This window comes from Xiphias gladius, chromosome 10 (genome assembly GCF_016859285.1).
Source record: "Xiphias gladius isolate SHS-SW01 ecotype Sanya breed wild chromosome 10, ASM1685928v1, whole genome shotgun sequence".
In the NCBI taxonomy this organism is placed as follows: domain Eukaryota; kingdom Metazoa; phylum Chordata; class Actinopteri; order Istiophoriformes; family Xiphiidae; genus Xiphias; species Xiphias gladius.
This window is the reverse complement of record NC_053409.1, coordinates 19550956-19669559: the sequence shown is the minus strand read 5'-3', so window position 1 is coordinate 19669559 and position 118604 is coordinate 19550956. Positions and strand designations below refer to the sequence as shown.

General features: G+C 40.0%; 4 protein-coding genes across 8 annotated transcripts in view; 2 read left to right on the top strand and 2 right to left on the bottom strand.

Annotated features, from left to right (window-relative positions):
• The first annotated feature begins 1281 nt into the window (after positions 1-1281).
• stard9 (StAR-related lipid transfer (START) domain containing 9) lies at positions 1282-45123 on the top strand. Of its 3 annotated transcripts, XM_040136654.1 has the most exons (33): positions 1282-1433; positions 4219-4288; positions 6856-6972; positions 17397-17513; positions 17793-17825; positions 17931-17992; positions 18443-18555; positions 20514-20656; positions 20864-20931; positions 21131-21228; positions 21444-21653; positions 22374-22471; positions 22562-22639; positions 22915-22992; positions 24107-24286; positions 25347-25398; positions 25832-25957; positions 27288-27370; positions 27552-27613; positions 28120-28313; positions 28524-29004; positions 29197-36204; positions 36931-37134; positions 37290-37473; positions 37931-38077; positions 38273-38432; positions 38671-38837; positions 39013-39077; positions 39316-39518; positions 40865-40944; positions 41391-41549; positions 42531-42662; positions 44756-45123. In XM_040136654.1, exons 1-32 carry the CDS (start codon positions 1387-1389, stop codon positions 42630-42632), a joined length of 10989 nt encoding a protein of 3662 aa, XP_039992588.1. In that variant the 5' UTR covers positions 1282-1386; the 3' UTR covers positions 42633-42662; positions 44756-45123. The 3 variants fall into 3 exon arrangements, with proteins under 3 accessions (XP_039992588.1, XP_039992589.1, XP_039992587.1); XM_040136655.1 differs by having other exon boundaries at positions 38273-38372; positions 42531-45123; XM_040136653.1 differs by having other exon boundaries at positions 42531-45123.
• Positions 45124-46346: 1223 nt separating this feature from the next.
• On the top strand, positions 46347-90989 carry sptb (spectrin, beta, erythrocytic). Of its 2 annotated transcripts, none has more exons than XM_040136683.1 (37): positions 46347-46563; positions 53305-53577; positions 63800-63951; positions 64101-64274; positions 66785-66882; positions 67789-67869; positions 68033-68148; positions 68274-68386; positions 68470-68657; positions 69222-69339; positions 69838-69996; positions 70746-71048; positions 71134-71284; positions 72025-72895; positions 73121-73258; positions 73678-74437; positions 74740-74942; positions 76883-76973; positions 77345-77491; positions 77920-78186; positions 78634-78858; positions 79451-79540; positions 80249-80539; positions 80910-81040; positions 81307-81511; positions 81641-81864; positions 82183-82333; positions 83081-83325; positions 84172-84310; positions 84674-84758; positions 85470-85666; positions 86128-86210; positions 86900-86963; positions 87303-87559; positions 88663-88836; positions 89394-89436; positions 89963-90989. In XM_040136683.1, the coding sequence occupies exons 2-37, from the start codon at positions 53430-53432 to the stop codon at positions 90152-90154; spliced, it is 7074 nt and encodes a 2357-aa protein (XP_039992617.1). In that variant the 5' UTR covers positions 46347-46563; positions 53305-53429; the 3' UTR covers positions 90155-90989. The 2 variants fall into 2 exon arrangements, with proteins under 2 accessions (XP_039992617.1, XP_039992618.1); XM_040136684.1 differs by lacking the exon at positions 46347-46563 and adding an exon at positions 50346-50365.
• Positions 90990-93481: 2492 nt separating this feature from the next.
• On the bottom strand, positions 93482-110760 carry LOC120795327 (synaptosomal-associated protein 23-like). 2 transcript variants are annotated; one of them, XM_040137165.1, is made up of 8 exons: positions 110629-110760; positions 105262-105376; positions 100946-100987; positions 100499-100547; positions 99126-99243; positions 97343-97516; positions 97037-97181; positions 93482-95940 (listed from the first exon to the last, which is right to left on the bottom strand). In XM_040137165.1, exons 2-8 carry the CDS (start codon positions 105316-105318, stop codon positions 95878-95880), a joined length of 648 nt encoding a protein of 215 aa, XP_039993099.1. In that variant the 5' UTR covers positions 105319-105376; positions 110629-110760; the 3' UTR covers positions 93482-95877. The 2 variants fall into 2 exon arrangements, with proteins under 2 accessions (XP_039993099.1, XP_039993098.1); XM_040137164.1 differs by lacking the exon at positions 110629-110760 and adding an exon at positions 110431-110582.
• Positions 110761-118472: 7712 nt separating this feature from the next.
• Positions 118473-118604, bottom strand: part of efna2a (ephrin-A2a) — a 76764-nt gene continuing 76632 nt past the window's right edge. The window contains exon 4 of the mRNA XM_040137766.1: positions 118473-118597. Coding sequence (XP_039993700.1) covers positions 118473-118597 — 125 coding nt within the window. The remainder of the gene's footprint in view (positions 118598-118604) is intronic.

Genomic DNA, 118604 nt, shown 5'->3' with positions numbered 1-118604 from the left:
CAGTACTTTGTTTCCAACACTGGTTGTCAGCATTGTTAAGAAATTTTATAGTTTTACAAATGGTTAGAAAAATCACATTGTGTTGCTGGAATCAAGACATGATGAAGCCCAGGATCTGATGCAATGTATCACTAAAACAATCCATAAACTACAGAGGCTTCATTTCTGCGGTAAAAGAAAAAAAGAAGAAAAGTTAGGCATGGTAAAACAAAATGCTCATTGTAAATCAAAAGCTAGATTTAGTCAAATTTGTGACTTTTTCTCCTTTGTAAATCAAAGCTCTGACATTTTTATCATAAACTTATCTCATAATTTTTATTTAGAATGTTCAAATTGTCATTTTATGTCATCATTTTGACTTTTATCTCGATTTTCACATAGTAAGTCAAAATTCACTTTTTAATAAAAGAAGTTTGATATAATCAGAGTGTCAACGTTCTTTTTAATGAGAATTTATTTTAGAAACTCAAAATTGACATTTTGTATTGTAATTTTGATCTTTTATCTCAAATTATTTCTTAGTGTGTCGAACTTTTGACATTTTGTCTTGTAATTTTGTCTTTTCTGTCAAAATTTTGACTTTTTAATCTCTTAATTTTGACATAGCAAATCAAAATTTGACCTTTTAACCTTAAAATTTTGATTTAGTATGTCAAAGCTCTGGCATTTTATCTCTTACTTTTGTCTTTTTTTGACTTAGTGTTTTAACATTTCATAATCATTGTCAAACATTTGACTTTAGGGGAAAATTTCGATAAAAAGTCAGAATTTCACAATTTTGACAAAATTCGTAATTCTTTGACTTTTTATCTCATAATTGTGACTTTGTATCTTAAAAATTTTGACCTATCATGGACATTTTTAATCATGACTTTTGTCCATTATTTATTTATTTATTTATTCATTTTTTTACTTTACTTTTTCTCCCATACAAATCATATTATTATTATTATTGGTCAAAAAAACGAAGTGTAATCCTCAATTCAACGCTTTGAACGAGGGGCATTTAAATGATAACAGACATGCAAAAACCGATTTGAATACGGCCCCTAGTAGGAGGAGTATCCGGCAGCATCCCTCCTCCCTCCTCCCTCCTCCCTCCCTGTCCGGCAGGAAGTTTCAGTCTTCGGTTGGGAGTTTTGGAAGAGACGCGGCGGGCGGTTGGGTTGGACCCGCGACCGGCCAGTCGAAGATGACTTGAAGAGCGAGCGGGCGGGCGGGCGGCGCAGTTTCCTCCCCTGCTTCGGGGTTTGTTTGTTTGTTTGTTTTTTTTTTTGCCGGATTAATAAGCAGAAAGACTCGACATGCCCTCATGGGTAACGTTGCTCTACAGCCGCTCCGAGTTGGTCAGCCGCTGAGTTGTGCGCAAAATCTCCGCTAGGCACCATGGCAAACGTTAAAGTTGCCATTCGAGTCCGTCCTCTCAACGCAAGGTAAGCACTTATGTTAGCTAAAACTTATTTCCTCTGCTGGTAAACACAACGTCGGTTAAAAGGCTTAATAAACGTACTTTGTCAGAGCTACTTTATTGCAGTTGCCTCCATTTCTAACTTCATGTCTTAACTGTTGTTGCTAGTGTTGCCACCCATGGGAAATTGCCAGTAACAGACAAAACATTATGCTCCCTCACATTGCCTTTTGTATTAGCGCTATTGTCCATTTTCCTCTACGAAACACACACACGCACACACACACAAAGAAATAAACGTTTTCCTAGCAGGTTAGCTATCTAAAAAAAAAAAACCCCACTGTGCAGTGGTTAGTACAAGTGGTGCACATGGTGAATAATGACATCTGTGGCTGTCAGTAATGTTGTCTGACGAGTCGCACCGTGTGTGCGAGTTTGTGTGGCGTTGAGTAATGTGCAAAAAAAAAAAAAAAAGGAGGTAGATAAGGTTTAAAGTGTCTTAACTGCAGCTATGTATCTTTACACAACAATTATAAACCCCATATAACCAATGGGGTTTATAATTAGACAGTTAATTAGAAACTATTTGTGATGTGTTTAGCTTTGTGTATGACTGCAGCCTGGATGAATCAGTGTCAGTTAATGTTTTGAATAACCGGCTAATTCACCATGGAAATAGTGGAGAAAAAAAACATACTTTCATATAGGAGAAAATATTTTCTCCTATATGATAGTAAACTAAATACGTTAGGGTTTTGTATGAACAAAACTAGCAATTTTTTCAAAATGTCCCCTTGGGCTCTGGAAAGTGGTTTGCATAGACAAAATGACGATCAATTCATCAGTAATGAAAAATATCGTTAGTTGCAGCCATAAAAATCATCTTGTTCTGTTCTGTCTGACAGTATCATATGTATCCTTTGTCCCGGTTCTTCAAGCCATGTGATGCTGACAATGACTGAAACTCATGACTCCATGTTTTGTATGGCTGCATATGGCTCCATCAGATTGAAATATTCCTGTACATTATTTTATAGTTACTTTCTCTAAACTCAGCTTGACATCTAGTGTCTTTGATCTACACTACAAATTGAAATAAAGTTCCTCATATTTGACTTCAGTTTTTTTTTCTTTTTTTTTTTTTCCATTTGATGAATAATCATCTAACATACTTAATTTCCATTTGCTCATTTCACTGTAGGCGATTCCCCTCATTTAGTGAGAAGCACTTATGGAGGGAAAAAAAAAAAAGTTCACCTTATTTAACAGTGCTGTAAAATCTGCTGTTGAAGTAGCTAAGTAACACAAGGATGTTGCAAAGTTGCTTTGCTCCACTGGAGCACCCCTTTACATTAACAGGCAAATTGCTACAACATGTTGAGTAACAGGTCTTCAGGGTATGGAGGTATAGTGCTTGTAAGTTCTATAGTAGTACATTGAATTACGCTGAACTTCTGCAGGATGTTTTGCAGGGGTGCTTGATCTAAAGGCCACTACAGTACCATAACAAAGCATTATTCAAGCTATGAAGGGCTGGACAATGATTCTTTCAACTAGTCTTCCTGGTCTTTTACATAACAAAAGAATTTCTTATACATAATGTTCACTGTCATGCAAATCTGTCCTTTCTGATTTCTTGCTCTGACACTCATACTGTCCTCTTTTCTTTTCTAATTTTTAAGTGAAGGATGTATTTCCTTGCTTATATATTTGAAGAAGGGCCTGCTGTGCGACAGAGATAACATTAACACCAGCCTCGTCAGCTACATTCCTCATTTGGTCGAACATAGAAGTGTGTTGCTCTTTGTTTTAGTTGACCCAATAGGATTCGGTGGGCCCCCCTGGGAGCGCAGGCAGCCTCTCACATGTGCAAGAAACATGTCAACCCAATTGTGAAATATCTCATCGTAGCTTTGTATCGAAGCACTTTTTCGTATGAAGTTGACTTCTTTCCACCCCCAACTCCTCTCTTCCATGATGGTTGGAGCCTGAGATTGAAGGTTGGCGGTTTTGGGTTGGGTCATCACTGCTGGGGTTGGCAAAATTAGTCCCGCGTGGTGAGGCACAGGGGGAGCTGATGATTAAAACAGCCTCCTCGTCTGCCCCGAACCCACCACAGAGACGAAGCGTTTGCACTACAGGCAGCGTTTGGCATCATTAACGCTCCTGCAGATCTAAAATCTCTCAGCTCCTTGTTGTTATTGCGTTTAGTTTCACATATGTTGCATCAGACGTGCTTGGTCCAGCTGCTGAACCAAACACAGCTGAGTTGACCTTGTTTAGCTCACATTCGCACACATACGAGGACACACGGTCCCAGTTATATACACACACACAACACTTGCGCACTCTCTCGACTTTGTGGAAACAGCCCAGGCCTTCTCATCAGAGGAAGTCTCTGGAGAGTTTTGAGGGTCTGTTTTCATTTGAATCTGAAACTGGTCAGTGGTACTCACAACTCTTGAGTGGCAATTTCATGGATCACATGCACACAAAGATTCATTGTTGTAACTGTCATGTGATGGCCTCCAGTGAAACGGAATTAGCCTAAATTTATCTGGACACCCTCTCAATTATATTAACAACAGCAAGAGAGGATTTTAAACCAATTTGAAAAAGGCTATGGGGTGATAATACAGTATCTGAATCCAAAGTGAAAACCACCGGTTTGCATTTGGAGTTGGAGACACTGATCAATACTGATAGTGTCCCTTAGATCTTCTCCTCTCAGTTGGAAGCATGTGTTAATGTTCTCTTCACTTGACAGAAGTTGACAGCGGTAAAACCGGTCGCTCTCCTCTTGTCCACAGGGAGGGTGCGGATGGAGGAAAGCTGGCGGTTCAGGTGGAGGATAAGTTTGTGAGGATCCAAAATGGGAAGGTGAGTATTTCTACATACAAGCATCCCAAATACCTAATACTGAGTCTGTGTGTGTGTGAGTCTTTTGGTGTGTTGGACTGGGTGAATTGGGAGTAGCGTGTAGAGAGTATCTGTCACAGCAACAGGATGTTTACAGCTTTGGGTCGGCCATTTCCTGCTTGATTTCATTGTTGTTTATTATATGTGTTGACCTCACACAGACACAGTGAGACACGCACATGGATTGAGAGACCATTCCTGTCAAACACATGCAGTCTGGACACTCGGGAATCCGGTTCTAGGCCTTTACTAATAACAGTCCTATTTGCCAAAGTATAGGAGTAATAATTATATTATTATGTGAGCTCTAAAGGCTTGTAAGCATGTTTAAAACTGTATTTCACTGATGTGAATGTTTGCATTAGCCAGTGTTGAGATGATAGAAATCCTTTGAAGGGTACAGCTTGGAGATAGCTTGTGGTAGCCCTGTTGAAGATCATATCAAAAATGTTCATGTAAATGTTTACAAATGATGAAAATCTACAAAAAGATAAAAGAAATTCTGCTCGCAACTAATTTCATAACTCACATTGGGCTCCAACTTTACCACGTGTATGATGTACGTTGTTATCAGATTCGTACGTACAGAGTTGCCCCGTTTGGTTACATTTTAAATGCAGATGTATAGAGAGGAATTGGGTGGGAGGGGGAGAAAATCAGAGACCAACCACATATCTCTTCTCTCTGCCATGGAAAAGGATGAAGACTCCAAGGCTCTTGCGGGCCTCCTGGGAATAATTATTTATGGAAAGTGGGACAGTTTTGGACGATCTGAGACAGAAAAAAGCATGACTCTAACAGGACATAAAGGCAACGCTCACAAACAGCAAGGGATACAAGCTTTAAAGATCTACTGAATTAAATTAAAACTTGTGGAAGAAGGAAAATACGACAGGTTATCTCTTACAAATTGTCAAGTTAGTTCTCCGTAACCCCGTTTGTCAGTGATTGGAGCCTTTTTGGCCAGGAGATTTGAATGTGGCCAGTGTTGCTCTTGGCTAATCCCTCACACTACAAGGCCATTGTTGAATTTCATAAAAGTGCTGAGGGGTTAAACAATCACTCTTTCAGGCGAGTAAATTGCCGAGTACAAATTGATACCCAGAGCTTAGTGTTGCCCAATTCTGCAGTCATAGGAAGGAAAGATGATTTGCGTAGATGATAAAGTCATCAGTTTCATAGTTTATGTATCTTAGTTTAGACATTAGACACATAAGACATTTAACTCTTTCCAGTTCCAGTGTTGCTGTATTTGCAACTGATCCTGAATTCATCAAATGTAAACACGATACCTTGATGTCATCTCAAAAATTTCCCTTGAAGTTTAATGGAGTTTGACAGAAAAACAAAATTGCATATGTTAAATATTATTTGTATTTATTTGTTATTGTAAATATCAGGTTCAGCCATCAGAATCAAGGAACAACAGCTAAAGACTCACCATTTTTCTCAATGTTTATCGATTAACCTACTAATTGCTTCAGCTCTCATTTGACGGTATACACATAGAACATACATAATTTAATCAAAACATGTGTCAGGTGGTATACACAGATCAGCACTTTTGATTTTTACCAGTTTTCATTTAAAATTCTAGTTTTTAAAGGAAGCAGATTATTCGGGCTAAAAATTAAGTTCTTTAACCTGTTTTGAAATGGCCAAGTGAGTGCAAAAAATTTTAACTGTAATGTTGCAATTGTGTTTCTTGATATTATGACAATTTAGATCCCTGGTGATATATAATAGACAGATAATGATAGATAACAACAAAGACTGTCTGAATAAAGCCCAGGAAAACACAAAAAAGTACGGAACCTTTAACAGGAACTGCTGCAACAAGTCGCCACGAGAGCAGCACCATCTTGCTTGAGTAGTTACATGGTCTTATAATACTGACGTCATACCAATATATTGCCAAGCTTGATAATCAATCATAGAGATAGACATCCAATATAGATCAGCTACAGTCGCCATTTTCTCCACTGACATTTAGAGATTTACAACCCTCGGTCTCAAAAAAGATCCTGGAATACACTGAACATCACTGAACTGAGACAGTACTCTAGATACTGGACTGTTTTCCAGCACAGCTGCTGTGCCTAGACAAGTCTAAATGCTGCCGTGCTGTTTTTCCTCAGTTCAGGATTCACTCACAGTAAGCAGAAAGGTGTTTAGTGTTAATGCACTGAGGCGAATAAAGGACTGAAGGAGGAGTGAATGCATTGTTAATGATGGAAACAGCTCGCTTGAAGCGGTCCCATAAACAAAAGCTTTAGTACCTGGCTTATTTTTTTATTACTTGACTCTTCATGTTATTAAATACATACACACATTGTGCCCATTAAGTGTTTGTCAGTATGCAGTGTAGTATTGTGAAGTACTGTTAAACAAATTCCTGTTATATTTCTATGATATAACTGACCCTGCCACTGTGTGATGATAAGCATTAGTCACTAAGGTTCAGATCCTATAAAGAAGTCAAAAAGTAATCCTTATGTGCTTTACTCTTCCCTTTTTCCTCCCTGAAGCTGGATGGACGAGCGGACGGTGCTGTAGATTCCAGGGAGAAGCTTCTGGAGTTTTGTTTTGACTACAGCTACTGGTCGGTTGACCCTGCAGACCCTCACTATGCCTCGCAGGAGGAGGTAATGAACTAACTCCCTAACTGGCTGTGTTTACATGAGGTATCATGTCTGCTTCTTGACCCTACTCTAAATAACAACGTATAATAATTAAGGTTTTATGCTTACACTTGCTCACTGAACTATTACAGCTGTTACAAGTTTTCCCATAACTTTTCCCATTTACATGGCATGGGGCATACAGTAATCCAAATAATGACTGAAATGACCCTGCACAGTGTGTTAGTACATCTGAGCTTACATCCAGTACTCAACCTTTAACCCTAATTTTCTTTCATGTCGCTACTATAAATCAAAGTTGTGGCTATCACAATGGAAATTTAGCAAAATTAACAGTACTTTGAAAGATTCTCTCACAAATATGCAGGACAGTTGATTCAGAAAGGAGAACCAGCACAAAGGGGGCTCTCCGGCGGAAACAATCACCATATTTGTTTTTAAATGGCAATTTCTTAATCCAAGTATTGTCTTTAATACTGGAATACTGAAGTCAGTATTAATATTGCAGGTGAGATTAGTCAACAGTTTATGTCCTTAGTAATGGATGAATATATCTATTTTTGGTGATTTGGTGGAATCTGGTTTGACATGTAACCATTTGTGCAGCGCTACCTAAAGATTTTTCTTGTTTTTCTGCCATGTTATGTGCCCTTTTGTGGGTGGAGAACATGTGCATGCTGTTCAGGGTTTTGGCCACAAGTTGACACTAGACAGACACAATCTCTGTACCAAGAAAATGGCCTGAAGGATACACTGTACTCGAAGACAAACCACAACAAAAGGGCTGTTTGTTGGGTTGTATGTTTTTACACAGATGGCCACTCGGCGGATACGATATCTGCTTTATCTGTTACCCAGAAGTCTCTTTGCCTCAGATATGGCATGGTTAGAGTCAGTTTGCTTTTCATGTCGTGGCCGTGATTGGACGATTAGATATCTTTGTGTTGCTTGGATTGGAGGGTGTTTCTGGAACCTGAGAAGGGCTTCAGATCAAGAGGAAGTGGTGCCTGATTCCATAACAGGAAATCTCTCCAAAACCTATTCATATAGAGAGATCTTTTTTTTAGATAATTTTACTTGTTATTAATTTGTATATCCATCAAGTTTTCATTGTTCAGCACAATAGCTGCAGTTTGTCCACTTTTTCTTTCTTTTCTCTACGGGGTTCCCTCCTCTGCCACCCCCTCAGTGCCTGCCTCTCTTCTGGTCAGAGCTGCCTTTGTACGTGCTTAAGAAAGACAGGGCTGTGATGACGGCCTACACACTGCACTGAGACACAGACAACACAGCACTTCTTCCTCTCTCCTTTTTTTTTTTTTTTTCCCCTCTCTTTGGCTCTTGCTTTGGCTGCCTCTATCCTCGGCAGAATTGTGTCCAGTCACAGTGGCCTGGCTGCCACAAAACATTCCCCTGTTGACCCGAGATGGGCGAAAGGACACCAGTGAAGGACAGAGCTGCGGGATCTAAATCTGACCTCTTCTCCAGCATGAGAATCCAAAGAATTATCTCTTTAATGAGGAATCTGCTAGATGATCACATCAGCCATTTACTGATCACATCACAGTTGAAAATATTTGAATTGAGCATAGGGCAGTTATTTCTATGGTGGATCTGAAGAGACAGTGAGTGTCTCCACTCTAACCATTTTACCAGACAAATTGCTTCTTAGAAACAGTGAAGAGCCTGCCCAAGAGGTCGGTTGAGTAATCAGATTTGTTATACACAACCAAATTCTGCAACAATATTCTGTTGTGTCGCCTCATTTCACTTAGTGGCATTTCATTTAGTTAATTGCTCTGAAGTGAGAGTATAGATTTTGTTTCCCTCTCATCAAATATCAAACCACATATATTTTTACAAATTTTCCAGCCTAATGAGTTGATCCAGCTTTTGCCAGCGCCAGATTTTCCCATGATTTCTACTTTAAAAATATATTTCAGCATGCTTTACTTTTTTCATAACAGGAGGAGGGACTTCCTATGAATTCATCCTACTCTCTAGTCCCCATGAGACGGAGACAAGGGCAAACTGGATATTAACTTCTGCCTCTACAGTCCAGCGCTATCCAACCACACCCAGCACCCGTTAGAGACTGGCCTCCCAGCCCCTGTACCCCCCTTCTGCTCTGCACTGTCTACTATATATGTCCATGCATCATGTGGGGGTTTCTTTCTTCTGTGGAGCAGAGAGGGCAGTCAGAAATGTGATATCTTAAGCTATATGTTGGGATGCAGACGTTGTTGCATTCTTGTGGCCGAGGGCTCGCCACAATAAAAAAGCTTGTCTTACAGTGAGGGAGGCTCAGTTTTTAAGTTGTATCTTTGGGTGAAGGAAGTTTCTAGAAGAAAGTTGAGCAGAGAGGATGGAAAAAGCTCTGCCAGGTGAGGAGAGGTAGGATTTTAGAAGAGAACTATAATCCATAATGGGAACCACCTGTTGAGTTAATGCATGACAGAAGTGGGGCTATTTGTCTAAGCGCTGCCTTTGTTTTGGGCCTAGATATATAGCTAATAAACAGCTTTTTTTCTCTATTTACTAACACAAACCTCTCAGCTTGTTTATTGCTTCTGACAGTAAGAAACATGGGAGCTGAAAGTGAAAGAGAAGCAGAGGATTTGAGTCTGGGTAGAGATACAGGGAATGGCAAGAGAAACTGATTGGAGAAAGTGGGAATGTGAATTGCTTGGGTGGGATGGGGATGGGGGGTGTTCCTCTGTGCCTCTGCAGCTCTCACATGCCAAACTCACATCTGCCTCACTAAGTAATTTTTCACAGTTAAATTTCAGCACTAAGACGTCACTGCTGAGGATTCGGCTCAGAGCACAATGCTGTTTTTATGGCCAAGTAGAGTCAGCTTGCTGGGGTTTTTCCTTCTTCTCCTCCTTCTCCTCCTATTATTCTATCTCTCTGTGCCTCTGTCAGTGCAGTGCAGGATTTGATTATACTCGCAGTGTTTCTAGGTTTGTGTGTCAGTAGTGCTGCAGACTGGGGGAAGAATAGTCTCTCTGTCTATGGGCAGAATTCTCAACACACACGTGAGCATTTACTCCCCCTCAACACATGGATGGACCGAGAGCCAAAAGTCCAGTTCAGCCTGGTTCAGATTAACTACAAATAGGGCACCAAATAAACCACATGCTGTCAACAAAGAAATATGAGACCTAGACCAAATGGTTACAGGAAAAGCCCTTGTGATTTATGTGTAGACTTACGGCTTTCTATCAGTGAAGGCAGAGGATGACAGGAGTTGTTACAAGAAAGACTGAAAGTGGTTAGATAGATGTACATCGTGAAAGGTGCAGCTAACTCCTTTCAGAGTGATTGGACCCTCAGTTTATTGACTGAAGATTAAACTCAGGTGCACGAATCAGACCTTGGTTGAATTATATGAGAAAATCATTCTTAGTCTTTTTTAATTTTCTTTGCATCATTGTAAAATGCGTTTCCACAATAAACGCCTTGGTAGGGCTGCAACTAACAATTATTTTCATTATCGATTAATCTGCAAATAAGCCCCAGTTTTTTATTTATTTATAGAGTAACAGATGGGCGTGGGTTCCTAAATCAGAGACTCAAATGGTATCAAACAAGGCAAGAATAACAGTTTTCATGTCAAACTGTAGTAATATTGCACCAGTTTATTCCCTAGTGAAGAAATCTATACTGTACCACTGTACCCTATGGATGTCACACAAGGCTCCCATCAGGCTAAACGCTGGAGAAGAACATTTTCCAGGCTGCCATAAAGAATGTGACATGCAGCTCTGCTCTACAGTGTTGTGCTTCGGCCTCTTTAACAAGGATTGGGGTAGGAGCAGCAAATCCCTCAACATTCTCCAGATACGGTTTTATTTATTTGTTTTAAGTCTAGCCTTTGCCCCTGTGTCAGTTGCAGTGAGAGTGTACACTGAAAAGTGGAATTAACTGCCAGAGTACCCCTTGCCTTAAATTTTTTCACTTCCTTGTCCTTCGTTTCCATTTGAAGGGAGGACTGAATAATGAGGAGCAGCCTGTCTATTTGGCCTGCACATCTCTGTCTCTCCCTCCTCCCTCTCTTGCAGACTCTCTGCCCTTCCATGCTAATTTGACCTACAAATTCTGTCTAAGAGTGACAAATGAGTGTGTGGTTGAACTCCGGCCAAACAGCTTTCTCTCTATGTCTTCTTGCTGCATGTGATTCTGTGTCCCTCTCTGTGTCCTCCCTGTGGACCTTTTCTACACATTTCCCTCTCTTTTCACTTCTGATTCTCCAACTCAGATATCTCGCAGGAAGTCAGGACAAGGATCTCTAGTGTCTAAACAAAAGAATTTAGTTTTAGTCAGGGCCCAGCTGTTGTGTTTATGTAACCCAGTTGGAAAGTGTGGGGCAGGAACCGAGGGACCCTTGCCTCTGCTGCAGCTGTCCACTCCTAGAAAGGGACAATTAGCGAGGGAAATTATTTTATATGAATTGATAGCCGTTAAGTTCTTTTTTTGACACACTGTTTGGGAGAAATTTGCATTTCTTTTTGAACATATTTTTTCGCTTGCAGTCTTGTGTCTTTGCATTGCGCTCAGAAACACCCTCCCAGTGAGAGCGGCTCTGGAGGGAAAACTAATCTCGGTCCCCTTGGTAGCCTCAAATCTGGCAAAAGCAATGAGAAGCTGAAGTTTTTAAATGTGGCAAAGTGCGTCACTTTGCTTGGCTGGCCTTTTTCCATCACCCTTGACAACATTTTACACACATTTACACACACACACGCACACTCACACGCACTCTACACAAAAATACTTCTCCAGAGTTTAGTGTAGAACTGGCCACATAAAACCAGACGAGCAATTGGCATTTTCCACAGCTAGTGATTACAGGACTTAACTCATTACAGAGGCATTACAACAACACTTTTTCACTCTTGTCAGCCTGTCTTTATCATGCTGTCTCTTTTTATTTCTCGATTGCTACCGTTTCTCAACATTTTTCACCTACTTCACTGCCTTCCTCCACTTTTTTTTTTTTTTCTGTGTTACGAGGCCACAAACTAGGCTTCCTCTTTGGAAAAAAAAGTTCTTCCTGTGTTTCAAAACAAAAATGGATCACAGTATTTATCATGGTCCCGATCTCTGGCATGAAACCCAACTTTTTCCTTCAGGAGACCTCATTTTCATCTGAGGGGTTTGGTCCTACTTAGCTAGATGCGCATGTGAGTTTTTAACTTTTGAGATCTGTTGCCAAAGTAAGTTTTTACAAAATAATATCTCTCTGTATGTAATTGCCTAGTTTGAAAATGGCTGTCATACATATCATGTGGCAGTATCAATTTAAATCTGTATGTAGTCTAACCTGCTTTCTGCAACAAAAATATATTGCAAATTGTGACAGTAGCATGTGACCTGCATTTAAAGTGACACCTATTTTCTCTGAAGGCCGTTTTCCACCAACTTTTTCTGTTTTATTAGATAGTTTATACTTAAGAAATTGAGTGAAAGTTGGGTGATTATGGATGAACTGTGCAAAAAGTCATCAACTGGCTTTTAAATTGGAAAACTTTTATATATGTGACATATCCTAGCCAAATTAAACCCCTCCTTTTCTGTAAAGTCTGAAGCCTTTTGCCACTACCCCTGAACCCAAACCCTTGTTTTATTCTTCCTTCCTTACTCTCTATTTTGACCCAGTGAATCTGACCTGCATTTCCTGCTCAAGAATGAAAACTATATTCTGCATTTCCTCTTTCATTGTTACATTGTTTGTATATTTTTTTCTCAGAGAGGGAAGCAGACTCTAAAGATTTGTACTTGTTGTGGATGCTGCTTCCCCTCAGTCGCTTAACAGGTCAGAGATACACACACGCACATAAACACACAATGGCCCGCTGATGACAACAGCCTTCCTTTTAATGGAAGTATTTAGTCTGTCCCCTGTGTATTTTGAGGTGACCGTTCGGCCTGCATGCTTGCCAGGTCACTTTATCTCCAGGCTTTTTTTCCCTGCTTCATTTCTGGGATACATTTACATTCCCAACCTGTCTCTTGCCTCACCTGCTTTGTTAACCCAAAAATACCTCCCAGTGCTGCAGGGTGCTGCAAACTGTGAAAGTAGGTTGTGACAGAGGGCCATTGTGTCCATTTAAGCAGCCAGAGTACAATGACACAAATTACCATCTTCTGATTTAATTTGATGTGACAGTGATGACAAACAACAGGATTGTTTTAATGTTGCTTGTCTAGACAAACTCATACACAGTTTTAATTCTCAAAAGAGGTTGAAAGAAGGTTCAACTTCCTCTCGTGGATTTGTGCAGAGGGCACTTAAAGTGTTCTGTAGAATTTAAATGAAAACAAACAGGCAGAAACAGAGCAAAAAATATGATTAGGAATTGTGTACAGAGATGATAGTCAGGCTCAAAGAGGGAGCGGAGAGTTGAAGTGAAGTTCCTGCTCTTTGTGCTAAGCCTGGAGGACCCTCAGCCCTGTCCCAGCCCCCATAGAGTGAATTTAAGAGGGTCAACTTTAACAAGAGCTGTGCTGATTCTCTCTGTTTGAGGGAGGAGAGGGTGTCTGTGTCTGTTTTTAAATAGTGGGATGAGGACAAGACAGGGGCGGCGCTGCTTTTTGTCTTCATGTTTAAGCCTCCATTCAGCCAAGAAGCAGGGGGCAACACTTGGTGGTCTGGACTGCAGTGGATTGCACACTTTGACTTTTGTAGTCTTGATACTGTTTATTGAGCTACAGTTACATAAGATGCTCTCATTCCCAATTTATTTCTTAATATAAAACAAAATAGTAGATTCTGCTTTGGCTTTACAATGTGGTTTGTTTTTCTGAATCTAGACCTACATATGCTGTATACAATATATTGCTGTATACAGCCTAAATGTTTGTTACAAATTATTCTTTTCTATCATAAAAAGGTTAAATAACACAAGTTAGTTAGATCCTTTACTGTACTTAAAAGGCTTAAAATAGATTTTTATGCATAGGAATAATGACGTGTTAGATGTTTCTACCACACCGCCTGTTGGGTGATTTATAAGGTCACTGAGCAAGCAGCACTTTTACTAGTTACACGTGGCTGTTGTCGGCACATGGTTGGCTAGGCTACGGTGAAATACTTTAAAATGAAAAATAGTGTCTGTTGGGTTTAGGGCTGAAACTATCAGTTTTTTTTGTTTTTGTTTTTGATTGATCTGTATAGTTCTTTTTTGATAATAGTTCAGTCTGTAAACTGTCAGAAAAAGGTTAAAGGATATTCAATTTCTTATGATATAAGGCCGAAAAGCAGCAAATCCTCACATTTGAGAGGCTGGAACCAGAGACTGCTTGACATTTCTGCTTGACTTACATGATAAATATATCATCAAAAATGTTGTTGTTTTCTGTTGATTGACTAATTGTGTCTTAACTTGTAGGGTTGTGAAGTAACAGATGAAAGGTAACAATTTTTAACGTAGTTGTACTTTTATGGTCTGTAAAAGGACTAGCACTGAAATGTCGATAATTTTGTTCTTTGACAGAAAATTAATCAGCAATAATTTGAATAATTGATCAATTTTTAAGCAAGATTTTGGAAAAATCACTGGTTCAAGCTTATAAATTGTGAATATTTGCTGATTTTCTTGGTCTTTTATGATAGTTAATTTAATATCTTTGGGTTTTGGACTTTGGATTGGACACAGCAAGATATTTGAAGATGTCCCCTTGGTATGGGCGTTTTTCAGTATTCTCTGACATTTTATAGACTAAACACTTTATTGATTAATTGAAAGAAATAATCGACTGATTAATCAATAATTAAAATAGTAGTTAGTTGTAGCCCTAAAATGGACATCAACTGGTGTTTTAACTGCATATTCAGTGGCGTTTTATAGCAAAGGAACTAAAAATAATCATACTTATACAATTTTAGTGACTTACGGTGCTGATGGTCGTTTCAAGCAGGTAATCAGTATTCTGTTTTATATGTTTGAAGTCTCTGTCCTGACTTTGGGTTTTGGTTTGCTCACTGGTTTTGCTTTATTACTTGGTCATGGTGGTTAAATAAGACGTTGGTCTATTTGCGAGCTTCACTCCACCGTGTCAGTTTTGAACATTTTACTTCTCTCAGAGAAAACGCACGACTGTTGATTATTAACACACACGGATTCACACAGTCTTGAAAACAACCAGATGACCAGTGAATCCATTCAGGCTGCTTTCACAAGGACCGGGCCTTTCACAAGAACTTTCAACCACATCCAACCTAAACCTATTCCCAACGTTTTGTAAGCCTAGAGTATACACAGGCTTAGCTCCAGGTTCTCGCTTCTCCTGACAGTGGTTGGTACCCACACACACTCAAACACATAGGAGGTATGTTGAAAATATTCCTTCGTTTGATTCTGGGAGATCGTGGGAGCGCTGAGAGCATTCCTCCTCTCTCCTCTGTGTACTTACCCACCAGTCACCATGGTCCAGGTTTGAGCCCAGGGGCTAGGGGAGGGGACCCCCTCACTGATTCCACGGTATGTTATGGTTCTCGGGGAGAATGTGCTGCGTCTCAGGTCTGGTCTAGATCAGGTTGCTGCCAGCCCCTCAAGGCATATATTGCCTTTGGAGTGAGATGCTGGGTTGCTGATGAGGTCACATGTCCCCAGGACCTGGTTCTGATGGAGTCTCTTTTTTTCTTATCAGTAATGAACAAAGGAACGATAACAGTAGAAAAGACTGATTATTTATCCATTTACTTTTACCTCTAACCAGCAACACCAGTGCCCGCACACAACCAAAAGCAGGCACGGCTGACTCTTATTATACATGATATTAAATGGTGAAAATCCATATTGCTCACCATGCAAAGTGTTTCATATGCTGCAAAGTCTGTCATGATACAGTGTGTCTGACTCTGATACTAATCAAAAACAAATATCTTCAAATTCTTTGCCTCTGTGATGCCATGGAAAAATGTTCAACCGATGTGTTCTCTCACTTGACCTGGACAATTCCTCTGCGACTTTAACATAAGTAATTTAATATGCTGCTTGGCTGTTTGTCAACTCTGGAAAACTCACCAGTTTTGCTAACCAGTTTAATTGGAGTCTTAACTGGTTTTTAGGTGTACACTGTTTGACCAGTTGATTGACAGAAAATAATTGTCAGCTTTTTTGATAATCGATATAATCTTTTGTCATTTTTCAAGAGGAAATGCCAACCATTCTCTTATTTCAGCCTCTTTATTGGGAGGATTTGCTGCTTTTCTTTGGCTCATATGATAGTAAAATGAATATTTTGGGGTTTTAAACTGTCGCTTCAGCAGAACAAGCCATTTGATGACATCACAATTATCTTAATCCTCTTGTATTGCTACTATAGTTCAGACATGTGCCAAAAAAACCAAAACAAAAACAAATATATAGGATGATATCTCGGCTAAAATGGTTACTGTATATGATATTATCTTGATAAGTTACATTTTAAATGACATTAAAACTTTAACTTCACTTGACTTTAAAAATATCATTGCCAAAATAAAACAAACAAAAAAAACCAAACAAAAAATACTTGAAAACATATTTGATATGTTTCTCATGTGTTTCTCATGTAAAGATGGTTACTGTATATAAAACTTACCTGTAACAGTGATCATTGTGATTTATGGAGACATAAATTTTCAATTTTTCATCTCACTCTGTTTCAGTAAAGACACATGCAACACGTGAAAAACATTTCAAATTGCAGAAAAATAAGAAGGAAAAAAAGAAAAAAAAAAAAAAAGAGGGGTTGTGATTTGACCTCATTCTAGTAATCTCCGGAGTTTGGCTCTCAGATGCAGACACAGAGAGAAAGAAAACAAGAAGCCTCAGTTGATTGTTTTGAGTGGGACTCTCCCAGATCCCCCATATCACCACTGTGCTTTTAGGCAAGGTTTATTTTCCCGACCAAATCACTTTTTGAAGCTTTTTCACCCCGACATTTGTTTCTCTCTCACACATTCTGTAAAATAGTTTACCTAGAGTATTAGCTGACCTCCCTGCTCCTTACCTAAACCCCTCAGCAGGAAGCAACATTAGTTCCCCACCACTGGCCTGGTGCCACAGCATTGTGATCGTGAAACCTTGGTGAAAATCTACACTCATGTAAGAACAGAATGCAATTAAGATCAAGGGTATTCGATTACACTGTAAACACCTCATCAATCTACAAGTGCATTTACTGTTTTAGTAAAACAATCGTTCAGATGTGTTTGCAGGAATCCTTATGCTTACTTAGAAGATATCCATTATTTAAGGTATTTAATTATAATTTAAACAGATTTTCATCATGCATGAGAACTCTGCTTCCTCATCTCAACATTTTGAAGAAACAGGGAAGGAAATCCAGGCGATGAGCTGCACCTAGTTATTTGTAGACATTTCTTAGTTGGACTTTCTTTGTATATTTGTGATTGAGGGTGTGTGTGTTAATCTCCTCAGGTGTTCCAGGACCTGGGTGTGTTAGTGCTGTCCGGAGCTTCTGAGGGCTACAATGTTTGTCTGTTTGCTTACGGCCAAACAGGATCTGGAAAGACATACACCATGATGGGGACACCGGTGAGGAGATGGGGTGGAGTTGGCCCTGGCATCGTTGCATGGCATTTCATGTTATTTGAGTGGATTTACATTTGGGGCCTCAACTAATCTCACTAAGCACAAAGGAGTCAATGCACAAAGTATTTCTACAAAGTACAAATTCAAACCATGCTGCACTGCAAATAAGCAAAGATTCGAAAGGAAAAGCATTTAACTGTGACCCCATTCTACATCTCAATGGTCAAATTAATGCTACCTTACCCTCATTCTGTGTAATGTTTTTGTTTTGTATGCTGTCAGGACTCCATTGGCTTGACCCCTCGCATCTGTCAGGTAAGATAGTCGGCACCATAAATGAAGTGAGCACACTGATAATTTAGCTGCTTGAGTATACAGTGTTGTAGTGTGAGGTAAATTGCATTTCTCCTTCCCTGACAGGGTCTCTTTAGGTCTGAGGACACTTTTCCAGATGGGCAAAATTCAAGCAGAGTCGAAATCAGGTACTTTGTTATCGTGGGACTCCTTTAGTATCTTTTCCTTTTTAATCAGTGCAGTTAGGTCTTTTCATGACGTTGAAATTGAGATTTGATGAGTACTTATGAAACAACTATGCTGAAAAGGTAGAGGCAATACAATGCAGATTAAAAATTTATTTTTTTTTTTGTCATTTTGGAGAAGTTCATCAACAATGTAAACCAACTTCCTCAACATACTGAAAGAAATATTAATTTCATTGAACAAAAATTATGCTTTTCCACTTACACACAAGCAAAAATATAATGCTTTTTGCAGTTTCAAAAACACTGCCCTGTACCTATACAGTCAAGCATCTGAGCATGACTGTATAGGTACAGTAAAGAGGAAATCAAATGACATTAAATGATCCAGTCCTGACATATCTGGGCTGCGTCTTCATCGTATGATGTCGTCCTATCCCTCTGTCCCTCTAGCTTCCTGGAAATCTATAATGAGCGTGTGAGAGACTTGCTGAGAGGAGGAGAGCAGAAAAAGAGAGCCTCACTGAGAGTTAGAGAACACCCCGAGAAAGGACCCTATGTACAAGGTGAGTGTTCGGGGTGGTTGCATCTATACTTTGTAAAGTGGTAGACAGCAAAGATATCTTTATGTAGAGTCGTACCTAGGGCTAAACTCAGTTTAGATTTGAAAGGCACACTTACTAATGCTGATTCTCAACCCTTGCACCTAAACCAAGTAATACTTTATTTATTTTAATATTGTTTCTTTTTTTTAAAAGATGTAAAAGATAAACAGACGATATGTACATGAAGAACATCAAATTCATACACTGTAAATAAGAATACATGTACATGTACACCTAAAGTAAAAATGCACATAGGCATTAAAACAAAACCTTTGCAGGAGAAGTAGAGTGCTAAGGGCTTGAATAAAAACCAACCCAGAAAACACAAAGCAAGTAAAACAAATTAAATAAATTATAATTCAAATTCAGTATTCAAACAGTTCTAGGTTTAATTGCACAAAATAGAAGTTGTGCTTGTTGTGTTTTTCTGTCTGTCTTACTGATTAAATACTCAACTCGAGACTGCAAATTTAACTAGAACTAAGATAATTTCACTAAGTCTGTGCATTGGAAAAATGTTCTTTTCAATCATCTTGCAGCAACTTTATGTCTCAGACATACAGTAGGGATTTGCATATTTAAATTTTATTGCCTTCTGATCAGGTGCTTTCACAGGCTATGAGCTCTAAGAAATGTCCAATGAGCATTTGTAAAATTTATCCAACCACTCAGCAGTGGATCATACAGTAAAAGAATCTGTCCGAAATACTTAGTATAAAGAGAGTCGAGATGAGAGTGGATACCAGAGGTTCTGTCTCTACACTTTCATACACACTCACACACGCGTAGTTTTGGCAAATTATGCACTTGGATGTGTAACATTGGTTGCAGTATTTTGAATAAAGCTCTTTTCTTGTATGTTTTAGTTTATAAGTCACTGTGGTGTGTGGTCAGTTGTGGAATCTTGCTCCCTTGTTAGGCTTTTAATCGGGTCCAGAATTGGTTGCCCTGGCTCTAATCCATACTCCTCTTTTAGCTTCTTCTACTTTCTCTCTTTTCTCTTGCCCCTTTCCATATCCTCCTCCACTCCCTCTTTTTCTTTCTCTTCCTCTCATCCGCCCACCTCTCTGTGCTTAAAGCCCCACATCCACTCATTGTCTGTATCAGGAGAAATCCCAGATGACCAAAGGAAGTGAAGTCATTTCCATGTGGTTCCAGAGAGAACACTACACGATACACACAGAGCACATTTAGGACTCACAGTTTCTCTTCTCCAACAGTGTTTTACTGTCACTCTCACTGTTTTTGAAATTATTCAGATATTTTTAATACTGCCTAAATTAGAACACAGAACAAGTAAACACATGTTATAGCAACAAGAGTTGTGGTTATCTGTGCTTGTGTGTTTAACAGCCACATAAGTTGATGTGATTCATGTCTGGAAGTAGAGCATCGTCACTTTTTTTTTTTTTTTTTTTTGGGTTGCTAAATGCTTTGGGAAAATATTACGAATCAGACGGGAATAAGTATTGATGAGACATATTTCCTGTTTGTGTCTTTTTCGCTCTCTAGTTGTTTAACTCCTCTGCTTAAGTATCTTGTGTCAGTCTCACTGTCATATCTATACAAAATGTTTGCATAAACTGTTAAATGGTGTATCTTTTATTTGTGTTTACTCAATTTACCAGTTTAACCTTATTTCTTTGGCAGCCATAAATAACCTTAACCTTAACCTTAAAATGTAAATTTTTGACCTTACCCTTTGATCTTCATCCTTTTCCATATGAAACTGTGTTTTTTATAAGTTCCCAACAATCGTATGATGTGAATCTTCATATCCACTTTGGCGCCAATGAATATTTCCATTTTTGTATTTAGGTCAATTAGTCAACATTTCCAGGCTGATATTAAACCATACCACTCTTGGTTTATTTGCTCAGGACTGTGTTTTGTTTCTCTATCTGTTTATTTCCCATCAGACCTGTCTCAGCATGTTGTGTCAGACTACAAGCAGGCCATGGACCTTTTGGAGGAAGGCATTGCCAACCGCGTCACCGCAGCAACCCACAACCATGATGCCAGCAGCAGATCCCACGCCATCTTCACCATCCAGTACACGCAGGTCATCATCTCTCTCAATACCCTATCAGCTCACAATACAATCACACACAATAAATCATTCTGATAATGATCCTGTTTCAGATTTTCTGCCAATAATTGCTCCTTGGGTTCTGACATGCAATTCATATTTTTAGTATCTATTTTATTGTGAAGCATTTGTCATTATTAGCAGATTTCCAGTCTGATAGCTCTTGTCTTTTTACCACAGGCAATCCTAGAAAATAACCTTCCTTCAGAAACTGTCAGCAAGATTAACCTGGTGGACTTGGCTGGAAGGTGAAACTGCTTTCTCCTTCTGTTGCCTGTTCTTTTTTTGTCATCATCTTTTAAGTCAGAGTCATTGACAAAACTGCCCCCTAGTGGAGCGTGGCTACTGCCCTGAGATTACCTAACTCTCCATTCCACATTCTCTCTACATCTACATTTAATAATTTCAAATGACACGGACCTCGTGTTGTTTGCCTTTTTTCGACAGTGAGAGAGCAGACGCCCGTTACTGCAGGGATAGACTGACGGAGGGCTCCAACATCAACAAGTCGCTGGTCACCTTGGGCATTGTCATTTCTGCTCTTGGTAAATGAAGATACTGTTAAAAGTTTTATAATTTTGATTTGAAGCTCCAGTGATCATGTCTAATACTGTTTTTATTTGGAATAAAATCTAGCATGCACTTACACAAATTCCTGTTTTTTCTTCCACATTTCCTCTATCCTTATTTCACTCTGTCCATTTTACTTTCTCCACACATCCCACAACCTTTGTAACCCTTTGTTCCGCTGCCTCCAAAGCCCAAAACTCCCAGATGTCTAGCAGCTGCCAGAGTATCAACAGCATGGCCTCAGAGGGTGATGGCAGCGTGGTGGGCAGCCACAGCAGCTCCCTGTCTGGAGGAGGAGGAGGAGGGAGGAGGCACTGCTTTATCCCCTACAGAGACTCAGTCCTAACTTGGCTGCTGAAAGACAGCCTGGGTGGCAACTCCAAGACCATTATGATTGCAAGTAAGTTTCACAGGTGTCCATATTATTGTTAAAAGGGTATTCCAGAGATTTAAAATTGCACTTCCATAAAATTGGGAAACTTACTGAAAGACAGATAAAATATGGTCAGAATCGCCTCATCAATGGGCTGAGATCTCCTTACTTCTAAGGGCAACATTGGATCCTACATTTCCCATCATGCAGTGGATGGTAAAGCAGTGACTGATCATGATATGTAAAATTGATGTGAATGTCCTCTCTAAAGAACAATGGTGGCGGTTTTGTGTGTTCTTTAACTATAGATTCTGTCAGAGTTTCCTACGAGCACTTGAATGTACCAACAAAGAAATTTTTTCCACTTTTCAATCCCTGCTCATGGCTGCATTGTCTCATGAAGATGATGTAATTCCCACCGAAAATGTAAAGGTATTTTGGTTTCCAAGGGTTCACTGTGAATATCTGTTTTATCTGAAGCAAATCAACAAGTTGATATTTGCTTTATCCTGGCGTTAACTAACGGCTAACGGCTGCCTAGATGATGATGATATTATTTTGAAAGTAATGGTTATGCTGTGAAAATGGTTTACTTTAGTGTGTGTAAGCTCCAAATCTAATATTATGGTTTGTTTTGTTTCTCTCTAGTCTTACTTATTACACTGACATTGCTGTTCATGTGATGTGAGTGTTAATTGCTGTACATTTGTCTTTTCTTGTGTGTTTTTGTGTGTTTTTGTGTTGCAGCGGTCTCACCCTCAGCTAACAGTTACAATGAGACCCTCAGCACGCTGCGCTATGCTGCCCATGCCAGAAATATTGTCAACAAGCCTCGGGTTAACGAGGTCAGTGGCTGCTTAGAGTCTGATGCCTAAATTTAATGTTTGATCTAAATGTTGTAGTAGGTTAATGTGTGTACGTTGATTTCTGTGCAGGATGCCAGTGTTCGGCTGATCAGGGAGCTGAGGGAGGAGATTGACAGGCTGAAGAGCATGCTACTCAGCTTTGAAATGGTATGGTGACTAGCGCATGGCACTAACTTTCTCTCAGACACACCCTGCTGGTTTTACCCAAAAAAGCCTTCTTAGGACTGAGAGGCTTTGAATAAAAGACATTCCCAAATCACAAGTTTTTGTACCAACGGCTTAATACGGTGCATTGTGTCTTTGAGACATTTTTAATCCTCTGATTGGTAAAGCTTGAAGTGCATTGTATTGTGTGTGTGGGACATTTTCCCTTTGCACAGTATGTTGATTGATAATTTTTTTTTTACTCTCTTGACTGGCAGCAGCGCAATCCTAGTCCATCCCTGAGTGATGAGAGGGATGGAAATCTTTCTGACATTGTGCTACAGAACGAACTAAAGGTAACACGGGTCGACACAGATGGTTACATATGCCTGACAGATACAGTAGTCATTGACACATCAAACCAGTGTGCTTTCGTATTCAGTTGAATGTTTTTTCATCAGTTGACAGATATTTCACAAAAAAGAAAGTCAGGGCACCGTGTAATAAGGTTGCATCAACCTTTGATAGGCAGATTTATCGTCATATATGCTGTGTGGCCAAATGGGGTCAAAATCACAACTTCTAATGAAACTGTAGTTTAGACTGTAAGACTTTAGATGAGATACAAAGATAGAAATATGACATGTAGATTCATACAAAAAGGTGTATAAAGATTTTCCATTTACATGATATAACCTAGGATCAGTTCACCCAAATGAAAAAAAGTTTCTTACTTACCTGTATCTAGCCCCTTCCCCTTTTTTTGAGATATCTGCCCGTGAGACTTATGCTGATTTTTCCTGACACTTCACTAGGAACCTTTTTTTTTATTTTTATTTTTAAACCACATAAAAAATAGTTAACTATTCAGATTAAGGTCTGCAGATTATGATGGGACTAGGACACTTTTTCCAGAGACACATTGTTATTAAGTTTTTCTGATATGATTTTTTAAAAATTTTATTTATTTAGCAACACTTATTAATTTACATTCACCTTAATTTTATTAGGGTATTAGGGCAGTTGCAGAAGTCCCTGTGGTGAATGTCTCAAAACCTCATCAAATAAAACCTAAAAAATGTGTGTATTTAAATACCACCAGGGTTACATGGGAATATGTTTATAAATTGGTTGAACTGACCCTTTAACAACATGTAAACAAGCATACAGTATATTTTGAAACATTGCGCACAAACTTTGATGCTACTTAAGAGGAAATTGGAATATATAACAGGACCATTGTGGTTTAATAGGGTAAACATATGTATTTCTAACAAACTATGATTATTATTAATAGCAGTAGTAATAGTCTTGGTAGCAGTAGCAGTTGTTGTAGGACTGGCAATAGTAGAAGTAGTAGCTATTATTGCCACAGAAATTGACCACTTTGGTTTTTATCCCCCCCTCTGGTTTTTATTCTCTTCTCTTCATTACCTTCCTTCATCATCTTCATCCGTGCCTCCTCCTCAGGTGGAGCAGCTGACGAAGGACTGGTCGGAGAGCTGGAGAGACAAGAAGGAGCTGCTTGAGCAGTACAGTGTGGACATCAACAGGGACCAGGCCGGCTTCCTCGTCAGCTCCCTCCAACCACACCTGGTTACCCTTGATAGAGATGTTCTCAGCACTGGGGTCGTCTTCTATCACCTCAGGGTATGACGATATGAACACAGTTAGATTTACTGTATCTGTGTGTAAACAGTATTAGTGTTTGATTTGGTGTTACTAGTCCCTTTTAGTGAGGTCTTTTCTTTTTGCCATTACTGTGGTGTAAGTATTGGTTTCAGCATAATTAATTCACAGTTGGATATGTATATGAAAACATTTTGGTTTAGGTATTAGAGTTGCAGTTAAAAGGGCTGGAGTTAATGTTAACAGAGTTGATGGTGTTAGTGTTGGTTGTATGAGATGGTGTACTTTCACTCTGTATCTCTTTTTCTAAGTTTCGTTTTATCCCCAGAGACTCACATCGCTCATTTGCACACACGCTGTTACACTAAAAATACACCTTTGCATGAACAACATGATGCAAACTCCCACAAACCGATATATTTTTCATTTGCACTACTTTTCCCAACTCTCAAGTTAGTGGTTTTGACAGCCGTCTTGACTGAAACCATCTCAGGAGGAGGAGAGGGAAGAATCTACTATTTCTCTCTGTTCTGCAACAGAAAAAACTCTTGAGAAAAGGTTTACTTCTACTGTATTTCTTTTCACTCTACCCTCCAACTGTCCTGTCGATCTCCCATCTCTCTATGTGAATCACTTCTGCAATGCATAAAGCTCGGTTGGATAAGAGGCTCTTAGTTCCGAGGCTAGGACTCAGGGGAGCTTAAGCTGTCCTGATTCTGACAATGACAAGCATACCCTTAGGCCTGACAATTAACGCTGTTTCCTGCATGTGAAGAGCTGAAGCCACCTGGGAGCAGATGTGGTCCTCACACCATATAAGAAAGCCTTTAATCTCATTAGATAAGACTTCAAAGTAAACAAATTATATTTTTTTCTGTCAGCTAAGTGGAAGATTAGAAGTGGAAGGACAATAGTTCTCCAAAGAACATTGTGTAACATTCTTGTCACTATATGTAGTTACTTTTTTTTTTGAGCACACCCAGTTAATGACCAGTGTATATACACGGTTTGTTTTGATGTTTTTGTTTATGTGGATTTTGAGTTTACATCATGGTTTTGTTTTTTTTGTTTTTTTTTGCAGGAAGGAGTCACCCACATTGGACCTCGCGACCATCTTGAAGAGCCACAAATAGGTATTAGTTATTCATTTGGTCACCATGTTTCCTCACCCAGCTGCAAATATTCCTTTTCAAACTGTACAATGAGATTGTTTTTTCTGAGCTGATGTACATTGCAAGAATGGAAATCTTCAAAGCCTCCTACAACTATGCTTTATCACAGAGTAAACATACAACAAACTGACAGCTCTAGATAGTACCTGCAGCAAAAAAGCATAGGAAAAATATAGAATATTCAGTTCACTATCCAGGATATGACACACAAGATATACAGTACGTTATAACTGTTAAGTGAGAATTAATGGTAAAATGTCCTAAAATGTCCTTTTAACTTTTACTGTTATTTAGTGCTGCATTGAGCACTAAATATATTCAGCAGTACAGCAGCTGCCTTGGCACAGCTTTCTAAATCAGTATGTGCGATTGTGTTTCTGCTTTCTGTTTCTAGTTCTGCAGGGCAGTGCCAGTTGTGAGATTGAAAACCGCGGAGGTGTGGTAACGCTCAGACCGCTGCCAGGCTGCTCCTGCCTGCTCAATGACAGAGAGGTCACTGAGCCCTGCAGACTGGCTCAAGGTCAGCTCGTGTCCTCAACAAAATAGTTTGTTCACGCTGTCTTGTTCCCACTGCATTTTTTCCTCTACATGGGACACAAATTGGATATTTTATAATTATATGAACAGTAAAAAGATCAATGTAGTATTTGCATGTTCTCATTTTTGATCAGAGCTTCTGTAGAAATGCAGGCTTGCAACTTGTTTTTCACTTTTATTTGACTGACAATAAATACTTATTCTAGATTCTGAGACACTTATTACCATGTCATGCCTTAGAAGCTTAGCTTAGGTACGACACTTGACGGAGTTGACAGAGAAAGTTACGATCTGTAAGATTTCAATTTTGATTGAATCAATGTTGTTGTGTTTTAATAATACAGTATCAGAGTTCTGTTCAAAATGAAACGTTTATTGATCACAGAGGACAGAAAACTCCTGACTTTCACAAGGCTGTTTTCTTTTCGCTGGTTGTTCGGCCATGATGAAACTGATGTCTTTTTTTGTAAACTGCTGTAGCTATACTTGTACCGACACAAACATGTGTCCTCATCAAAATGCTCTAGACCACATGTGCTGCTTTTCCAAATTCTGTCATTGTTGAACATATGCACATGCACAAACATTTCGTGTAATGTGTGCTTACACCAGTTCCTATCTTCTGAATTCATCTAGTAAGTGCATGCATCATTTTCTGTGAATCCCTTGTGCATGTGTACACAACTTGAATCCAGTGTGAGAATGGCGGACACAATGCAAACTACTGTACAGAGAGGTAACTAATGAGTGTAAATACATTTAATGGCTACAGCAGAATAAATACCAACCATATATAGTATCAAAAATTAGGTCTGATTTGATGAAAATCAAATAATAACTTTAACTTTGAATATAATTTTAAATTCAGCACATACTGTGAGCAATTTATGCTTTTAAATAAGCAGAAAATTGTGGTGTTTTTGTTTGCCACATGTCTTTTTAGCATTGCTGATGCTCTTAAAGACTTGACCAGAAAATCAGACTTGAACAGCACTTGACACTGAGCATAAAGGACTACCAAGCGATTGTGGCTGTGTGCTGGATATCACATGTAGTCTAATGTACAATTCCATAAGTGTGTGATCTCATATATATATATATGTGTGTGTGTGTGTGTGTGTGTGTGTGTGTGTGTGTGTGTGTGTGTGTGTGTGTGTGTGTGTGTGTGTGTGTGTGTGTGTGTGTGTGTGTGTGTTGGTGTGTATACACTTTCAATGCACCCAATCCCAAGGATAAAAATGCAGAGACACACTCACACCCACAGGATAAGCCTACAGCTTGTGATGATGTATATGTCTCTCTCTGTCTCCTAGGGATGGTGATCACCTTGGGAGGAGTGCATAAGTTCCGCTTCAACCATCCGGCAGAGGCAGCTGTCCTTCGGGAACGCAGACGGGTAGGTGCTGCTCAGCTGAAAATGAGTATCATGTTGCTGGTTAAGAGGTAAATCATGATGATTTACATATATAATTTTCTTTATCTGTTCTGAGAATACTGGTGGTGGTGATTGTTTATGTTTATTTTTATTTTTTACATTTGGTAAATATCAAAGCTGATCTTTTCTTTCCTATTCTCAGGCTAGTGAAGGTGGCATGACCTGCACCTACATAGACCTTAGCCCCTTGACCCCTGACCACAGGTAAATATTGCCTCCAAAAACAAATTCACAGAACACCACAACAGCCTTTTTTTAGGACACTTTTCACCACTCTGGGTGTATGTGTGCGGTGTCGAAAGAGCTTATTCTGCTAACTCACAGCCTACATATTTGATAAGAGGTACAAGTATTGTACCATTGTACATGCTGTAGAAATAGGCCAGTGCTTCATGCATGTTTTCTTCTAGTTGGTGGAGATGGCATGTGTATCCATTAGCCCCCACCCTCTTGAACAATCCCAGTTAGCTGTTTACAGGACAGGCTCAGGCGTTGCTTAGTTACTGTTGAGACGCTGAGCTAAAAATCCACAACAGTAGCTTTTACTTTAAACCTACCACTCTTATTGCCAAACTACTTTATTCTAGCATAAAATTGTCGTTATCTGAGGTAAAATAATACCTTTGCTTTTTCTGATTGCCTTTTATCTCTTATTTCATCATAGTTTCTCAGTCTGCGTTTCATCCTGGATCTTTGTGCCTGTTTTATAGCGTTGAAGAAGTGAAGCTCCAAGGGCAGCTGGGTACCTGTCTCTCCCCCAGTGAGGAGCCTACTGCAAGACAGCGTGTGGAGGAGCAGCAGCGCTACGTGGAGAGTTTGCGACAAGAGATCCAGGCTGCACAAAGACGAGCTGAGAGAGAGCTAGAGAGGGAGCAGGCCCACCTTCGACAGCAGCACACTGAGAGTAAGTACTTTCCACACACTCAATGTAGAAAAGTGTCACTGCTGCTCATGTAGATACCCATCAACTTAAAAATTCCAAGCAAAAATTCTAGATGGAGATCACTTGTTTTAAAGTGAAATGAAAAACTAAATTGAATTTTGTCTTTAAATAAAGACGTGTAAAAGATTTCCAACAACTCATCATTCCCCTCTTTGAATCTTTACCCAACAGTTCAGCAGTGGATTTTGCAAGAGAAAAAACGCCTGACAACTGCAGAGCAGAGAGTCACCCAAGAGTCTGGAGTTCAAACAGACGTTATCCCGGCATCCCTCCTAGAGCAGATGACAAGTCAGGGACACAAGGATCAGGAAGATCTTATAGTGGATTGCCCCTGCCAGGTTGTAAGAGCCAGGAAGAAGGCAGTGGAGGAGGAGCTACTAAAGCATCATGCCCTTTGCCGTGCTGAAAGCCGAATCCGTCGGAAAAGGCTGCACTATCAGCTGGAGAGAATCGCCCGCAAGCGCCATCTGTTGGAAGCTAAGCGAGAATTGCAGCAGCTGGAAAAGGCCCTGCCTCCTGGACCGGACAGCCCAGAGTCTCCTGAGCTTGGGTCCCCCTCAAAACTCAGGGGACGATCATTTGTTTCTCGTCGACACTCATTCTCAGCAGATCTTCTGTCCCGGCTCTACCCACAGCACACCCCTATCTTTAGGTGAGCACATAGAGTAAAATGTAAAACCTGTAGAGTTAGTTCCATGGTGGGCAGGAAGCAAACTTATTCGCTTACCTAACAGGAGCTAATACAGAAAAAAAAAATTGTTTTGTGATTGCTTGTACCTCCCATATGTACAGTAAATAATTTTCTAAGTTTAGAATTTAATTAGTCTTTTTCTTTCTTCAACAGACATTTCCTGAAGAGAAACAGATACACAGAACTGACCTCAAATTCCTCCACAATGTCTGATTCTATTGGCAGCAGGAAGTGGGTTTCGGATGAGTGTCTTCCACGGGAAAGGACTCAAAGTTGTTCCAGGACTACCTTCTCAGGACAAAGTCAATCCTGCCAGAGTAGAATTAGCTCCTCTGAAAACATCAGACAAGCTTCCAGAGAGGAACCACAAGCTCCACCCTGTCGGGAACGGCCCGAAAGAAAACCTCTGCTGCCAAACCGAGATCTGTCTTTTAAAAACAGATCAGATCAGAACCCAACAGTTATTCTGAAGTCCCCAATTGGAACTACTGTGCAGCCAGTCAGCAAAGAAAATACACAAGTATCCACAACAGACAAATCCAGTTCTGAAATTGTCTCTTGTATGACTGTGAGAACCCCATCCCATGAAGCTAACAATGGAGTAGAAACTATCAGGAAATCTTTCTCTTGTTCTGTGGGGCCCAGGTTAAAAATAGCTCTGTCCAAAGTGTTCAGAAAACCACCATCAGGTTCAAATGGTGGCCGAGGTCCAAAACCTTTGGGGAGGATAGCAAGCAAATTTCTCTGGAGACAAAAAAGAGACAGGAGCCTAAAGGACACCAATATGAACCAGCGCAAATGTGCCATTAAAACAGCCGTTTCATGTGAGGAGCTTGACCAAAGGACTATTTTTGAGGACATTAGACAGAGGCGGTGGCATAGTACTGAGGCTCTGATGAAAAAGACGAGCAGATGGGTTGATAGGCAGCAGGGATTGGTTGGATGTGAGGAAGAGCAAGAAGAGAGGGATGAAGGAACATCAGACTGTGAGAGTCTCCTCTCACTTGATTCCCTGTCTTCTGCCTATGCCATAGCTCTGGCAGAGCAGCTGAGACATGAGGAAGCAGCTCAGAGTGAAGCCGAAAGCGAAGACAGTCAGATGTCTAAAGACTCCTTGACTGTGGAGAGCAGTGGGAAATATTCTACAATGGAGAGACTTAGCCAAACAGTGGTACCAGCTTACTCAATGGTGACAAATTCCTCTCATCTATCCATAGGGCACAATAGGACTGCAGAGAGCAGTTTAGACTGGAGCAGCTCTCAGAAAACCCAGGTAATACCAGCAGAGGTGTATTGGAGCCAGCATGGTTCCAAAAAATTGAGACATAAAGGGGAAATTGGTGCAACAAGGAATCCTCCTTCTCAAAGAACATTAGTAGCAGATTCCAGAAGCAAAGACACTGTGCACAAATTGACTGAGGACTTTGGGAACATGCAGACCACTTCGACCAGCAGCCCACGCTCTCTGAGCAGCTGCAGTGTGATGGAGCCAGAAAACTTGTTGGCGCTCACTGATGCCTGGTCCTCCACCGATGCAGCAGACAGTCCCAGGATTTACAGGGATTCCCTACCTTTCCAAAGCAAAATGGTGTTCAGACATGTGGAGAGCAGCAGCAGCAGCAGTAGTTCAAGTCTGACCAGTATAAACCTCTCAGACTCTCAGAACGGATATAGAAGCTATAGCTCAACATCCACCAGCACTGATGGTGCAAGTGTAACAGTACAGGAACACAGACTTGTGGTTTCCGGGGAGTCTAATATTTTAACAACACCAGAAGATGCCCTGATATCATGGAATCAGAAAGATGTGGAGCAATTAGGGCAACAGTCAGAAAATGTGGAAAAGACAGTTATAGATACTCGAGACTACGGCAGCAACAAAAGTCCTGCATCCTTACCCACATCAGATCAGACCACTTCTGTGTCACACACTGGGATTCCCCACACCACACAAGCAACATCAAACTTGCTTCAAGTGTTTATAGATGCACCTAATATGGTAGCAGGTAATGTTACTATGTCCTCTGACACTGAAATGTGCACCTCAGGTTGTCAATCAGTAATGCCTTTCTCAAATCTTACAAATCCTACTAACCAAGGCCAAGTACTGAACAAGATCTGTGAAGCTTTGAGTGCCTTCAAACCTCCCACTGAAGATGAATTACTATGCAATCTGGATGGAACAGAAAAGTTTAAAGATGGACAGCAGAATGAGTTTGAGAATACCAAAGAATTGTCACTAACAAGGGATGAAACCAAAGGCACTGAGCAGTACATTGCACTACAGCAGGAAGTTGTTAAATCAGCTTGTAAAAATTCCAGGAAGAGGAACAAAGACCAACAGGAGGCTTTCATGGGCAGCCTGAAAATTCCAAAAAGGACTAATGGCAGAGAGTTGGTAACTTTCTGCTCAACACCAGTTGGCAGCCAGGAAGATATTTGGCCTCATGATAATAACACCAGTGACTTTAAAGGGGAGCAGTCTGCCATGGAAACTGACAGCCATGGATTTGATTCTGCTTGTGCTGATGGCAGTCTTAGACAAGACAAAGTGGCTTCAGTGGTACTGCCAGTTTCTGATCCCATAAGCAGGAAACTTGGACGGGTCATTGAGGACTCTAAATGTAGCCTTAAAGGTGATGACAAAAGTTGTCAGAGTGGTAACTCTGTGGGAAACAGAAAGGTAGTTGAAAAGGGAAATGCAACAATAAAGGATGTAGTTGTAGAAACAGAGGGGAGAGAATTCCAAATTGATAGGCCCAGAAAACATCAAGAAAATAGAAAACACACATGCAAGTCCAATTCTATTTGTACTGCCATTGACCTGAGAATCTCAGAAATGGTGAAAGAGCATGTGACATTGTCATTGATTGGCAACGATGTTGACATTACGAGTACGAATCAAAGTCTGAATGCCTTAACATCATCTGCATGTCATTTCGGCTGTAATAGTGACGAACATAAATTGACAGAAAAGCAGTTGAGAGATGAAAGGAAAGATCAGTTGAAAGAAGGGAAAAACCTCAGTGGACATTCTTCGGGGGAAAGGATATGCAAACCCACAGTGGACAAAAGTGAGCACCTGGCAACAGATATGCAGGCTAAATTGAGGACTAACTATGTGAGCAACATGAGTGAATCTACTGAAGTAACACAAAAGATTTACCATGCTCTTGACTCTTCTGAGGGGAAATCAAATAAGACAGAAAATGATCACTGTGTTGTCCAAAATGCCTCTGCCAAATGCAGCAACATCCAATCAAATCTGACGCTTAACAGCTATGGAGAGACTCAGCACTCTGGAACCACCGTTTTGCAACCAGTTCGTTTGTCCTCAATGAGTGATTCCGCTTCAGCAAGAAAATGTATTGATTCTCGAGGAAACACTGAGGAGAAAGATGCTGTATCTCAAGAAATGAACGATGTAGGTAAACAAAAAGTAACTTTCCATCTTAATTCTACCATAAGTGATATGCGCTTGAAAAGAGTGGACAACCAGACCTGTTCTGATGCCCCTACTGTGGATCCAGATAACCTACAGTTTCATCAAATCCACCATGAAACACCCTCCACCTTTGGTGATACAAAAGTTAACTGTGGATGTAGCCATGTAGAAGCTGTCAGTTTGGGAGCTGCATCCAGGGTTAAAGATAAAGACCATTATTCATACAAACAAAGCTCACCAAAGATGATTGAACATCTCCAGTATAGTCCTGACACATCTGGAGCCACTAAATTATTATCTGATGGAGGAAGTCTTCAATTCAAACCACTCAATCATAACAGCGACCAGAATACATCCTTTGATGACAATGTCTCTGTGAAATGGTTGGCTATTACTACTGGCCATGATCAAAATGGTGAAACAGAGACCACAGCAGGGGGTAAACAATCTGTCGCAGCAGAGGATCAGTTCAAACCCAGTACGCAAACCCATTCATATAATTTGGCTCAGACTTGTGTGGTCAATATGAATTACAACAAGTGCCACAATTTATCAAATTCACAGAGCCAATTTGATAAACATGCTGAAGTTGTAAGTAAAGGAAACTGTGTGATGAAAAATGACGAAGAAATATTTACCTACCAATCTGAAGCACAGGCTCCAGAGATCTTGGCAAATTTAAAATTTGAAACAAGTATTTCTGGTTCCATACAGTCTTTCCCCAAAATCGCCCAGGGAAATGGTGTCGGAAATACAAATTGCTATGGATCTCTAATGTCCAGAGAGGATAATGTAAACACATCTCCTAGTACAAAAGGTAATTCTGTTCTTATGTCTAAAAAAGCCAAGTCTAAGAGGTTCAGAAGGTCTAAGATTGAGGCTCATCCCACCTCTTCCTCTGAGTCATCTCTTAAATCATCAGATGAGGATGAAGAGAATGATAAAACCACCAGAGTTCATCATAACCGGCCATCTTCTAAATGGGTAAAGCTAGCCACACAGAGTAATGGTGGACAAGAACTTCAAGAAGCTAGAAGTAACAATCCAGATGTTTCTATATCATTGTCAGTAAGTAAGACTAAAATGAAGAAATGTTCTGCTGGAACTCCAGGTAAAACTGAGGTTAAGTTTAGTAGAGATTACAGCCAAAAAAGACACTTGTTACCCCCTCAAGCAATCCTACCAAAGACAAATGTGGAAAAAATAATTCCGTATGCAAAGAAAAGTGAACCACAGCATACACTGAAGTCTCAAGACTCCCCTATGCATTTTGCCTCAAGTGACATCAACCCTTTTGTTCACCAGTGGCAAGACGATGACTCAAACCAACACTGTTATAAGAATCCGTCATTCGGGAGTGCTGCCGACCTATCCTGCAAATCCCCGCTTTTAAATAGTGCTGAAAAACGTATAACAAGATGCTGCAGTGTTGACAATGGTTTAAATGGGCAGAACTCTCCTTTCAATTCCCATCTCAGTAGTTATGCCACCAACAAGGGGCTCTCCAGTACACTTAGCAGTATGGAAGATTATAAGGAACAAGCGGATAAAACGTCTCCGCTTACACCCTGTCAAGAGACGTCCATTGATATTCACAGTCATTTAGCCAATCTGACAGTGAGCAGCAGTTCTTCAAGTAACGATGTTCCTGGTGGTTTTGGTAACGACTCCAGTCATGTGGATGAAATTATGTATGTTTATTCATCTGAGCAAGAGTCCCAGGTAAGCAAAACATGGGCCCAAAGGAGGAAGACATGTCAGCATGGCACTCAAACTGAGTGTGGGCTTCAAACAGTAAATTTTACTAATAGTAGTAGTGCTCCAAAGAAGAAAGATCGTCACAAAAGGAGCAACACTGATGTACCTACAACACAGAAAACCAACGTGGACATTAAAGAATCTGCTACTTGGGCCAGCATGGAAAGCATGTCGGCTCACCTCTCCAAGCTGATCGACAGCACCTCAGACCTGCTGGGAGACGTCCAAGGATTGAGAACAGGTGAAGTCCACAGGTCCAGTCCGAGGCGGAGTGTCAACTTGTCAAGTTTTAGCATCTCTTATAGTGAATCTAATGACTGCACTAAGAATCACTGCTCAACTCAAACAGCTGTAGATGTTGCCATCCAGACAGACAATCTTTTAACACCAGCAGATAACCAAGTCATCGTTCATCAGACTCCCAATGAAAAGTCCAAATCTCATGAGGTCAATGTGATAGTCAAAGTGATTGGTTCGGAGGCTGTTAGTGTGTCTCAAGACCAAGATGTGCACATTGTGATGACAACTAAACCTAACTCAGATGAAAAGATGCAGAGCATGCCTGACCTGAGGTTTAACGCCTCTGCTGCCTCACAATCAGAGAATGTCCCTCTCAAAACACCTCCTGTAAAGATTGCAGCTGAATGTGAACGACGTGTAAGATATGCTTCTTCTAAAGGCTCAAAGGAAAGCACGCCTGAGGCACTGTGCCATAAAAGTGTGGCAATACTTGAAATCACCCGTAGATCATCAAAAAAAGGCCACCAAGAAAATCAAAGTTCATCTATAAAAATTGATCCATCTCCTTGTTTAAAGAAGCAGGCTACATACAAAGATCGTGCATCATCGCCCATTCTGACCATGGGAGCGAAATTACGTTTGAAGCAGAGAGGAAAACAATCAACACTATGTTCTTCAAAATATATGGGTGCAAAAACAAACCTTTCTTCTGTGGAAGACAGCCCTACCGTGCCTTTTAGCAAACAGTCAGTGTGCACATCTGTCTCAGACAATGATCATGTGTCCACACCAGATTGTGATGTTTCCTCTAGTCACTCAGAATCTGTGTCACTTGAAAAGGTTAGTGAAATTAGTTGTTCAAGCCCTAAAGGATCAGATAAATGCCCCGCAAGCCTTAGTTCGTCACTGGATAGATACAAAGACACTGACAGGAGAAATATTACCTACAAAGATAAGGACAACCACCAACCCAGTTCAAAATGGCAGATGAGCTCTCCACAACAGAGGACTTCTACTTGTACAAAAGGTTTAACTTTGCACAACCATATCTCTCCCATATTAAAACAGACTGATGTGCACAAACAGCAGGCTAAAACTAGACATGGAAAACCACCAGGCTACACAAGACCTGCAGTTGACTCTGTGGATTTTTGCACTGATCCCTACAACCCATCACCAGTCAGCGACAGGACTGTTCAACTTCAAGAGGATGACATGGTGTCACTGGTGCCCAGTGAGTGCAACACAGATGTCCTTGTGAACATTAAACCTGTTACCAGCCTGTCCCCATGCCAAGACCACCAGATAGCCCCAGAGGACCTGCCCATGCACAACAAGTTCACCAACTGGTCAGGCATCAACCATCAGCAATCTAAACACTCTAACAAACTGGCCCCATTGCTTACCAACGACCACGACAAGAGCAGAGACTGTGCCGAATGGGGTGAGATAGAAAGTTATGGTTCAAATGTGGAGTCTGTGGCACAGAGCGACAGAAGGGCAAGAGAGATAGAGAGGCTGCGACAGGAGAGAGAGCAAGTGATGGCAACAGTCAACCTCAACGTGAACCCAACACCTCTGACTGTGGAGCTGACGGAGGCCAAGCTGCATTATGGGCTGGGAGAGACAGATACATTGTTAAAAATGCTGTCCCCGAGGTCCAGAGATGAGCTGGAAACACCAACCTCAGCTCCTACCAAAATGCAGCTGTATGACCGGTAAGGATACACATGATCCAAATAGCTTTTATTTTGATCAAATAAAATTGCCTTTAACTAATTAGGGCTGGAGGTTCTTTGGAAAAATTTTGATACTGGTGCACTTATGATGCTTGAGTTTTGGTACCAATACTCAAGTAATACATAAAGCATATCAATTTACAGTATGTTGTGTTCACATCTTGTTTCTGCTGGTGCAAGTGGGCAAAAAAAATCATATAGCAGGGTTAACACAAGGATTTATAGAAGGACTCTGCCAGTTTTAGACTGTATTTTACTAAAATAGTTTCTTACTTTAGATCAGGAAATAACTAATCAAAGAATAAGTAAACAAGACTAAAATCTGGCCAAGCATTTAATGCCAGCTTTCAGTACCTGACAGTTTTTGATACTTATTTCTACAGACACATTTTGACACACCAGGAAGAGTACCAACCACATAAGAACAATAAACTAACGCACTGGGGTTAGTAGTGAAAAGGTACTAAGGTTTGATAAACAACCCCAAAAAAATCAGTCAAAATCAAAATTCCTTCAGGCTATACAGATATGTTGTGACAATGTTTTTGCAGACTTTTTTGAAAAATCAGGCAAGGTTCAGTGTGATTACATTTTTGGATCTTAGATTGTTACAGAAGTTACCTAAATGTATTGTAAAATTGACTAAAAGCCTCCTCTCTTCTAGTTTTATTATATTTTCTATCTTTGTGACCCTTTTCCCCTCAGACACCGTAGGAGTATTGAGGGTTTGAGGCAGGAGAGGGAGGAGCGGCTCCAGACTTACCGGAGAGCTCGTAGTCTGAGTCCCAGCAAACATCCTCGCTCCTCTCCTCAAGAGGCTGCTTCATCCTCCAAGGTGTCTGCCATTATGCCCAGTCGCTGTAAAGAGTACCTGCAACAGCTCCGCCAAGAGGTGATAGATAGCACCAGGTAAGACACTGGTTCTACCAAAAATAAAATCAAAGCACAATAGCCACTTGAGCCTTAAATTTGATACATAAATATTTCTAAATTTATTGTATAAAATATATAATATCTACAGAAACATTTTTTACTGAGTTTCTACTGAATTATTTATATGACAGAATACAAAAACCTCCAAGAGGAGAGGGCCGGTATCCGTCTGATATTGAGCAGTTGTTGCGTGACTATGGCCGAGCCCGGGAAGAGGCCAGGACAGAGATTGCCAAGGCACGAGAACGTCTGCGAGAGAGGACTGAGCAGGAGAAGAGGAGGCTTCAGCAGCAGGCTCTGTCTCAGGAAGTAAAGGTTAGTTTGGGTGTCATTGCAGTATCATAATTATTCCCTCCAAGTGTCACAACACTTAAAATCAGACAAAACTTTTAGTTCAGACCAGTGTCAGAGAGAACAATTAATTATTTGTGAGTTTCAGTAGATCAACTAATTGATAAATTGACACATTTTTTTGGCTTTAGATAGGTTTGATAAATTATCAATTACAGAAAATGTTTGTATTTTTTTTCTATTTTTCATCTGTCCTGTGATTATATAGGATTTCAACTCATTTGCCAATAAATGAGGTTAAAATAAACCACAACAGTTTTTGCAAACACAAATTGGCATGTGTTTGTCATGAGTTTAATTATGTTGACGTTAAGGAAGAATGGTTAATAAAATATATTGTTAGTGGATCTTTAGGGACTAATTAATGACATTCCAGTATTGCAAATAATTTCACTGGTATCTCCATCTGTGTGTCGGGCAGGATGACCTGAGGCATCGGACAAGGATCAGTAACAGCACCTTGTGCACTGGATCTAGCTTGAGTCTTTCTTCTGGACCCACATCAGGGTACAACAGTGGCAACACAGTCCAACTACAACACAGTAACAGACCAGTTCTGACTGGACAGGTTGGTACACTAATGTAACATGTTATGGCACATTTGAAATACTTGAAATGTAAGAACTTAAAATTGAAAATCCAAGAATGGAAAGAGAATGTTTTGGATGACTTTTACACTGTGAATAGCTCACCTTTATGTATTTTTTTTCTTGTTCTTTTTGAAATAGCAATACAGGCCAATTGTATGAATGTTTTTGTTCAGAGTACAGGGTTTCAGAGTAAAGGGCTGAAGGTCAGGACACGTCCTCCTGTATGTGGTCCTCAAAGTGTGAAGACACAGAGAGTCTGGCTGTCTGCCCAGGGTAAGGACTGGACAGTGACTCACAAAACCCAAACAGACGTGGGCAAAACAATCATCAAAAGTATGATCAAATTTTCTGTAATAAAAAATGCTCAAATACAAAGAATCAAATACAAAGAATTTACTATACATGGTATAGAAGCAAATAGTATACTCTAGAAATATAGTATATTATTCCAGATAACTTTGAAAATAGTTTCCGAAGTAATTTTTCCCAGGTCTGTCAATGGTTTGTCCCTTAATCCCCCTCTACATTCTCTGTATCTAAATTACCTGCTAACATCCATGTGTCTTTTTAGATGTCCGCCTTGAACCTTCTGTCACCGGGTTTGAGCCCCTCATTACCTCATCTCCATCACCCCCCACTTGTGCACGTCAACGCACCGCCTCCCTTGGCTCCTCCTCCTCCATATCCACAACCTATCAGGATATCACATCCACTCTCCTTGGGAGAGCTCTAGCTGAGGTAATACTGACCTGAGTTCAGAGTTAACCTTAGAAGACCTGTAAAAGACCCAACATCCAGCCATGGCGTTAAAGATTACCATTACCAAGTGTTCATCATAAAGATTCTCCTTGTCCGTAAGCTTCTCTTTGAAACATTTGTATCGGGTTTGATAGTAACGTTTTTTTCTCCACAGGTACGACTAGCTTGCGCCGGAGACTTGAGCAACCTGGTGATGGGCAAGGTCATGGCAGGCTGGAGGTGAATTCAGTCAACTCATCCAAAACATATGATCTGTTTTCCTTTTAATCCCCAACCATGAGATCTGTCAGATAACTATTCCTCCATCAATCCTCTATATTAAAATCTGTCTATTTAGGACTTTCTCTTAGTCTACTTAATATAAGAATATACAACTGCACAAAAAGGGTTTATTTCCATCCCTCAAAATTGCAATTATCATTCAATTTGCTGATGTATCATGATTGTGTTTATTTAGGTACCAAGGAGAAGAACGAGGTATCCAGGCTTACTATAAGCCCTCCTCCAGCCTGTCTGTCCATGGTTTCTTGGGCGCTGGGGAGCTGGACAGACCCCTGGACAGCCTGTGGAGCACTATCTGCCAGCTGTCCAAGAGCCACGTGTATAATCAGTCAGTTCGCTCTGTCTGGACACGACCACTAGATGACAGCACTCAGCTGGGTGGGTTAACATCTCTGATTGTCTATATTTTCACTTGGTTTGGAGAAATTGTCGTAGTTAATACCAGTTTCGGAACGTAACGTTAAGAATGTAACTAAAGAACTATACTTAAGTACAAAATTGAAGTACTTTTGTACTCTACTCAACTATTTCCATTATACTACTACTCTACTACAATTCAGAGAGAAATATTGGACTTTTAATACACTACATTTACCTGACAGATATAATTACTAGCTGTTCAAATCAAGATTTTATTTCAAAAAACACGAACATCTTGAACATATAATGCATTTCGTGGATTAAACTGCCCTTTCATTTTTTATCTATAAAAGAATTAAAATGATCTCAGTCTAAACCAACTTCAAAAGGAAATGCTACTTACAGGTCAATGCATTATTAGTAATAATACTAATTTATAATATAATATATAATAGTTTAACATCACAAGCTAAATTTTTCAGCATTGAGTAGTTTTGATACTTTTAGGTACATTTTGCTGATCATACTTGTATACTATTAGTTTAACTGAGGTAAAGGATCTGGATACTCCTCCACAACTGTTTGCTACAATGTTAGATGATACATGTGGAAAAATGCTGCAGGCAAAATTTCTGACATCCCAGATGATAGTTGTAGTCAAATGCCGGTTAACATGAGACATCATCTGCCGTGAAATTACTAGTGTATGAGGTACTGATGAATACTAGTAATTTGTAAGGTGATCTTCTGTAATGGAAGAGTTTACCATGCAAACATATTTGTGTTTTTGTAAGAATACAAATATAGAAAAATATAAAAAAAAAAATATAGATTTTTGTCTTTGCTGCAAAAGTGTTTATATTTGTGTAAGGCATTAATGGACCCTGCCTATGTATTCACTTAAAATTATGCATCTGCAGCCATTATCTATCTTCAGCACAGCACAGTACAGAGCGTCATTCATTACTGATAAATATATTCCATTGAAAGACCAACTCAATTTTCACACCTGCAGTATGTTGCATTTAATACCTTTGCAACATCATTGGACCTCTCTTATTTCATCTATTCTGCTCTTTTAAAATCTTTCAGACTTTCACCAAAGTTTGTTTTGTCTATTACTTTGTTTCTACACACAGATGTAGAGTTTATTATATTAATTCATCATATCATGTTATAAATACTTTAAATTCTTTGCCTTTTTTTTTTTTTTGCTGACTGTGAAAGTGATGAGAAGGTTGCTCTCCATCCTTCTTATGCATTAAAGTTATGTGCCATTGACTCAGTTCCTTTATATTTTCTTTTATTACCATGTTTTTATATCAACCATTTTTGACAAATTCTCTCTCTGTATTTCTGTTTAGTCTACATACTAACAGATCCATCCACCTGCCACCTAAGCCAGCCGCGGGACTTCTGCTGCATCAGCACCGAGTCCAAACAGGTAAGCACAGCTGCAAAATCACCTAGCCGGTGCTGATGATGACTGCTAGTCGCCCTTGTGTCAGATCCAGTAAGCATTTGCAGTGTAGTTAAACACAAAATCATGCCTTAGTATGAGGGAGGAAGGTCCGTTAGCTGTCATTAGCATGCCGTGAAGCCAGGATCGTACAGTGCTGCTTTAAGACCAGTTTGACAGCAAACAGTGTGGCATGAGGTTTTTCATCCACACAATGTAGAACATGATATTTAGATACTACTCATGCTCACAGAAACAACACCAAGCATAAATAACACGGACCCAGCGGCAGTGGGTGTGGAAGAAACCGTGTCAGCTGTTGGTTATCATTTGGATGTCAGTGTACAGTTGCCTCTTGGCTAATCAAAAGGCTGTGCTGCCTGTTCTTTTTTTGTTTTTTTTCTCTCTCTCTCTCTCTCTCTCTGCCTCAGGGAGGCCTGTGCGTGTTGGCAATGCAGTCAGTGTTTGAGGAGTCTCTGCCTCGTCCCAGCGTGGATGCTGTACGAGGGGAAATGATGCCCAGTTGTTGGGTCCTTCAGCCAATTAGACGTAGTGGAAAAGAAGTCACCAGAGTCATCTACCTGCTGCAGGTGAGATACTGTTGCTATAAACTAATCGGCCGGCTGATATATGTGTTGTGCTCGCCAGCAACACCGCCAGATTTTAATTGCCAACAGCAGCACAGATGTTTTGATCGTGGACAGCAAAAGCCCCCTCTGGTGGATGAAAGTAGTCTGTGTTGATGTGGAAATTATTCAGTCTCAAAACGTGTTTTTTCTACGCAGGCTTTGGGGAAGAAAACAACATTAATGGACCACTTCTCTCCAACCGCCGCGATAAAAATGTCGAAGTGGTGTGAAGGATATAAACCCAGCCAGCATTACCTAGTAGTTTAATTATAAACCCATGATTTCTTGCATTGTAATGAGTTCAGACATTACTTTAAAATAAATGGAAACTGGAGTGCCCAACTAGCACATTGCAGGCAGTTGTCCAACATGAATTTGCTTCACCATAAATGGTGACTTCATGGTGCACTGTTGGCAGGCTGCTTGATGTTAGTGAAACTGACTTGTATGTAATGTAATTTTATGTAGATTTCAGTTCCCGTTTTTTTATTTCAGAGTTGAAGCTAATTGTTTGAGCATCTGAACCCCAGGAATATTAGCAGCTGCTAAGGCAGAACCTAATGGGGTTGGAATAAAATAAACTAATAAGCAAATGAACAACAGTACAGCTGTAAGTGGGGTTTTGGTGATGTGACGTCTAGCCATCTATTAAAACTGGACCAAACTTGGTTGAGTAGTAAAAGTTTTTCGATTACAACGTATATTTTAATTTTATTTTGATGACTATATTTTCAACATGTCACAGGATCTCCTTGACACGTTTTTTGCCAAAAGCAATTAAAAACTGAAAGCTTTTACATACAACACTGACTTACTGCGCGGACTCACAGTAGAGATTTGTCTACTTCCGACTTCTGATCCAGATTCATCCATTTGAATAATGGTTGGAAGTTGAGACTGTATCTGAATGATTTGTAACTGAGCCTTTCTCATCTCCCTAAGGTGGACCTAGGAACTCCCTCCTTTCCTGCTCGACTCTTGAACACTGTTGCCAGAAGACAGGCTGCTGTCATCGCTGATCTGGACGTTTTCCTCGCTTCGTAAATCCACCGGACAAATGAAGACACATTAGCAGTGAGCACTTAGACTGAACTCTCTCCAGCATGGAGTTAGTCTGTCTTTAGAATTTGCACCCGAGATTTATTTACTTGACTTTTTATATTTCAAGAGCACTGTTATATACTGATTCCCAGTTACAAAGTTGAAGCAGCTTTTTTCTGTATGAAGGTATTTTTTATAATATATTGAAACTGTATTTTTATATTTGTACATGGATGCTTTTAACAATCATAAACCTGTTTTACCAAAGATTGATTAGAAGTCTAAGGAAATGATTTTGCGTGGAACATTTAGTGTATTGCATTTAGGTCTAGACAGACTCATTGATTCATTCATTTGATTCATTTGATGCAATAGCTTCATAATTCTGTTATAACCTGATAAGTTCCAGCCATTTAGCTTCCTTAATGCCTGTTAGCAATATTGTCTCTTTTGATTCTTACTACAACGTAATGTGGAAAGCAAAATATGTTAAAGTCAAGGTCAACATCACAGCCAGAGAGAACATTTAAATTGAAGTTTAAGAGTCGGTCAATGGATAATTGTGATGTCGTGATGTATATTTACTACGCAAGTGTTCCCCAAGTGTGCACTTTTTATCAATCTATGATAGATAGATGCAGCCAGATTTATAGTTACAAGGACATGTCAGTACACCTGAGATTAAAACCATAGACAGAAGGCAGCATCACTTTGTACCAGATCTGGGTTCAAGCCCTTTTTGCAAATACTTGCTTTATTTTAACCTGTTTACTGAGAAGTTGAGAGACATTTGCCAGATATGAAAGCTGGAACACTGAGACATATTCACAAGGGAAAGTATTAGTTGAATTTCTTTTTTTTTTTTTTTTTTTATATGAAAAAATTAAAACCTGAATTGTCCTGACGGGTTGAACCACATTGAAACATATGAAGGTAATATTTGCAAATGTTTTTCAGCCCTAATTTGCTACTATACATGCATACATTTCCCCAGGCACTGTTAATTTTAACCACTCAAGGACCTTCATTCTGCAGAAAATGAACTTCAGATGTCCCTCATCAGTTTTTCAGCAAAAGGTGAAAGGTAAGGGACTGTAGAAAAACTATTAGGGAAGAGAGGGGGTTAGAAAAATGGCAAGGTACAGTCATTTGAATTTTGCCTGAAGGTGGGCTAGTCCTGTAGTCTTACTTTTTTGGAGAGAGCAGTGGAACGTCGTTAATTTTTCTCGTTTTAAATTTATATTTTTATATTAGCCTCTTGTTATGAACCATGGTTCATTAAGGTGCAGAGTTTTGTCTCTATCAGTGTTTTATCATTTATATGCATTTGATGGCACACATTAGAAGTTGCGTTATATTATTTTGACATGTTGCAGTTTTTTTTTTTTTTTTTTGTACGTACCTTGCTTTTTGAGAAAATGATATATAAGGTTCGGCCTATCTCACTACCCGAATAATTTTCGTACAGTCCCTAATCTATGTATTTGATAGTAAGGTATTGTACTGAGGGAATGCGAATAATTATTTATTTAGTCGTAGGACGTTATTTGTGAAATGTTTATCTGTATGACACTGCAAATTTTAACCACTTTGCAGCTCTCTCTCTCTCTGTCTCTCGCTCGCTCAGCAGAAAATCTAATCTAAAACAGTTTTGTAGCAAAACATTGAGAGGATGAGTTGGAAAGTCAGGAACCGTTTGGATTTAAAAAGTCGAAGGACAAGTAGACAGATCAACTTTAAACCAAAGGACACAGGTTCAAGCCCGAGTGTCGGCAAACGTGGCATGCTGAAGTGTCCTTGAGCAAGACACTGAAGTCACTCACCAGCTCCGGAGATGATGCTCTGCATCTGACCCAGACTTCTGACCTCCCGTTTTTCATTAGTACTCTATGGTACCCCAAATCTGCATAAGCTGAGTTTTAAGGGCTTTTGTTCTCACCTGTTTCTGATGTCTGTTGTATTTATTTTGATCCTCCTGCCTTCTGTTTGAAATGCTGTTGAATGTGTCTTATAGTTGTCTTTTATGAGCGAAGCGCTGTGCTGTGTTTGCAGCCGCTTGCACAAAACTGTTTATGCCTTTTGTCAATGTTACATTTTAAAAAGTGATTTTGTTTTTGTTCGTACAGTGTTGAAACTATGCAGAGGCAGTCAAAGCTGGGTGAGCTGTACCCAGATATGAAGCCATATCATTTACAGTAGGTGAAGGTTCAGGACTGTTTTGGCACTCAGTTTGTGACTAAAGGCGTTCCCGGGGGAACCAAAGAGAAAGAGACAAAAATACTGAAGACAGAGTGATGGAACGCAAAGACAACTTTTGTATTGATTTCTTTTGTGTGTGTATCTATATGTTTTCAAGTGCTCATTCATTGTGTAAAAAGCATTATTTATGTTTTGACAATGTGTTGTAAATGTATTTTATTATAAACACTATTCTTCCTGTTGCTAATGTGATGTTATCTGACCCATGTGTTTGGCCATTTTTTTTTATTTTTATGAATGCAATACATAATTTTAAGTGAAGTGTTGTTTTCCCATTTTTTTGGACTTTTTAATCACCTTGTTTATGCGAAGGCCTGATACCGGAGTTGATCAGACTCTTTAATCATCTGCAGTAGCCAGTGTTGCATTGCAAGTCTTGGTAAGACTGAGTATCGAACCTTAGTATCAGAATGGATCAAAATCTATCCAGATGTGTCAAAGACTGTCAAGTAGCAGAAGCTGGCAGAGAATGTTGTAGTTTACTTGCTCTTTGATAGACAGTTAGGGATTTTAATAATAATTTCAGACTATTTAATTCAAGCAAAGTTCTTGTACGGCAGCATGTTTTTATAAAATAATCAGCATTTAGGAAGTTTGGCTTTTTTGTTGTTGTTAAAATGCAGAAAACTGTTTTGCAGAATGATATTTTAATATCTCTCAAAGCAAGTATCTTTTTGGTTTTAGAAATGAAAATCTTTTACTGTATCAGCGCTATTATCCAACAGTGCCAGACGATACCCAGCCCTAGGTCCAGGTGGTCTACCCTTTCAGCAACATTTAGTTTCAGCTGGTTTAAACTTAATACAGACTGCAACTCCCTTATGGTACCTTTTTGGTAACTTCTAAAACTATTTTGAAATGATATAGATTCAAACTGAAATTATAGAGAAACGTGTAGTGCTAAATATTTTTAAAACATATGAAATGTAGTGATGTGATGTCCCTTGTTTCTAATCCAAATTATGCTTGACAGAAGAATTTCTTTGAGTCAAGTGTTATTTTAAAAATGTCCTTGTATCTCCTTGCGACGACATTACAGTGTGTTTATAAATAGTATACCCAATGCTTATGCTTAGAGCTGCTAACCAGGGAAGTTAAAGTGAAGTGTTACAAGTGGTGTTTCTCGCATTGTATGTCACGTTGCCTGACAGGTGTTTTCTCCCTGGCAGTAACTGATGGACATCCCTTCGTACGGTGCGGACTTGTCTCCATGTCCCGACCCGCAGTGGCAGCAGTGGAGGTGACACTTCTGAGAGGATTTCGGTGGGTGGTGGTTGTGTGCGCGATTAGAGTCCGGCCCGGGGTGGGGTGGAGCGGAGTTGAGGGGTGGGTGGGGGGTGTCACACAGGAGATCAGAAGTGTCTCTGCCATTTAGAGTCACCAGCTCTTGTCAGGAATGTGCGTCCCCTGCGCGCCCAGATCATGTACTGGATGCGCCCACTTTATTTTTAACCCGGCAGGGTGGGTCAGTCGCTGGCTTTCGGGAATGACCGTGGAGCGCGCGGCGCTTTCAGCCCCTTTCCCTCGTCCCCCGTGCAGGACCGTGCCCTTCTCGCGCCGCGGAGACCTCCGTCCGCTCTGACCAGGACAGCGCCGCTTCAATGGGATTATAATTGGTTTGCTGGCAGGCAGAAGGCTCAAGATAAACACTTTGGGACACGACAACATCCAGAAGGCAAGTAAGGGTAAATTGAAGGCAGGGCTAATGCGCCATTGTTGGACCAAGTTATTGATCTTTGGCCAAATAGTTGCTGTTACCGGTCACGGAACGGTGCTCGTTCCACGCATCCTGCTATCGTTTAAGGTTGTTTGCAGTTGAGTTGCAAGTTTCCTCCGGCCCACCTGTTGGACCGGGCTGCCATGTCAAATAAATGACGTCGATTTAAAAGCTGGGGGAGTCGTCGTTCAAACGAATGCGCCCCGTTATCCAAACGAGCCACCGTGTGTTTGCGTGAAACGGCCCCTTTGCCAGCTCGCGGGGTTTATCAGTTTCGCTATCTTTTACCGTAGGGAGGCCGCGCGGAGGCGCGTCGGCGAAAGTTGCGCGCAATGACGCCACTGCGCTTGTTTGCGTGTGGACAAGTGCGCCAACCGAAAGTTGCTCCTCTCGTCAGCCGGTGGCGGAGGAAGGATTCCGATTCTCCACTTAACCCAAAGTGGTGGAAGGGCAATATAAAAATACTCAATGTCACTTAAGTGAAAGCATTTTTTACCAAACTGTTTTTACAATCAAAGGTAAAAGTATTAACACCCTATCAGTGTCAAACTCATAGGGTGTTAATATAAAATAAATATATATTATTTTGTTGGATTATTATTATTGATTAATGGGTAAATAACATATTTATTGTTGAAGCTGGTGAAGGTGGAGCTACGTTTAACCATTTTTATATACCTTTGGGATGGTTTAATATATAGAAAAACATAATTTATCAGCTCGTCATATGTTTTGCATGTAAAAATCTTAATCTGTAAAGTAGGTAGAAAGTAAAACTGTCAAATAAATTTGGAGTAAAAAAGTAAATATAAAAAAAGTATTTTGGGGAAATATTGTCATTTCCCTCTGAAGTGTAGAGTAAAAGTAGCCCGCAAGAGTGAAGTGGAAATACTCAGGTGAAGTACCTCAAATTTGTTCTTTGGTACAGTACTTGAGTACATGTACATAGTTACATTCCACCGCTTATGTTAATCTAAACCACAGTGCTTTACACAAATTGCAGTTTTTCTCTCTTTCTCTCTCTTAAAGCGCTTAACATTGCATGTTCCACCCTTGATCGAAAACGGTGCGCTGGCTGTTGAATAGCCCCAGAAATGAAAAGGTCCCTGCTCATAACAGACGTTCCCCCTTTATTCCCCTTAAAAGGACAAGTGTGAGCGTGTCGCCGTGTCTGGATGAGCTGGGACTTTTGTCTAAACACACTCCAGGGATAGTTTACTATCCTTTCTCTCACAAGATCAGGCTTAGCGTTGATGCAGTCAAAACACTATTGACCCCAACAAAGGAAGTTTTCTCACAGCTTGTTTACATAATCGGTGGACATTATGGGTGATGCCGAACAGCTTCTGCATAGCTTGTCTAAATTCATGAGGAATAGTTAGTTTGGTGTTGATTTTGATTCTCCTTCTCTCCTTCCATATTGATGTCTTGTGTTTATGCCTCAGATGTACTGTCTGCTGGACCACAGGCCTTCCCCTCCTCAGTCCAGTTGCTGCTGTTGCTGCTACAGTTTCTCACACACACACACACACACACACTGTAGGTCAAACATCTTGACCACACCCGTCTCTTATTTCATCCTCTCCATCTGACTCCATGCTAATCAGAGTAATGTGCTAGAAATGTGTTGCGCAGCTCAGAGTGCATTACAGGCATCAACAAGGAGTTGTACTCACAGCTGGGAGCAACGGTCGCCAGGGTTATTATTCATCTCAGGTGCTGATTGGATGTTTGAGATTGTGCATGTTTGTTTATTATGTAGTTTTGAAGTAACAACAAAGGGGGGGAAATGGGTGCAGGCATTAAAATCAGAAGCAGGAGGGGTCGTCATCAAAGTTTTTTTTTTTTTTTTCCACACATCATGAACAAGGCATTGAGAGTAAAAATCTCATTCACACCTTTTAAAAATTCTTCCAAGGGCTCCAAAGGCAATTATGTGGAGAGCTGCATCCACAGAAATCAAAATACACGTGGCATCATTGTAATTTCCAGTAAAAAGAAATGTTATGTTTTTTTCCCCCTGCTAAGGTCATGCAACACTTGGATATCTGGAGAAATCCCACCTGACATTTTTATCATCCGTCCTGGCATTTTACTGCTTTTGAGAAATTATCAAGTACGTCTTCCTCATCAGTTCACAACCTGCAGCTATAAAAAGGTTTATATTCACCATCTGTATCAACCTCCGTATTAAATTATTCCAAATACTTCACAATGGTAACACTCATAATGTGACTTATAATGCAATTACATAATTTATGTGTCAGTGATGTTAGCTCTGCGAAACTTGGACTCATCTAAACAAGTGCTGAACACTAAATTTGTATCAAGTAGTCGATTGCCAGGAAATGAATCTGCAACAATGATCATTACTGATTACTCGTTTAGGTCATTCATGAAGGAATGATGCAGAACATTTGCTGCTTTTCTCTATTTTATATCATTGTAAATTGAAGACCTTTGGGTTTTGGACAGTTATTTGGAAAGAACACGCAATTTTGGCTCTAGGAACGTGCATTCGTCATTTTTCCTTTTCTTTTTAGCCATGTTAGCTGTCAGTCCACCGCTTTGGTCCACACTGCAATAGCGCAGCACCCATCAGATGAAACGGGTGCTGAAATATCCCAACATCTACTGGATGGATTGGCATAAAATTTGGTACAGACATTCATGACTCGCAGACGATGACTCCTAACGACTTTGGTGATCCTCGGACCTTTCATCTAGGAACGCCATCAGCTTGAAATTTAAATTTGTCCAATACTTCAAAAACTGAAATTCCCCTCAGCCTCAACTGTAGTTTGTGTTTAATGCTAATTAATGAATTGCAATGCAAATAACATTGTCATTGTGAGCAGCTTAGCATGTTATCGTTTGGCAACCTAGCAGAGGCCGCTAGCATGACTGTAGACTCTTAGTCTTGTTTTACATTATACTAAATGGTTAGTAGAGTAATCGTGAAAAGAATTTAAACGTTAATTCGTAATGAAAGCAGTTATTAGCTGATATAATGGAAACTGTAGTTTTCAGTTACGATTTAGGGGTCTGCATCTGTACCAAACATTCGGCTACAGTATAATGACCGACACCTCACAGCTACAGTCCTGTGCTGTTTCAGCCCACTGATATCCTCATTCAGCACTTTATGTCAGTGACAGCATCTTATTTGGGATTTTTTGGTTGTGTATTGCCCATCATAGAGACGTAGAGCTGACAGGGTGACCTACTGCGAGTGAGCAGGTATGTAAGAGTGCTGCCTCTTGCTCAAGGACACCACAAGAGGATACTTTGCTGTTGACAGACACGCAGTTGCTGTGGCAGGCGGTGAACTCGTGACCTTTCTGTCACAGGACTGTCTATAAGCAGGAGGCCAGCTTGTCTTTATACAGCTCTAAATGGAGCCTGCTACAGTATCACTGAGTATACACGCCCCAGCTCACGCACTTCATTTACTGCGGTCTGTGTTTGGCAGCTAATTTGAGACACGCTTAAAGCCTTACAGGTTTTGTATACAGCTGACGGTTTGCGGAGACGGGCTTGTGCAGCATGAGTGTGTTGTGCAGTAGTTCGGTCCGGGTTGTGTGTGAGGTGATAAGGGGATCCTCAGCGGTGGGTGGAGCGTCCGCGTGCTGATAACAGCCGTCTGCAGTGGACTGATACTAAGCAGGAGGAGGAGGGACACCTGTAGGATGCCATCATTGTGCATCACTGAGGGCCTCTTCTCTGAATGCACCAGACAAACATCCTCTGTGGTCACACTGTGAGTTCATGCCATGAATTTAGGGGTGGTGGAAAGCAACTAAGTAACGAAGGATGTTACTTTAACTGCATGCCTCAGCAGAGAGTCAGACTCATCAGGCCAGGCTACGTTTTTTTCACTCTTTAACTGTATAGTTCTGGTGAGCCTTCGCCCACCGCAGCCTCAGATCTCGGTTCTTGGCTGACAGGAGTGGAACCCGACATGGTCTTCAGCTGTTGTAGCCCGTCCGCCTCGAGGCTCGACGCGTTGTGCATTCTGAGAAGCTTTTATGCTCACCACGGTTGTAAAGAGTGGTTATCTGAGTTGCTGCAGCCTTTCTTCCAGCTCCAACCAGTCTGGCCTCTCTCCTCTGACCTCTCTCATCAACAAGGCGTGTCTGTCCACAGAACTGCTGCTCCCTGGGTGTTTTTTTTTTTTTTTTTTCGCACCATGCTGAGTAAAAACTCTAGAGACTGTTGTGAGTGAAAATCCCAGGAGATCAGCAGTTTCAGAAATACTCAAGCCAGCCACTGAGATCACATCACACTGCTGCCATATGACTGGCTGATTGGATAATTGTATGAATAAGCAGGCGTATAGGTGTTCCTAAAAAAAAATGCATAGCGAGTGTATTTTGATGATAATTCTTTTCCTCAAGTAAAATTTTGAATACATTTTCTACACTGTGGTATTGCTATTTTTACTTAAGTAAAAGATCAGAGTACTCCTTACCCCACTGTTACTTAGGAACAGTTTTCAGGTACTTGTACTTAAGGTTTTTTGATTTTACTATATACTTCTACTCAAACACATTCAAATGTCAAATACTGAAGTTTTTTGCTCCACTGAATTTCTTCATGAGCTATAGTTACTCTGAAAACGGGGATTTTATATGCAACTAGTGCAGTGCCGGTTCAAAATGTCGGTAGGGGCTGATTGTTTGGCCCGCGTCCAGCTAGCAGCAATCTTGAGAGCATCATCCATTAAAAGATTCCTCCATTTACAGTTAGATAAAGATGATGCACTGTTATAGCTTAAACTACCCAACAGCAAATATAAAGTATAAAAATGGCTGTAATGGTGTTTACATGTCAACAAATCAGTAGTAATACTCCAATATATACATAATGATCTGATACTCTAACTGGGGCTTTTCTGCATAATGAGTACTTTTGACATTTAAGTGCAATTTGTTGGTAATACTTTTGTACTTGAGTGAAATTTCTATTTGCAATTAACGTTGTAGCTGCTTACAGTGGCAAAAATACTCTGTATTTTATATACTGCTTTGTGGTCTAATTTACGGTATAACAATACGTCATATTTTATATGCTCAATATAGGTTTTTAAAATCTGAATCGGCAAAGTAACTAGGGACTACAGCCTAATAAATGTAGTGGATAAAAAGTATGATTCTTCCCTCTCAAATGTGGTGAAGTAGAAGTAAATACTAGCACCTGAAATACTCAGGTAATGTACCTGTAAGTACCCCAGAATTCGGCTCAATAGATTACTTTTGTAACGTGCCGAAACACACACTCGCAGGTTTAAACTACGTGAGCTGCATCGTTCAAAAGAAGGCGGTTTGGTAATGTTCTGCAGTACAGAGGGGTTGCCCTCCCCCCTGTGCGACATGATAAGAGAGCTATGCTGCACCCAGATAGAGCTATCGGAGCGGTTACCCTTCAACCCGCCATTCCATGCAAAGAATACACAGACACGCTGCAGGGTGACAGTTGAGCAAAGTGACACACACAAAATGGAGATTATAAGTGGCATAAGAGTTTGTGGGGCCAGCTTGACGGCCATAATAGGTGAGATTTCTGGCTACAAATATACCTGCGCCACATTAGAGACCAGATAGATTTTCCCAAATTGCCATGATTAAATTCTGGTGCCGGGTAAAGATGCACCTCCTCCCCACTGGGATTGATAAAGGGTAACTTAACTCCCAAATAAAAACTAAACTGCTGTCAGATAATGCTCCTGGACTTTCCAATCAGCATCATTTTCCTGTTTTGTCCCTACAGTATGATTATTTTCAATGTTGATCAATCAGATGATTATTTTATAGATTAATTGATTGTTCCTTATTTGTAAAACATCAAAAAAAAAAAAAAAAAAAAAAACTGTGAAAAATGTCCTTCACAGTGTCTTTAAGGTAATGCCATCCAAGGGCTTGTTTTTTTTTTTTTTTTTGGCAACCAACAGCCCCAAACCAAAAGATACTCAGTTTACTATGAGGCAGGACGAGGAACAGCAGCAAATTCTCACAGTTGCTCAGCTGGAAGTTCAGACAGTTTTGCTTGAAAATGACCAAAACAATAAATGAAATATCAAAATAGTTGCCATTTAATTCTCTGTACTTAAAACTCCCTGCAGACCTGTTTCAAGACGCATGCTGTAAATACTCTGCTTGAAGTAATAATTTTTGTCTTTCCACAAAAAAATGTACCTTGTTTGAATTCTTAAAATTAGACCTAATCCTCCTAGGTCATCAAAAATTCAGAATCTGTGAATATGCAAATGTTTTCAGCATATGTGTGGTGGAGTTTTCACATTTCCACATCGCGCTTGTGTAAGTTGTACATTGGACCCTTGTGATGTCACAAATTCACCCTGTGCGTACACGTCTTGAACTCAGATTGAAGGCGAGCGCAGCGAAACTTTCCCCCTCCAACAGATTCATGTGAAAACAGCCTTTCAAGTGTCAAACTCTGCACATACATCACTTGCACAGCGAGAGTCAAACATCCGAGTGAAATAACAATAAACAAAACACATTTTGAGTGGAAGGGGACTTTAAACTTCCTCGTTCTATGCTAGGTCATACTGATTTCTAATATAATTTTTATTATTAAAGTTGTCTCAGTTTCAGTCTTGTACGTGCTGAACCCCAGTTAATCATCATAATCAATCATAATGACACCTCTACTGTATGTCCTTCCCCTGTGTTTCAGACTACCTCCCGTATTTGAGGTCAACCCTGCCATTTGTTCCCGTCCGCTCATCCCCCTCCTCGCCCAGAGCACCTGAGGACGCCGGCCGCCGTCCCCCAAACCTGCTTGCCACACTGGCCACCGCCATGACTTCCACCACAGACTTTGACCATGCGGAGATCACGCAGCAGTACTGCCACATCAACACCCGCTTTGACCTGTCTGATGAGGAACTAGACAATGACAACAGCTCTGCCAGGCTGTTTGAGCGCTCACGCATCAAAGCCCTCGCAGGTGAGTGCCTGCATAGTAAATAGGCTGTGTCCTGTCCTGTCAGAGGCATTCGTCTGACAGATTTTTGAGATGACAGTGTCTTTTTAAGAGCGTGGGAAGGGCAGAAAGGATAAGCCCTGACGGGTATCACTTTGGGTTTAACTTTGGCAGGATTGAATGGGCTTGAATCGAACACTTTCCTTCACTCAAATTTAGTCCAAAAATTACGAAATCACACTCCAGGCAATCCCTGATTCTGCTTTAAAACTCCCAGCTAGAGGTGCTGCAGGTGTTGTTGTTGTTGTTGTGTGTGTGTGTGTGTGTGCGCGTTTGTGTGTGCATGTTTCTCGTGGCGTAACGCAGCCACAGCAGCTGAGTCCTGATACTGCTCCACACCCTCTGCAAGTAACTGGGATCACTTGCACATTCCCAGAATGTCCCCCATCTGACCGATCTGGACAGCTGCCCTGCCCGTCTGCCTCCCATAGCACAGATCTCTTGCATTTCTGGCTAAGCTGGTAAGCTGTGCCGCACCTGTGGGATGGCTGCCCGGGGTTTTAAAATAGCAGTGTTTCTGCTCTGGAAGGAAGTGTAACAGGGGAGTTGAGGGTCACACGATGTTCATGTCTGTAAAGCTGCAGACACAAGCGAGGTCAGCCACAAGGTGGTAAAACACAAACACTGCTCTCTGGAGAAGGGACTTCTGGGTAGAGCTGGGTTTCAGTTATAATCCTTTGATTCTAGCGCAGATAGGATGCCTGAGTTTTGATACTAACACCAAAACAGTCCCTTTAATGAGGACACTTTTGGAAATATAAATGTGTTTTTTTTTTTTAAATTTAACAATTAACAACTAAGAACTTAGATTGAATCTAATTTAAATGCAGACATATTATCACTTTATAGATTTGATATGGCGAACGTGTTAGAAAACAGTTGCCTATTTACACATCCAGCAGATGCAGAGCAACATTATTCATTCATTTTCTAACCAATAATAAAAATAACTTTATGGAGCATCATGTTAGTTCAGGCTCAGAGCGCTGCTGCATTAGATGAATGGGATCAGCTACTTCATTCATGCTTTACAATTGTTGGCTCAGCCATCAGTTGTTAGGCTACCAGCTGACTGGCACCCTCCAATCGTTGTCTCGCAGGTGTACATGGTGACCTTTATAACCGCCGCAGCTCACCCATCCTTCCAACTTCCAACAATATCTTTAAGTATTTTTAACTTTCCTGAGAACTAGTCTTCATGCATGCTTTTGCATAGGAGGAAGTACTTCTCCTGCAAAGAGCAAGGTCTTTTCCCGCCGGGTCTGACTGTGCAATCATTTATTTTAAATGGTAAATTCCTTGATGCCAGTGTGTCTGACTTAAGAGACAATGAGAGAATGCAATTACATTGAGTGGCTGTTGCCGAAAAGATGTAGGTCATAAAATAGTATTAAAAATGGGGATATAATGACTCTCAATCAAGGAATGGCTGATCTGAAGATTCAGTGCCAGCTTCCAGTGCTCAGTGTTACGGACATGGGTACCAAAAAAGTATTGTGGTTCAATAGCTGGCTTTACATCTAGGTGGCTAAAATGTTTGATCATGTCCAGACTGTTTATGGGACAGTGCTCGCACCATTTTTATTTTATTTATTTATTTTTTGTCTCTTTCTGTCTCTTTAAGTGATGTAGACTTCTGTGTGGGTGTTGGTGATATTGTGTTAGAGTGCTGCTGCACTGATGTTTCTGTAATGCAATCAGTGTTTCCTGTCAGAGAGAGAGACAGAGAGAGAGAGAGAAAGAGAGTGGGAGAAGGAGGGAGGAGAGTGAAGAGAGAGGCAGGAGATGAGAGATGCTCTGGATGACACCCGCTGCTGATTTACAGCTTGTGAACTCGGAAATATGCACCCAGCATTCCTTCAAAGCACATTCAGAACGTATTGAATACCCAGCCATTTACACTGCTCCTTATAAAAGCCTAAAAAGAAAGACACATTCCTTTGAGATAGATAGTTTTATGTTGGACTATTGGCACAGGAAATCACAACTGTGCCAGTCGTTTGCTTCAAATTCAGCGCTGTCACGACTGTGTGGGACTGCTGGGTAGAGGGAGAGAGTCGTGGGAGCAGATGGACGTATTGAAACATATTGTATGCATGGATGGGGCTGGAGAAACCACTCCGAACTGAACCGAAGGCTGCGTGAGCCCTCGTGCCGCCTGAGAGTGGAGGCACAGCATCGTTACGGCAGCAGTGAGGAGAGAGTGAGAAAGAAAGAGGAATGGGAAGGAGGGAGGGAGGGAGGGAGGAGGAGTGAGCAGGAGAGGGATATGGAAAGGAGGACAGAGAGCCAAAGAGACAGAGAAGAAGAGAGACGTGGAGAGCCAAGGTCCTCTGCCAGCTGCAGGCTGCGTGTTGTTGTTGTTTGGGGGTCAAGATGAGCAGCCCGTGCCTGCTGCGCGCTGCCCCTATAAGCCAACCCCGGCTGAGAGAGGTCAAGATCAGCCTGAAGGCCAGCAGCAGGGAGACCACAGCCGTCCAGAGCGGCAGTGGAGGGACCAAGGAGGCTGCCAGTCGGCACTATGCCCTGGCAGAGAAGGAGGGCCTCGGGCGTGTTGGCGTGAACAGCAGCCGGAGCAGGAGCACCCCGCCGGTCCACCGTGCCCAGAGACCCGAAAGCAAGAAGACATCGAGGGGAGGCAGCAGCAAGCAGCAGGAGCTGGAGCACCACCTGGAGAGGAACGGCACCCTCCTGCATGTCCCGCTCACCATGGCACACTCGGGACTCTCCCCCTTCTCCTCATCCTCTTCTTCGTCCTCCTCATGCACCCCCAGACGTCAGCGGCCCTCTCACTCTCACCCTTACCCTCCCCCTGCCCCCTTCCTCTCCTCCTCCTCCTCTTCCTCCTCGGCCAAGAGTATGAAGCGAGCACGCTGGCTGAGTTACAGCACCTCCAACATCTGTTTCAACTCCATCCTGGATGGACGCTTCAGGCAGTTGCAAGGTACAGGGTCCTGATGGCAGAGCTGTGTGTGTGTGTTTGTGCATCTGTGTGTGTTCGAGAGATAGTTTGACCACCCTCTCCTGCCTCAGAGATGAGAAAGACAACACTTTTCCAATCATGCCCCTCCCTTCCCCAACTTGTGTTTGGGCTGTGATGTGAGTAAGTGCGAGGTTAGTCATCCTGTTGTGACAGCTGGAAAAAGGCAGAGCTTCAATAACTGTGGCCCTTCTATTAAATGTATTAAGTAGTAATTTATTTATTTTCAGGAAGCTGTGGCTCTGCCCCAATTGTTCACTGACTTGGCCTTGAATAATTCAAAGGCAAACTCCTAAAAAGGTCGTGATGTTTTTCCCCTCTTAAGCCATTCATTGCAAAGTAGTATTATGTCCCCCTAGGTATTTCATTAAAGTAGAAAACATATTCATCACTATAGCTCGTCACCAATTCTCTACATGACCCTTACCTTTCACAAGCTGTTCTAAAGAACAGCGTGTTTTGTTCCTAACCTTTTTTTTTCCTGACTGGTTTCTGTTGGTGGTGTTTTAAAAAAAAAAAAAAAGAAAAAGAGAGAAAAAATTTTTCTGACAGTTCAACGCTTCCCTGCCTGTGTTATTAAGGTTCTAAGAGAGACGGTTTCCGTCACTGTGGATTTTTGTTAGCTTGCACTATGCTGTCCAACTCCCTGATGACAGAAGTGCATTAGTGAGAGGAAGAAAATGGAGGAGACGACGCAGGAACAGAGAGGGGAATATGTTTTTTTTTTTTTTTTTCTGTCCTTGCTAGATTTCAAGTATCGACTGATTCTGAAGACTGCAGAGACAACTGATATGTGAAGCAGCAAACTTTTCTTGAAGATTTTTGAGGCCAAGTGTATTGATCCATCAAACGCACTCATGAAATTGTATTTACTTTTTATTTAACCCCAATTAGGGATATCTGGTCAGGACTGCAGTAGAATAGTAGTAGTAGAAATAGTAGAATAGTAGAGGTTGGACAGAACAACAATAGCAGAAAAAGTAATAGACGGTGTTTTGCATTTATTGATTTCAAGCATCCATGTATTTTCTTATGTCTTTCTCAGAAGTTGACACACTCATTGTGTGTTGAGTATTTATGCGGCCCCGCAGAAAGTTTTTAATTTTTCCATCTTGTATAGTTATTTTTTGTGATGTGTTTTCTGTGACACATTGACCTCTAACCTTTTAGCTTTCTTTAGTCGTGTCTGCACCCCTTCCCCTTGGCGTCTTTGGGTCCTTAATCTTCTCCTGTTCACTGTTTAAAAATACAATCTTGCCATGAGTTTGACCCTCAAAATATTTTGAATATACATTATTTAAGCATTTGTTCCTAAGCATGTGCTACTTTTGCATCCTCTCCAAACCCCATTAGTTAAAATACTGCTCTGTTTTCAGTCTTTACAATGTCAAGAAACCTTGGGAACTCAAATGTGCATTATGCAACCTAATGTGCATTAATGCAACCTAATGTGCATTAATGCAACCTAATGTGCATTGATGCAACCTAATGTGCATTAATGCACATTTCATCATAGAATGAAATCATTCAAAGCCAACAGAGGAGGTGTTTCATTTAGTCACGGACAAGCCTGTAAATAAAGACATGGTATCATGGCTGCAGCAGAGGTAGCGCCGGCAGTGCCATGGCTCAGGCATGTAGCTGGGTGCTCTGGGACCACAAGGCCACATCCAGTAGGGGCTGACTGTGGGAAAAGACAGATCCGGCTGTGTACAGGGAAAATCCATCAGCATGAATAAGTCATGGGGCCTTCACTGGATTTAAAGAGTGGAAGAAAGATTACTAAGTAAAAGCATGTGAAACAGGGGAATGTTTAGTAATGCTTGTACTGATATACAGGAAAAAGAAGCCAGGAAGTTGGAAAAAGGAAGCAAAACACAGGTGACAAGAGGCTGCTATAGTCCGGTCAGTGTGGAAAAACTGTGCTGACAAGTGAAAAATGTTGACAATACGACTGACCTGTGATATTTCAGTCATGTAAAATGACAGTTTGACAATGGCAGCCTCTGTTGCAGCACCATTAAGAACAACCAAACATTAAACATGCAGTCGTGTTGTGGTCATTCCGTCGTATGAACTATTGCAGCTACTTTTCTATTTATGAACTGTAGCGAAATATGCAAGTCTCAATTGCCATTTGAAAAAAGCCAAGCGGGTGGGACAATAAGTCCGTAAAATGGTCGCTTTCATACACTTTTGCTTTATGAAAAATTACCGTCCGGGATAATAAAAAATCCTTCTTGTACACAACTTTGATACGAATCCTTAAAGCGGGGCTATGTAACTAGTAACACATTCAAATTCAAGTTCAAATTGCTTGGTTAGCAAACTTCAGATAGAAACCGTTGTGTAACTAACATTCCTGACTTAATGACGCTTTTCCAATTAGGTTACTGGTACACTATGTTTATAAAACAGTATTTATATTAGTAAGCGCGGCATGCCTCACAGGGAGACGTGCCTGCTTGTGGTTATGGTCGCCTTTCCTTTTTTAGAATGACTAACTCAAGAGAATCGTGCTACTACCCTGTATTTACATATATCACAATAGCAAAATATATCACGACAAAGTACAATTTCAGGAAATTCAATTGAGAAACAGTTCATAGACAAAATAACAAGGGGCTAATGACCAATGGGCTACAAACCTTAATAGATGAACTTGAAGACAGATACCTCAATATCAATATTTGAAGATATAACGTGGGAACAGCTGCTTTGGGAGACGCTTTTAAGGTGCTTTGTAATGTGAATTTTGATCACCAAAGAAATAATTCACTGTTAAATAAGCTCTGAAATGTTATCACTTACCTGTAACATAGCTTTAAAGACCTAGACAAGACCAATGCATATGTCATGATATTAAGATAATAAAATCCTAGGTGATATTGAATCTCACATCACAATATCAATATTATATTGACTTAATACCCAACTCTACAATACCTCTCTTGGAATTTTGGGGTTAAAGCGAGCATAGTCTTCAGACAAATGCTGAAAGGCTTGTTCAGTAGTGAGCGTACACAGAGAGCTGTCGTCATATTGAGCTAGTCGAACTACTCCTGTGTATATGGCTCAGCGGGATGCACGCAGGCAACAACCCCCCCCCTCCTTCCTAAATGGCCAGAAGCATCAGTGTGCAATGTCTCCTCTCAAGGTCTCGTGATGTGAGATGATACGAAGAGGACCACATGCACATTTCGGGGATGTGCTTTAATTTTCCTCTTACTCCCTCAACTGTAAAATCCTCCGCGGCAGCCGGCCGTTGTTCAGAAAGGATTTGTCAAAGGTTTTACTGCACATATGACTGTCTTGTTGAAGCTTCTTTCTTTTTTGACTCGGTTTTCTGCCCCGCTGACGGATCATGATTTGATCCTTTGCGCTAAATCAACGCTGACACTCCTGATGGAGCTTTGAGTTAGCTGCACGTTTTAATTGCCATTACTTTTTCATGGCGTAGTTGTCCGCGTGGATGTAGAGGAGCAGTGCGTGCTGTTGTTCTGCTGGGGGGGAGCAGAAGAAGCATGATTTATTTACTGTACTCTGCTGCATCATGAGTTTTACATACAATAACTCGTGATCTCTTCTCTTTGATGATGCTGAGAATAGAGCTGGAGTTTTTAGGTGCTTACTTATACATTTTTAGCAGTAGGGGAGATACTTAATGTAATGTGTCTTGCTCTATTTTCCTGGTTGGGTCTCTGAAGACTAAATCTGAATGCCTGCATCTCAGTCACTCTCTCCTTCACTTTCTGTTTGATCTGTCTTGCCTGCCCTCTTTTTCTCCTCATCCTCTTCCCTGGTTTACCTTTGCTCCAGTCTCTCTGTCTCCTCCTCTGTCTCCCTCTGTTTTATCGTCTCCTTCTTAACTTTTAGTCCAATATCTGTATCTTCCTCTCTCTGCCACCCTTTCCTTCGTGTCTCCTCTTCTTCTCCTCCTCCTCCTCTACAGCTGTTCCTTGCTTGTTCCCCACAGCCTCGGGGTCTGAATCATTTATTGCACGTCATTAAGGATGCAGTCCTTTGCACTCCGTAGTTTGCAGTCATATTTGGTTTCAGGAATAAACAGGGCAGACTGTAGCAGGCACATCAAGCGAAAGTCAAATGGTGCAAGATGGGTCGACTGAGAGGCGGAGGCCTCATCACCGGTGGTTGAGCTGATAAATATTTATATATATATATATATATATATATATTTATCTCTAGATTAGTATAAAATATGTCACCTGGACTAAGAGAGCTTCATTCAAAAGCTACATGACTACTAAGGCTACAAATAGCGATTATTTTCATTACTTGTTAGTCAACCGATTAGATGAATTGTTTGGTCTATAGAATGTCAGCAGGTAGTGAAGAATGCCCTTCATAAGCACAAGAAAATGTAGAAAACCAGAAAATATTCACTTTTTTTTTGTTGCCACTTTTGCTTAAGAAATTATTTAAAATGACTGATCCATTATCAGGATTGTTACCGATTAATTTTCTGTCACTCAGCGAATCAACTAATTGTTTCAGTTCTGATATTCACTATAAAAACAAACTAGACAGCCTACAAAATAATTGCTTTAATTTAAGTAAAGCCCATTATTAGGTACTGTTATAATAATGAAAAGTGTGAGACAGTTCTGGGTTATAATATTATTTTAGTATTGTTATTATTCTAAGTTTAATATAATCGTTTATTGACTTTAAGTCATATCATGATTATATGACTATATTGTGTGATCGTTTTACAAAATTCAGTGGTCCAAATGAATGATTCCCAGCTAAATTAGCTTCAGCTAGATGCCCTGCCTACATTAGATCTTCTGCATTTCATTTTCCTTTTGTTTATCTGTGTTGATCCTGTTAAATAAACTACTGATAAATAATCAAGTAATTAAACTAACAAAAGTAGCCTAGTCATCATTTAGCATGTGAAGTGTTTTTACAGTTCAAAAACTTTGAAGCAGTGGTCATTGCATTTGACATGCATATATTATCATATTTTAATGATGTATAAGTGTATTGTATTTCTAAATACTGTGACATTTATTTTAACTAAATTGCCAAGATGTTCAAGATGTTGGATTTACAGAAATATTTAGAAAGATCATTTCAGCATGTTAGCTGTAGTCGGGGTCTAAGTCAGCACTTTGCTGTGGTGTTTTTGTTTTCCCCTCTGAGATGTTGTCGTCTCTGGACCTCATTCCTAGAGCCAGATCAGTAAAGCAACTAGGCTGTTATTGGCTTATTGCAGATATATCGTTATCAGTGCTTATGGAGGCTGATAAGTAACAAGAAATTGCTGTAGAGAAATGTCAAAAAATATGTTTGAGATCATTCAGAAGCAGTCTCGCTGTTACGTCATTTGTCCACCGGAAAGCTCTGACAAGTTAATTCAATTTTAAAATGTCATGTACATATCTTGTATGTAGTTATCAGATTTTTGTGACCCTAAAACAGTACTATCATTGTCCTCTTCAGAAATGAAGTATTGGGGCATCAGCCTAATGGTTTAGGCGCATGCCACATAAGGGCTATTCCCAGCTGGGGGCCCCCTGTTGCATGTCATACCCCTCTCTTTGTTCCCCTACTTCCGGTCTCTCGCCAGACTGTCAAGTGTCAAAATAAAGGCAAACTGCCCCAAAAAAAATCTTTAAAAAAAGAACACTTGTCAGGTTCTACTTATTTCTATATGTGTAATGGCACATTAACAGACATAAGAATTGGCACTATATTCTGTGCTTTAAGTGGACATGTAATAAGTGAAAGTTTAAATCATGCAGGTAGAGTTTGGGGATTTCATGTGCTTGCTGAACATCACTCAAACCACCCCCTTCTCCATTCTCCAACAGTACATCGGGTCATGCTACCATATGGTCCCATCAAAATTGATTTTATTTTTGCTGCTGAGTAGGCGGCACATCTGCTGTGCACTGGGATATGATTTAAAGTGTAAGCGTGAACCTGGCAAGAGGTGTCACCATGTCGGCATCTTCCAAAAAAACCTCTCCAAGTCTGATGCTTGTACTCTCTGCTTCTCTCTGCCCTGTCATTCAGGCAAAAATTGCGGTCGAGGAATTTTGGCATAAATATGATACACCTACGCTTAAGTACGCAGAGACCCTGTATTTATTTTTCTTTTTATACATTTGATGTTATTATGCGGCATCGACTCTCTATTTAATCTGCATGGAGGATAAGGAGACGTAGATGGTTAAAGCCTTTTTTAAGGTTTTTCCGCTGGCAGTATCCTTTTGTGATCAAATTTGTAGCAGGCTTTTACACAGAAACTCTTAAATCATATCAGTAATTTTGTGGTTTTAATTAAACGGGAGTGACTCCGCCTCCCGCAATGACTAAAAAGGTCAAAACTGCGAGTTTCCACGAAATCTCAGCATTTTAACGGGCTGATGGTGTCACTGGAGCGGTATTATCGATTGCCATAATAAAAGAGATGCACTGCACAAATACACAACAGCGATAATTTGACGGCTCCAGATCTTTTAATGTGGCCTAATTTTAATGTCCAGGGTCCCCATCTGACACCACGGTGACTAAGTGTCTGAGTGAGGCGGTCTCTTCCAGCGGGGCAGCACAGTTAATATCTCTGCAGAGGAGTGTCAGTGTGGAGCTGCTGTAGCAGGAAGCGTTAGACAGGACTTAGACTCTCTCTGTTCATCCATAGTGTGGGCAAAATGCCGCAGTTCAGGTGCCGTTTTCTGAAACAGCAGCAGCACCTAAGAATTCTGGTTTACCAGCAAAATGGCAGTCTTGGGGGTCTTGCTCCTATGTTGGAGGCGTAGGGGGCTTCAGGGGCCCATTGTCTCATAATAAGTCAATGGTTATGGAAGTCATAGTTGTTGGACACAGAGCTGGTGTGTAGGTAGAAATAATATTACTTGGGCAACTTGGATCAAATTAGTGGAACCAAACAGTCGTTTCTGAGTGGATGTTGGATCCAGACAAAGATCACGGTTTACACAGTTTGGGATTAATTTAACCAGGGAGATTCCTCTGTCTCTGTAGCAGATTTCCACAGACAAATGCTGATATACTGTAACTTCAATCTGGTTCTTCCTTCAATCTCCCAGGCATCCACCCGTCTGGAGTAGCCTTGTGCAAGACAGTAAATCCCTACCAGCTCCGGTTGTGCTGCTCTGTGGCTGTGAAGATTTTTTCATTATTCATGGAGCCCGTGTTCTTTCTTGACTTTCTTGTCAGATGAGCGTGAGGCGGTTCAGAAGAAGACCTTCACTAAATGGGTCAACTCAATCCTGTCCCGGGTCGGCTGTCGCATCTCTGACCTCTACCTAGACCTTCGGGACGGACGCATGCTCATTAAACTGCTGGAGGTGCTCTCCGGCGAACGACTGGTAATAGACTTTTCTGTTACACCTTTCATTTTGTTATCTTTCCTTTTTATATCCTGTGAATTATTTCTAACTCTCTTGTGGTCCCTCGTCTTTGTAATTTTCTCTTTCTCTCTCTTGCTTGTTTTTTTTTCTTTCCTCCCTGTCTGTAGCCGAGACCCACTAAAGGGCGGATGCGTATCCACTGTTTGGAGAATGTGGACAAAGCTCTGCAGTTCCTCAAAGAGCAGAGGGTCCACCTGGAGAACATGGGCTCCCACGACATTGTCGACGGCAACCATCGTCTCATCCTCGGCCTTATCTGGACCATCATCCTGCGCTTCCAGGTAAACGCAGGAACATGGCTACACTGAAAGCCCATATTTATCTTTCTTTACTTCCTTTTACGTTGATTTGGCTGCTTTTCCCTTTCATCTTTTAACGTCAGTTAAACAGGATGCTGGGATCAAAGCTTGAAGATTGTGTTATGAAGTGTTTTGTAGGTGTCATCAAAACCCAAAAATGTTACACTTTGCAATATATATAGTTACAACTCCTTAAAGTATGTCATCCTAGTAAGATAAAACAAGATAGGACTGTATTAATCCCTAGAGGGGAATTTCACAGGTTACACCAGTACAAGAAACAGTCTTAAGAGGTAAGAAACAGATTAAGAACCATTGGAAATAATAAATACAACAAAATAAAGAATATTAAGTAAATGACAATTGAAGCTATATAATTAGGACATATACGTGATACGATTAGTGCATTGTGTAGGAAGCTGCCAGTTTATTAGGAACACCTAGCTAAAACTAATGCAGCCTAAGACAACAGTCCTGCAATAAATCCAACCTTCATTAGGGTTATAATGTTCTTGTTTTTGTTGAAACCATCTCAAAGAGGTGTTGATTCAACTTGATGGTCATTTTGGAGGATGTGAATTGTCGTGCTGTTGAATTGTGCTGCATTATACAGAAAGATGTTAAACTGGCAATTGAGTGTTTATGTGCAGACGTAAAAAGTCAAGCAGTGCCCCTCTGCAGGTCTCATGGAAGTCTGTCGCATTATACACAAAATGAATATAGTAACAGAAGGTAAAATATGTGAAATAAACAAGCATATACTACACACTATATTTAAATGTAGACAATAGCACAAACCACAAAATTAGATACACAGTACGATAGAATATATTGCAAGATATTTTCTGTAATGCAGTACAAGGTACAGTGATGTTGTTTGTGCAAGCTTTAGGGTACGACAGAGAGGGGAAACACTGGTCAGTCTAAGGGGATTGTAGGCATTGTAGGATCAATAATAGTCAATAAATCAATAGCCAATAAAGATAATTGAAGGGCGAAAATAAACGTCAACAAAAGTTCATGTCATTTTCAATTTGGATACTCTGATATCAAAATCCAGTTTTTGCATCCAGCTAAGTCACTGGGACTTAAAAATATCGCAGCTAATTGACATGACTGAGTCCAATCTTTTAAATCGTTTCCTAATACCACAGCTCCCCATAATGTAGTAAAGCATTTATAGTAAAACTTAAATAATCTTAAGAAAAGAGAGGAAATTTTCTTGGGAACAAATTTTGTTTTTAACTTTTAAAATAAAAGGCTCTTTAGATCTAAAAGATTATTCCTTTATAACAGAAACCATCTGGTTCAGCATTCCTTTGGATTTTCTTACAACTACAAATGTCACCATTGCACTTCTGGTCTGAAAACTACACAATATTCATGTTTTTTCAACACACGTATCAAAATCAAAATAATGTGAGCCGCTGGTTACATGTGCTGCCCGACCACAGTTCACTTTGTACGTGCTGCACATGCTTCAAAAAAATATGAGTGTACTTTACTATGACTATGATAACATTGACTTAAGAGCACACTTGCATTAATACAATCACAGTTTTCGGCTCTGCTTCACGTGCATTATTGCCTTAATTACATCTTAGTCATGTTTTTATTTGCATTTAAATGCAACCATAGTATTCAACCTGCTGTGTTTAACAGAGAAGTCTCTGATTGTTAATTGTCTAGTCTCACTTGGGTCCGTTCGCATGTAGCACAGAAACAGTTTCAGCTGGCAGCCTTGAGATGTTTTGGACTTTTTCTTTTTCCTCAAATGAGATGCCTTCAGGTTCCAGCCATTATGATCTGCTGTTAGGAGCACATCCAGAACATCAGAACATGTCTGTTTGACTCTTTTATCTTCTTTGAGAGGGCAGATATTTATTTTTAATTTGACAGCAAGACTGTTATTTTTAGACGTTAGTTCAAACAATATGGCCTGCTGCATTATTCAGCCTTTCTCCAAAAAAAAAAAAAAAAAAAAAAACCGAAACAGGAAAGATAGGAGTTTACTTGGTTCTGTCGGTATCTTTTCAGTCTGCATAAGCCAAGGAGAACCAAAGCTGGCTAAATTTAGCCCTCTCTCGGGACCTGTCTCTCAGATCACATCACTGCTCTAATTACTGGCCCACTGTGTGGGAAAATAAGAACCTCAATAATTACCTCCCCTCTTTCTATCAATTGGACTGTGGGGTTCAGATTTGTGAGATTCCCACCGGCTAATAACATTGATGATTTATCACTTGAGATTAGGTTTGTTTTACACAAATAAAAACCTCCTAGTTTTTTTCATCAATCTATGATAAATTATGTATTTCAAAGGGAAATTTGTGCCAACATGTTCCCTACTGGTGCTTCCTATTAGCGACATGTTACTATCAGCTAGGTTTTTGCTCTCAGCTGTGAGTTGTTCTTGTTTGCTTGCAAAACCACACAGTCATTAGTTAAGTTTCATTATTTACCATCCAGCTGTGCTTGTTGTTCTTCATCAGATCCAGGACATTATTGTGGAAACGGGCCAGGCAGACCAGAAGGAGACGCGCTCAGCCAAGGACGCTCTTCTTCTGTGGTGTCAAATGAAAACTGGAGGGTAAGTGGGATGTGTGACCTTTAGCATAGCCAAGCTGTTGGAAATATCCTCTGAGAAGTAGTTTGTGAATGTGAATCGAGTCTTGTGCACAGCTGTAAATCTTTTTTTAGTTAAAAATGTCCTTAGTGTGCTGAAATTCAATCCTTACTTTCTTTTTTACTTATTTGATTTGTATTTTAAAGCGTCTTTGTGTATCTTGAAAAGATCGAAAGAAAGATAGAAATAAATTATCATTTTTATCATTATTATCATTATTATTATTATTATTATTCAAGTTTTATAGTTAAAAATTAGTTTGCAAAAAGTGGTCACAATCACCACAATCAGTGTTTTTCAATTTAATTTAATTTTACTACAATTAAAAAATATCCAGTGTGCAAATTACAAATTAGTGAAGAATTCTGTAGTTTTTTTAGGGGTGGAAGAAGCACACAGATCTTTTAATTAAGTGAAAGTAGCAGTACCACAGTGCAGAAATATTCTGTTACGAGTAAAAGTCATGCATTCAAAATTTTACTTGCGTAAAAAAGCAAAAACAAAAGTGTTAGCATCAAAATATACCTGAAGTACCAAAGGTAAAAGTACCCATTGAGCTGAATCCACTTTTAATAATAATGTAAATCATCATTTATTTGCATGTTTATATTTTGTATTATTAATCTGAATCTGCAAAGTAACTAGTAACTAAAGTTATCAAATAAATGTAGTGGAGTAAAAAGTACAATATTTGCCTCTAAACTGTCATGGAGTTCTTAGAAAAGACTTGGGTCCTAAGCCACAGAAATAAGTGGTGCATAATTACATGATGAGAAGTAGAACAAATCACGGACATTGATTTAAAACAGGAGCCCCTCAGCAATGTCCCTTCTGTTCAGACAGTGACATTTCCTGGCTATTGTTTTCCAGATATCCCAATGTCAACATCACAAATTTCACCACCAGCTGGAAAGACGGCATGGCCTTCAACGCTCTCATACACAAACACCGGTAAGGGGAGATGAATGGCCAAATCCACTCTCACCAGCTCTGAAATGTAAACACACATGAAACTTGTCTGCTCAGTGTCTCCCCTCCTCATTCTCCTTCATCTCGTTCACTTGTCTCATTGTCTTTTTTCCGCTTTTGCTCTCTCTCCATATTTCTCTCCCAGGCCAGATCTGGTGGACTATAACAGTCTAAAGAGGTCCAACCCGACCCACAACCTCCAGAACGCCTTCAACGTGGCAGAGCAGAAGCTCGGCGTGACCAAACTGTTAGACCCAGAAGGCAAGTGACTGACGTAGAAATAAATGTTTATGAGCTTCAAGCCTGGTGGGGAAAAAAAAAGACCTCGGGACCAGCGATGTCTCTGGGTCGGCTGTGACTGTCTTGTCTTCTGTTTTGTTTTATAGATGTGTTCACAGAGAACCCAGATGAGAAGTCCATCATCACATACGTTGTGGCATTTTACCACTACTTCTCGAAGATGAAGCAGCTCGCTGTGGAGGGCAAGAGGGTTGGAAAGGTGAGATGGAAACATGACGCCCATGTGTGAATGTGAGTTTTGTTGAGCCTGTTTTCCTTATTGTCTTTGACCTCCTCCTTAAGGTTCTGGATCAGGCCATCGAGACCGAGAAGATGATTGAAAAGTACGAGACGCTGGCGTCAGACCTGCTGACGTGGATTGAGCAGACCATCATCGTGCTGAACAACCGAAAACTTGCCAACTCTCTCACTGGAGTCCAGCAGCAGCTTCAGGCCTTCAACACCTACCGCACTGAGGAGAAGCCGCCAAAGTGAGTCGAGCCAGGACAATTTTCCACCGCACTGCGCTCATTCTAACCTGATCTGTTCTGTTAGTCCTGTATTTTTTTAAACCTTAAAAAGAAAAAGAAAACACGTTGCTCACATTTACAGTTATTTGTATTTAGGCAAATTCAGAGTTACAATACCAAACAAACAGAAACACAAGAAAAAAACAAAAAATAAAACACACCCTCTCTAAATGTATAACATTTCCTAGTTCTCCCCAAATCATACATACCTTTTTCAATATTTGGCACTGAATAACATCTCATTAAAAGACACTAATACAGAACAGGATTACCTCTCTTGCCATACATGTTAGCTGCTGTTATATAGCAAAGTATATCATTAGTAAGAGCTATAGGTAACTTAATCAATTCTATTGTGGTCTGTTCTTTTTTGTCGCGTCTTCTCAAACACAGATGTTAAACATAATTCATTCTATTTTCATTAAATTATTGAACACCTCACACGTAATTAAATATTTTTGGCATTATCTCGTTTTTTGTTTTTTTTTCTATTTTTTCCTGTCATTTGTGTTTGTTTTCTTTCAGGTTTCAAGAGAAAGGTAACCTCGAGGTGCTGCTGTTCACCATCCAGAGTCGTATGAGGGCTAACAACCAGAGGGTCTACACGCCTAAAGAGGGAGCTCTGGTTGCAGATATCAACAGGGTGAGATGCCTGAGCAGCACATGGAAACAAAATAGAAGCAGCGAAAAACAACATGATGTTTTATTAAAAAATATCTATAGCTGTCATCCCACTGTGGGGAAGATTGTCTTTGCAAAACTCTGTGGTGTGATACTCAGACATACAGCACGGCTCGGCTAGATGGACAAAAGGTCTCACAGCACTGCAGGCACAAGAAAATAAAAACGTGTCTCAAAATAAAGAACATAACATTAACATGGCAGTAGCACAGGCAGAGTTGGTATCTACACTATTTGCTACTGAGACTGCTCAAAATTAGGAAGGTAGTCACAGTTATTTAAAAAAAAAAAAAATTCAAAAGAATAATCCACAGGTAAATCAATCAATCAAAAATAATGGTTTGTTACATTCTGATTAGTGAGATCCATCAGATAAGGTAATGCTATTGCTATTGATGTTATAACGGCTAACTGGCAAAAACTGCAGTTCATAATGATCCATCTCATCATATGTGTGCAGGCCTGGGAGCGTCTGGAGAGGGCGGAGCACGACCGCGAGCGCGTCCTGAGAGACGAGCTGATCAGACAGGAGAAGCTGGAACAGATGGCGAGAAGATTCGACAGGAAGGCTGCCATGAGGGAGACCTGGCTCGTGGAGAACCAGAGACTAGTAGCCCAGGTAAAGCATCGGCAACACAGCTATGGACATTATATGATATTATTATGAAATTTGTTCTGAGGTCTCTCTTGAAAAAGGTCGTGATCTCAGTGAGACTGCCTAACTACATAAAATTAACATGTATAAAACACATGTTACTATAGATATGTACAGTATTTGTGTTAACTAATAGAAACAGCAGGTTGTTTGTGCAACTGATTATTGATCATGGGAGGTAAACACCAGAAACAGATTGCCTTAGAAACATTGAGAGATGACACCAAACTAAAATTAGCAAGTTTCCGAGCACAAAATGTTAGTTAGAAGAAGTGAAGCTGTGAAGCTGCGAGAAGAAAAGACAAAATTAGAGGAGGATGAAGAAGTATTAACTTTATAAGTTAAAGTACTCAGAATGGACACTTTCAGAGTGTTATGTTACAAGATTATTACGACCAATAGATTAATGTGTAAGCAGTATTTTAATGTTGTAGCTGAGCCAGGTGGAGCTTTTTTACCTACTTTGTATCCTGGATAGTTTCATCTATAACAATGCATCATATTTAAAACAAGATTACGTTTTGTAAATTAAATCTTAATCTGCAAAGTAACGAGTAACTGTGTCAAATAAATGTAGAGAAGTATGAAGAACAATATTTGCCTCTGAAATATAGTGGAGAAGAAGTATAAAGTGGCAAAAAATGGAAATACTGAAGTAAAGTATAAGTATTTCAAAATTCTACTTGAACTACTCTCCGCTCTCTCCTCCCCAGGATAACTTTGGTTACGATCTGCCGGCTGTGGAGGCAGCCAAGAAGAAACACGACGCCATCGAGACAGACATCGCTGCGTACGAGGAACGTGTTCAGGCCTTGGTGGACATCTCAAAGGAGCTGGAGTCGGAGCGTTACCATGACGCCAAACGGATCGACGCAAGGAAAGACAACATCCTGCGTCTCTGGGATTACTTGCAGGAGCTGTTGAAGGCTCGTAGGGGGCGTCTGGACAAGAACCTGACCCTGCAGAGGATCTTCCAGGAGATGCTGCACATCATCAGCTGGATGGATGACATGAAGGTACAGACCACGAAGCAATATTCATAAACTAATACAATACATCTTCCAGAGACTAAACTGATCATATCATTTGATTCATTCTTAGGCTCGGCTGCTGTCTCCAGACTTTGGGAAACACTTGCTTGAAGTTGAAGACTTGTTACAGAAACATGCTTTGGTAGAGAACGACATTGCTCTGCAGGCAGAGAGGGTACAGAGCGCCAGTGCTGCCGCTCTCAAGTTCGCAAATGGAGATAGTAAGTGCAAGAGTTCATCTTGCCCCCAGGGTGAAACTATTTGTTGTGTATGTGCTGGTTTTGTTGTAACTGGTTTGAATGGAGTGAAGGCCATGGACCTTAACTAGGGTTGGGTTTCAAAGCTGAATACTTTTTGAGTATGTGATGAAATGTGTTCTTACGATCAAGTATGGCAAACTGTCAAGTACAGAAGGTCAGCATCATATGCTCTGTCCGGTCTTGTTCGCCTACTTTTTGATCAGAGCCATAACCTCAAGGAATCAAGGACAAGACTGTAAATTAGTCGTTTGGATCCTGACGTGTCATACCGTGAAATAATGGTTGTTTTTTTTTAACGTGCAAATTAAGGTCAGTATCTGTGCTTTATATGCATTTCATATAATATGAAAAAGGTTGCCCCATTAGTTATGCCACAACAAGCAGAAACCTTTTAATATGGCCCTTCATGTGTGGAATTTGTTCTTGCCATGGTCACATGTTTTCTCTAATTACAAATATTAGTAAACTGGTTGGTTTGTAGACCCTATGATGACCATTCTAATTACCGTGAATGTGAGTGTCTATGTGTCTTAGTCCTATGATAATCTGTCATCATAACCAGTACATGTCCTGCTCTCCAACCAGTTTACACTGACAAAGACCACAGCATCCAAGGACCCTGAGAAGACATAAGCAAGAAGAGAAAATTAAATGAGTAAATATACAGAATGTAACGGCTTTGCTCTTTATTTTTCCCCCAGGCTATAAGCCATGTGATCCCCAGGTGATCCGGGACAGGGTGCAGCACCTGGACCAGTGCTACCAGGAGCTTTGTGCCCTGGCAGCCCAGCGAAGGGCTCGCTTGGAGCAGTCCCGCCGCTTCTGGAACTTCCTGTGGGAGGTGACAGAGCTGGAGAGTTGGATTAGGGAGAAGGAGCACATTTTCTCCTCCCTGGATTATGGCAAGGACCTGACGAGCGTGCTGGTGCTCCAGAGCAAACACAGCGCCTTCGAGGATGAGCTCGGCGCCCGCCGCGCCAACTTCGATCAGGTCTTTGCTGAGGGAGAAAAGATGATCCAGGCCAAGCACTTTGGCACCCCGAAGGTTCAAGAATGCATGGAAGACATCAGGAGGCAATGGCAGCAGCTGGAAGAACTGGCAGCCTTTCGGAAACAGAATCTGCAGGACACTCAGAGGTTCTTCCAGTTTCATGGAGATGCTGATGAACTCAAGGCCTGGCTGCTGGACGCCAAGAGGCAGATGAGCAGTGAAGATGTGGGTCACGATGAGTACACCACGCAGCGGCTACTGAAGAAGCACAACGACCTGAGGAATGAAGCAATCAAGAACGGAGCCACTATTGATGCTCTATCAAAACAGGCCAATGCGCTGCCAGAGGAACTACAAAACACCCCTGATATCCAGAGACGTCTCAAAGACATCAAGGACCTGTACATGGAACTCATGTCTCTGGCTGACCTGAGACAGAAGAAGCTTGATGACACTATGGCCCTGTACACCATCTTCAGTGAGACAGATGCCTGTGAGCTCTGGATGGGCCAGAAGGAGACGTGGTTGGTGGGCTTAGAGGTGCCGGAGAAGCTGGAGGATCTGGAAGTAGTACAGAATAGGTACACTGAACAAATTCTATTATCATGCACCCCTGAATTATTTTTTACCCATGTCCAGATTAAATATTGTAATTCACAAAAATCTGGAAACAAACAACAATAAGTAATATGAGTCTCTCTGAAGCAGCATTATTTGCAAATACTGGTTTAGTAAAAACGTGTTTATGCATCATGTAGATTGTACAGTTTTTTTTTATTTTATCTAACACTTTTTTTTTATTACAGGTTGAGCATTTTGGCTCAAGATATGGCAAATGTTCAGTCGAGAGTTGATGACGTCAACAAAGCTGTGAAACAGCTCGAGGACAGCAGACACCCTCGCACCAAAGAGGTCAAGGAATGTCAGACACGACTGAATAAAAGGTGATTTAAAGATATCATCTCTAGATTACATGTGTCTCAAATTTTACTGTTCATCTGTGTGTCAACATTTCTGATAAAGAACACAAAAAAATAATATTTTATCTTTTCCCTGAGAAATAAAAAAGGTTTTAATTTACTTTATTTTACAGGTGTGTAACTTCTGAATAATTATAGTATAGAGACAATGTTCAATTGCTAAGTTCCCATTTAATTCTGATTAACAGCTAGCAAGCTAGAATCTAAAATTAAAGTTTGCAATAATAATTGAGTATTAAATTCATGTATTATTGGTTTTAAATGGAGCAGTTCTTTTAAGTAAATTACTATTTGTTACATTTTTTCCCCACAAAACATAAGGAAACATAAACTAAGCTGAATTTAAAGTGATTTAAACATGCAATAAATTATTTTTTTTTCAGGTGGGAGGCCTTCAAGGCCATGGTGGAGGATAAGAAGAGGAAAGTGGATTCTGCTGTTAGTCTGCAGAACTACGGGCTGGAGTGTGACGAGACAGAGGCCTGGATCAAAGACAAGACACGGGTGATCGAGTCCATACAGGACTTGGGCAATGACCTGGCAGCCGTCATGACCATCCAGAGGAAACTGTTTGGTATAGAGAGAGATTTAGCCGCCATAGATGCCAAGCTCACCTTCCTGAGGAAAGAAGCCGACCAGCTGTCTAAAGATCACCCGGAGAATGCAGCCAACATCTTGGCCCGCAGAGGAGAACTGGACGCAGCCTGGGACGCCCTAAGAAAGACCCTGAAGGAAAGAGAGGACTCTTTGGGTGAGGTCAGCAAGTTACAGACTTTCCTCCAAGACATGGATGACTTCCAGTCCTGGCTTTTCAAGACTCAGAAGGCTGTGGCGTCGGAGGAACTGCCTGCCACGCTGCCGGAGGCCGAGGAGGAGCTCAGCCTTCACGATGCAGTGCGTGAAGACATAAACAGCCACGAGGAGGACTATCACCGTGTGAGGGACACCGGTTCTCAGGTCATGCAGGGTCAGGAGGACGATCCTCAGTACCAGCAGCTCGAGCAGAGGCTGAAAGGCATGGACCGTGGTTGGTATGAACTGCAGAAGATGTGGGACAGTCGCAAGAACTTCCTGGACCAGGGTCTGGGCTTCCAGCAGTTCATGAGAGACGGCAAGGCTGTAGAGGCCATCCTCAACAACCAGGTATTGTACTGCATGTGTATTTGGAGTAGGACTATGTAAATTAAGATTATAACTTATAACTCAAAATTGTCTGTCTTTAATTAGAAGACTCATCAGTTACCAAAGAGTTAGGGTGAGCTTGTTAATGATGGGGTTAGTTATGCTACAGGAACTTAACAGAATGTGGAACGGAAGAATGCAGCGTAGTCAGTTCCCATACTGCATGTTTGTCAAATAACGTAGTCGGCTTCTTGTGTTTCAAGGCTGTTTGTCTTTTTCTTTCTTCTCTTTGTCAATTCTTTTCCCCGGCTGCTTTACTGCAGGAGTACACCTTGGCCCACATAGACAAGCCTGACACCTTGGCTGGGGCAGAGAAAGCTTTGAAGAAGCATGAGGACTTTTTGAGCACCATGGAGGCGAATGAGGACAAGATTGACGGCGCTCTGCAGGCCGGACAGCGGCTGGTGGACAGTAACAACCTGTACTCTGGGAAAGTTCAGGAGAAAATGGTTTCCATCCAAGACAGGTCAGTCGTTACGATATTTGGTCAATGTGATTTCATTTATCATCAAAATCCCTTGATATTGTAGTACGTTGGAGCAATCTTTGACATAATTTCAACCATATTCGGTCGTGATCATGAGCAGATCTTGACTTAGATGGGTCTTTTTTGTCTCTATTTCTTTTCCACAATCACCATCATTTTTTCAAACTGTTCTGGTCAGGGAAAATTCTTTTTTTTATTCTAAGATCCTGGGCCATTACTTATCAAACTTACAGTATAAAAAATGACACTTAAGAATGTCCTAAAGAGCCAATTTAAAAGTAAGAAAATTATCTACGGAATATGAAGAATAATAAAGATTTATCAAGCGACCAATACCAATTTACAGCAAAGTATAAGAGTAACATTTAAGAGCAACACACAAGTGATCTCATGATTAATCACATTTATGTACTGGCAGAAGAAATAGCCGATTAGAGACAGGGATTTACCCCAAATCTTCCCTTTTGTTCATTCTTTTGGAGAAAAACTTTACATTTTTGTCAGTGATGTATTATTGTGCAAAAATATGTTATTTCAATTTTTTTAAAGAAGTTAATTTTGCTCTTGTGAAATCCTCAATATCTCCAGTATCAACTCACATGTAAAATTAAAAGCAATCTCATGGGTTTACAGTATTTATATTAGGATTAAGAAAAAAGAATGGAATAAGAAGAAATGGCTGAAAGGGAAACAAAGAAAAAACAAAACTGGAACAGGGAAGAAATTCTGCTGCTAAGGAGAATTTAGTAACATACTGATGAGTGCAGACATAAAGATGCATGGAAAGTGATTGCAAACAAAATGTTAATGTAAATGAAGGCTTTACAAATGCAAAAAAAGAACAGGAAAAAATGATGTAACATGTTATCAACTGTTCAAATTAAATGCAAATAATTGGCTACGTCTACCCTTTTCTGAATCATACATATTGTTTTAGCTGACATATGATTCATTATGATTAATCATTCAATCAATCAATCAGTCTTTGTTTGTTGGTTATTTGTTTAGCCCCTTTCACACAGATTTGGTGCAATTCAAAGTGGTTTACAGATGACTGACGAGTTGATGGTAAAACAGTACAAATGTAAACAGTACAGTACACACAAGACATAAAAATTATGAGATGATAAAATATATGAAAAATATATTTAAAAACAATAAAATAGATTAAAGATAAAACTAATAAAATAGATAAGAGAAAGTAAAAAATGTTAAATGTGAATACAATATAATAAATGATTAAATAAAAAAAATATTGGCCATAAAAAAAATCAAAATCTAAGTAAGTTGACTTTTATAGATTCCAGCACTTTAGGCTGCTCTGACTACAATGATATTTTGCACAATCCCTCTAAATCATATCTTAGAGGGTGATGGCCTCTATTTTTGCACTGCAGTCATCTCACATCTACTCTAAACCAGGGTAACAGACCTGGAACTGTATTTTTCTCATCATTTAAAGTTCACTTTTAGCAGTTTAGTGCAGGCTCCTTTCTTATGTAGAAAAAACACATCCGTTCATTGTAACTAAGTTTTCTTCAAAAGTTTCAACCAGGTCACCAGTCAAACAACTTTTTTTTATCACTGTAACATTAGTGTCAACAAGAGGCAGTAGAGAGGGCATGGGAGCTTTTCCGACGGACCCCCAAAATTCACTTGGTAGACAGGCAACCGCAATAATGGATACTGATCTTTAAGTGAAAGTGATTCTTCATGGTGTAGCAGAGAGACAGATGACTGTTTTGGGTCACTGTGTCAAGTAGTTTTTCTGTGTGGAGGAGGAGCTCATAGGGATTCACTCACTGCTTCTTCCTCGTCTGAGTTATGGCACTGAGGGAGGTGTGGGAGAAAAAGAAAGAAATGCTCAGTCTGCAGTTGTATTTCTAACGTATTTCCTTGGTTTTTGGTTTTATCTTCAGACATGACAAGAATAGAAAAAGAGCCCAGGAAGTGTCCGAAAAGCTCCAAGATAACCATGACCTGCAGCACTTCCTGCAAAACTCTCAAGATGTGAGTTCACTGTCAGTTCACTGTTCAAGCAGTCACTGGGTAGCATCAATTTGTACATTAATTATTAGCTTAATTATCCCTTCACTGAGACTTGACATCACGGGGTTTTTTTCTTCTCTTTTTATCTCTTGTTGTGTTTTGTTTATTATAACATAGCAGTACTTGATGATACCTTCTTAGATTAAATTTCTATCCTCCCTATTTGGGATAGGGGTCCCATTTGGCTAATTGCTAAATGCTCTGTTTTCAGAAGATAAAGAGGTAAATCCTGCTTGCATAAAGTCACCTCTGCAAAAACCTAAATATTGAAGTTCAGGATGTGAATCTACTTTGCTAATCGCGAATATTCACCCTTCCTCTCCGCGCTTCAGCTGACGGTGTGGATCAACGAGAAGATGCTGACAGCTCAGGACACGTCGTACGATGAGGCCAGGAACCTCCACAGCAAGTGGCTGAAACATCAGGCCTTCATGGCTGAGCTGGCTTCAAACAAGGACTGGCTCAACAAAGTAGACCAGGTCTGTATGGACTGTGTGGCTTAAGGAGTATCTTACACCTATATGAAAACCACTATGAAGTCTACAGAGCTACCCATTCTCTTCATATTGGCTTTTACAAGCAGCTAATTAATGCTTGATGTTTATTTACAATATACATACTGTTGCTACTACAGTACGTAAGTAAAACAGTGAGTTAGTAGATGCCTACTAGGGATCCTGATTTATGTTTCTGTTCTATATTTTATCACAAAATTTAAACAAATGAGATAGATATATATGATATATCTGCATATATATATATATAAATATATAGTGCCCAATATATCTGCATTTACCTTTAAACTTTCATCCTCAACTATAAAATTATTTAAAACGCCATGTGGTATTTTCCCCTGTACAACACTTTCAACAATATCATCTTCTCTCCGTGGTTTTTGTGGATACAGGAGGGTCACGAGCTCATGGAGTCCAAGCCCGAGTTTGAGCCCATTGTGAAGGAGCACCTGGCCAAGCTCCACCAGCTGTGGGACAAACTGGAGTCCACCACCCAGGAGAAGGCCCGGCTGCTGTTTGATGCCAACCGCTCCGAGCTCTTCGACCAGAGCCTGGCTGACATGAAGAAGTGGCTCTTCGGGCTGCAGCAGCAGCTACAGAGTGGAGACGAGGATGTTAAAGACCTGACTAACGCCAACATCCTGCTCAAGAAGCACCAGGTCTGTGTCTCTGTAGCATTATACTGTATTAACTTTAGGATTTGTGTGCTTTCTGTGGCTGCAGTTTCTCTGGATGCGTGCAGGTCTTAAATCATATTAGGTGAATCTCACCATGGGAATGAATACATTATAGTTTTAGTTTTAGCATATGAGATTTCATAGGATTAACTCTGAATGAGTGAGCGTCTGTGCTGGATCTGTATTTATGTTAACTGTGTGCATCTTAACACAAAAAAAAGATTTAAATTCTATGTCTTAATGTGAAAAAACATTAAACATGGTAAAACTTTCATGATATAAGTAGCTGAAAACAGTGGCTAAACCAAGTTTCACACATAAAAAAAGCAAGACAAACTAACTTTTGGTGGGTTTACCCTCCATTGCATCCACATTAGGCTTTCTGAAAGGCTATTCATCTCTTTCTGTAATCATATCTCCCCCTGCCAGATGACGGAGAACCAGGTGCGTGACCGGGCAAGGGAGCTGGAGGAGCTCCAGGAGGCTGTCAGGAAGCACGGCGGAAGCAGGGAGGACCAGCCGGAGCTAGAGGCCGAGCAACAGGCGCTGCAGAGGGACTTCCAGCAGCTCCTCACACCACTGGCCCAGCGCAAGGGCAAGCTGGAGGCCGCCAAGGCGGTCCATCAGTTCTGCAGAGACCTGGCTGATGAGCTGGTAAGCACGGCTCCAATTTCAGTGCAAAATGAAAGTGTTGAAACTCGCTGCTCTCACAAATGATTGATTGTATGAAATTAGAATAAAGATTGTTAAATTTGAAAGAAGCTGGATTAATGTTAGCTTTTGAATGACAGCAAGATAACACCCTTTGGGACTTAATTTTTAGAAATATTGAAGCCTGAACTTCAAGGGGTGAGTTTCTCCCCAAAACGATAACTTATTCATTTGGAAATTAAGTTTTCAATTACAGTATGTGCACTCAGTATGCAAGATAGTGAGACCACCAGCTCTCTCCATGAAATTGACTCTCCAGGTGAATCTGAGTAAAAGCTTTAATCCCTTATTGGTTTCACTACCTAAATCCACTCCTCAGGTGGAGGAAACAGCTTAAGGACTTTTTACTGTTTGAGCTGTTGGAGGCATTTTAAAGGGGGTAAAAGGGGTAAAAATTCATTACAATTTAGATGCTTTTCTTTTTAAATATTCGGTGTACATCAGAGATCCATAAGGCTGTGACCAGTGTCTACTTTTTTCTTTCTTTATTGTCATAATCTCCTTTTTCTTCTCCACTTGCTTCTGTCTCTCTCAGCTCTGGATAGAGGAGAGGATGCCCCTGGCAATGTCAGAAGAGCATGGCCACAATCTTCAAACTGTGCAAATGCTGCTGAAGAAGAACCAGGTAGGGATTTCTCTGTAGGAAAAAAAAGGTGTGGTTAGCCGTAAATCGCAACTTCTACTGCTGCATTTAAGTTGTTTTCTTGATTATTTGATTAATCACTGAATGTCAAAAAATGGCAGAAAATAGTGGGAAATGCCCTTCACAATATCCTGGAGCCCAAGTTGACATCTTCAAATCTCCTGTTTTGTTCTGACAACAGTTCAAAACCCAAAGAGCTTCAGTTCACAATGATGTATGAGAAAGAAAAGCAGCAAAGGCATATAACAGAAGCTGGAATAGAGAATGTTTGGCATTTTTTCACTATTTTTGCTTGAAAAATGACTAATACCATTAATCGAATTTAAAATAGTTGCAGATAATTTCCCTGTTGACCAACTAATAAGTTAGTTGACCAACTGTTTCAGGTCTAGCTACTTTGTTGTTTCATGGAAGTTGCTGCATAATGTGCAGTAAACTGGTTTCGGTTATCAGTCAAGGTATCACCCGCTACTGAAACCGTCAAAACAAAGCAAACAGAATATAACTGAATATATTTTAGTTTACCGTACAAGATACCAGTATTATTTATGTTTCTGTATATCACAAAAGTCTACAATAGTTGTCAGAGAACTCCTTTATCAGTTATGAAGGGAGTTTAGCGCCACTCAGACATTATGATATTGTTTCCGTGGCGATGCTGGACACGCTGTCTTGTTTTCTGTCCACCAGACATTACAGAGGGAGATCGAGGGCCACCAGCCTCGCGTGGACGAAGTGCTCGAGCGAGGACGGAGGATGGCGGCCGCCGCCAGCGCTGAGGGCAGACCAGAGGCACAGCAAATCGCAGACCAGCTGAAGGAGCTGGAGGAGGCGTGGGCCCGGCTGCAGAATGAGATGGCCAAGCGCCGGGAGAGGCTGAACGGCTCCAACTTGGCCCAACAGTACTACAATGATGCAGATGAGGCTGAGGCCTGGATAGGGGAGCAGGAGCTTTACATGATCGCTGATGAAAAGGCCAAGGTGAGAAGCAGAAACGGTAACATACGTGAGAGACAAGGAAGAAGGCTGATTAACTCAGGGACGTGGCCACAGATGTCTGACAGACAGATCTCATTAACAGATCTTATTATCTAAATGAAAACAACGCATCTTGAGCAAATAACAAGTGGCACTGCATGCATTAACATGATTACATGGTTAGGGTTTTCTTCAATTGGGTTGACACGCTTTTTATATGTGGCAGTCTCTATTGAGAGCTCATTTAGAGTATTTTGTTGTGCTTTGATGTGTAGCCTCCTGTCCCTTTTTTTTTTTGCAGTATTTCCTCGCTGTTTTTCCTCTACCTTCCTCCTGATTTCTTCCTCATCCTCCTCTTCTTCCATCTCTCCAGGATGAGCAAAGCGCCTTGCTGATGCTGAAGCGCCACATGATCCTTAAGCAGGCGGTGGATGACTACGCTGACTCCATGCAGAAGCTGGCTGATCGTGCCCAAAAGATGTTTGCGGAGGACCATCCTGATGGGTGTGTGCCTTTTTAATTTGATTTACACACTGAAAAAAATTACACCTGAACTTAATGCAAGGATGCTAATTCTCTCTTGTTGTCCCAGTCAGTTCTGGTTTAGGTTGATAAGAGAGACAAGCATATAAAGTGTGATAATTCCTGTATCCTAATCACATGCCAAATCTAGGGTAAACCTAAATCCAATCTCTTCGTCCTTTTTCTCATTTTCTCCATCTTCCATGCATCTCATTCTCCTCCATCCTCTCCCTTTACCTTGTCTGCAGTGAGGAGATCATCAGGCGACAGGGCCAGGTGGATAAGCAATACGCAGGGCTGAAGGAGCTGGCAGAGGACCGCAGGAAGAAGCTGGATCACAGCTACCACCACTTCCTGCTGAGCCGAGAGGTGGAGGACCTGGAGCACTGGATCGCAGAGAGAGATGTGGTGGCCTCCTCTCAGGAGATGGGCCAGGACATGGATCACGTCACGGTATTATACACACAAAAACATGCACACACTCGCAATCGTAGTTTATAAAAATAACGTAAACATTATATAACATACAGGAGAGGTGTTCAGATCCATTTTTATGTAAACATATCTATCTTTACCCTTCAGCTTCTGAGGGATAAGTTTAGAGACTTTGCGCGGGAGACGGGGATGGTGGGACAGGAGCGGGTGGACATGGTCAACCAGACGATAGATGAGCTGATCGAAGCCGGCCACAGCGAGGCAGCCGCCATGGCAGAGTGGAAAGACGGCATCAATGACAGCTGGGCGGATCTGCTGGAGCTCATCGACACTCGTGCTCAGCTGCTCACGGCGTCTTACGAACTGCTCAAGTAAGGAAAACGGTATTGATGTACCAGACCGTGAGCATGAAGACGACCAGTTATCCGTATTGATGCCATTAAATTTCCATGTCTAATCCTGTAATGCAACATAAGGCATCTAAAACAAGTTAGAATGATAGTGATATCTGGAGTATTTGTGCTGTGGTATGACTGACATCATCCAGAAAACATCTGGATGAAGTAACAATGTCACAAAGAATTCAACTCGAATATGATAACTACATCGATTACATTAAGTAGGATGATAAAGGTGATGATAATAAAGGCAGAACCAAAGATAGTGAGAGATCGATCTATTTCTCTAAGGTACTTTGATGATGGGAAGGAGTTGGTGGCTCAGATTCTCGACAAGCAGAAAGAGCTGCCTGAAGATGTGGGGGAGGACTTCAGCAAAGCCGAGTCATTCCACAGAATGCACGCCGCCTTTGAGAGAGACATCACCGCTCTAGGCAAACAGGTACAACACAGGGGATCAGCCTTTTCACTCTGAGGGAACACAGCCGGCAGCGGCCACGGGGCAAAGTTGGATGATTCGTATCTAGAGTGCCACAACATTTAGGCAACCCTGTAGAGTTTTCTCAAAGTGCGAGAAGCTAGGAGTGGGGCGTCGAGTACGGAGATTCTTACATTTTTGCCAGTCCCTTAACCCCCTGACTATTGGATGAAGGACAAATTCCATAGATTATAAATATTAAAGCTTCAGTAATTAATATTTTTATATTAACAATCGGTGAAATAAATGTATGTAATGTGAAAGGGATCAACCTTGGGCACGAACCCACAGAGAATTAAGACCCCACTTTGCAGTTTCCCTCAGTTCCTGCAGGTCATTGTTTCAGTTTTATGGCCCTGAAACGTCCCTGTTTCTGTTCAGTTTCACTGCTCTTATCAACCGTGTAGAATAGTTTTATTGTGCAGGAATCAATAAAAGCTGCTTTAATTGAGATAAAATGTAATAAAATAAAATGTGAGCATTGACATTAGCAAAGTAAGTGGACTTTGTATTTAGAATATTGACTACATAAAATTAAATTATTCAAATATTCAGGAAATTATTCAGCAAATAATGGTCAAAGTCTCAGTGCCCAAAAAATATTCCTGTCATTATAATGAGAGAAAGGCTTACTGGAAAATTATGTTTTTTTCTCTCACTTTTGTCTTATAATCTTATGACTCTGGATTCTCCTGATTCTCCTTCCATCAGGTTCAGCAGTTCCAGGAGACAGCTGCAAGGCTTCATGCCCAGTATGCAGGGGAAAGGGCGGACGCCATCCAGGCCACGGAGCGTGAGGTGGTGGAAGCCTGGAAGGGCCTGCTGGACGCCTGCGACGGCCGCAGGGCACAACTGGTGGACACAGCTGAGAAGTTCCGCTTTTTCACCATGGTCCGAGACCTGATGGCCTGGATGGAGAGCATAATCCAGCAGATAGAGACTCAGGAAAAACCCAGGTGCGCCGAATGAAATTCATTCCATAAAACAATGTGGACATTTTTCTGTGGGGAAAGAAGGAGAAAAACGGCACAAAACACAGAGCTTCATTGCGTAAAATAAATTATTACTGAGCATTGATTCAAACAGTTGAAAAACCAGCTTGAAACCTTGACCTTTGAGTAATTGTTAAACTTTTTATTCACATTCATTCTTTTTTTTTTATTGAGACATTTTTGCATTTATAGATACATATACAACTCTAAAGATAAAGGCATCATCTGTGAAAATCACGTCATCTATAAGTATGCAATAAATACCTCAAATAAAATAGGCTCAAATAAATTAATAAAAACATCTTACACATTATATACTGTTTAGTTAGCGCCATCAGTGAAGTTTTAAAGAGATGTGTATTTTTTATCATAGCTTTAGCTCTTATGCTAATTGATCAGTAGCTGGTCCCAGTGCGTCCAAATTGGTTTGCTTGTGGTTACACAACTATTAAAAGTGACATGAAGGTCGTAATAACCTTAATGAAGAATATTCAGGTTATTAAAGGTGCAGGAAGTGATATTTTTTAATTGTCCCATTCCAGAAAAAAAACTGTAATTCACCATTGAAACCAATGTTTTGCCAGGCAGAAAAAAAAATAGTATTATACTTGAACTGTTGGAAATTATCTATTTGTTTTACCGGTATAAAGATATATACAGTATGACTACAGTATTTATATTAGATAAAGGACATAGCAAACGTGCCAGGACCTGTTTATTATTGTTGCAGTTCTAGTTCTTACCAACAGAGGTGGATAAACTTCATGCATTACCTTTTATCACTTTATATCCCTCCCTCCCCTGCATTAGGGATGTCTCATCTGTGGAGCTCCTGCAGAAGTACCACCAGGGGATCCGGTCAGAGATTGAGGCCAGGGGAGCCAAATTCACCACCTGCATAGACCTCGGCAAGGCCCTGCTAACACGCAAGCACCGAGACTCTGCCGAGGTGAGCCTTCCGCAGCAAAGACGGCTTCCTTTCATCCTCAGCCGGGCCTCAAATTGCTGCTTTCAGTTGATTTAATTACTTTTCTGGGAGTGATTGTTCTTGCCTGGCACAATGGAACCAATTGGATTGCCACGAAAGAAAAAAATTCCACTCATCTTACACTCATCAGGGAGACTATAAAGCAAACACTAATTAGAAATGGAAAAGCCAAAAGAATTTAAATGAGCAATTGACCTCGGCATGAATTCAACGTTCAGTTAATTACTGCACAGTATAAATTCTTAGAGGATAATAGCCAGTCTTGGGGCTGAGTTGCTTAATAATGCTAATATGTAACTGCGACTGTATAACTGCTTGTGTCAGATCAAAGAGAAGCTGGCGCAGCTGATGGAGAAAAGGAAGGAGATGATGTTCAAGTGGGACAACAGATGGGACTGGCTCAGACTCTGTGAGTAAAACTGCACTTACCTTATTGGTCCCTGCTCAAACCTAAAAAGGAATCCTGTACATGCATTATTCCTTTCGCCTTGTTTCCACAAATCGAACTTAAATGCCTAAGGCCACAGAGCATGACTAACCAATGCGAAAGCTCATTTATGCACAAACCACCGTGGATGAAACGGTGGCTTTTGTTCATCAAAGCACTCAGGCATCAGTAAGCATCATTTTTTGCAAATAGTTAAAAATAGTCTTAGATAAAAACAAGTGTGTTCTCTGATAGTGTTCCTGTACAATAAAACAATCTGTGCGATTCATCCATTTCCACTTTAGAATTACTGTGAGTCTTCACATATAAATTTATCCAATGCCACTTTACTATATATATTATATACATATTGAAATAAAAAAATATTTAACTTATACAAATTTAATTCTTTTCTGACAGTAAAAACTGACTGTGATATTTATAAAATTGTCCAAACTTTACACAAAATCTCTTCCTTTCCAAAATATTATCACATTCCGAAAAATGTCCTAACCTTCAAGAAACTTCTTCAATTTCCCCCCAAAATTGTCACTGAATGCAATTCCCAGACCTTAACCCTAAACTTAATGTAAACTAAATTGAGCCTAAACCATAAAACCAAGTCTTGGCTCTAAAACTAGACTTTTTAAAATGGCGATCTCTCATAATGACCCCTGGCTTCATCACATCCAGTGCTGGAGGTGTGTCAGTTTGCACGGGACGCCTCGGTGGCGGAGGCCTGGCTGGTCGCTCAGGAGCCCTACGTGACCAGTAAAGACCTGGGCCACACTGTGGACGAGGTGGAGAAACTCCTCAAGAGGCACGAGGCCTTTGAGAAATCCACTGCCACTTGGGAGGAGCGCTTCTCTGCGCTGGAGCGCCTCACTACGGTATGGAGAAATCTCAGGCACTATTTAAATTAATCGGATTAAAAAAACATGAATCATAACACTATAGCTCCCCTCAAAGTAGCTTGAAGATCATTAAAAACCTTTGATTGAACCCTGTCAGACAGTATCATTTATATTCTGTATCATCTTGTTCCAGCTCTTCATTGAAGCTACATGATGTTTATACTGACTGAAATATTTAAAGCCATCCCAGCAAATGGACACACTAGACGCATTTCCCTTTGTAGATGTCCTGTGGATCATTTTATACACATCTCCCTCCACTAGTATTTAAAATGAAGCTCTGTGAGTTAGAAATGTGCTTGGCTTCCCACCAGCTGGTCAATGAATTAAATATCAATGATATGTGAAGATGATAAGTGTAATGTATCCGATTATGTTAACTAAATTAGAGCAAATAAAGGATTAGGCACTGCTTCCCGTTTAATGCTGTGTTGCAGCTGGAGTTGTTGGAGCTGAGGAAGCAGCAACAGGAGATTGAGCAGTTCATTAAAGACGAGCAACGCTCCGATAAGGATAGCAGGTACACACGCATGCACAAAAACACACAGGAATTCGTGTGTACTCTAAACTCTACATCTACAGATGTGCAAACTGTACGTAGAGAATTGTTTGGTGACAATCGTCGTGAAAGTCCTTTTAAAAAGATAAGTTGGATACTCTGTATTTTTCTTATTGTCAGCAAATCCCATGAAAATACCAAAACCACCAATGAATTGATCCTAACAAGTATTGTCACTGACTAAAGCCCGATGAGGCTTATTCCTCTCTGCCATAGACCTCCACTGTTGTCCAAAAACTGTTAAAAACCAACCAGTGAGCCACACCACTGCACTGAGTGACATGTTCCTTCATGACCATTAACATGGGCACTGTGTACGTTATATACTGTTTATGTTAAAATGATCCTACATTCACATTCACCGTCCTGCTGCCTAAATACTCACTAGTGCAACAAATCTGCTGCTGAAATGAGTCAAAAAACTACAGTTCCCAGCTGTTTAAGGAAATTACATTTATATAATTTATATAAATATATGGGTTAAATATATATATATATATATATACACACACACACACACACACACACACACACACACACACACACACACACACACACACACACACACACACACACACACACACACACACTTCAACTGCTGCTCTAAGAGGTGTCTAACGCGGACCCCCCTGCTGTCCTCTTTCCTACAGGAGAGAAGACACGGGCTTTGTAGAAGAATCTTCGCAGCTCTACACTCTTGAGGAACAAAGTCTGGTTAGCAACTGCACCCACTCAGCTCCTGCCCTCTGTCCTTCATAATGTTGTTACTTCTGTTTACAAGCAACATGGAATTTTTCGAAAAAAGAAAATCAGCCTCTTTTTTTGCTGTTTCTTTATTTATTTTTCACTAACTCCTTGAGTTTTTTTTAACTTAAAAACGACATTTGCCTGTCGAGCACCTTCTCTGAGCACTTTTTAAAATGATTAGTGATGAATAAGTCAAGGGTACACTCTGCTCCGCTTGCCTCTCTAAACCTGCAGGTTGATTTCTCAGACTTTTCTCCTGACTCATTCTGTCTGTGTCGGTCTCCGTCTCCACCTTTTCTCCTCCAGTCTGGTTCTGGCGCGGTCGAGCCCGGTTCAGGTCTGCTGGAGGGGGCGGCCGGCGACTCCACAATACCCATGGTGTCGGAGATGAGAGAGAGTGGTTCTCTTGAGCTGGAGCCCTCTGTCTCAGTAGTGACGCCGAAGGAACCAGAGAGGGCCGCCACCATGCCAGCGGAGCCCCTCCGAGCGCAGACTGTGCTGCAGGAGGGCATGCTGGGCCGCAAACATGACGTGGAGGGCTCAGGAAAGAAGGCTTCCAACAGGTAGATAACCATGACTACAGTACTATTTTTGCCTGTTTTAGCCCATTTACTACCTGTAATGTAGTCTTTACAGCACTCCGAGTACCCATTCCAGCCATCCATTTGCTTCCATTAATTTCTGTAATTTTGAAAAAATCTACCAGCACACTTGAGAACTTGCTTTACATTCTTTCATCCATCACAGTGAACCATCAGGTCTGCCTCGGTTTTTGCATTATTGTTTAAGTAACCTCACATTTAGTAGACTTTTTTAAAATCAATCAAAAATGTAGCATTGGCAAAAATGAATGCAGCGTGGATCCTCTCTGTGATGGCTTAAAACGACTCAAGTCTTCCGATTCATCGTCATACTGTACAGAAATGAAAGGAAACCAATGGTGGCAGACCATTGTCCAATAGTAGGAGGAATACATGCACATTAAACAGCAAAAATGTATAGTAGGCCTATACAGGATTTATATTTGAAGGAGCTTATGCTTAAAACACATGGTATAGTCAATCTAAAAGACATATTTTTATTGTGGTGTCGGTAATATTTAGCATTTAAAAGCAGTAAATATAAATATATGATACATGGTTTCTAAGCACATTATAATGTAATTATACAGATACATGGACAGAGCTGGAAAACATGAAAAAAAATGTTTTGAACGTTAGTGGTTTTTGAATTATTATACACAAACAGCAGCAATATCAAAAATATTAACATCTGCTTCTCAATTTAAAACTTAGTGAAGATAATGATTGCAAGTGGGCTGTGCTCTGTTGTAGCCATCTTTTTAAGATGATTGAGCATCTGTGTTTTTAACATAAAACTCCAGTTTAAATGCCGCTGTAAGTCAATTTTGTGGATACACATGCAACCCAAAAAGGTTTTGTTTTTCCCCTAACATTTGACTGCTGTCTTACACGGGATCTGGCCAGGTTCCTCTTGATAAAATTTGATTAAAAAAAAATGATTACAGTTTGAAATTGTTGCTGAGCAGTGAGCTGCTTCAACTGCTCTCCTTAGTTCTATTTAAATGACCTGATTCATTTTGCATAATTGTGAGAAATTAGCCCCCTGAAATGATGAATATTAAAGCCCTCCTCCTCGCTCTTAGGTCATGGAACAACTTGTACTGCGTGCTGAAGCCAGGTCAGCTCTCAGCCTACAAGGACGCCAAAAGTTTTGGACATGGAGTGACGTATCATGGCGAGGACCCCCTGTCCCTCAGTAACGCCAGCTGGGAGATCCTCACCAACTACAAGAAAAAGAAGCATGTTGCCAAACTACGGTGAGAACCCATTCTGTCCATCTTCGGTTTTTCTCAATTGTCTCACTATTAAGGAAATAGTTTGACATTTTGGGGAATATGCTGATTTGCTTTTAGTGATTTTTCAACCAAAATGCCCAAAATCTGCTGGTTCCAGGTTCTCTATTATGAGAATTCCCCACTTTTCTTAGTCTTACATTACAAGATGACATTTGATGATGTCATCTTGTGCTCTAAAATGCTGTGATACTGGTTAAATTACTTGGCTTTTAAATAACCAAGAAAATAATTGTTGATAAATAATCAGTAATGAAAATATTCGTTAGTTGCAGCCCTAATTGCACTAACTTTGCTGCCAGCAGCTAAAAGAGGCCTGCTCCCATTGTGAAACAATCACTAACTTTTTCAAATGTACAGAAAGAATTCAAAGTCTTTCTGTCCTGAGGTTTGTTGCTCAGATTACTGAAAAATCGGTTTTGGGGGATCTACTCTTTATCTTACTCTAATGTTCCAAACTTGTTCCTCTGGCACATCTCCACGCAATAAATTCTAACTTCACTTTCCTTTCACTCTCACAGTCTCGGTGATGGCAGTGAATATTTGTTCCAGTGTAAAGACGAGGTGAGTTCTTAACCAACTGAGAGATAACAATGAATAACTTTTAACAGCTTTCCACAAATCACATGAGACTCAGCTGCTGCTCTAAAAGTATGTAATCACGTAAACTTTGATCCTTTGCAAAGCAGCAGTCACAGGGTATAATGCTGCATACAGAGCATACAGTACATATTTACAATTCATTTTCTAAACTGTTACAGTTTGATATCCCTGCCCATGTCAAAGTAGTTTACTCGAGGTTATTTATGTAAGTAACTGGCATAAATGAGGTTATTCTCATTTCCTTCTGAATCCCCACCAGCAAGAGATTTACCCTACTGGGATCATTAAGTTTTACAAAATGAGAATAATTCACAGCGAGGTTGTTTTTAAATATATTGCCTTGAATTAGCCTTTCAAAAGGTTTCATCGTTAAAGGGCTGACCACCATTTACTGAAATAGACCAAGAGACAAAAACACACACTGTCCCACTGGAGGTAGATTTCCCTTTGTAAGCCGTGGTGTGTGTGGTTTTGTGTTTAATTTCAGGAGGAGGTCCAGCGCTGGAGCCAGGCCATGGAGAAGGCTGTTCGGCCCATGGCAGCGGAGGAGGCGTGGGGGCCCTCAGGGGCCAAAGCCCACAGCCTGCCCCCTCCCTCCTCCTCGGCTGCCCTCCCTGAGCCCAGCTCTGCCAAGAAAGACAAGGAGAAGAAGTTCAGTCGCTTTGCCAAGAAGAAGTGAAAGGAGATGGGTGGGCCATCGCGAGGGGGATCGGGAGGGGGGGGGGGGGGGTTGCCAAGGCAACCTGGAAAGAGAAAGTAGTATTTGTGTACAATCAGACAGAGCGAGCTTTTTATCACTAGATTTTTTATATTATTTTGCAAGAATTAACATAAATATTGTATTTTAGGTTTAGGCCATCACTCTTTTGCCTGTATTTAAGTCAGTGTATCAATGCAAAGGTCCACTTTTTTCTTTGTGTTCTCTTTAACAAATGCCAAATTCAAAGCATTAAATTTTTAAGCACAGGAATGCTCCTTTCACACTCAACCAAAGAATATTTGTAAAACTTTTGTTGTGTTACTTTTGCTGCAGTTTTTTTTTGCTTTATTAAGGCATGCTTTGATACGGCTATTTATGATACGAAGGCCTGTAATGAACATGGGGTGGCTAAAGAGTACTGAAGCGTACTTTTATTAATCTGCCTTATAAAATGGTTGTGAACTGTAATACTGTGCTGTTTGAATTTGGAGCACTAAATGCTACTCATAGAATTAGAGTGAATTTAACGGCCTTTAAAAAGCTTTGTAAATGCGCTGTAAAGACTCGGTGATGAGCAAACCGTAGTACAGTGCACATCCACACCAAGTGTAATTGCAGGTACGCAAACTAAATGCTCTATGCACTATGAAGGGTTTGACTGTTGAGATTTTAAATTGTTAACTGAGCAGTCACGTGACACCACAATCAGTCTATCTTGAATATAGACTATATTCTCAACTGAGCTGTGGCAGTAGTTATTTCTGTGAACTTGAAATATATTCAACACTTGTATATTGAACCCTAAATTCCATATGTATTCATTAACATATATATATATATATACATATCTATATATATATATATATATATATATATATACATATACATATATCTACAGATGCATGAAGTATGTTTTATGTTAGTTTGATATGGTGCTATTGATATGGTGATATTCTTGAACCTTCAATCAAGACCAACTTGACCTGCCTTATTTGTCTTCAACTTTGGTTTGTAGTAGCACACGTGAAAAGGTACGCTGTTGGTATATACAGTGTCTGAGGGGTGTTTCCTAAAGGTGGCTCAGAAAAGCAGGTCTCACAGTGAAAAGCCTGGCTTCAAATGAGCAGAACAGACTAAACCCGGAGGAATATGTTTCCTAGAGTCGAGTCCGGTTTATGTCACAGCTTTAAAACACCGACCTGAAACATCAGGGACTGATCACATCAATTCACAAGAAAGAAAATGGGAATGCGAAGACAAAACTGCAATGTTTGCAGCCACAGAGCAACACGTATTAAAAATAATATAAAGAGGAAAATAGTACAGAAAAAAAAAATGACCACACCTACTATAAACAAAACAGAAGACAGCTTTTGACATAATTTTGTGGGTCAGTGCCAAGCTCAGACTCTGACAAAAGACTGACAATTCATATGTAAAGTAATGTGAAACTTTCTTCATATAAGTGCTAAATATTAATGTTTAGATTGAGAAGATGCAATACCAGTAAACAACTTTAAAAGAGCCCTACCAGGTCATTTATTTTTAGCAGGGAATTAAGATAATTAGCATTTTTTTTTTTAGAAACTAACATTCTAATCCTGATGTAAAGTTAAACCTGAAAGCTAGCCCAACCAGGCTCGTTTGGAGGGATACGTTTCATGGTAACTCAGGCCAGACTTACATGGATACATTACTTAGTGGGCCAACCAGGCATGGACCCGGGGGCCCAAGGAATCCAAGCCTCTTTTTGAAGTGAGAGTCTACGTTTCTTGTTCGAAAGTCAATCAATCAACACAACTATAAAAAGAGGCAAAGCAAAACAACCACAAAATTACCACAAGATAACTACAGAGAGAGACGAAACGACCACAAGAAGAAGCGAAGTGACCACAAAATGACTACGGACACGTAAAACATCTAGAAAGAAATACAAAACAATAAAGTGACACGAAACGACTGCAAATGACTTGGTAACGTTCGTTTTAGGGGTTTTAGTATAGGGGCTTTGCTCCAGTGTGGGAAAGGTGGGGAGCCTTTTACAAGTCTGTGCCCAGGGGACTGTTTTTTTATTCATCCATGCTTATTTAAACCACCTTTATGGAAAAAAATAGGCTTTACTCACAGAAGTAAGCCTTGTTTACCTGGTAATCTTGCTTTATAAAACACCCCTCTGGTCTCACAAGCCAGATTTTATTTACCAGAAAATCTATCTGCTATCTTTTGTATAAACAGAAAAAAGCCTGGACCACTATCAAAATTTTTACGGTACCAGCCAAAGTCTAGGACAAGCTGTGGGTCAGATGATTCTTGACTGCTTTTCCAAACCACACAACAGGACCAGGCACTCTCTTTTCCTAAGGCGAGGATCATATAGTAGCTGTGTGGAGCTGAGGGAATGTGTCTTTACTCTGAATGTAAGGGAAAAAAAAATCCTAAGGGAGTGAGAATTTGGTACATTTAGGAGTATAAAACAATAAAGCCATTATAGAATAATACATTTTAATTGATGCCCTGCATACAGGGAATATAGAGTATGTACAGTATATGGAACTGCATTTATAAATGTTAATTTGTTATCAGGATAGTCTCATACACAGACACAGACACAGACACGTCTTGCCTTGTAATGTGGGCTCTGTCCTTGACCTATGATCTAACTCAAATGACCTCAGTGAAATGATGGAAGTCGGGTGTAGAAAAATGAACGTGACTCTTCAGCTCAAGAATTTTCCAGGAAATGTGGTAGCATCATAATGATCTCTCTCTAGGTTATTTACATTTACAAAGGATCAAAATAGTTATTCAATCTATTATCACAAACAAGTAATACAGATGTTTCCGTGTGCAGAGGGCCAGAAGAACATGTCTGTCTAAAAGCACCAGTAGAAGAATTTTTGTTATAAACGCGCCTCAAAATGGTTTGGGAAACTTGCATCACATGTATTTGGTCTTGTTTTTATTGGTCACTATCTCTGTGCTATCTCAAGACTCTGACACTTCCTACTCTGTCACCTCCATCCACTTTGTTTATTGCTCCTCTTATTCCCTACCTGCCTTTTCTGTTCAGTGGTTTTTAATCTGCATTTTGTACTCTCTAGCTATGTAAAATGTTGACAGGAAATATCAAATAGATTTTGAGAGAATAAAGTTTAAAACAAACTCCTGAAACTATCCAGGTTGGGTTTATTTATTTACCTTTGCGAAATTTTGAATATTCATGTCCACAGTTGTACCTTTGCCAGTTTTGAATGAAAACCAATTTCCTTCTATTTGTTAGTACAATAAAAGGGCGAAACAAAATGCATTCGAGAATAGATTTATTGAGTACAAACAATTTAACAGAGTCAGGCCTGAAACAAAATGCATTTTTACTTTGTTGAAAAGTCATCTGTTCACTGAGCTAATTTCACATAAAACGAGCTGCATATGAACATATTCAAAACAAACAGAACTGTTGTATTTACATTCCAGTGGCTGTTGGTAAAACAAGGAATAAACAGCCTCAAGACAGCGAGGCAGCTTTAGGCTAGACTAATTAGATCTCAGCTGACAAGTAACACGCTGAGGATGATCACTTATAGTAACACAAAGCCCTGAATAACAGCTCATTTCAATCTCTACAAACTCAATAGGTGTATGCCTGCAGCAGAGCATACAAATGATCATTTTTCTTCAAAACAAATAAGACAGAAGATGAATACGAGAGATATTTTCAGCATATTGTATTAGTTTATCACCAGCCAATTTTCCACAGCAAGGCCTTAACAGAGCCCGCCAGGACTTATTCTGCTTCCACATTTACCCCTTAAACAACATTCATTTAAATGTATATTTTCGCATCTTGCTGCCAGCAGTAGTTTCTCAGCCTGGCTACACCCTTGACAAGACAAAAATATGCTTTCCATCATCAGATATGATCATTTTACTGTAGCTCTGCTCTGGCCTTTTACAGAACAGGTGCAAAAGGAACTGTTTGTGATACAGCGGCTGCTACAACACAACCATGGAACATCTACTATGAATTGACAGGGTTCCTGCACATTCTCCCATTTCTAAATGCCAGGATTTTCCAGGCTCCTTTTCTATTACTTTTACAGTTCTATGTCATTTTCATTATAATAAAACCGCTGCATATGCCATAATGACAATGGCCTAGTGAGCTAATATGAGAAGAGTATAGTGGATTTAACAATGCATAGCCATGTGTTTAAAGACGGAACATTTGTTTTCATTCTTTAAAGACAACTATTAAACCTGAGGAAATTAATTTTCCACACATTACCAGGCTTGTGTAGGAACCCTGCACAGGCTGTTAAATCTCCTCTTGGGTGCTATAAATCCGTATTAACCAGGAGGTAACGAAAAAAGAGGAATGACATTAGATTAACAGGATTATTATAGGCAATTAATAAACAGATACCGTATGTTTCAGTATTTACATCAACACTGCGATCAGAGAGAAAGATCTCAAGTGATCTGAAGGACAGTAGTTGATCCTCTGATGACAAATCTACTGTTATTCAACCATTGTTACGGTTCCCATATTCAGGGTTGTTAACTAGATGCTTTGGAGGAGGTAATGATGATCATTACTCATGATGCTTACTGACCTTCCTTCACATTTGAAGGAAAAGTGATTGCTATTTTTTAGGTTTCCAACACCAGGTCAGCGCCTTTCCATATTCTTGCAAACAGTTACAATAACCTTGACTTCCCATCAGTCAGAAAAATAAAAGAAATAACATTAAATTGCTCTCATTCAGGGGAAGGTGCTTTAAAATCCAACATTATAAGGATTTTCCATGACTCACTCTAAAGCACAACATTTGATATTTTTTGAAATAGCTTTTACATCTGAAATGGCATAAATGACATGGGAACAAAGTGTTAAAAAAAAAAAAGACAACTTTATTCCCAAGTCATTTCTGCTTGATAAAGAATAATTAAATAAGCATAATATTTCAAAATAATACACGATACAATAAACTTAATTACACATTGAACCAGTAAGGATTTGAAAAAGATGCCTTTGTTTCAGACCATGGACTATGTTTTATGATTAAACTAGATGCAACTCTATCAAGACGAGACCAACAGGGGTGCTGATACATAAATTAATGGTGTGCTGGATATCACTAAAAGACCATAGATCATTGACCTCATCCATACATTACCAGAGATGCACACCCAGACGGAGGCAGTTCATAGTTCTTGACTTTAAGAGAAAGGCGAACAGGGAAAAAATAAAGAAGAGCAGCTGACCTGTGCTACTTCCCTTCCTGTGAGTGTCGCGATATGATACAACAGGTCCGGTGCATATTTGGTATTAAACAGTAGTGATAGGCAGTCAGTCACTTGCTCTTTGGTGCAGTTTCTGATGCCCCCATTGCTTCTCCAAGTCCAGCATGACTATGAGGTGGTGGCCAATTTATAAAATGTATAAATGTTTGTGTATTCTATTGACATCGCTACAGGCAGGCACAATGCTGGCAAAAACATTCTCCCAGAGGGGATTTTTTTTTTTAATGTTGTCAAAGGGTGTGTGTTTGTGCATATGCGCAATTATGCAGTGTGTGTGTGTGTGTGTGTGTGTGTGTGTGTGTGTGTGTGTATGTGTGTGTGTGTGTGTGTGTGTGTGTGTGTGTGGCGACAGAGGCTCAAGGTTGATAGATGAAATTGGCAGAAGCTTGTTTCCTTGTCTATTTGATGAGCTTGTTGGCTCTCTGGTTCGCTTCATCAACGCGAACCTTGTTCATGTCAGCCTGAAAGGAAGAGATGAAACGGGTGAGAAGGGAGCTCTGCAGTTATCCAAACATTCACCCTGTTTCTTTTCATTTGGCAATTCGCTGCCAACTATAAATGCATTTAAAAACATTAAAAAAGGTACTCTGTGGGGCTTTCGACCTCCAGCGATGAGCAATGTGATACGCAATCCTGCCAATGGTTTGACGGGGTTCAACTGATCTACAGATGGAGGTAATGTGCCAAAATGCAGAGCAGTGCCCCGACAAAGGTAGGGAAGAAGAAGAAGACTGCTACTAAGTTATCACAGATGTCAACAATGCAGGATTCAAACCCTTAAGAAAAATCAGCCCTATTTAATGAGGAAGGATATTGTCTTGACACTTTTGTTAGATCTGAATGTAACACAACCGAATGTAAACCCTGAATGTAACATAACTTTTGTTTGAACGAGTAAATTCCACAGAGCACCTTTAACGTGAATGCACTTAATTGCATTTACTAATTAAACCCAATCACCCAATACCTAGTTCTTTAAAAAGGTGGCCATTGGAGTTTTCATGTATCTTGTGTCCTGAAAAGTTATGTTTACATTCAGTGATTCTCACTCTAATGCAATGTGTGTAACCTTGAGGCCTACCAAACATTCTGAATGAATTTCCTTCCTCATAAAACATTTGCAAAGCTGGTTTTAAAAAATATATTTAAAATCATGCATTTTTTGCATTGCTTGCTAGCAGTCCTCTTCCTTCCGGGTTGAATCCGCCAACTCTCAGTCAGAGAAACAGCGTGAAAACGGTGGCAGATGTGTATCACGTTGTTGCGTGCATCTGGGGTTTTTTTGTGAATGCACGTGATATAAACAGGCAACATCTTCTACAAACATTGCTACTACTGGTACTTCATAGGGTACCTTTAATTTAGCCATCAAGTTTGATGTAATGAATAGCAGTGAAAAATATACTATGTACAGTATTTCATGAGTGAAACTGTTTTTCTCAGACAACTCAGGTAATACTCCTCCTAACTCCCCATTTAAAAAAAAAAAAAAAAAAAAATGTATATGTTCTACTAATTCTGACTGGAGGCATCAGCAAATTAATCACAGACTCTTACCTTTTCAGTGATACGGTCAATCTGTTTATTTTGCTTGTCCATCTCGCTGCCCATGTCCAGAGCCATAGTTTTCAAGTTGCCAATTATGCTGCCGACTGCATCAAGATTCTCCTCCATCTCATCCTCACGTGCGTCGTTGGTTATTCTGTACCACAGACATAAAATAAGCTGTTCGTTGACTGAGGGTCTTAGAAAATGGTTCTCAATATGTCACACTTGACTGGGACAATTTCTTACATTAAAGATCATGCTTCTGACAACACTATAGTGAAAGAAAGATAGGAAGCAAAACGAGCTGGACTCCACCTCTTGATGTATGGGCCTGAAGGTGCGGAGGCGTTCATCTGGGCAGCCTGGCCGTTGCGAACACCTGAGGGCTGCTTTGAGACTACATTTGATCCACTAGCGTCGCCTTCGCCATCTCCTCCTCCGATACCCCAGGTACGCTTGTATCGTGAGTCGTGCTCAATGGATGTCACCCTGGAGGAAAATTTGAAATTCAGAACAAACCAGGAAACCCGGAGGGGTTCAAATAAAAACTAGAGCTAGAAGTCAGTTAATTTAAAATCAACTCCAGTGAACTACGAATAAAAGCATTAATATGAGGAGTATAGACAAGTCCACCATTGCTATAGTCCCAATGTTCATTAATCATAACATTAAAAAAAAAAAAAAAAAAAAAAGATTCCCTACCTTATATTTTGGTAATCATCAAAAAATCCTCTTCTCCAATGTGAAAGCATTTTGGGAAGATTTGTTTTTCATGTTTAGAACCAGACATGAGCTTATTATGCAAAAACACACTGAAACTTCATATTGATGTGTTTTGATTGAGAGAGTTTTGAGTGTGCTTACCATGGACCACTGCACCTGTCATGTGAAGAACTTGCTAGGAATACTTTTCAAACTCCCTACCCATTCGTAAACCAATGGGAATGCTAACAAATTGTATCAGCAGTCTTTTGACCATAAAATATACATTTGACATGCAAATTTATATTTTTTTTTCTCCCCATGTCACGCTCATCTAGTATCAGCCACATGTGGCTTGAGTTCATGGTGTGTTAATTTGAAATCACCCTGATGCATCAGAGTAGCATCATGGAAGCGTTCATCCTAATGATGATAGAGTTGAAGTGAAGTGCAAAGGGTTGCTGGTTCCCTAAGGTGTTTTTCCTAATTCCCATTTGAAATATGTCTTTATTTTCTTTAACAAATATTCTTAATGTTACTTAACATAGAAACATGGCACCCTCCCAGATGATGGAACAATCATAGGTTTAATTATATCAGTTTCGTGTCTGAGAAATCATGCTTTGTCCAGTCAGTTTGACAGCTCGGAATACTACAATACCCTTGAGCATAAGCTGCTGCTGCTGCTATAGAGAAAAAGCCAGGCAGAGATGGCAATCAGATCTGTAGTAAATTAAAGAGCTCCGGTGTTGCAGTAAGGAACAAAACACAATGCCATGGTTGTTAAATTAATCCAACACTGACCCAGAATCCACAAGTGAATTGATTTCAATTAAAGATTATATTATTAGTTTTCTCAGCACCATAATCTTTAGCATCTGACAGCTGTTAGAAGTGCTCCTAAAAGACTTCTAAGCTCAGTGGATGTAAGTTTCTTGCAAAAATACTCCTTGGCAGCCGTACTTAACTTCTCACCTTACTTTTTTATAAACACAAACCCTCCACTTTTTTGATCCAAAAAACAGATATTTTGTAACACAGTTGTCCATCTTTTGTCATAGCCAAAGAAATGTTCCAAATGTTAATCAACTAACATTGTCCTTGGAAAAATTTAAGTGAGTCATGACAACTCCTCCCACTTTGCTACACTATACATAATATAAAAAAAAAAACACATCAATGCAAAATATGCTTAGAATTAGAATCCTCAGTTGTTTATACAGCTTCCTTGCTTGTTAACAGCCACCATTGTAAAGTTAAGTCACAAATATTAGTTAAAATCAACCAAAAACACAGCACAGAAGAACCACTCACTACTTTAGTAGTGACAAGCATGGGCATCCAAAAATCACAACAGTAATATGGAGCCTTCACCAGCTCTGAGCATACAGTGTACCTGTCACAGGGGCAGACACAGAGGCCACAACACTTGGAGAGATCGGTGAGGTTTTTCTCAGCCTGTCTCATGTCCTGGTTGATCTGGTCCATGCCCTCCTCCACACGCTTCAGCTGCTCTGAAACACACAGGCAGACACGTCATACCATGTCATATTTTGTAGGTACATTTTATACACTAGGAATGGGTCTAATTATTTTGTTTAAAACCTCTTTTTCCCCTTTTAGAATAGATTAAACTTTAATGACCCTGGTGAGGATTCTTAAATTTGGTTAGTAACTGGTTAATTGCAGCAGCAAAGAGAGGGATACAGATAACAAAAAAGAACACACTGTAGGTTGAAAAACAAATAATTACAAATGCACATTTTTAAACAGGGAACACATGCCTTGGGCAGAACTTACACATACATTTAAAGGTAAAAGAAAAAAAAAAAGACAAAAATAGGCAAGCAACTGCTTCTGATTAAAAAAAAAAAAAAATTATACTAACATTAATGAAGCAACATACCAGTTTGGCACAACAATATTTTGCACATTCATTGTGCACATTACATACATTTTTACCAATAACAAATCATTTCTATGATCATTCTGGCAAATACACTCAAACGGATATTTCTAATTTAATTTTGCTACCACCATGAGTCTATTTTCCTTCAGGGATGTTTTACTGCTTTACTGTAACTGTGATGCTTGTTGCAATTTGCAGGTGTGTAAAAACAGCTTCAGTAGCACCTCTCCTGTTTCACTACTTAACAATGCACTATTATTAAAGTGCCTGCAATCACCCAGGGGAGGTTGAAAACAAATGAATGCAAGTTAGTACATACATAACATTTCTTTAGGCATAACATACTAAACTCTCTCCTTGCAATTTTTCTATAATAGACACATCCTTGAGAGTTCTCCTGTGTGATCATGACTGCCTTAAGTCAAAATGAAACTCATCACAAAACTAATTAGAAAAGGCAAAGAAGGCCACTGAAATAACATCTAGCTGATTTTAGCTGCAACAAAAACTTGCGGAAAATCCAAAAAAGAATCCAAATGATGCACTAGAATTTGTATGTATGTGTAATTTAGAAAAGCATTTACATTGCATCATTACTCACTTGCAATGAGTTCCTTTGAAAATGAATGAAGAACATTCAAAACATGACCAAGCGATTCTTTAAACTTAGCCATTTAGCAGATCACTGACTGTCTTGAGAGGGCCTCAAACAAAAGCAACAAATTAAACAAAACAAAAAACAAACAAACATATATAAATATATATAAAAGAAAAATGATTTAATTAGTTGGAAAAAAAAAGAAAAAAAAGAATTGGAAGCATCTGCATCAAAATTAGCAGTGTTAATGTTGAATATCTACCTCCTTGCTGGTCCAACATCACCATGGTGTTGACGCCGGTCTGTCGGCTCTGAAAACACAAAATTCACACAACTTCAGAACCAACGAAATGACTGCAGATGGTTTTATGAATTATGAGAGATGGCAATGATCAGGTTTGGATACATTTTAGGATGAATTAGGACACTGGCTTTTTTCAATATTAGAAAACTGGAAAGTTTAATAATTAAAAACTGAAGCAACCTTTTTCTAGTAATATTATGACTTTCAAAAAATTATTTTCTTGTAATTTTCTGACTTTGTCAAAATCTCCAATTATATTTTTTACTAACAGTGTCCCTAATACTTGACAATACATCCCATCATAAGTAGGGTCTACTGATAAACCAACATAGACACACTTTCTGGCTATTAAAACAGGGCTATAACACGGTATTGCGCTTTGTGTCAATAAGAACAAAGTCTCACCTCCTCTGCCATCTGCAGCATCCTCCGTGTACTTTCCAGTGACTGTGGGAGAAAAAACAGGAAGTGTTAGAGAATAATGAGGAGTGTGGAAAAGGTAACTATAAACTGTCTTAGCTAAAAGCTATTTGCACAGAAATTGAGAGAGAAAGTCTTGACGAGAGACACAAAAATTGATTTGGAGTGCAGTCACACCTCAGATTTTTCTTTGGTCGGAAGGATTGATGCATTTTTGTGTATGCCTCCTTAAGGTTCTACCTGCCTAAATGTAACTCAACGAGATCTTGCAAATAAAATGAAAATGGACACGCATTTGTTTTATGGGCTCGTATTTTGATCACCTAAAAGGATGGACTTCACTCGTCTGTCACATTTTATGTTCTCTGCTGTTTGCAGCAACATTTTTTCTGGGAGTTGGTAAAGTTCATATTGTTTAGGTTGGGAAAAATGGACCAGATATCAAACCAAGACAGGGTTTTATATCCATCTGGCTTCTGCTTATTTGTCTGGAATTTATTAATCTAATTAACTCAAACAAACCAGTTGATTGGTGTGAATGTGGCCTTAAGAGACTGAGAGAACACAAGAGAAGGGAAGAGAACAACAGAAGGGAATTATAAAGGAGACAGTTAGGAAGAGAACAAGATAAGAGGGATAAGGAAAATGGAAAGATGCATGCGATAAGAAGACATGTGGGAAGCTACACCATTAATATTCATTAAGATATGAAAGTAGACTGAATATCTACTGAGATTATATATTTATATTATAATGAGTAATTCGGGCTAAATGCATTTTCTGCACTTATTTGGGCTGCAACTAATGAGTATTTTAGTTATTGATTAATCTGCCAATTATTTTCTTGTTTAATGATTATATTAGTCTATAAAATATCACACAATAGTGAAAAATGCCCATTGCAATTTTCTAAGGCCCAAGGTGATGTCATCAAAATGCTTGTTGTGTCTTAACAGAATCAAAAACAATATCTAGTTTCGTACCACATAGGACAAAGAAAAGCAGGGAATACTCAAGAAATAACTGAGAACAAAGGAATGCCAGGGATTTTTACTTAAAATGGCCTTAACGATTTACTGATTATTAAAATAGCTGAAATCAATTTTCTGACAAACGACTAATTGTGTAGGCTCTAGAGCTTCTATGACTGTTGAAGCTTAGAGAAATGTACACTGATTGTATATCTGTCATTGAATCCACATTACTGATGACTTTCTATTAGATTATCTTGTATTTAGGGTCTAACCCAATAGCAATCCCTAAAATAATATTACAATAAACTAATTTATATCAACAGAGACATTTGGTTAAAAATAAAGAAATACTTTTACTACACTTCACCACTTTAATGTGATTTTATATCATTTCATATGGGCATTATGCCCTTTTCTCTGACGTTTTATTGACCAAACAATTCATTAAGAAAATAACTGACAGATTAATAAAAGATGATGAATATTATAGTTCGTTGGGGCCCTACTTTGTTGCTCCTTTCTATGCTGATTTATTACATCTAGGCTAAAAATGTCATGCTGTGGCAACTTTAATATATTTTTATATACACCTGTCCACACCTGTCATGTTATGCATGTTATTACAATAATTAAAAGCCTCACTGAAACAGCAAGCATGTCCACAAACTATGTCATATACCTATATAAAAATCTGGTGTGTTCCAATTTCATACTACATGCTAGTTCACTAAAGTATGTACTATATACCGCAGTCAAAGTTTAATGTTTTAGCTGTTAGTATACCAAAAAAACAAAAACAAAAACAAAACTTAACCATTTCATACTAACAGGAAATGACACACAATGTCAAACATCAATCAGACTGTGACTAGAATATCACTGCTAATTAAACTTCATAGAGAGAGAGCATGAGTTCCTAACAATTTAATCCTTTCTTACAAATTATGTTTTCTTTCTGTAGCCGTTTCACAACCAACATAAATTAATTTTACTTTTTCCTAGCTGTGAGCAGCTCTTCTACTACAGCTGAAACGAGTCAATTAATCATGCAATTGAAAACTGATTTATTGCTGAAGTTAATTTTCGAGGGTAAACAAAAGCCAAATATTTGCCTATTTCCAGCCTCTCAACAGTGAGGATTCGCTTCTTTTTGATGTTTTGAGTTTACTGTTTTCTGACATAACCGTTAGATTCAGCCCTAGACAGCATGCTCAAAAATCAACTGTGTTTAGAATGCATGCTAACATAATGCATACTAAACACATATGATTTGAGTATACTTTATCTGGTCACTTTTCCAGTGTGAATATAATACAAACTCAAAATCTCCTTAGAATTAGTGAGGAGCTTGGACTTGTCTAAACTCTCCCTGACCAGATGACACAGGTAAAACCAAAACAAAAGTTAACAATCTACAGCAAGACAGAGACAAAAACGCATATGCATGCACACAGACAAAAAGTCTTGACGGCAAACTGGAATGCAGTCAGTTCAGGTGAGCTACGCCTTTGTGTCTCTATTAATAGCAAGTGCTGTACACAAAGGAGTGAAGCACAGAAGCAACTCAGGGCATGACTCCATTGTTACCACCACTAATGAACTGTTAACAAGAGAGAGTGGGGACCAGATTTCTCATTCTCTCTGTGTTATGTTTGCTCTGAATACATTAATCAGTGAGTTGAGAAACAGACAAACATAAATTTGGCAAGAGGAAAGTGTTGAGCTCAGCCAGGTTTCTGTAGGCTTAGCCAAAACATCACTAGGGTAGAAGAACATTACATTATGTCTCCTTAAACTTGGCTAATTAAGCCCGAAATCACTGACGTAGCCAAATTTTCCAGATTGGGATTCTGTGACAAATCTTTGAGATGTAGGCAGTGGCATGGTATTTTTATCATTTGTTTGGGATGGCTTAAATAAAAGTTCATGGTGGCTTAAATGGAAACTGTAATGTACCGGGATGACTAGGAAGTATAACACAAACATTGAATTTAAATAGGTTTGACACAATGCTGAAGAGTGTGGAAGCCAGTTTTAAATAGTGGACATGCAACACAGCCTTATAATTCTCTTGTTAGACTTCCTAAAGACAATCTTTTTTTAATCATTACAAACTCCGATGTTATCTTGATACATTGCCAGCCATGCTCTGAGATTTTCAGGTATGAGTGGTTACCCAAAGCCAAAGTGGTAAGTAGCATTAGCAGGAGGACCCTCCCGTACCCTGTCCCTTTTATGATCTCCATAGTCAACCAGGCCGCAGCAGAAGGAAGAAAGAGACATAGAGACGATTGCAGGTTAAGTAATAAAGCACACATAAATAAGAAAAACATAGTTAAGAAAAAAGAAGAGGAAAAGAACCCCACAGACAATTAGTACAGTCAAAATTACAGGAAGGTGAAGTGCACATCTACAAACCCAGCTAGAGTAAGTTAATTTGCCTCCATTTGAATCAGATGGCTGATCTTATGATGCTCTGGAGTGCTGATTAAACAATTATCTCCTTGATAATAAAACGTTTAGATGGAGCCGACAACATTCAAACTGTCAAAACCACAGAGGGGTAACGGAGCTATCAGGCTAAATTAGGCGTTAAGCCCCACATACTTACTAGTAACGTCTGGCTTAATAATCAACTGAATGCAATTAATCTAATTAACCACCCTCTTCTCTATCGATGCATTATTTTAGCAATGCCCCCGGATTATGCGCCTGTGTTTTTCCCTACTATATCTTTATCATCTGAGCCAAAATTTGCTTTCTTCAATCTGGCTATGGATAAAATGATTATTTCATCATGATGATAAATCTTGAGTATTTACAATTATGCTGGGCATGTCTAAATTAAATAGTTCAATAATACTGATGGATCAATTAGACAATTAACTGAACATTTAAGTGACCATTTTTACTTTTAGGGCTTTGAAGGTGAGTATTTGTACTATGGATATTAAATAATTACTTTGACATTTTAGGAGATACGCCCACCTGCTTTCTTTCACACCCTAATCTTCTTTTTTAGTATCAAATACTCATTCCCTACAGGTTTAAAAAGGTGTTTGTTAAAAGTTGGCAGTTTCATCCTCCACAGAGAACAGCAGTTTTGGTCAACTTAAAATTGGTTACAATGAATTTCAGTGGTGACAAGTTCTCACTGTAGGAATAACAAAGGGTAACAATTTATTTTAGCAGGCTATAATTTTGAACAATTTCCTAGAAAGTTTCCTGGAAATAACTAATTTGGCACTAAGAACTGCAAACATAGTTGAGAACTGAGAGTGAGAAAGAGACTCTGTATATGTGCATGTTGTTTGTGTGACTCAGTACCTCGTCAGTCACTTGGTTGGCCCTCATGGTCATCTCTTCCACAGTCATGTCTTCCATGTTGCTGCTGTCCTGTTTGGAGGCTCCTCCTGTGGCACCGAGCTCGATATTCTGCGGCCTGAAGGAGGGGATAGTTCAAAGGTTACTCTGTAACATCACATCAGATGGCATATCGCATATATATTCCAGTTAATAATGACACAATTAGATATATACTGCATGTATATATAGATACAGATAAATAAAGAGCTATCTATCGATCCATCTCTGTGGGGAAATTTCCATCTCACAGCAGCAGAGATGCGGTAAGAAATTGCGTAGGGATAATAACTAAGGAAAAGATAAGGAACACAATAAATGAAAATAAAATAAAATAAAATAAACTCCTGAAGTGGGCCTCAGAAACCGCCTAGTAGGCCGAGACTAGAGTCATTGTGGCAGGCGGCATTGTGAAACCTAATGGCTTCTGGTACAAAGGAGCGCTTGAAGCGCTCCTCCGACCATATCGGAAGAATTAGACGGTTACCGAAGGTGCTTCTTAGGCATCACAATTGTCTGACTCAATCACAATTAACTGAAAATTAATTTAATGACAGTTTTTTTAAGCCTGACCAATTTCACGAGGATGATACTGATATTGATATTTAAGAGTTTAAAAAGTACAGCCAATATTTATTTTTCAACATAAACACAAACCATTTTTGGTAAGGATCCCTTGAGTTTAATTATTAAAGAATACTGAACAAAATGTGTACTGAGACATTTTACAGTTTAAAAATCAACTTGTCAGTGCTCTCTGGTGAACCAACACTTTTCTGAATTACCTCAGACATGAAGTATGTTATGCATTTTTTACCAGTTTCTCGTTACACATCGACCAACAAATATTCCTATTCTAATATATCTGTGATAAGCTAATATTTGCAGATACATTAGACTGGCCGATTTATTGGCCGATTTCTAATTTTTATGATCAGTTAATTGTTAAGGACATTTACCAAGTAAGAACACCAAATGCTGGCAACAGCTTCTGAATAATGATATGGTATGGAAAATCATAAAATTACTGGCTGAAACAAATCAACGAACAGGCCTAATAGAAAATCTGTAATTTGAATCCACACTTATGCCATGTTACTGACTCAACTAAACTGCACTCTATGTTAACGGCAATATACTTTATGTTCATGTCACATATGAAGGAAGAAGAAGATGCAAAACCTAGACACATGAGGCTTTTTTCCTGCCCCAGAATGAGTGTTAGGAGTCTGCTGACATACAGCAGGCTTGCTGATAAAAGATACAAAAATCTATTTCAATGATGAAGCAAAACTATCTGTTTGTGAGCCTACAGCAGTTCCTTGTTGATGTAAAGCTTAGCTGCAGCGTGGCCAGTAGAATCATACATGCTAACAATGAGGGAACTGAGATAAGGAGGCTGTGATAGGGAAATCAGAATCAGGAGATTGAATGTTGGTAACTGGCAGAAATACGCAAAACATTACCAAGGTTTAGTGCAATACTAAGACTAATTAGGTAGTCAGGTTACTTAATAGGAAAAAGTAGAGCAGGAATGTAGAAAACTTAAAATAAGGTTATAAAAATCCATTAAGAAAATAAAACAAGTTAGTTCTACTGGTTAAGGGTAAAATACAACTTAGGTAAAAGCAATATTAAAAAGTTAGGTCTAATGCTGTCTTTTTCAATTGTCCACAGATAATACCTTGATGTAACTCAACTTTGTGTTATTCTGATATTATATTTTCTTCAAAATTTTCTTTTATATAAATATTTCCTGGATGCACCAAAAATTATACCCAAAACATACTGATAATATATAGTATATTATATATTATCAATAAAGGAATTGTGCAAAAAACAGTGACATCTGACTTTGCTTTTCGTACAAAACAGGGCTTCATGATAAAGACAAAACCAATACCATCATTAACCTATTAATTAATATGGTGAAATGAGCTGCTTCAATATTTACCTTCAATTTTTATCTATGATATAATAGAGGAATCATATATAGTCAAACAGAATAAACATATATCATATTCAATAACATTCTGAGATTTATCATGGAAACCAATATCATCTAATGAGATTATTTACCTACAATAAAGAAGCCAACATGCTCACTGGTATCTTTATGGATATAGGAATTGTCCTCCAGCAGAGGTGATACAATCCACCTATTTAACTGGCAGAAAGCGTGGTGGAAGGTTTACATAAGCACTGTTGCCATATGTAAAAAATATTTAAATACAGTTCATTGAAATTAGGGCTGTAGTCTCCAGGTCGACTGGCTGGTCAATATGCTCTCATCCGACTAAGTTCTCATTGGTCGGACGACACCGGCCGCTACTTTCATATGGAGAAAAGCACTACATCAATAGCTTTTGAAGATTAATCCATTATTTACTGCGGCAGCTGAAGGGACAGACAACCTGTTAAAACCTCCCACCGTTTTCACAACTTTGAAGCCACCCAACCAAATGGCAACTGCTAGGTCTAACTTATTTAATGTTTACTATACGTTTACTTGGAGTCAGCTCCAAACTAACTGACAGCATGTCAAAGAAGTTGTCGGTGTGCTGCATTTTTTTTTTTTAATGGACGACCAAGAAGCCATGTGTAAACTTTGTAAACAGCAGTTTGCATATTACATCTCAACAACCAACATGGCATATCATCCAAAAACAGTAGGCTAACATGTCTGTGTTACCATGCTCCATCAAATTCATTGTTTAACGCTTGAGCTGAGCTCAATGCACACACTGTGTTCAGATCAACATTTAGATTTCAGGATCTTGCACAATATGTACAACAGCAGGGCAGTCATGAGGCAAGGAAGTGTCACTGAGCAGCTTTTATCGTCAACCAGTGGCAGGAAGTATTGATTGTGGGTGACTGCTAAAGGCCCCTTGTGATGAAAATGGACATTTTTTTATGCTTCCAAATTAATTTTAAGCTTTGCAAATGAGGAATGGACTTGGTCAGAGTTCAGACAAAGCATGGCAAAGAGAAGAGGATCAGAATTAACTGCCCCCTGTGTGTTAGATGACGGTAAGAAACAGGACTGTATGAGTATGGTAAAAGGGTACAGCATCCCATACAGCACTTTCCACGGAGAACATTGTTGTAAAATAAGTAAAGGATTCTGGATGGTTTCTCAATTCATTAATACAACTACACCGACAGGCAGAAACACTTTGTGGGGACAGAACTTGTGTAATACGTGTTGTTTTGTTGTTGTTTTTTTTAAGGTAAATCAATGTGGAGACACCTACGGTAAGTATTAAATTCATAATTCTATCACAACACGCTCAAGGCTACCTTGCAGTACCATTTAGCAGACACAAATACAATCCATTCAAACTTGATTTGTGACCTCAATGCACTCCAGCATCGCAAGATGCACTGAAATGATTGGTGTAATGGGAGCCTCAGACAGGCTTCGGTGCACAAAGTAACATGAAATCAAGATCGTCATAAGCAAAGGATTAAGCTTGTTTTCTTTGTTGCAAAAAGAGTGCACTTTTATGGACAGAGCCAGTTGACCATTAACACAAAGCTCTGTCTTTATTCCAAGTCTAATGTTTTTATATTCCACCAGATAGATCGATGCCAACATTCAGGAAACACTGCTCCATCCCTGTTTCCTTTTCCTCCTCTCTCGTCCTCTTCATTTTCTTTACAGTTCAAGTGACATTTTCCTGTTTTGCAAATAACCCGCGAACCTCAAGTTCCCTTTCGAAACCTACAGCAACTAAAGATCCTTAGGAAAAAAAACAAACAAACAAACAAACAAAAACACAGGGAAAATGGAGTCTACTTGGCAGACAGATTAGAGCATTTAATGTTGTTGACTCTGCATTTTTTTTTTTTTTTGCCTTTTTTGGGCTAGAGGGCACTTGGTTCACAGAGGCTTGACTGCTTTCTCTGGACTTGGCAAGACACTGATGTGAGTTTCTAACTGCACAGCAGATAAAGATATCAACACTGGAAGAGCAATTCTATGTGCCAGTAAAGCAGATCTTTGTATAGCTGGGTATTGATTTATTTACATGATTCATTGATGAGAAGGTTACACCGAAGACACACATGGGTAAATATTGTATTTTTTTAGTTCCCTATGCAATTTGAGCCTATCATAACCTAACAGCGAGCCCTATGTTTTCACACCTCACGCATGATAACAACACAAGACTGTGACACCACACTAGGTGTTCATGGGCATAACATGAATTAAACAAGCCTGAATAACATACCCATTCATGTTGTAGTTTCTTCACAGCACCAACGGCAAGTTGCTAACACAATAACTCCTACAGGGAAACATTTCTTGTTCTTCTACCCAAACCTGTTCCTCCAGATCTGACAGCCACACACACACACACACACACACACACACACACACACACACACACACACACACACACACACACACACACACACACACGGACGTCTTTTTCTTATTTCCATCATGCTGTGTTCACATACCCCTTCTTGATCTTTTCTCGAGCCCCCATTCAATCATAGAGGCTGTAGTTGGTTTCAACAATTTTCCCCACAGTGTTGGCCTCAATGATGACAACACATTTATTTCGGTTAAGTGTAAAATGTGTAGGATAGAGTGGTTGACTGACAGACATGACCAACGTGCAAAAACAACAAGAGCATCTATGACATAGTGCTTAACGGAAAAACACTAAACAATGAGCGTTTGTTTCTTGCAGAGCATGATTCATGGAGGACAAAAGCAAGTGTAAGCGTTTTTCATGTTTTTTGTTTTGTTTTGTTTAACAGTTGCCATTCATAATGGAAAAGAAAGGACTTTTCGTTAATCATTTCCGTTGCTGCATTTAAATAGCAGCAATGCTTTAGGCACACACCCGACCTTGGTTGTCTCATAAACGTAGGAATAAAGTTTAGTGCTGAGCAACTATTTGACTCGGGCCGCTTGATAAAACAGGTGACGTTAGGCTGAATGAGAAAACACGAACCAAAAAAGCATTACAAAAAGAGCAGTCTTCCACACCCAAGACACCAAAGTTGTGGCTGTTAAATCCCAAAACAGTAATTTTAAAACAAAAGTAAAGAGTTGAAAAGAGAGAGAGAGAGTAGTTGCCATAAGTCTGCCAAAGCAGATTAGAGTTTTCTTACATTGTCTGAAAAGTTGCTCAAGTAACGTAAACTGGGCAGAATCCGGAGGTAACTCGTTAATTCTAGCTAATACGCTGCTAGCTTGCTAGTTAGCTAGTTCCGCTTTCCTGTCAGCTACTTAATAACGATGCCACTCAAACTACTATGGATTAGAGTGGAAAAGGGAGAGAGATATTTATTTAGGGAGTCAATACTTACAGTTAACCCTCCTTGTTTTAGAAAACGACCTCAGAACTCCTCCTTTTTTTTTTTACGGTATGTAAACTTGGCACCGGTAACTTCTGGATTCCTTTAGTGGTTCCACGGTCCGAAGTGTGATTGTTGGTGCTTTTAGGTAAATGTCGGAAATATCGGAATTCCGAAACCCGAGATAAAATAAGCTAGTCGGAAGAAGTGCTCAGATGCCTCACTTAAATTAAATTAGTAATACAACAAGATAAAAAATATTCTGTTACAAGTAAAAGTTCTGCATTCCAAACTTTACCAAGGTAAAAGTACTTAAGTATCATCATCAAAGATGTACGTAAAGTATGACATGTAAAAGTGCTCATTAAGAAGGGTAACTCATTTTAGATTACTACATCAAGAAAAATACTAACAGCATTCATTTCATAGCAATTTACATAGCATTTCTACATTGTCTTTTATATACTTTATTATTATGGAAATCATGATAACAATTTAATCAGATTGGGTAAATTTGCTAGATTTATGTCAATGTGTATGAATGCAGGGACTATATCACCCCTTTTCCTGTAGTTGAAAGAAACAGAGAAATCATTCTGAAACCACACCCCATATATGTCCTTGTTATATAGTATTGTTGGATTATTATTACAACTGATGCATTAAAATGCTGGTTGAGGTGGAACCAGTTTTAATGACTAGATTTTGCAGTTTCATCTTCTAAGCCTAGCTATGTTTTGTATGCAAAATCTCAATCCACATAAAAACTAGTAGGCCTAACTGTCAGATAATTGTGGTGGGGAAAAAGTACAAAATTTTACTCTGAGTGAAAATAGAAAGTAGCAGAAAATGGAAATACGCAAGTAAATGTCAAATAGCCTATCTCAAAATCACACTTATGTAAGACCGGCTACTTGAATAAATGTAGTTAATTACTTTCAATCGCTGCAGAGGAGGTGGGATCTAATCTAATTAAAAATTTGATTTTACTGCTTGGTACGTGGACGAGTGGTTATGTGTTCATCTTCATTTTTTCCTCTTTTTTGTAAAATTTATTATGAATTTTGCTGTAATATCATATAATGCCAGCTTTTTTTTTTTTTTTTTTAATTTTATTTAAGTTATTTTTTTTTTTATAACACGGTTGCATTTCAAATTGTAATAGTCAGAGGAATGAGCTTTTGATGAGCGCTTGAACGCAGCACATGATGGTGCGCATGTCCTGTCATATGACTCCAGAGAAAAAAAGAGGCGCTGCTCATTTTCCCCACATGAGTGCAGCATTTACCCTTCACCCAGACCTCCCCCCCGCCCCCTTCTCAGTATTTTACATGAAGACAGACTGCTGGATATTTTTCATGTTTCTGAGAGAGATGCTCTGTAATCTGAGCCTCTAGCATTGAATCTGCTGTGTAATTCCCCAAGTTTTGTGATTTAAAGCACAAAAGCCTGTTCAAGGTGACTGCAAAGGCACTGGGCAGAGTGCCAGCCAACATATCAACTGACAGTGTCTAAAAGGCAAGTGTTTTTTTTCTCTAACTGCAGCTAAATTTTTCTCCCTGTTGGGTCACCTACAGCTAAATACCTACAAGCTGAACATTTCGTAACAGCTTCAAATTTGCACAAGGGATGCTCCAGAGCTGCCCTCACCGAACCGCCAAAGGTGCCTGAATGGTGCCCAGCTCTCTTTGCCCATGTATCTTTTATAGAGTCTACATAGCATCCATTATTCAGCAATAATACACAGTCCATCTGGACTCCTGTGAGTGTGTGTGTGTGTGTGTGTGTGCGTGTGCATGTGTGTCTATGCATGGGTGTGTGGTCCATAGTTAACTTTCCTGCTGTGCCATTTCACCATTTCACGCCACATCCAACAGTGCTTGAAGAGCTGAGAATTAGTATTTCCTCTGTAATTACAACTGAGGTATAATGTGTGTCTGTGTTTGACAGAAGATGTGTGTGTGTGTGTGTGTGAGAGAGAGAGAGAGAGAGAGAGAGGAAGGAAAGGGGGAAGAGAAAGAATAAAAAGTAGTGAGAGAGAGATTAAGTGAATGTGTAATAGTGACTACAGATAGCACGTTCAGGATCATGCTCTTTCATCATGCCGTTTCTCATTAATAGAGATGGGAGCGCTGCCCTAATTCCATAATTCCTAAATAGTTGAGTATGAGGAGACAAAAGTATAAGGGAGAGAGGGGAATAGATTAGCCTATACCCTAATAATGTGTCTGTGAGAGCGAGAAATCAACAGAGGAAGCGATGAAGAGAGAAACAAAGCGGGAAAAAAAAGGAGAAGGGTCACAATCTGTTTTTCCTGGCTTTGGTTTTTGTTTATTGCCAAAACCAATATCATATAGGCCAAAAATTATTCTCGCCAATTATTGTCCCACATGTATGCCAGCCAATGAAAATAGCTAAAATAATAAAGTGATTAATTAGATCTGGAAGAGAATATGTGGGGATATAATACAGTAGTGTGTGTATGTGCATGTGTGACTGTGACATAGCCCAGATCACTAGTTTCTCATGATTTCAAGGAGCACATCTGTTCAATTCTGGCTCCGTTCCGGTTGTATAACAGATCCATCTTTCCTCTCACAAGGAATGAGACATGGGAGGGTTTTGAGGCCTTGCTTGATCGGGCTTAATTTTACGTTGAGCTAATTCCTCTGGTACCTGATACTTGTCAGGACAAAGAATTGGCTGACCAAGCTCGTGTCTCAATATTCAGAGATTATTTCATTCCCTCATATCCTTTTCACTGGGATCTACTGTTTCGCCGTTTGAATTGAGCCCTCGTATAAAGGATTTTGACGGAAACTAGAGACATTGATAGCCATTAGCGAGCTTTGCACAGGAGGGCTAAACATGGCAAGCCAGGCCACATCTATTATTCATGAACCTTAGTTTTCCCCAAAAACAACGTTTCTGATATTCTTTTTCTGCATCTTGCTGCCAAAAGAGATAGTCAGAAAGTCAGTGGTTTCAAATAATGCTTTTAAAACAGGGCTGATAAAAGTTTCAAGATAGCACTGGCCTTTACAAGCCCCAATAGGGGGAAGTGTCTATTGTCTATCTCTTTAAGTCTGGATCTGGTGGAAACCTATTAACATCAAAGATGACAGGAAACATTTCATTTCTCTAACCAGTACGCTGCAGTGGTGGAAGAAGTATTCAGGTCCTTACTTAAGTAAAAGTACCACAATGTAAAAGGTGGAGCTGGGTAACATACAGTCCGGTGGCTCCCAAACTAGGGGTCGGGCCACCTCCAGAGGGTCACATGATAAATCTGAGGGGTCGAAATGATTTATGAGGTAAGAAAGAGGTAAAAGAGAAAGACGTCTCTCATAGCTGCATGGTGAGTAGATAGCTCCCATCATTTTGAAGTAAATGTCTTCATAAATCTGAGAATCAGCGTGTAACTTTAAGGAACGTCACTAACGAACACAGATTTTCTGCAACTAAGCAAACTTTTTTTGGGTGTTATTGCAGAAATGTTTTTTTTGTTTGTTTGTAAAAATGCTCAGAATGGTAATAGCTAATCTTTGAAATAGGCACAAAATTATCTAAAGTTGTCACTTCCGAAACAGTCGCCTGTGACCGGATTGTTTCGGTAGTGACAAAAGGGGAAACTCAATCCTTTATTTTGGGGCAACAAAATTTTGGCACAGTTATGCAAATCAAAAATATTTTAGTATAAACTCCATGCCAGTCAAAATTCCTTAATGGGAAATGGTTTGAATACCTGCTGAAATGTGACACTTACTTAAAGGTGCAGTCTGTGATTCTAGCGAAAGGTTGTTGATTTGAGCTCAACAGGCAATCAAATGACACCCCTCCCATTGACCGGAATGGTGTATGGATCATTCTGAGCCAATTCTTTGACCCATTTACAGAGCCGGGTCTGTGTCCGAACAGACGAGTGTTTTTCTAGCGCACGCACAGAGCAGTCAGCTGGAGGGCCGTGAGGAGATATTTGCTGAATTTGAAAAAAGAGTGTATGGACCTTTTTTGTGTTTGTATAGAGAGATGACGTGTTTTATGGGCGAAGCCGAACTGGTGGCAGAAAGCGACAGTTAACGGTGCCAGGTGTCAATTTGCAACAGAGGAATATGGGTCAACCGGGCGCCTTCGACACACAGGTGAATAAAAATACACAGGAAAGACAGTCTGCAATTAGATGACATTGTCGGTACAATTTTAAACAGGTTGAGCAGGTGCAGTCAAGCACAGACCAGCACTGGTTTTGCCGCTGCTTTCGAATGAGTATTACTGACTTCTTAAAATGTGTCAGTAATGTTAAATTGTTAGGTCAGTATGGTCAACTTGTACAGGGAGAAAGACATTGAACACCAACACGCCAAAACCAAATGGAAAAATTGGAACAGAGAGACTGAGAGAATACAGACAAAGATTAAGGGATGACCCAGTGAAGTGCCAAGAATACTTAAAAAATAGAATAAAACTGAAAGTGTTTGGTTCAGTGTGTATTAAAACTAGAAGAATCCCTAACTTTGAAATCATTATGGTAATCAAGTCATTATGAAATCATTACTTTATGCCCATTACAAAAAAAGATTGGATTCAAAATACAATGAATCTTATTAATTCCTCTTTTGTTAAAAAAAATCAATTGATATTGATTTACCTGTGAAAAACTCATTCCTTACATAAATATATATTTATATATATACACACTGATCAGCCACAACAGTAAAACCAAACCAGTAACCGGTTTTAATGTTGTGGCCGGTCAGTTTATGTTTGTTTGTTTCATGTTTTAATTTAATGATTTTCTTCAAATTTCCTACATTCCCAATCAGGGTTTTGTTTTGTTTTTTTGCGCAAATTTGAAAATATGCATAACAACAGGTGGATAGAAATGCACTTACAGAAATCTGGAATGTTAAAAAGGTAATCTAACTAGACACTGCTTTTGTAAGGGGTCACAATCGAAACAGGTTGGGAACCACTGGTTAAATTGTGTATTTTATAAGCTTATCATATGTGTTTTTATGTAAAATCTGACAAATACCCAGTAAGTAAAGCTGTAAAACAAATGTAGTGGAGTAAAAAGTACAATATTTCCCTCCAAAATGTAGTGGAGTAAAAGTAAAAAGTAGCAGATCTTGAAAATACTCAAGTAGAGTACTTGAGTAAACGTACTTTCCATCACTGGTAGGCCACCCTGCTGGAAATCTGATGGAAACAAGAAGGGAAAGGCTATCAAGGTATTCAGTCTCCATTGTGTCGGCAGTTCAGATTAGCTGTCACATTGCTGAGGGAGAAACAGCTGAAGATTGAAGAGGGTGATTTCATCTGAATAATTTCATGCTTTGACTGGCAGAGCTCAGTACTCACCGTCCCAAGACTTTGACGTCAGAGGAAGATAGACTGGGCAAAATAAAAACCAAGGTGCAGTCTAATACATGGATACAATGATCTGCCCTTTGGGGGGGGGGTGAGGGAAAAAACATCAAATGAAAATGAATTCACATTTCCACTAAAGAAATCCCACTCACTTGGCTTGTTTTTTGAGTAGACAAAAAGACAATCTTTATTTGTGTGTTTCTCTCCTTGCTCTGACTTCTGTGTTTACTTTTGACTGACTGACTTTAATGACTGAGGTCAGCTTCCACAAAAACATCACAAACAGAAAAGGAGACAAACTCATACATGACGCTCAGACCTGGAGGCATCCTACCACTACCAACCATGGATCACAAACCAGAGAAGAAGAAGAACGATAAAAGGACAGCATCAGTGGAATAGAAGAGGAGAAGACACATTTTTTTAATCTTCCACAGGCTATATCCCATCACTGCATCCCACACTGGAGTAATTAACAGTGATTTTAAATGCTACAAAAATAAGATGAAACAGGAAAGGAAGTGCTTCCCCTTGTTTGTGTTTTCGTGTGTGTGTGTGTGTGTGTCTTTGTACATGTGTGTATGTGCATGCCATGTTTTTGTAAATGTCTAGATATGCATGTGCTTTTCTACATATGTCTGCACATGTGCGTGTGTATCTGTACATGAGTCGTCGTGTGTGTGTGTGTGTGTGTGTGTTTGTATGTGTATGTGTGTGTTCACAGTGTTTACTCATTATGTTCACTTCCAAACATTAAAGAAGTCTCAGTCCCATGATACACACACACTTTCTCTCCCTCCACCTCCTTCCTCTGCTTGCTCTCTCACTCTGCTGTTCCCTTTATAGTCATCTCCATGAATGCTCCCACCATCTCAGGGGAACAGCCTCGTTATCCAAAACTGCACGTGTATGTGTGTATGTGTGTGTTTGCATGCCCATATGTGTGTTTTTGTGACGCTACCACACACAGCTCGCCTCATTTGCCCCAGTCTATGCACTTCCCTTATTGGTTTAACCCACAGACCCAGGACCAGCTTCAGTCAGTGTTTATGTCCATTGTGATCTGGCCTGGTCTCTGAGGGCTGATTTACAGTCAGTTTCACCCTGTGGGTCCATTTATCTCCTGGCCCGAGCTAATCCATCAATGACCGAAAGCCAGACGGGAGAAACCGTGTGAGGAAAGAGGTTGAATTTTCCTTTTGATGTCTGAAAAAGTCTCAGGGAGAGCAAGAGAGCGGTAGCAGGGTGTTTCTGATTTTCCCCATGAAAAAATATATCATCATTACAAACAAGATTGATCTGAAGGTTTCACAGTGGTCATGCAACTTGAGTGTCGCCTCCTTTTCTCACCTGTTGTCTGTTCATCCTTTACTTCACCCCACTCCCACCCACCATCCCTCAAAATCCCCGACCCATTCATCCTGCCAGTCCGAGAGAAGGTACCGTAAGTGACCACAGTCAAAATAATACAGAGAGACAAAGAGGTGGGTGACCAGTGGTACATTCATACATGAGAAAGTCATGGTTCCAAAAGTCACCCGACCCAATCGACATTAGACAGTGCTGAAGACGCCCGTGCTGGCCAGGCTGTGATAAATGCTTTGTTTAGAAACATGAATAAGACAAAACAAATCCCACCTGAAAATATACACCTCACCAAACCCACCCAGAACACCCCCACACTCTACTGATTCAGGCCATGGTTATACTTGTCATTATGATATTTGAGCTTCTCATTAAAAATCAAACTCACATTGCCGTGAATCTACAGTGGGTCTGAAAATATCAACACGTATAATATTACATTTCCCATATGGCTGTATTTATTTAAATCTGTGCCCGCATTTTTTCCCCCTCTCTTTCCTTCACAGGCCAGGCCACTTTCCTCCGCTCCACCTCTATACATTTACTCTTCTTCTCGTTGTAGCTGGAGTTCATCCAGATAGTATAGAATTCCAATTACAATGCCACCTTGGCCACTTCCAATTCTTGGTTTGAGGATGAGATAGCAATGTGAGCAAAATCCAATTTTTGTGCATCTAGGCCTATCACTTAATGCATACGTGATTAGATGATAGCAATTGAACGGGAATGACAAGTTTAATCATAGCCATGGCTATATCTACCCCATCAGTGGCCAAGAGTCAATAGTCAAATCAAAAGGACCCCCTGATATGAGTGCAGAGACATTTCCCTTGTGTTTCTCAGCTGAGAGGTGCTGTTCCACCCAGAATTCGGGGATCAGAGATGAAGGGCAGATTCCCAGACAGCTCAAGACCCAGCCCTCTCAGCCATGCCGGGGAAGGGTGTCCATGGCTGGGCCATGGAGGGGGCTGGCAGTGGGGGTGGTTGGTGGTTGTATAGAGGTGGAGGTGGGAGAGGGGGGACGGAGACAGAGGGCTTCCCTGAGGGGTGGTGGATTTAGAGGGACAGCCAGCCCAGCTCAGCAACCCTGGGTGGAAGCTCCAGGAAGAGGGGGAAGGGGGTCACAGCCAGGAGAAGAGTCCCAGGAGCAGTGAGGCCAGAACAGCTAACAGGGCCATGGACCCTGACCTCCAGCTTGGACCTCCATCAGTCAGGAAGGGCTCCGGAGAATCATATCCCGACCCATCTGAAAC

Bases quoted from the DNA above. Each gene is read 5' to 3' on its own strand.
- sptb (XM_040136683.1), top strand. From the start codon at position 53,430: ATGACTTCCACCACAGACTTTGACCATGCGGAGATCACGCAGCAGTAC. The intron at 71,285-72,024 runs GTAAGTGCAAGA...TTTTTCCCCCAG, and splicing joins CAAGTTCGCAAATGGAGATA to GCTATAAGCCATGTGATCCC. The intron at 72,896-73,120 runs GTACACTGAACA...TTTTTATTACAG, and splicing joins CTGGAAGTAGTACAGAATAG to GTTGAGCATTTTGGCTCAAG.
- stard9 (XM_040136654.1), top strand. From the start codon at position 1,387: ATGGCAAACGTTAAAGTTGCCATTCGAGTCCGTCCTCTCAACGCAAG. The intron at 1,434-4,218 runs GTAAGCACTTAT...TCTTGTCCACAG, and splicing joins GTCCGTCCTCTCAACGCAAG to GGAGGGTGCGGATGGAGGAA. The intron at 28,314-28,523 runs GTAAGTACTTTC...TTTACCCAACAG, and splicing joins TCGACAGCAGCACACTGAGA to TTCAGCAGTGGATTTTGCAA.
- LOC120795327 (XM_040137164.1), bottom strand. The intron at 99,244-100,498 runs GTAGATATTCAA...TGTGTGTTTCAG, and splicing joins GATGTTGGACCAGCAAGGAG to AGCAGCTGAAGCGTGTGGAG. The intron at 95,941-97,036 runs GTAAGAGTCTGT...TCTTCCTTTCAG, and splicing joins TTGACCGTATCACTGAAAAG to GCTGACATGAACAAGGTTCG.